We start from the raw sequence: 136,326 nt of genomic DNA on the forward strand, positions 1-136,326 counted from the left end.
TCTGTAACCTGGCTGCTTGGGAAATGTTTGTGTAAATGCCACAGACACGCTCAGGAAGAGGCTGAGATCCAGGGCTCACAGGATTATATCCCACCAGGTATTGCAAGGAGCCACATGGGAGAGGCTTTGTCTTTGGGGATCCACAGCCTGGAATGGCTGGGGTGGGGAGGGAGAGTTTGCAGGGGGCAGGCACCTTGAGGAGCTCAGCTGAGGCACATGGGCAGGAGCCAGAGCTGGAAAGGAAGCTTTAAGAACATGAACTGGAACATGTGTCAGGGTAAATTGGTGTAGATGGTTTTATGCCTTTAAGATCTCTTCCCCAGCTCCAGCATGGCCCCTAGATGATGAGGAAGGTGCTGGAAGCAAATATGAAGATGAAAAATGGAGTATTCTTTTTCTCTCTCTGTCCCTTGCTCACTGATCTCTGGAGGACAGCCAGGCAGGGCTGGGAGTGGGCACAGAGGTGACAGGGGATAGATAAAGATGTCCTCAGCAGTGCCTGAGATGTCTGTGTGGTATACAGGAGGAAGGAATGTGTAGGGCTGATGCTCCTGCTCCTTCCTCTTCTCCCATCAGATGAGGGGCGCAGGCACCCTATGAGTGATTAAAGCAGGCCCTGTCTGGGGCAGAGCCAGTCACAGACCCAGCTGATGATCTTCCTGCTTCTCTAGCATTCCTGCTGGAAACAGGCCAGAATGTTCTTCCATCAGAAGAGAGAAGCTCCATTCCATGGAGACAGAGTGAGCAGGGACAGGATGGCCAGGGTTGTGTCTGAAAGCTGTGTCTGAAGAATAACAGGGAGCTACAAAGGTGCCTGTGTGGGGGAAAGAGGATCCCTCCCCTTTTTTGCTGGTGTGGGTTGACTCTTCTGCAGGATCATCTCCTTTGTCACCATGTGGCCCATTCCCTGTGCCTCTGCTGAGGGGCACTCAGTCTCTGCTCACTGTGGAGCTGCTACATGAGGCTCTTCCCACCAGTGTAGTCATGGTATGGGCTTGTCCGGGCCTTGGGGCGAGGGATGGAGAAATCACTCTGGGGTTCAATGGCCTGAAAAGGAAGCACAGAAGTCTTTACCTTTCAAAACTGGACAGAAGCAATAAAACAAGGCTTATTAAAAAAAACAAAGGAAGGAAGGGAAAAACAGAGCTGAAGGTTTCCTGAGAATGTGACCAATAAGGCTGTGGAAGAGGATCCTGGCAGAACAAATTAGTGATGGAGACAGGTCATCAGAGGACATGTGGGAACATGATGTGAGCTCCTAGACCTGGCTAGGCTGTGGTCTGAAGGAGGACTGCTGCATGGATGGGTGGACACACAGACTGCCTGCTCTGCATCTGCACTGCAACTTGCACTGTCTGCTGGTGGGAATACATTCAGGGCATGGGCTGAGGAACTAAGCACACTCTCCTAGGAAAGGGCACAGTCTACTGTAGGAACTGTGCTTGAAGAGAGGACTTCTTATGTAGTACCAAATCCCAAAGTACTGAAAATCATAACCTCTTTACATTGGGCCCCTCTTGCCTTCCCATGTCCCTGGACATGTCGTAGTTCTTTCTTTCTGTCCAGCCACAGGCACCTCCATGAACATGGCACAGAATTGGCTCCATGCAAAGCACAGGCCTGCCTTCACAGAGCCTGTTCTAGGCCCATCTGTCTTTGCCCCTTCTCCTTCCCTTCCTTCCAGCACCTAAAGAGTAGCCTGTAGCCTGCCTGTGGGGAAAGGGGTGACAGTGGCATGAACTTACCTTCATCTGAAAGTGAGAAGCGTATGGGGAGTAGTTGATGTTTCCTGTGTCACAAGACAAAGGCAGGGGAGAGTTAGTGCATTAGCATTACACAGGAGCTCAGAAATACCACATCAAGGGACATTCAGAGGATCTGTGGCTACATGAGCAGCTGCTTTTAGACTGGTCTAACTGTGCAGTGTGCAGGTAGGAATGGGCTAAAATCCCTAGGTGGAGGACATGAAATATTTCCTTCTGAAAGCAGGAATGAATGATATTGCAAATAACAGGACACAGGTGGCCTTGGAGTTTAGACACCTCCTGTTGCCTCACAATTACCGTCACCACCACCAGCCAAATCCCTCCCACTTGCATGCACAAGACCCCCTTCAGGGTATTCCCTGAGAGAGCAGAGCCTTTCTTGACTATTCTCTCACAAACCTGGGGGTCTGACTCCAGGTGGAGGAACCGTGATACCAGGAGCAAATCCACACCCAGAGGAATCACATCTACTACCCACAGGTTTGGGAAACCTCAATTGATAGAAACATTTTGCTTTGCCCAAGTAGGCAAAAGATTCATACAGAAAAGAAAGACCTCCTTGCCTCCTTTTTGGATGACAGATTCATTCTTACATGGATGCAGGAACCTGATCAGAACTGGAATAAATAACCTCCAAGGTATAACCTAGATAGGCCTGAAGAGCTGATACACACTAAGGGACAAAAAAACCCTCCTGATTTTTAACATGGTCTTCCCAGACACAGCAGGGTCATAAAGAGTTATATTTCAGCCCTGACATGCAGCCGGTCTCCTACTCAGTCACTGCTCCTACACATTGCTTCGCATTGGTCCTCACTCATTTCCCTCATGTTTGGAGATTAATTTGCATGGACATTTCCAAAGTTTCATCATCTGAAACTTTCTCCTAGCCTCTCATTAAGAATATCATATCATCTTCAAATCTTTTCTTGTAGGTCTCCCACCTCTCTTAGGTCATGAGTGGTGCTTGTGTGCTTAGGGCTGGGGGGGCAGTGGAGGCATCCACTTCACCATACCTTGCACAATTTCATCTTGGGTGTAGGCACGGTTGTCCACTCCAGTTGTCTGCTTTATGAACTTGGGTTGGCAGAAGTCATTTTCTGGAGGGTAGTCCTCTAGTTTCAGAGGAGCAGTGAGGAAACAAATTTCGGGGACAATATACATTATCAGGAAAATCCAGCCATTGGACACCAGAGCAATGGCCACAACAGGATCATCCCACATGTATTTTTCTAAAACCGTATTGCCTTTTATGAGCATAGTGATCCATACCACCCAAATGGCAATGGAGAACAGGACAGTGACAAAGATGTGTGCCCCATGCCTCTTCCAGCTTTTATATGGCCCACAGAATGTGAACATGGAAACCAAGAAGGTCAGAGCCATCAGGAAGAGCACGTAGATCAGAAGCATGACAAAGTCCTTGTTAGTATTCTCCCGATCCATTTTCAGGAAGTCTTCTCTCTGGTTTACAAACCTGGTGACCAAGTACTCGATGCTGATCACAACTTGTACCAGGGCAAAGGAAACAAGGAAGAGCAGCAGCACCCGCCAGGAGAAGGGCTTTCTTCCCCTCACTAGTTTGTTGAGGTTGCAGGCATGGGTGAGGAGGCACGAGAAGCAGAGGGCAAAGATGACCCCAAACAGGAAGAAGCGAGTGGGACGAGTCCTGTCATTGAGTTTAATGATGAAGGCAAAAGTGAGGCCAAAAACGCCGAGTGTGCCTAAAAGGAAGAAAAAATAGACGGAGATCATGTGCCGCTTGCTGTTGTCTTGCACTTTGCAGATGAGGAAGAAGAGTGAGCAGATGAGAAAGATGGTGATGAGGATGCCTGCTGCAGCCAGCGACTCCAGGACAATCCCCCAGGCCTTCTCTGTGTCACAGAGCAGGTGGTAGTCGGCACCGATGTTGCCGCAGCCCGGCGGAGGCGATGTTGTCATCTTCCTGCCTTCTTGAACAACCTCTCCAAAGCTGTAGAAAAAGAGAAAGCACAGGCTGTCAAGTCAACCATCTGGGAACTGTCAGTGGTGGGGAAGGAGAGGCAGGACAGACCTCCATCCCCCTGGGCAAGGACACCACAGTGCTAAGGACATGGGGCAATGGCAGCAGAGTCACCTCAAAGTTTGGCACTGGCTCTCCATCAAGGCAAACCAAGCCCCTCAGGAGGAGGCAATTCACCTTGCATGGCCTCTGCACTGTGCCTGATATTGTGCAACGTTTTAGGAGTGCGAGGAGTGGGGAGAAGGTGAGGTACTGGAGAGGGCACTTGCTTGGTGCCCTGCAGTGCAGAGACTGAGCTGCTTTGTCATTTCTGTGATACAAGAGTAGCTGCAGTCATAACGCAATTTACACTCTTCTGACAAGTTCAAACAACATCAGTACCTTGTACCAGGGAGATTCAGACATGAACAATGCAGAACAGGAAACTCATTGTTCTCTTTTACATTCATTTTCCCCCTTTTACATTCTCTGAGGCACTTTTGGCTTTGGTTTACCATTATGAATGAAGGGGGAACTTTAACACCTTTTGCCTTGCAGATAACTAATCCGGATGCCTTCAGCACAGCCCTTCTCACTCCAAATTCAACAGCAAATACAGGCCACCAACCACCAGCCCTGAACTCGTATCTCTCCTTCCTCACAGCAGTGCAGCAATAAGGAGTGTCTCAAAGACACTCTCCTCCCCAGGACACTGCCTTGCACTGAGGAGAGGCCTGACCTGTCACAGCCAGTGCTGCTCATGGTGTGAGAAGTTACCAAGTCACTGCATGAGGAGTCCACAAGCCAACGATGCTGAGGTCCCTAACACACTCCTGCTGTCCCATCTTAAGGACTTAAATGCTGCCTGAGCAAGCCTGTCTCCCAGGGGACAGGAGAGCTTAAGTGGCCTGTTTAGGGGAATTAAGTCCCCTACTTTCTTGGGAGCTTGAAGCATATGCAGAAACCACACGGGGGGCCTCTGGCACATCACAGCACCGAGGGAGTTTAGACCCCAGTGGCCAGGTACTGATTTCTAAATACTAAATTCCTCACTTAGGCCTGAATCTCTAAAATCCGTCAAAAGAGGAGTTTAGATACAATATCACAATGAAACTTGAGCAACCAGTCCTTAATGGTGACCCACACTGGAAAAGCAGGGGTATCTAATAGAGAGAAAAAAAACCAACCTCACAAAATGTAGACTTTAGTGCTTACTGTGCCATTTGCCTTAACTTTCCTGCTCCAGAACAACATACTGCACTCATGAAGTTGGTTCTCAAACCCTTCCAGCAGATTTCAGTGAGTGCAGATTGTGTTTTTAATAAATGGTTAGTTGATCTAACCAAGGGATGAACAAAGGGTGAAAATACCACTGACTCACTCCCAGCCCCACATATGCTTCAATGGACCTGCTTCTAACTGAATTGGAGAAATATTTTTCCAGCTTCTAACCTCACTGCATAAAAGATGCGCAGCTCTTCAAAAAGCTGGCTACAATAAAATGCAAATTATTCAAATATGCAGGAACTTTGGACTCCCATGGAGAACATGGAATAAGTGGATAACACATGAAGGAATTTTCACAATCAAAGTACACAAAATTTTGATCTCTTGCACACATAGCTGGGTTATCTGGACAATTGTGAGTAAAAAATGTCTGAAAATCTAGAGAGAAAATTCTAAAATTTTACCACAGACATTTACTGTTGATTAGATTAGGTTATCTGCTCACAACTGTGGCAGATACAGACCGGTGCTGGCTGTTGAGGCACGTGGAGAGCCCAGAGAACCAGCGTGAGTGACCTGATGACAGCACGGAGCACACCCATAGCTTTGGGTCCTGCAGTGCTGACTGCTAGCAGCGCTTGCCACAGCCAGAGGAACAAATGGGATGGAAATAACCTTCCTGACTTGGAGAACTGGGCCACTTGCAACCATTTGTACTGCCTTCTCATTTTTGCCAGCGTAGATGTCCTGCAAGGCGTGATGAGGCATGAAGAGCCTCTAACCCATCTCCTGGGTGATGTTGCTCCCCAGAAGCTAAATCTGCTCATCCAGCAGTGTTTAGGAATGCCAAGGGGCTCTGCAGTCCGTGCAAAGACACCTGTGCTGTGGTAGCTTATACAGCACACCCCAAATCACAGCTCTCACTTGAGAAAGCAGGAGTTTTCTCCCTCCAACTTGACCCTCCTTTCTCATTGGTACTTGTACATAAAATACACCCATTTACCCACAAATTTCCAGTCATGTCCCGGGAGCTCTGCCCAGCCGGGAGGCACTCTGAGGTCCCGCACACACATGCCCCGCACAGCCATCCCAACCCAGCTGCGGAATGCAGGCCCAACCTGGATCCTGTAACACACTGCCTGAATTACCTGTCTGGGTCCTGCCTGGAGAAAGCAGCGGGGAGGCTCCGTCCAGGAGAGGCACTTTCCCTGGGCACCAGGAGCCGGGCACCTCCGCTCCGCAGTCCGGGCCGAGCAGCAGCTCCGCGCCCGCCGCTGCGGGAGCTTTAACAGCTGGAGGGCCGGGGAGGTGGGGCCGAGCACGCCTATTCCAGTTCCACCGCCTCGCCTCTCCGCTCCCACAGGACACGGCGGGGAAAATTCGGTGCCAGGAAATGAAGTAAGGCCTCCTGACGTCAGCGGGGCACTCACCCCTGGCCGGGTGGGGATGGAGCGCCGGGACAGCGCGGAGTGCTGCTCGGCCAGGGCCCTGATAAGGTGCTCCCCTGTCTGGCTCCTGGCACCCGTGGGTGGGGACCGCCACTAGGAATAGCAGTGCGTCCCCTCCCTGCTCCCAGCCTTTTGTGTCTTTGCCTGCTTTCCCGACCGATAAACTGCTTGCAAAGCAGGTTGTGAGGAGGCTTGGTGTGTGAGCAGTGCCCAGAGCCGGGTGGCAAGCCTGGATCGGAGATGGTTTGTTACTCCGGGCCCTTCTCAACAGGTGCTGCAATGCGTGTGGGGACACGTCTGCTCTGCTTGTCCCTTCCACCCGTGCCAGAGGGAGCCGCCGGCTCCTTCCCTGGAAGGGGCAGCTTGGCTTTCCTTGGCTCCTTCCCTGGAAGGGGCAGCTTGGCTTTGCTCCGCTCCTTCCCTGCAAGGGGCAGCTTGGCTTTCCTCATGTCTCACTCAGACCAGCCTTGCTCTCTGAAGGTTCGGTTCAGCTTGCCAGCACTGAGTCACTTTGTCCAAATTGCTGGCCCAGGCAATGACAAATTCCCCCTTGCTCTACATTTTATGCCTCTGGCCTGACACACCTATCGGCACAACCCCCTCTAAATCCTCGAGTATATCCAATGTGTTGGTGACTTCATTTGTTATTTAAATGTTACTCACTGGGAGTATTTCATTATCCTGATTAAGGAATTGACATCAAGGCCTATTCACATGAAGCACTCAGTCCCTACACACGGCCCCAAACATAAAAATCGCCCTCACCTTGCGAAATTTGTGCTCCTTCCCAAAACAAGGGGTGGAGGTAGAGCAGCTGCACATGCCTGTGCTGAGGTCTAAATTCCCACAGGTGTCTCATCTGCTTGCTAATTTTGTTTGTTTTAGGGCTTCTGGCTTATTTCTGGGTGCTGATCCTTTTTGAATCTCACATGTGGAGACTGCCAAAAAACTCATACGAGAGAGTCCTCTCTTCCACACCCCACAGAAGTGCATGAGGACCTGCAGGGATGAGTGGCTCATCCAGTGAAAGGCAACACAGCACAGTCACTATGGGGTGGGCTATGCTGAACCCTAAGACAGTTCTTCATGTCCTTCCAATTTTTATTTCAGTGCAAAATCCCAAGGCTTCTTAGGAAAGGACATACCAGGTTTCTCTCCATGAAATTAATCTAAACTTTAAAGCAGGTCCTGGGCTTAGTGAGCCAGCCAAGACGGAGGCAGTTATGAAAAATAAGAAGAGAAAATAAATAGAGATGGAGAGGAGCTTAGCAGCATCCCAGTGGGACCCAACGTGTCTTAGGAAAGCCTCCCAAGAAGCTTTCAAAGGTCACTGGTCACTGCCAGCCTATTTGCATCTTGTCAGAGCACATTATGGACTGCCAGCTACTTCCCTACATTTGCACAGACACAAAAATTCTCATGGAATAGACCATGTCAAATTATATCAGGGGGAAAAAAGGAGAAAAGATAAAAGTAACACAGACATTTTTCAGAATGCCTGAGAAATCCATGAGAGTCAGTCATCAAGCATAACCTGTACTTTCAGAAGGCTAACGGGGCTACATTTAAAAACAATCTCAAGGGATTTAGGAGCCTGAGGGCTGCTGACTCACTGCAGTGTGACACATGGTGTCCTTGGCTCTCATGCCATGCCAAGGAGGGTGGAGAGGCACCACTGGTCTGCAGGTGTGAGTACAAATGGCACAGTGATCACACCAGAAAGGTGAGATGGCTGTCACCTCGCTTTAGGGACAGGATGTAACCTGCAGATAGAGGCACCTAAATTTAGATGTCTGATGGTTGTTACCTAAATGTGAACTGAGTGTCTCAGCTCCCAAACAGCCATAAAGTCAGGAGGACTGTCCCAGCTGATTGGATGCAGGTGCCTATTTCTGTGTACACTGAAGTGCTCCCAGGTGTGGTTGCCTGGATTGCCTGGGGCCTCACTTTAGTTGCTTGCACACCAGCAAAGCATCGTTTGAGATGCCCAGTGTCACCCGCTCAGCTTCCAGTGACCACCGCTGGAGCACGTGGATTTCCCATACCTCCTCTATCAGATCTGGCAGCCCTGTGCAGCTGTTCTGGATACCCTTAGGCATCTCAAATCACCTTTGTAAGAGCAAATGGACTAAGTGCTCAATCTCCCTGGCTATTTCAGAGTTGAGATGGCCAGCTGATATGAGGGTACCTAGCCCACTGTAAGGACTTAATTCTGGTACACCGGTAGAGATAAGTAGTTAACTGAAGGTGCTGTAGCTCTGTTACCTGTTACTCAGTGAACACCATAGGTGTGGCATATAAGATACAAGAGCTGTTGGAATCAATCCTTCTAGAGCATTAGTTCACTCTAATAACACAGAAGATCCCAAATGACCCTAGGCAGCAGCACATGGACAATCAAATCGACTCCTAGGTGTCTACAGAGCAGACTTCTTCATTGGAGGCAGTCATGTGGATTCCCACTATATTTGGTGGAGAGAAAGGGGCACTTCCAGGATAGTTGCAGTTGATCTGCTTCAAAACAAACCAAATCACTCCTGAGGACTACCCATTTCTTTCCAATAGATATGGAGACAAGAGAATGATACACTTGACAGCTGAATTGCATAGCAAATCTCCAAAATAATTTAAACACAACCCAGTAGCAAAATGCTGGTAATGTTGGAAGTTCCTTCAGGTGGGAGGCTGTTGGTAGGAAAACTGCTCGCTCTGGCCATATTGCGGCCCTGGACAAGCAGGGTGGCTGCTGGTAGTGAGAAGGACAGGTGACAAGGAGAGTCAGGGACAGCAGCAGGGTCTGACCCCTCTGGGCAACAGGCACCCACAACTCCCAGCTCTCAGGCAGCAGGATGACAGCTGGGCTCTCCCTCTGAGTCAGCTCTGCTCCCTGCCCCTTCTTGCTGCTGGCATTGCTTGGCTCTGCTCCCTCTGTGGGGTGGGAGTGCCCAGTGCTGCCCAGTGCTGCCCAGTGCTGCCCAGTGTTGCCCAGTGCCAGCCCTCCTCCCCTGGCTTCAGTGTCACAGCAAAAGGCAGAGCCCTGCAGCCCCCTCAGCTCAGCCAGGCGTGGGGAAGGAAGCGTGTCTGGAGGTGCAGGGACTGAGATAACGTCTTTTATTAGGACAAGTAATAAGGCAAGCAGATGCCTGGGGAGAGATGGTGCATGGCGCTCTGGAATGTGTCTAAATAACATGTTTATGTTTCACCAGTGATACTGGCTGCACTGTGAATAGGTTTGTGCCATTCCTTCTGCTTAGCTACCTGTGCACAACAGATAGCTTAATAACAGAAGAACAGCCTTGCTCCCTGAAAAACATCCCCCTGCCAGTACTTATCACAGTCATCCTGAGCTAACATTACAGCCAGCTCCATCCGTTTCCTTCATCTTTAAATCAGTTCAGGTACAAACATTATGACACCCTTGGAAGGAGCCTGGCACAGGGATGAAGAGTCTTCAGCCAGACAGCTCAGGGCACCACTGCCTTAGGCAGGAGAGAAGACAAGAGATGTGTCATTTCTGGAAAGGGACATGTGGGATCTTTGCAGAATACTGGACTTTCTCCTGGGTGTCCTGTCCTTGAATCTCTCATGTCCTGGCTTTGAAAGCATGTATCCAAGGATTACCAAAAACTCTAAGACTCTAAGATTTGAATAGTTTTCCTTTGGAAGTGAAGAGTGTTGCACCAAAAAGTAAATATTTTCTAAAGTAATTGCAGAAGAAACACATTCTGGTGTCCTTCAGAGCCTTTAATTGTCTTTGCAGCTATTAGTTCTTCCCAACTGCATGCTGTGCTCCCTATCATTTTCAGTCTCAGGAAAAATATTAACATTTCTGGTATGTAACAATGCTTTGCTTTCTGTGCTGATTGCTGCCTCCTCTCAAAGAGGTTCTCTTCTTTAAATGGGCAGATTTTGGCCAGCTTCTTTCTCTTCCTGGCTCCCAAATACCCTAATTCCTGGTACAGGACTTTAATTTACTGGGAAAGGGATAGATTTGGTCAAGAAAAGGACAAGGAGACTTATTAAAATATTGAAATCAATGTTAGTGACTATATCCTATAAACAGAAACTTTCAAACCTGTGAATGAACTGTTACAGCATTGCTAATTGGTGAGCAGACCTTGCTCACAGAAATGGACTGCCTGGTTCTTCACTAGGAACATGATGCTCTCGCAGTGCTGCAGACAGGATCACTTCTGCACACAATGCCGGGTGTGAACAGCCTGATGCCTGGAAACCCAGGGGCAGGGGTAGCTCCTGGAGTACCTGCTGAACCTGGGCTGAGCTCATGCCTTGGGCATGCTCCTGTCCCACGGGGACAGGTATCACAGCCTTTCATACTCCACAAGTGTGGAAGCTGGAGCAAAAATGGGCAGAAATAAGTGGAGAACAGCTGAAACTCTGACTGTGATCACTTTGGCCAGGAAGAAGCTTATCATATAACAAAACCAGTGCTTTTTAAGTCCATGAACAAGTTAAAAAAATTTAATTAGATTTATCACCTCCTGTAGGACTTTCACCAGTATGCTGATAAATATTTCACTCATGACAATTGAGCCATTCCTCTAGATTGTAGTTTCCTGGAGGTTTCCTGTGCCCACCCACATACCAGTTCAGCAAAGAATGCTCCAGCCCTACTCTATGACATTAACCTCATCTGTTTTTATGCTGATGCATTCCCAAAGCAGCAAGTTGCCCTGGTATGTACGACTGGGTGTTGTATATAAAGAGACATTTTAGGAAAATATCTCTCAGTAAACAAGGGTTCTGAAAACATATCCCTAGAAAGGAAGACAGGCCAGGGAAGATCCAGGAGGACCTGCATTTGCTCTGTCCCAGAAAGACTGACTCCAAGGCAGGGTAATGATTTAGGAGAGAGGGGATGTCTGGCTGCATCTTCAGCTAGTGGGACGTGATGGAGAGACTCTCAGCAAAGCACCCCAGGAGGTGCCAGCCTCTGCTGTCCTTGTGTCCCAGTCCTGGTTTTGGTACCCTTGTCTGGCCACTAATGATGTTCCTTTTGGCATTCCTTGCCCACTGTGTCTGGAGCAGTTTCCCTTTTTCCCTCCTTGTCCTCTCTACATTGTGCAATGTGGGGTTGCAAAGACTGGCTGAAATTCCTGCTGGGAGAGGATTAGGCTCCCTCTTTCATGGGTGGCTGTTGGCAATAGATATTCTGAGATAGCCATCCTGCCCTGCAATCTGATTTCTCCAGCCAGCAGTGTCTTGGTTAAGAGGTTCTGCAGGAGACTGCTTCCATGCAAGGAGCATTCCTGGGAATCAGGCTGCACACAAAAAACAACCCTGCTCAATGATACGGAAAATTCTTCTTTACTGCTGCTGGACCAAACACCACCACTATAGCACAAAGAAAAGCTGAGATCCAACATAAATCACTCCTCCCTTTTAGACTTCATCAGAAAAGAAAAAACAAAAACACTGATATGTTTTGGATTATTTTTTATCAACAAGCTTCTTCATGCAAGTACAGATCTGTGTCCCCATGCAGCCAGCATAAAAGCTGGCATAAACTCAGTATTGTCTCTCCTGGATAAATTATCAAAAATTCAGTTGTGTTTGCATGTTTAATCAAAGACATCTGGTTGGACTTGATGATCTTGAAGATTTTTTTCAACTTTATTGACTCTATAAAATGATATATTAGTCTATGAAATGGCTACATACAAGTCTGCTACTGACTGCAGAACCACGGCCTGGGAAGAAGCCAGCAGTTTTAGTCTGTGTGCAGACTAACCTTTAATCAATGCTATGATTTTTCTTGACAGAAATGAGCATCAGGGGAGAAAAATATAAAGAACAATTGTAAGATAAGGTCAAGTAATTGAATTCACAGCCTATTGATCCCAAATAGTTTCTTACAGTTTAGAGCAGGTCCCCAGGGCAGGCAGTTCTTGTTCTCTGAGTGTCACAAATTCCCGTGTCACCTCCTGGAGCTGGAGAGTTGCTGAGGAGCCATGCAGAGAACCACAGTGGGAATCTCAGTCAGGCTCCAGGAAAATGAAAGCGAAGAACACGATAACACACAGTGCTCTGGTGCCAGCCCTACTGAAGGATGTCTTGCTGCAGTCCTGGGAGAAGAGTTCTCTTCTGTGCAGTTTCTTCTGGGGTGCTGGGGGCTTGGCAGCAAAGCTCAGGCAGATGGAGCTGGGGACTGCCCCTGCCTGCTCTGCTCTGTTCCACAGAGACAGCCATCTCCCAGGGGCCATGGGCACTACAATCTGTGGGTGCTTGTGATTTGAGGGGAGATGGTTTGTGTTCCTGTGAGTTAGAGCTGGAGACTGTTAGAAGAGCCAGGCCAGTGCTTACCTGGCAGAAATGCCAGTGAGTAATAGTTACCAGATTATATATACATGACTTATAAAGCCAACGCCTCGCTTCTGCTTGATGGTTCACTCAAGATAAAGTTTGTTGCTTGGCCCTGATTATAGATGATCATAAAACTTGTTAGATATCTTGAAGGGCTGCTCAAGGACTCAGATATCAGCATCCATCAGGGGTGTACTAGCTTGGTCCATGCTCAAATCCTTCCCCAGCTCAGTCTGCATGTGCCAAAAAGACCGCTGTAGCCTTGCAAATGCTCAGAGATGAGACAGGAGAAAAGCAGGATGTGTGCTTTATCAGGCTAGGGCTAGGGCCATGTTTTCAGCATGCACAAAATGCATTTTCACTCAAATCCTGAGGATTCTTCTCCCTGTGGCAATCCAGAAGCCTGGGGAAACACTTGGTTCCTGGCACAGGTAGATGATATGTCCTGGAAGCCTGGACATCTCCTGCACAGATGGCAGTGGGTCCCACCACTGCTGGGGGAGCCCAGAAGATTGCTTAGGACACTCATCCTGGGTGGAGGATGGAGCTGGCTGGGCAACAGAGCTCAGTATCCTCCATTTAAAAGGCCAGCATATTGCTGGGCACCCTCTTCTCACTTGGCACAAGATTATGCATGCAGGTCTCCTTCCACTGCTTCCTCCATCATGGTGTGCATTGCGGTCAGTGGATTGCTCTTCCAGCTTCCAGGACAACACAGGCAGTATCCCTGGATACTGCCTCACTGGAGGCCCAGGACTGCATTTCAGTTCTTTACTCCTCCCACCAAAACCCCTTTCTTAAATGATTCTCTTAATGCAGCATTTGCCAGAAGTGACCAGTAGTTGCATCAGTACTAAGGTCTCTCTAGTTTCTTTCCAGCCTGCTTGCTAACCACAACTGCTGCTTTCTGAAATCTCCAATCCCAAGTATCACCAGAGACACTGAGCTCCCAAAGGGACATACCAACCACATGGGTGTGTTTCAGGGGCCTGCTAGCATTCCTGCTGCCTTCTGTAAAATTAGGCCCCTTTCTGCAGTTTCTACCTAATTTTGGCAGGCACACACCCACACAAAGACACACATACCTGTGTGCAGGCACACACACCCTGCTGTCAGCCACACCCAGCCTCACACTGCTGGCCACGCTCTCCCTCTGTGGCTGCAGTGTCTACTACAACTAGATAAAAATGCAGATCCTGCAAGGTGGCAGGGTGCTGTTGGTGGAAATGGTAGCTTGGGGAGGGAAGAACAAGAGAAGGCAGGAGTGGAAGTGGCAGTCAGGTCAGTTGAGAAAGAGAACGGGCAATTGCAAGCCAGAAGCATCACTGAACATGGTTTTCCAGAGAAAATTCACATATCTACCTATTGTTCCTCTGCAACCGGTCTCCTTTGCTTTGGGATGTAGATCCAAAAGATGTGCACTCTTTAAATGCTATCTAGTAGCTCCACTTTTTAAAGATGGAGCACTTAAGGCCATAGATTTGAATCCTAGCCGGAGAGATTAAGTACTTGAGAACTGAAGCGGAGGCCTAATGTAATCCATTTAATTATTCTCCCTCTAAATCTTTCACGATGAAGAGTGGAAATCTCAAAGGGAAAGTTAACTGAAAAAATGCAGTCTGTGCATAAAATTCCTCCTATTATTAAGTTTTCTGATTCATGCAAAGGAATAAGAATGCCTCAAATATATAGTCTTAAACATTCACACATAGACAGATACTCCTCCTCACTCATTTGACCAAAAGTCCATTATTCCATTGAAAGTTCAGGTGGAAAATTCCACTGATAATTCAGTCCAGCTGTCAGAACTCAAAAGTGTCTCTTGATTTGCTGCTGGGATAGTTTCCTTGTCTCACCTCACAGCTTCATTTAACTCCTCTCCTGATTTCAGATAAGCCTGTGGAAATATTTGCTATCTCACATTTGCTATGGTCATTGAAGATATTGTAAACCTGACATGTTTAAAATGACAAGCAGCAATATTGGATTAGAAAAGAGCATTAAACTGTTAAATGTGAACTTCCAGACAGGATGTTGTGCCCAGGGCTAGGAGGAGGCGAAGTCTGAACTAGAGAAAAAATACAACTGATTGCCATGTCCCTGGCATTGATTATTTTTCTTCCAAACTTCTTGACAACCCAGGAACTTCCCAAAGCTAAGGGGGAAGAACATCAATGTGCAGTCATTATTAACAGCCAAATGGAGAGGACTTGGCTGAAATAGAGGAGGTTTACAAAGCTCCTGGCTTGCAGTATGAAGAGAAAGAGGTTCTGTGCAACCATTTGGACCAGTAATTCCAACCTAAGGAGCCCCTTTCTGGCTGTGCTATGCTTCTTTCCTGGGCCACTTAGCTGGCTGCTGGGTGTGATGGACAAGCCTCTCATGGGAGCCCCTGGACTCTCCAGACCCAGCAGCCCTGGCTATTTTGCTTGGCAAACAAAAGCGACGCTGTAAGTGACAGCCATACCCCGGGGAAGGGTTGAGTGCAGGTTTAAATGCCAATTAACCTCTTCAGAAATGCAAACACAGCTTCAGCTAATGGTATGAGCAATCCAGAAGAGCATCAGAGATGAGGGATGCCTCTTGGTGTGTGCATGATAAGCCAAGGAGAAGCTTTGCCTCTCTGCAGCAGGTTCTTCTCCTCTTCCAAAGGTTTTGCATTGCCCAATAATCCCTTCCTTGCTCATTATGAACAAGCTGCTATAACTGACACTTGTTTGCAGTCATGAAACACCAACTGGATCACAAGCAGCTCCCTTTGAAAGGCTATATATTGCTTTTTCCAGGAATCCCTGGCTGCAGATGGCACCTCACCCAGGATAAGACCCATCAGCTTTTGGGTACCAGGTAGCGCTGCTGCATTTCAACAAGCAAGCATTATTCCCTCTCTGGGACCCCTGGGTCACACAGAAAATTCAGTGCCTTCGTGCTTACATTTTAAAAAGCACAAAGAATCACTACAAATTTTAGCACAGAGTTTCTGCTTGGTACACAACACATCCCATTATGTGGCATGAACTAATTTGAAAAAAAAGGCCTGTGCTGTATGTGAATGAAGGGATCCCACCCACATGTGTTATGGATTTGAGCAATATAATTGCTCCAAGGGCTTTATCAAATTACAGAGCTGTGATACACATGGGATTCAAGTTATCATGAGATTTTACAGTACATGGGGTTAGCTTTCCCTCAGTCAGAACTGAACACACACAGTAGATCTGAAGCTGTGTTGAACTAGAACTGAACCAAACCAACTTCAGTTCTTACTGAACAACCCAAATAAGAATTAAATCCAGCCTCTAATGATTCACCTGTCTGATCAGCAGTGTGCTGTCCCTAGAGGTAAAGGCAAAGAAAAGTAGCAATCCACATGCATGATTCTTCCAAACAAAGCACACATTCTGGATGTATTACATGACAATCTGGTTTCTTTAGCAAATGCAGCATCTGTTAACAGCCCTGTTCCAATTTTTAAAAAAGTGTGCTATTGCATAACAGTTTGTAATCCCCAGTCTCCGGAGTGGTTAATCTAGATGTGTGCATGGTTAAAACCTCTGCTGGCCAATTGAAATCTGACTTTCTTAACTACTCATTTATAATCATTGAGCTGAACAATGACACTGTTGAAACTATTACTGGTTAGGATATATCCTAACCTTGCAGGACAACACAAAATTTTGATTATTTTGCCCTAAATTTGACCATCCTTCTCATAACTTATCAAAAAGAGTTGTCTACTACAAGTAATGAGTTAAAACAAGTTGTTGGATATAAATAATCCATCTTTTCCTAACAAGCAGAGTTAAATAATTAACAAGATTATCATTAACAAGAGACTTGCCCAGAGAGCCCAACAGGGTCAGTTACTTTCTATCATACACTTACTTGTTTGGTATCTTCCAGAGCGCCTGGAAACAGATTCCAGCCCACCCCTTAACAGCTGAGGTGGGATATGCCTGCAGGTGTGCAGTGGAGTAACCTCTACCTGCACAGGGGTTGTAGTAGCTTCCTCTGGTAAGAGGCTTCAAGGCACGCAAGTGCTTCCTAAACTACCATGAAGATGGGGAGAGCCACGTGGGAACTGCTGAGGCAGCTCACATCTTCCCTAAACGCTGGAAAACAAAAGCAGAACAGAACTGGATGCAAACAGCTTGGGCAGACACCTGTTAGACAGACAGGAGAAGAGCCTGTAGGACCACATTGCAATGCAGTATGAGCAGCAAAGCACAGAACCAGCCCTGAAGAGAGGGCCTGGCTGCAGCTTATTTGGGGGGGCAAAGTAAGCAGGAGAGAGTGCAGAACGTGCTTAGAAAAGGGGATGCATACATGAGACTTTCATGGTGAAGGAAGGGATTCAAACATATAGGAGAGGCTAAAGGTGGTGTGAGAAGATTGGAGGTCCCAAAAAACCACCAAATAATGGAAGCTTACTAATGCAACACATTTTGGGACATGTTGAGCAAGAGGAGATCTTGCCTGGGAAGGATTTCAGCAGAACTCAGCAGGTCTGTGCCAGCTGAAGAAACAAAGCACATCATTGTCAGTTAATTATGTGAAGGGAACCCTTGGCCAATGCTTCCAAAGAAACAAGTCAGTCCATGTGGAAAAGCCTGAAGGCAGGGAGGGTAGTGCACTCGTGGGCAGAGAGGCTTCCCTATCCCAGCCTGTAGAGGGAGATTCCCTGTCCCTCAGTCACAGGAGAGGTGGTTCCCCAACTTCATGCACCTGCACTGTCCCAAGACACCAGTCACTGAATGCTTCCACAGCTTAGTGCAATCCCTTGGTAAGCCTTATCTGATCAAATGAAGGGACTGGGTAATGATGCAATCTGGCAAGGACAATTCAGGAGAGCAGAAAGATGCCAAGCGTGCCTCTGGGATTCTGCAGAGCAGGCAGGCTCACCTGCCCTGGTGTAGCAGCACCTGGTAGGGTAGGTCAGGCAGTTCTGGTTTCTGCTGCGAGGCTCAGCCCATTGCCCACAGCAGTCACGGAGAAAAGCCTTCCAGCCAAAGCACAACCCAGGGCAGCACAGAAGCTCACAAGCTGCTTCCCTCTATACAGAATTCATTTTAAGGCTCACAGCTTCTGGTTTTAAGGCTCATGGGCTCTACTCTGGCAATGCGAGCAGAAATTTCCTCATTTGTCCTGTCATCATGAAGGCAGAGGAAATGAGTATCCAGATCACAGAAGTCGCTTCAAAGCAAGGTCACCCAACCATGGCTGGCTTCAGTTCTCTATTTGTCAAAAGTCTTTTCCCACCAAGAGAGATAACAGCTTCATGCAAACTCACTATCCTGCTGGAAAAGAGGGCCTCTCCAACCATCAGTCCTCCTCTTTATCCCTGTATTTTCACAAGTCAATAACTTACAGCACTGTCTTTTCCACAGACTTTGGCATATTTCTGGACATTAACCCACAAGCCATTTGAGGCACAAAAGCATCCCCACCTGCCCATTTTCTGTCCTGTTCCTATAAATTGGTAATACACAGCCCTGTAGATCTCAGGTGACCAGAGAAACAAAGGGCTAACAAAGCTGGACACTTCCAGCTGAGACTGCCCCTGGCCCAAGTAGTGGAAGCTAAAGAACAGGACAAAGGAGGAGAGCTCTCAAAGGTTTTAATCTGTTTATTCTGACTGGCAGAGGATAGCCAGTTCAGGGGCTCCACCTTCCTTTTCAAGAAAGAACAGAGTAATTAGCTTTCCACAGGGCTGCTTGTGTTAAAAGGAAAAAAGAAAAAAAGGAAGTCTTATTGGCTGTATGTGTAAGATAGAGAGATAAAGACAATCACCAAAGATTTAATTGCTACCATGCCCTCCAGCGAGCTCCCTTGCCATTGCACAACAGGAAGCTAACAGGGCCCTTGCACTAATCAAGTCTTCCCCTACATTTGCTGCTTCTACTAAATCTGAGAGAGCCACAATTTTCTGCTATAGGATTTTCAGAGGACACAGCAGTCACATATTCACAAAGAGTCCATGCAAGTACAAGAGCAAGACTAGTGACAGTGATTCCCCTTCATCAGCTTAATGCAACCCCTATGGAGAGGGAATTTCCACACTAATGATAAACTGTTCATCAGACAGACCAGGTGGCAGCATTTGAAAGAGGAGGGAAGAGCCTGAGAATGCAAAGAAGAGATCTTCAAAAAGTCATCCTCTGAACTAGACAGAAGCAGTACAATTGGAGTATAGAAGTCATATCTGGGTGGCAGCTTTGGAAGAACCAAAGGGTCACAAAACACTAGCAGGATTTTTTGCAAGGAAGAGCTCTCTAACAAACTCACCCAAGATGAGAATGCCTGGCTACACCCCAGCCAGATAACCTCACACCTGCCTGTGCTTATGGCTAAGTTCCATCTTAGAGAGAACACAGTAAAGAAAATCTGTTCTGACATTTCTTCCACAGATCATTTATAATCATTCCTCACTACGTTATCCATTTTGGAGAGAACGGCCTTTTTTATTTTTAAAAGTTTGCATTTTTATCTAAATTCTTTTTGAAATTGGGAAGGCAACTCCAAGATTCCTAGATAATATTGAACAAATTCTCACCAATGGGTGGAGGAAGACTTGACTAAGATACATATACATGCCTTGAGCGTATTCAGTGGAAAATAGCTCAAAGCTCTCAGGATCTCCAAGAAGCATCTTGAAACCTGCAACTACAGGCATGGAAAGCTCCTTTGGAGTCAGGAGGCTGTTAGGCTGTCTGGTTCATGTTGTTGATTTTGCTTGGAGAAGACTAATCCTTAATGACCAAAGACAGCCTCTGGCAGGCACTAGGGTAAAGGCTTAAAAAGCCTGTGAGCATGCACATGAGCAGCAGTAATAGGAAATCACCCACTTGTGGCAAATCTATCATTCTGAATACATATTGAAGGATAAGAAGTATTACTTCCCTGCTGATGATACACCAAGCACAGAAGCTGTCAAGGATGGATCAGGCTGGGTATTTCTTGTTATAAATTCCCTTAACTGAGCTACAGCTAAGACAGAAAACCAAGTATATGCAATTACATGCATGACTCTGGGTACCTTAATTTCTGTTGCTTTAAATAAAACTGAATGATTCTCCACTTTCTCTCCCAGGTTTGCTCCATGGATCCTTACATTGCTGCTGCAGGAAAGGAGGTACTTTTGTGACTCCAACTCTTATTGTGCAAAAGACATCTCCTACATCAAAGCCAAAAAAGTTCATGCTTTAGCCTTATTTATGGGATGGAGCAAATGTTGAAAAGCACACAAAGGAGTCTTTTTTTTTTCTGGAAGCCTGCATAACCAAGGCAGTTCACCCTTATCAAGCAGTCCTCCATCTTTATCACACAGATAACCTGCAGAGCAAGTTTTGCTATTTGCTTTCCTTTACACAGAGGCATGTTTGTGAGTGAAAAATTTGAGCAGGATTAATGGGGCATGGTGGGGGGGGGGGGACTTAAGTCCAAATGGGAATAAATGCCAAAAAACCTACCTTCCTTGAAAAATATCAAAAAGGGAGGAGGAGGAAGTGATAGACAGAAGCAAAGGTGTCTGTGAGATGCAAGAAAAAACTTTTCCCACTTTTTGTATAGGAAGCCCGCATTACATTTCCCTTTCCTCAGGAGCATTTGCAAACACCAAGCCCAAAGGAAGGCAGAAGCCTCTTACAAGAGGCTTCCTAGAGACTTTTCCTAGAGAGAGGCAACAGACCAGCATGTACATTTCTGCAGTGATGAGCATCCTCCTGAAGAGCAGGCAAAGGTAGAGTTCTCTTCCCTTTGGCCATGCTAAATTACCCTGTGTTAACCTCTAGGAAACACAGCTTCAGGCTTGTAGGTGCTTCCCTGAAAAAGTCTTGAACAAGCTCCAAAAGCATCCACCCTTCCCTGAGGACCTACAATATCAACATCTAAAAACTGTGCCACTGTCTTCTATTGCACAACCAGGCACGACCTTGGCACAGTCCAACACATCCTACCAGGAGGCATGGCATGACAGATACTCGATTACCCTGCCCAGGAAGGCAAACACTGGTGCCCCAGGGGGCCTTTGGAAGCAGAGAGAAAGTGTTATTGTCATCACTCTAAGTTTCTGTATTTGAAAGGTCCTCAGGAAGATACACAGCACTGCAGGCATGGCTGTATTCATCCTTGGGCCAGAGATCAAGTAACCATTTCCATTTCTCAGGTGCCAGAGGAACAAAACTTCCTTAGTTCTCCCTTTTAAATGTTGTTATTCAAAAGAAGCCTTCCTAGTCAGACCATGAGAAAAAGCCATCTGAAAACTAAGAAAGTACCTTTCACACCTTTTTTTTTTAAAGTTCAGGAGTTAACTCCAAATCTTGGGATTCTGTCAGAAACTCACATTCTGATTCTCTGTGTTTACAATCGTTGGGGGTCCCTCTCCCTGCCCCCCCCCCCCGTCCCCCCCAAAAAATCTACTAAGTACATAAGGACAAGGAGTAAGAATTCACAATGACAGTTACATCTGGCACCAAAGCTGGATTTTTACACTCTTTACTCTGCAACATTTACAATAATTAATTGCTCACTTGAATGTTTACAGAAGCTCCTTACATGTCATTGCGTGCAAACCACAACTTCACATTTATACATCACCAGAGTGGTTGGTACATGCCTGTGTCTTTCACAGGTCACACAAAGAATTCCATTCTTTCTTAGGTATGTTCAAGAGCTTTTAAGTATCCTTGTTATTTTCCTTCTTCTGTGCTTGGTTGAACTGTGAATTTTTACTAACTTCAGTCCTGATTTGTAAAGTAAGGCCTTCCAGATTGCCAATTACATCTGAGAATTCCTCCTAAACTGAGACTCTTCTCAGCACAATTCACTGGTGTTGCTACAAAGTCATGGCATTCAGCTCTCCCTCTTTAGTTACCTCTACCTTTCTGGGGGCAGGGGGACAGGTGGGCTGTCAGGTCCTTGAATGAGTTCATGTGTGCCTCATTACTTTTAGAAGATTAGGCTCAGGCTGCTGCCACAGAAATTGGATTGCCCACTTTGGTTGCCAGCTGTGCTTTCTGCCCTTGCTTTCCCTTGCAGCCCCTGGGCAGGAGGTGCATGGCACTGGGGAACTGACATAGCCAAATCCTTTTCAGATGGGTCAGTTCGATGCAGCTCCTGTACTGGATCCCTGGGTGGTTGCAGGGACTGCTACTATTTTGCAGCTATTGTCACTTATCTTGAAGTTAGTTATCTGTGCTGATAGCCATGTTTAATTTTACTTCTCCCCTCAGAAGGGTTGACCCACTTCTGTTAGCTCTAGAACATTGAAATGAAAGACACTCTATCCCTATTTGTTATTGCCCCAAGTATTCACCTACACAGTATTAAAAATCAAAACCATAAAACATAATTTGATGTATGTATTACAAATATATAAATAATCACCTTCTCATTATGGACTTTGGAAGTGCAGAACTGTTTCAAACTGCAAACATCCCCACTGAACATTTTTTGAGAACACAGCTTTCATTGAAACTTCACCTGAGTTTCAACCATAAAAATATGACAAATTGTGTTAGCCCAGTCCTACCTTACGTCATGCTGAGGTTAATCCTCCACTCAGCTCCCTGCTGTGTGAAACTCCAGAGGGTGCAGGGGTGTGCTCCAGAACTGCCCCTCAAAAGCCCTCCTGAATGAACAAACACTGGCAGCAGTTGTTGTATGAAAGTATGCAGCCAAGCACATACCAGTGCTGGTCTTTTCTGAACATTTATTCAGAGAGAGACAGGTCTCACTTCATTCTTTTCCCCTCATGTTTCATTAGATCAGAGATTTTGTTTTAAGCTGGCTGTAAATTCTGTTTTGCCCAAATACATCTCCAGACACTCCCTATTCCACTTCAGTTATAAAAACACCCTCTAACCCAGCCCCTCTGGAGTAGCCACAATAAAGAAACATTTCCTGTCCCTCCAACCTGTTGAGATATTTTTAGCTGAAACTGAATGCACATACCTGTGGCAGGTGAGGCATCAGTAAGAATGTGGGTGTGGTGAGACCTTTGCTTTTCTAATGTCAAGTGCTTCTACAGTTTGTCATTCCAAATCAAGGGAGGTGGTCAGCTGTCTAGTCACTCCTCTCAATGAGGCTCTGTACTCTTTCACAAGGAGCAGCTCCATTTCTCCCCACCAATATTCCTGCTACTGCAAAAGAGGGATAACCTTTGACTCCACCAAGGGACAAGACATCCCCTCTGCTGCTGCAGGCTTCCAAATAGGAAGAACATAGGGAGATGCTACAGACTCCATCAACCTGAAAGGAATTCTGAAAGGAATGACTCTGCCCTACCTCCTCCAGCTGTCAGAGTGCCCTGCCCTACCTCTTCCAGCAGTCAAAGTGTCCTTCACATCACTTTACAAGATAGTTTCACACTGACTGCATCTCATCCATTACATAGCTGGCAATAACACTCCAGAGGTTTTCCAGAGATCCAGGACCCTCAGAGAGATTTAAGCTTCCTTTGCTGATACTGGAACCAACCCTATCCTGCCTGTAAAGAATAAGAAATTTTGTTCAAGCACCCAGCAGGACAGCTGGGAGTGTTCCCTTGCTCCACAGGGAACAAGCACTTGCATCTCCACCCATATTATCACTCATTTTGTTCTCTCTCTCTGGTGCATTCTAGGACTCTTATCTGTGTGGTTTGCTACCAAAGTGCCCTGTAAAATGTTCTGATTTATGTCCTTTCACCCCTGCCCCTCTGTGCTAGTGTTACAAGGCTTGCAAGGGTCTTCAGGGGTGAAAAGAGAGATGAGAATCTTGATCTCATGATCAGAAGGCTGATTTATTAAGTTATGATATATACTACATTAAGACTATACTAATAGGAATAGAGAGAGAAGTTCAGAAGCTGCTAAGCTAAGAATAGCATAGGACTAGAATCAACAAGAGAGCTCTCTCTGATTCTGTCCCAGAGAGAGCTCAGTCTCTGACTGGCCCTTAATTGTAAACATGGAACATGGACCAATCACAGGTGCACCTGTTATATTCCACAGCAGCAGACAACCATTGTTCACATTCTCTTTCTGGGGCCTCAGCTTCCCAGAAGAGGGAAAATCCTAAAGAAAGGATGTTTCACAAAAGATGTCTGTGACATTTCACCTTTCCAAATTCTATAAATTAACAAGAAAAATGCTGATGTGGAATGAACAGGAAATTTCTTCACCTGTAGAACACACAATTCTATCAAATCACTAAAACACTCTTACAATATAAGAAAATGCAAAAAACAATGCAAAGAAAATTCAAGTCCAAGCAGCTGAGTTTCAGGAATAGTCCATGGGCTGAAGATCTTCCTCCTGGACATATCTGAAAGTCCTTTTTGGTCCTGAATCAGGCTTGCTGCAGAAAAAGTCCAGCAATAGTTATCAAAAACCATTCAATTTTGAACAACTTCTGGAATGTCCTTTTCTGGCCCTTCAATTCTTCAGAGCTGCTGCCAGCTATTTCAATCTTCTTTATTTAATTTAAAAATTTGGGGTTTTTTTGTTTGTTTGTTTGTTTGTGATCGAAAAGAGCAGCAGCAGCAGCAGCAGAGCAGAGCCAGAGAAAGAAAAGGCCCTGGGGGGCCCTGGCCCATGAACGGACCAGGAACCCCAAAGCTGGCCCACAAAAGGCGGGCCAGGACCGGTAGGGGAAACCACAACCCCCACAGCAATCAGGAGGCCAGGCAGTGGCCCTGGCCCAGGGACTTCCTGAGCCCAACAGCCCAGGCCAAACCCACGAGGCAGGCTCTGCATTCCTACAGGCCTGCACCCGCTGCCAGTACAATGGCAGCACGGGTGGTGAGACGCTTCCTTTCCCCAAAACCACTGAGGCATGCCAGCAGCAGGGAAATAGAAGCAGCCCCAAAAATCCTCATCTCGGATCTAGGAATGTTTGTTCCCCACAGCAAGCAAGCCATGATCGCTTCCCGCTGTGCCCCCTGCCTCTGCAATGCAAATGCATCAGGTGTGTCTCCCATCTGCCTCATGGCACCACCCCCACTGGGCTGGAGACCAAAGGCAGAACTTTCGGCAGAACCCACCTGCCCCTCGCCACTAGGGCACAAGAGGGACGGCAGAGATGGCAGCCTCCATGGGGCAGCAACCGACCAAACACTCCCCAACCCGCCGAGAATGCTGATCTTGAACGCAGGCAGGCGGGCTGCCCCCAGGTGTCGGGCCGTGCCGGCTTCACGGAAGGAGCGACTGATGCCCTCTTCCCCTGTCCCAGCTGCCCCAGCAGGGGCAGCCCCAGGACAACCCGAAACACTCGGGCGGGAAATCACGCTGGGTGTAGGAACGGCCGTGGGCTGCTTCGAGGGTCCCGCAGGTTCAGCGCCGTTTTCAGCACCATCCTGAACAGGGACTGTCTCGGTTTGAGGCGGCGGGGATGCGCAGGCACACGCCACTGCTGTGTCCCTTGGCTCTGAAAGCGGCGGCAGGCACGGCACGGGGTCGGCGCCGTCTTCTGCCGCTGACTCTGGGGTCCGCTGCGGAGGCGCAGTCGCAGTCTCTGTCGGAGTGCGCACGGGCAACAGTGGAGCCAACACAGGCAGCGCCGGAGCCGGGAGAAGCGGCGGCGGAGCATCGCTGTTGCTTAGCAACATTGGCGCAGGCGGGGAAGCCGGCGGATGCGGGATTGCCCGGGGAGGCGGTGCCGAGTCGCTGTTGTCGCCAAGGGTGTCTCCTAGCAACACAGGCGCAGGCGCAGGAAGCGCTGTTTCTGATCTCTCAGGCGCAGCCTCAGGGACCAGTGCCACCCCGTCTCTGAGCGGGGCGGGGTCCAAGAGGCCAGCTGGGGCGGGGCTGCCCACTCCCATCCCCCCGGAGAGAGAGAAGGGGGGGAGAAGGACAGCTCCATCTGAGCATGCGCCGGAGACAGAGTAAAAAAACTACTTCAGCTTGCGGTGGAGTTTCACCCCCCCCACCCCCCCGCCGGAAGCAGGGGGGCTGGGAAGCAGCAACTCAACCCCTTCCAAAGGGTCTTCTCCCGCTGAATTTGGCGGAAAAGGAGCCTGTCCCTTGCAGTCAGCAATCCAGGGAAAAACATCTGCTCTCTGTTTCAAAATAGAAAAGAGTACACAGAAAGAGATTGGGTAGACAGGAGGGAATCTCACACCACAGTCCCAAACGAATTGGAAAATGGATTCCATGCACTCCCATATGAAAACATCCAGGGCATATAGCACATCAGTAAAAAACCCAAAAAGCTTTGCCCATCGAAAAAACTCATAGAGATCTGTTTCTGACAGGGAAAGTCCATCCTCTTCACCCCATTTTTGCCAGAGGGCAGTAAGTTCCTCCTCTGAAGGAGAAAATTGAACCTCATCCTCTAAAGGGGGCGTTCCCCATATGAACAGCCACAAACTAGGCAGGGCTGCATCATCAGGAAGGGAAAAGCCAACAGTACCTTTTGAAAGAGCCCAGCATGCTCTGGCCAGCTCCACGGTTCCGCTGCTCCTTCCGAACATCTTCCCAGAGGTTTTTCAGGTTCCCTTTGTGGTCAGCCTTGGCTGTGAACTGTCCAAATCAGGATCTTCAGTTCTTCAGCTCCTGCTAAAATCCACTTCTGTGGTCACTTGTAAAGCAACCATAACTGCTGCCTTCGGGGTTTACCCAGTGCAGCTCTTGCTCCTCTGGGGTCTTATCAAATTAATTTTTGTCCTTACGAGGGGTCACCAGTTGTTACAAGGCTTGCAAGGGTCTTCATGGGTGGAGAGAGAGACGAGAATCTTGATCTCATGATCAGAAGGCTGATTTATTAAGTTATGATATATACTACATTAAGACTATACTAATAGGAATAGAGAGAGAAGTTCAGAAGCTGCTAAGCTAAGAACAGCCTAGGAATAGAATCAACAAGGGAACTCTCTCTGATTCTGTCCCAGAGAGAGCTCAGTCTCTGACTGGCCCTTAATTGTAAACATGGAACATGGACCAATCACAGGTACACCTGTTGCATTCCACAGCAGCAGACAACCATTGTTCACATTCTCTTTCTGGGGCCTCAGCTTCCCAGAAGAGGGAAAATCCTAAAAAAAAGATTTTTCACAAAAGATGTCTGTGACATGCTAGGACCCAGGGAAGATAAACACTCATTCTCCTTTACAGAAAAGGCTCTTAGCAGTGAACACACCCAAGATTTGTACACTTACAATCTGCCACTTACTCAAGACCATTTTAGAGCTACCAGACTTGAAGATGTTTGGGACATTTAAGTAAACTGCAACATCATAAATAAAGAGTGAGAACGCTGTCACTGTTTTTATTCCAAAGAGTATCTCAGTCCCTCATGAAAAACCTAGGTTTTCTGGCATTTCTTTGCAGAACGTGCTGCCCCTAACAAAAGTGTAAAAGCATTCTGACCAGCATACATGTAGATACTAGATTTATGCCAACAGTGTGAAATAACCACTGTGCTCATCTTGACTACTGCAATAGTTTCTACTTTCCATTTAGATCCAAAAAGGACTATTTTGAACGTTGTTTTTCATATAGCACAAAATCCAGTTTATGAATACTGGAATTATGTTTTCAGTAAATTTACATACGCAGGAGCTCCTCACTCTGCCTACCAACAGGAACATCCTGTATGAAAATTTTTATTGTCAATGAGAACTAGCAGTAACCTTCTGGTTTTATATCAAGTACACTTATCTCATTCTTGCAAAAGTCTTCTTGTCTGGCATGGAACTCTGCCTAAGAGTAACAAAATTCCCTGCCCAGGGAAACAAAGAGCTTTCCAGGATACCTGTTATTCTGCACCTCCCAGCTTTGTGTTGCTTTCCCACGTAAATACCTCCCTCTTGTGTTCACTTGTAAGTACTACGAGAATCGGCCACAAAAACCCCACCCAAAACCCAGACCTATCCTTGATGGTGTCAATCATTAGCAGGTATTGGATGGAATTCCAGGCAGTGAATGTTTCATCCTGCTGAAGCTTGTTCTCTCTGTGCTGGACTGCTCCTCAGCTGACAAATCTAAGGTATTGATGTCACATCTGAATTGCCAGGATTGACCCAAGAAGAAAACCTTCTGGCAGAGCTGATACACAAAGTGAATAGAACAGGTCAGTGACAAGACAAGGAAAACCAGGTAGTTTTAAAATTAGGCAAAATACATTTTGAGTTCTCAATCCGTTCTCCAAAGCAAGAGCATCACAGCTATGCTGTGAAAACTCAGTCACTTCTTTTTAACTTTTTCCTCCTTCTTCTGACAGATCTGACTCCAGATGCACTCACAGAGATTGGATAGTGGGACAGGCTGCAGCAGTGCAAAAGGTGCACTCACACTGCACTTCAGAGTGAATGAGCAGGGACTGCCAAATTTCATATGTAGTTCTGAAAAAAAATCCACTGGAGATGGCTTGTTGACTGTTTTTGATAGCTCAGATAGCCATAAAGGGAAAAATAAAAGTTTGATCAAATACCAAACTAGGCTTTCCTTTTCTTCTTTTTCCCTCCTGCCACCTTATTCCTGACACCAATAGCCTCTTCTGTGTCATCATCATCGTTCCGAGATCGCTTCTTCTCTCCCTGCTCCCGCAGCTCCTGCAATGCAATCGACACATTGACCCAGAGTTTGGTCTGAAGAAATTCAGAATACAACAGAGGGGACAGGGTCAAAAAGCCAGCACCCACCATTCGAGCAAACCTCTGGGCCTCAGCCACACGCTCTGTCAGCATCATAACTTCTTCCTCTTGCATGGGGAATGCTGGCAGCTTCTTGCCAATCAGGTGTTCAATGCGCTGGAACAGCTCTACATCATACCTGAGGGAAGACAGGGCACCAGTCTGAATCAGCCCTACTGAGAGGGCTTCAGCTGTCACCACTCACAGCCTTCAGCCCTTGTCTCCAGCCCACAGATACTGTTAGTTTGTGCTGATGGTCTCACAAGCAGCTCAGCTGCACCCAAATGATGCCTTCTGGCATGGCTTCTCTGATTTATCCAGCTCATCTCATCTTTGTTCAGAAGTATTTGGTAAAGATTTTCTTTTTAGACAAATAGTTCAGTGTTTGTAAAACACCCTCAAAGTTACTTAACCTACATTATATATTTAAAAAATATATATATTGTATAGTCCAGTTATAAACTGTTCTGATCAATGAATGCCTGCTTCCAGAATTTTTCTACTTTCCTCCCTCCCCACCCTAGGCTTTGAATTCTCTCCCCTTTAAATAAAACCAATTGGCACTTCAAAATGAAAAGTAGTATTGTATTCTCACTCAGGATAAGGTCAGATATTTTCTGCTCTGAAACACAGCTGGAAAGAATAAGCCTGTTAAATTTTATCACTTACTGTGTGACAAAGGTGATAGATTTGCCAGATCTCCCAGCTCGAGCTGTTCTCCCAACACGGTGAATGTAATCCTGGAAAGAATTTTCTTGATAAGCAATAATGTATGTTCACCAAACACAGAACAGATCTTATGGCAGATCAGACTATATATTTTCTCTTTAGGAAAGAACAAGAGAATGTCAAGAACACACTGCTAGCATTAACTGCTCAGGAGGGTGTGCAGCATCAGATTTTGAGAAGAGGCCTAAGTGGAGGCACAAATTCAGTTTTAACACTTGAATTCTTCTCTTTTTAAATGAGAAGACCAAATCCAATTATTCCAGACTGCAGGATAAAAAGTTGCAAAAAGTTGCAAGTTGTCTTGTTTTGCCAAGACTTCACTCTCACTTCCTTGGAAAGCTAATATTCACAGTGAACCCATGCCTGCATTTTCAGTCTTGGAATCTAGTGCTCTCCATAGTGCATCTTCCAGGGAAACCCTCTGACAAGTAGACTTGAACTTGGTAAGCATGGTGAAAGAGAGGATGATTGAGAATAATTTAGAAGAGTCTATTGAGCATCTTTGGTCAATATGGTTCAAGGCTGTTTTCCAGGTTTTATACTACATTATGGAAATTAAAATACTCCCTTCTCCATAGAGGATTTGCAGAGAGAGGACTGTAAGAAAGGATTTGTTCTATGAGTTAGATGAGAGAGAAGAGCACAAAGACCATAATAACACCATTCAAGCTGCCACCCCCACAGTTTTTTTCTTACTTTTGTGCTTTTACAAAAGGAGTGTCTTCAAAAGACCTACTATGCTTTCTTCTGTTTGCAAGGCACAGTATCTTTAATCATTGTAAGTGCAGGTTAATGGTATGTTTTCTGGAACTAAGCTGGGAAACAGTCACATCCCTGAGATAACCCCATACTTTCCATACAGAGAGCTTACTTTCTTTTCCTTTTGCTGTACTTTAGCAATATGAAGGTGAGACATATTAAGGACACCTTTCTTAACCAATCATCATCAGAGAACTTTTTTTTTTTTTTTTTTTTTTTTAAACACAGTTTAAAATATGAAGGCAGACCTCGATCACAGACACAGAGATGACTACATGAAACTAGTAATATGTTAAAATTGTTTTCAAAGCCCTTGAATGTAAAAAGGCAAAACATACAGTCTGGGCAGAAATGCAAAGGCACAGAGCATTCCTTACTTCCCCTCTTCACTTACAGGATCACCTCTACAACCCAGGCCATGAGACCATGCAAACAGAGATACCAACTCAATAGCAGAGGCTGAACTATGTTTCAATGTACAGAATCATGAATTAGGCTTCCAGCCAGCAGAAGAGAGAAAAGACGTCTCTGTTCCTTTGTCCACCTTCTTTTTCTATCTGCTCCCAGTGACCAGAAGCTCTCAGCTGGCACACAAACAGGCTTACCTTAGAGTGTGTAGGAATATCAAAGTTTATCACCACATCCACATGTGGGATGTCCAGACCTCTGCTTGCAACATCAGTAGCCAGGAGAACAGAACGTGCCTTTGCCTTGAACTTGTTCAGAGAGCCCAAACGTTTATTCTGGAAAAAGGAAAAAAAGAGAATGAGAGAATAACACTCATTCTAGTTTCTAGTTAACGTGCTCTTGATAAGATACTGGCAGAAAAGAACTGGCGAGGAAACTACTCAAAAATTTCACTTCCCTACTTTCTTAAATACCACAGAACCAGTGTCAGCATTCACATTAGTTAAATTTCTATAGATTTCTATAAATTTCTAGTCCAGTCCTCTAGCTGTGAAATACTCCTCCTGCAAGGCAGGTATGACTCAGTATGGTGCAGCCATTTCCCAAGCCCCAGGCCCTCTGCCCACTCTGTTGTGAGGGTTCGTGCCCATACCTGACTCATCTGCCCGTGGAGGGGAATGGCAGTGAAGCCCAGGTTGCGGAGCAGCAGAGCAGTCCTCTGAGTATTGTTACATGTACTGCAGAAGATCATGAAAGAGTTACCAGCCAGTTCATTCAATATATAAACCAGGTAGCTGTCCTGTAAAGAAACCAAGGGAGAATTCAAAAAACCCCAGAGATAATCACATGTGCAACATTAAGTCTAGGACTCAGAAAATGAAAATATATTGGACAGTTGTGGGAGCAAGAAAAGACAGTAAGAGAGAAGAAACAGAAGTGCCATTACCTTGAATTTGGAGGGGATGAAAATATAGTATTGCTGTAGTTTTTCAACTGTCTGATACTTGGAAGAAACAGCACATTTAACAGGATTCTTCAGAGCAGCACGCTGGAGTTTTTGAACCTGGTAAGATAATGAAATTTAGTTGGACAGAGATCTTGTCAGAAAATTGTATTAATACAGGCTAGTCAAAAGGACAGCCTGATGGAAAGAGAACTAAAACAGATTAGTGTGCTCCCACCTTCTTGGTCATGGTGGCAGAAAATAGGAATGTCTTCCTATCTCGGGGAATCACTTTTAATATCTTATCCACCTGTAAAAAAATAAGGAAATGGAAATACTAGACACTACAAGCAAGCAAGACACAAACCTTCCACAAATATAAAGATCATCCACATGAAGACTAATGCATATGCAAACATACAGTAGGAACAATTTTTTTTTTCTTCTAGAGGGAAGGTGTAGGCTGTTATCTTGTTGACAGAAAGTGTGAACTCCAAAAGTCCAACAACAGTGCAAATATCAGGCAATGTTTCTGCAGGAATGTGTCTGTGATGGTTTTCTACCCTAACTACATTCTATGTCAGGCACTCCAGAGACACTAGCAGATTTTAGAGTGCCTCCTACTGTTTGGGCAGTGCTCTGCAGAACTCTGCTATGTTCTAATCCCACCACAGATTTGTGTGTAATTATTAGATTTTAGTTACAATTCACTACTAATTTCTACAGGACAGCTCAGTGTTTTCCATGTATGATGCAATTTCAAAGGGACCCATCCAACGTTCCAAACTCATCTTTCAGCACATCCCCACCTCGGTCTCGAAATCCATGTTAAGGATCCGGTCAGCCTCATCCATCACCAGGAACTTCAGAGCTCGTAAATTGAAGCCCTTTGTGTTCTCCAGATGATCAACCAGACGGCCAGGGGTTGCTGCCAACAGCACAACAAGAGCAAATTCAGAATGAAAGCAGAGGAAAAGATCCAAACAGGCAAGACAGCTGTCCATTACAGAAATGGGACTCTTTGCCCAGGAAAAGTAAAGATTGCTTTGTGGGAATAACTCTTTCATAGGGTATCTTCAGAGAGTGTTTTGAAATAAGACTAATGGAGTCAGACTCTCTGAAGAATGTCCTAAAAAGAAGTGACACAAAAAAACCCCAGTAGACAAGCTTTAGTGCAAAAGATGACAGCAGCATTTCAAATACTTCAGGAGAATGAAAAAACAAGCCAAAAGCACTCCAGGTCTAGCAGGAATGGTTTGGAACGAGCTTGTAGCAACAAAGTTACTGGTGGATACTTTAGAAACATTAACAAGTCAGTACTCAGAGCTGGGACAAAACACAAATGAAGGATGTACTCTCCTTCCTTCGGTTAGCTGCAGTTTGATAATAATCACACTCCACATCCCCAGCACATCAACTTACCAATTATAACATGTGGTTTCTTGGCTAAGGCCAGAGACTGAGACATCGTGTCAATTCCACCCACAATAACCGCTGCAGGACAAAGAGAGGGGAGTGAATCCCTCAGTGTAGCACCAGCCCTCCCCTGGCACTGCAGTGTTCACTCTGACTGCCCACCACCCACAGCAATTCTGCACAAATGAAAAGTTACTTCTTTTTATGAGAATTTATTTTATTTTAGCATATCTAACCTTCCTAGGTTTCTTAAGCCATTCAATTAATGCCTTACTGGCCACAAGTATTTTATTTTCACAGCTGCAGAGCTACAGGCAGAATCTATTCCTTTCAGTTCAACACAACTGCAAAAATCTAGAAATTCTAAAAATATCCACAAAGCTTTTTTTGAAAGATTATCTAAAGAATCAATACAGACAGTCTGAAAAGCAGATTAAACTACATTACACCATAGGAGGGAGCTCTATGCAATTTCACTGGACACACACCAACTCTTGAGAACACTCTCCTCTATTTCCACCTTTAACTATTTAGACACAGGATGCAGGAGAGCTGTAGATCACTCCATGAGGAAAGACCACACAGTCTTTTCTTCTCAAAGCTGATACCAGATCTCTGTCTTCCAGCAGCATAAGCTTTTCTTACATTTTCTTCAACCCCTCATACAAATCCTCTATTTTTATCTTTGCAATCTCAAGCTGACAAACTGGCCTTCAGAAAAACTGGTGCAATACCATAAAAGCCACTTACTGCTTTGAACACCAATGGAGGACCCCAGAGCTTCAAACTGCTCTGAGATTTGAAAGGCCAGCTCCCTCGTTGGTGTGAGCACAAGAGCAAATAATCGCTGAGGTGTTTCCAGCAGGGCTTGGAGAATTGGCAAAGCAAAGGCTCCTGTTTTCCCAGAGCCAGTTTCTGCCAATCCAATGACATCCCTGCCTGCAAGAAGGAGCAAGGGGGGAAAAAACTGTTATACATCCACAACAGAGAAAGAAGACTTTAAAGTACTGTGCTATAAAACACAAGAACTCCCTAAGGACAGAAATAAAGGCAGACACACAGAAGGCAAAAGGAAAAAAAAACCATGAAGGGCCAAACCAAAGAATCTCAGAATCTCTCTGAAGCATTTTTAGGCTCTGATTTATCTGTACAATGATTACAGTCTCAATAGTCAATTTTCTAGTTAAATCTGTTAATATAAAGAGTTTCATACAAACCTCAGGTTCAAAATAAGATGTAATTTATAGTGTCTCAAATCTGACACCAGTTTACAGTTTAATGACTCCACCTCACTATTCTAGTCCAAATGGTGTCTGTTTAGTGGCTTACAAGGAAACAGACTGTGGTGTTTGAGACTTCAGTCACACAAACTACAGGACAACAGCACTACCAGGCTCACATTTCATAAGGCACAATTGTGCCATTGATTAACAGGGTAATCTAAACCATTTCCTTCAGTAGGAAGGGTAGGACAGAAAGTCTTACCCCAAAACAATGCAGGCAACAGGGTGGAATTCATCAACAGAATCCATTATGACCTCCTAAACTCATGCAGCTGAGAGGAACATGCTGTCAACACACCTTACACTGGAAACAATTTCTCAGTCTTTCCTTTGTGTTTGTGTTTTTTTTTTTTTTCCCAAGACAATTTTATATGTGTAAAAGAGTCTGACAAAAGTTAAATACTAGGACAGAGAAGACACTGGAAGTTTGTTCCCATTCTGTCACTATGTTATTCCTTTCCTCCTTGAGAGCATTTTGGGGGGTTTTGTCAAAAAAAAAAAATCTAGAGGCAGAAATTTCTGCTGAATTCAGTATTCTTTTTTTTGTAATTCCAGAATGCTTACAGGAAGTCACTGGTTATTACTCACTTCAGAAATCTAATTTCAAAGAGTTGCAAATGACACATATTAAGGAATCGGTCAAGGCATCTTCACTTTCAGTCACACACACACACACTCTGTAGGTCTCTACCAGAAGCAGCACAGTCCAAAACTGATTGGAAGCTTCCTGTGTATCCCTGAGTATTTCAGGACCAAAATGATCAATGTGGACTAGCAGTTCAAATGATTAGTAAGATTTCTATTTAACATGGATTGTCAGAACTACACAACAGGAGTGAACACTCAAGGAACAATGTTTGTACTCATTTGTAAGTCTGTGGCTGCAGGCAGGGTCATAGGATAAACTAGTATTCCAAGCTCCACCTGGGAAGGACACATAATGAATATGAAAACTGCTTTTAGACACAGATCCTCAGCAATGAAGAAGTTGGGACACACTCATCCCTGATCCTTCTCACTCAGCAAAATTCATTCACACAGAGTTCCTGGAGCAGTCCCCAGCTCAGGACCAAAGAAATACACTGCTCACCTTGGAGAGCCACTGGAATAGCCTCAATTTGGATCTTCGTTGGCACCTTCCATCCCAACTGGTCACAAGCTTCACACAGGACATCTGTCACTCCCTGAACATTAGTGACAAGAGAAAAGGGGAACAAACATCACCAAAAAGACCGAGATTAAATCACTGACTTAAATTAAATACATGCTGCAACAGACAACTCGTTTCTAGCGGAGACAAACCCCACCAGGCCCCCAGTGCAACTCTCTGAAAGGGCAGGCTGCTCACAGTGATGCCCACTTCCATCAGTAATTTCATCGGATTTGTTCCAAATCTGTTAGAGATGACTGGCACAGGAAGAATACGGTCGGTTTTACCCTAGTTTACACAATGAACTTCCCTCCTCACATACACACCTATCTCTTCACCATGACCACAGAAAATAAAAAAAAAACATATCAAGTTAAGACAACTCGAAGATAGCGGCGATGGGAGCAGCAGTGCCAGCCCAGCGGGGCACGGCCGAGTGCCCGCAGCTCACGGGGCCCGGCCCCGCTGCCCGCCACACGTGTCTGCGCCGCGGGCGGGCCCGCAGCTCCCCGGCCTCCTCCGCGGGGCAACGGGACGCTGCTCCCCGGGACAGCGCAGCGAGCACCGGCGGCAGGAGCGGCTCCGGCTCAGTCTCACCAAGTCCTTGAAGCTGCGTGGCTCCTCCGCCGCCGGCCCCGGCTCCTGCTCCGGCTCCGCCGCGGAGCCTTCCTCCTCTACTGCCGCCATCTTGGCCCGTCCCCTCCGGACGCAGCGCAGAGCACTCTGGGAGCTGCACTCCGCCCCAGGGCACGCCGGGATGTGTAGTTCCGCAGGAAGAGCCGAGCCGAGCGGGAGGGCTCTCCCTCAGCTCCGAGCGGTGCCCGGGGAAGGGGAGCTGCGGATCTCCAGCCGCCTCTCCCGGGACAGCGACACCCTCAAGGGGATGGGGAAAAGCCTGCCTGCCTGCCCGCCTGGCGTATATCGCAATACTCATCCTAATCATCTCCACCCCCATCCTATTTTCACTTCTGTCTAACAACCTCAACAACACCCCCAACACAATCACAAACACAGTCAAAGCCTCCTTCTTAATCAGCTTAATCCCCATAACAATCTACATCTACTCCAGGACAGAAAGCCTCACCTCCTTCTGAGAATGAAAATTCATTATAAACTTCAAAATCTCCGTCAGCCTAAAAATAGACTTCTACTCCCTTACCTTCCTCCCTATTGCACTGTTCGTATCATGATCTATCCTACAATTTGCAACATGATATATAGCTTCAGACCCCTATATCACAAAATTTTTCCCCTACCTACTATTCTTCCTAATCACAATACTCATCCTAATCATCGCAAACAACAGATTTGTCCTATTCATTGGCTGAGAAGGAGTTGGAATCATGTCCTTCCTACTAATAAGCTGATGACATGGACGAGCAGAAGCCAACACCGCTGCCCTTTACAACCAAATCGGAGACATCGAACTTATCCTCTGCATAGCATGACTGGCTTCTGCCATAAACACCTAAGAAATCCAACAACTTCCCACCCCATCCCAAACTCCCACACTGCCCCGAATGTAGCCTCAGGCCTGTGCTCAGTACAGCACGGCTTAGGCAGTGGTGGATGCTGTTTCCAGCTCTTGCCTTCTACAGCAGGCAAAATGAGCTGGCCAGGACAAAAAGGCAAGAATTTGTATAAACTTGCATCCATGATGCATCTAGAGAATGTGAAAAATGCGTATTTTATGATTGGCTTTTCGCAAATATGAAAATGAATATTATATGTGTTATGTTAGAAAGTAATGCTATGTTAATTTTCTTAAGTAGTGTGTTAAATATAGTTTTAGGTTATAACATAATGTTAAGATAGAAACTATGCTATGTAAGACACTTTTTTTAAGAGAGGACTCACACCAAGATAGCAGCCGCAGGACACTTTAATCTTTCAGAGAAAAAGAATTTATTGCTCTCTTATCGAGTTCTTCCCGCCTTGCTCAGCCCTGAAGATGCCGTCAGGATTAAGAGGAAAAAGCTGACACTGACCAGACAGAATCCTTTGTTTGAATGGAATTTATGCATCATGTATGATGTGTATGAATATGCAACGGGCTATTGCTTTTAAGGGTTAATCCTCTGTTAACGTGGGTCCTTTTTCGGGCTTATTTTGCCCAGCAAGTGGCACCTGGACTGTCTGTAACTCTTTGTTTTTATTGTCTCATATTGTCCTAATCCCAATTGTTCAATTTTTTATTAATTTAATTATATTACTATTTTTATAACCATTTTATTACTATTAATTTTTTTAAATTTTAAAAACAAGTGATTGGCATTTTTCACAGAGAACAAATGAAGTGCTTCGGATGTGTTGGTATGAAACACTTTGAAGCACTAGTGATGGGAAGAGAGAAAAGAGCTGTCATTGTCCCACATTGTTTTCTGCTTATGATAATTGCTAGTGTGAATTTTTGAAGTATGAATTATGAATTTTTTTCCCTCTGTCTCTGGGAAGTCTGTTTGGGCGTGCTCCCAGTGGAAATGCTGATACACTCCAGCATCTGTCCCTGGATTCCAAGCATGGCATTTCCTCTGTACCCAGAACAATGAGGAAAGTGAGAGGAAATACGAACGAACTCTCTGCGTGACAGGGAAAGAAGAGGAAACCTGAAACAATTCATGGGCAGGAGTCAAAATGAAACTGCTGCATCCCACTGTGCTCAAGAGCAGTGATAAATTAAAAAAAAAAAAAAAAAAAAAGCAACAAACCAAACCCACCCTGTGTAGATGCTCCTTGTTACCATATGTTTCAAAAATTACAGCAGCCTGACCATCAGCTTGCTGCTTATTGTTGGTGCTAAAGGTTAAGCCTGGCCAGCACGTAGACATGAACCCCTGTGAGGGTCACTGGGATGCCTCAGGAAATGGAGTCAGGGATGTGACAGGAAGTCATTGCTTGTGATTCTTTACTGAACTCCTTGCCCACATAATATGGTGCTGTTTTAGTGGGGAGCAGGGTGGAGCAATTCTATTCTGGTGAAATTCCAGTCTGTGTAATTCCCTATTGTCAACAGATGTATTTGAATGAAGGTTTTCTCCTGTCCTAAATTGCTGTTGGGAGCATTCATGCATGATAAAATAAATATACAGCTTCTAAGTAGTAATTCCTTTTTTGTGCTTTTCAGCACAAGACATTGCAGATTATACTGGATTTAGAAATTGTCACTCCAGGGCTTTTAAACAAATGTGCTCCTAGCTCTACTGCATGTTACAGTCCTTAGCAGGGGCAGGGTGAGAGCATCCCCAGCAGATGGATTTTAGTGCAGATATAATGTCAGCTATTTCAGAAGGGGTGCATAATGAGATGAGAGGGACAATGTGTACAAGCATATCACCTCCAGGAGTGCAGAGAGACACTGACACAAAAGTGCTTCATGTTCATTTATTCGAATCAGCAGTCTACTTGTTCATTTCTGGCAAACAGGCATGGGTATCAAAAGCATCTGAGTCCCACTCTGGGGAACCAGAGCTTTTATTCTTCCTACAACATATTAAAACAAATGTTGATATCATGAAAAGAGACAAGAAGGACAGCGATTTAAGCTTTGTGACCCGGAGTGCTGCCCTCCCTAAGGACTTGGTCAGTGTTACAGAATTACAGAGTAGGTTTTTCTAATCATTAGGATTTGTGTCTGCTCAGGGAAGTTTCCCTTGCTCACTGGGCATGCTTGTGGAGGGAGTTACCTCTGCATTGACTCTTTGAGTCGCCTCAAGCTAGTTTCAGGGTCTCTTCCTTGTACCTCTTTCAGGTACTGACATGATCCCCATCATCACCATACTTGGGCACTTCTCAGAGGTGTGATCCCAGACACATCCTGGTGAGGTAGGGAAGTGCTACTATCCCTGTTTTGAACAGGGAACTGAGGTACTGATGGCTCAAAATCACAAAGGGCATATTTAGCAGAACAGTCACTTGAAATAGGGTCCCAGCCCTTGCTCCTGCTTTGCAGGGGCTCTGCCACTGAATCATCCTACTCCTCTCTACCCCTCCTGTATATTAGTACCTGCATGTATTTCACTGATATGAAGCCTTCTGTGGGAAGCATTGCTAGGAGCACGTGTAGCTCTCCATGAGTGCTGCCTCCCCCCTCCAGATGATCCACTGTGGTCTCACAGGCTGCTTGACTGCATGGAGAGTGGCACTTCCACCTCTCGGGTGTGCTCCCATCACGTAGCACCAACCTACTGGTTTTGTTCTACCCTGTCTTACTACCCTTCCCTTCCTGCTGCAGGAGATATAACTGTGTCCTTCCACCAATGCCCTGAGGAAGACTCTGGTCCCAGGGCCATTCTTCTCTCTATTTTGGCTCCTGAAATCTATTGTCACTGTTTGAACTGTGTTTCACCTATTTTATTACTATCAGCATTCAAGTCATGCTTTCTGTTTCCTTCAGGGACTTGCCCTCCCTCACAGCAAAATAACAGGTAACTTGCTCTCACATGCTACAGACTTGCTTTTACTCTAAAAAACAACAGCTTTCCTTTGGAACAGAGGCCTCCTTAAAAAAAAAAAATTATATATATATATATATATATATATATATATATACACACACTCTTAAATACAATATCATAAGCTTAAAATCACTCTATGCAAATAAATAGGATACAAACATCACAGTTCTCAGTCTGGAGAGGTTTCTCCAAAACAGATAAATTCTGGCCCTGCTATTTCATCCATACAGTCTGTCATATCTGGAGCTGCTTCTTTCTACAGCCTTTCCAGATGTACCTTGGTAATGGGATTGTACTCTACTGGAAATTGCAGCTGCTGGCTTTTTTAGGGTACTCCAGCCCTTGTACCACACACAGATTTATAAGTTGTTTACAAACCAGGTTCAGTCAGCATCAGGTATTTAATCTGCCTCCTGACCTAATTCTTTTTGCTGCCTTGGGGAAGCAGAGCAGTGGAGATGGCTGGGGAAAAAGGGGTCTGCAGAACGTCCACCTCACAGCACCAGCACTTTGAACTGTAAAACAACAGGTAGCAGTGATAATGGTCACAGTAAATAATGCAATGTCTCCAAACCCAGTTTTTATATGGGCCAAACACTGTTTCAGCTGCAGGGTCTCGGGATCTTGGCAGTGGTTTTAGCACCCAAGCTGAGTCTCCTCGTGCGTGGGGAAAGCTCTGTTCTGGACTCCAGAAGATCACAGACTTCATCCATTGCCCTGGTGCAGGTCTCGAGGTTGTCAGCCAGCTTCTGGATTTTGGCCTTGAGCACAGCCTGGCTTACTTTGGTGGCCTCCTTTGTGCATTCTGGCACGAGGAAGCTGTGGGAGCCGCAGAGGACCATGAAGCAGACGGAGTTGTAGAGCGAGATGGACGCCCTCTTCTCCGACTGCCGCAGAGCCGGGTCACCCGGGCCCTGCCCCCGGCGAAGGAACTCCAGGCAGCCCAGTATTTCCCTCATCTGTTTCCGACAAGTCACCGCAATTTCCTGCACCTTCCTCACCTCCCGGGAATTGCAGAGCACCAAGGAGAGGTCGGAAGTGATGCTGACGGCGCCACCGACCGTGGCCAGGCCCAGGCCCACAGCCGAGGCCAGCAGAGAGGCTCCGAGCGTGGCGGGGCTCAGGGACAGCCCCAGGATGGCCGTGAGCGCCCCGGTGGCCGTCAGGGCGCTCCCGCTGACGTTGGCGATCAGGGAGCTGCGGCGGAGCTGGCTGAGTTTCCGAGCTGCCCGGTGGAGGTGCGCGATTTGGCCGCGCAGCCTCTGCCGCTGCTCCAGCAGGGCCGCGTGGAAGTGCTGCGTGGGGTCTGCTGTGGGCACGAAGGCAGCACCGTCCCTCTCCATGGCTTCTGTCCAGAGAAAGAAAAGTCTGGGGTGGGATCTATGTCAAAAAAACCCAGTGAGACATGCTCATCCTGGATCACCATTTCAGGGATGGCATCCAGCCAAATTTTTGTTGCTTCAGCCCAGCTACAAGAAAGGTTTTCCACCTGCAATCACGTACACACATACCCATATGAATGTGTACATTCAATTACGTTTTCCATTGTAACTTTCAGACAGCAAAACTTTAAAATGTTTTTCTTAATCCCTGCAAAGACTGAAGTATCCTAAGGACTGGGGTCAGAGGTGCTGTTACCATGATCAAAAGACACAAAAGGTCTTTTGGAACCTGGGGACAGAAATTCCCCTGAGGTTAGGTGACTCAGTGCCCAGAGCAGTAATGCTGCCAGAATGAATCTGTTGCCCCCCTGATGGGATTCAGAGGATCTGCAGTATAGAAGGACATCTTTGACAAGAAAGGTCAGACTGCAAGGAGGTGAAAGCTATCTCAGGTTTTTGTATAGGGATGATTTCCTATTAAAGGAGGACAGAGAGAAGGTGCTGAATGGGATCTATGTCTGGATTTTGCATATAGGAGGTGAGGAGTTTATTAATGCCTTGGATGGGTGAACACCCTTCCTTTCTTTAAGCTTCAGCAACTCGAGGCCCCCTGCAGCATGTTTTTTTTTTCCTATAGTAACCTGGTGCCAGTGTATGAACAAAGATGGGAACTATTGTTCTGTGGTCATAAATACCCAGTTACAGTGGCAGGGAGGCCTCTGAACCTTGATAGTAAGAGTCATGAAGAGCACATCAGAAAAGGAGGCCCAGTTTTAGTGTGCACTCCCTGGCAGTTGGGGAAACAAGGGAAATACAGAGGGCTGTGAATAGAAAAGGCTTGAAAACTGCTGCGTCTGGAAAACCTCCCCTGGCAAGATAGCAGGAGAGGCTTCATTTCTAGGAGATGAATCTACAGTGTTTCTGTACTAGACAGTCTCTGTTTGCTGTCTCTGTTCATTGCCACAAGTGCAGAAAGAAATGTTCCAATAAATATTTTCAGGTTGCTCTAGGGATGCCAAATGCTCTACAAAGGAAGCCAGCAACTTCAATCCTGCTCACAGGGAACCTGAGGCAACAGAGCCAACAGGAATGGTGATGTAGCTGATTGTCTGGTAGAAGCAGAGTTTCTGTGCTTCACCGCACTGCACTGTGCACTCGGCTGTGCTGCCTCTGCACCTAGCAAGGTGCAGAGCTGAGGAGCTTTTTGGAGCCCATAATGCCCTCACAGCCAAAAGGAGTCTCTGCAGCAGAAAGACCCTGTCACTAACCCAACTGAGCAAAACTATTCATTGCTGCAGGCACTTTTCACTTCAAAATCTTCTGTACTGTGGGAACTGAAGGTGCCTGGTCCCTCATAAAGTCACACTATGTAGCTAGGATCCTTGGGGCTTCATTCTGCAGAATCCTCATGTTTCAGAAGGAGAGAACTTTGTACCATAGTCTTTCATATGGAAGAGTATTCATAAGTAATTCTCACTGCAATCTTTCCCCCTTCTGCTAGCTTGTCCTAATTCATCTCACACAGATTTTTAAGACACCCCCTCACGCCCTTCAGGAAATGCCCCCAGTCTCTCTTGGTGTCAATGAGTCATTTGAATCACTTAGTACATTTTGCTTCTCTCAACTGGAGGCTGTGTCTATTATTTTTACACTTTAATTAGAAATAAAGCTGGAAACACAAGGACTAACAGTAATCTAAATAGATACCAGCATTGAAATGAACAATGAGCACATCACCAATAACTTAACAACGGATCAATATGATGATCATTATATATGTCAATTCCTGTAGCCTCTCAACAATTTGTTCTGAAGATTTAGTTGCTGAAAACTGTCTCAGGTAATAACAGCTACTATCACACTGAATTATTAGAACAATCATTCCAAATATATATATATATATATATATTATTAGAACAATCTTATATATATATATATATATATTATATATATTATTAAACAATCATTCCAAATATAGCATAGGCCATGTAGTAGGCAAATCTTTTGACAGTGATTAATGCCAGCAGAAAGGAAAAAAAAGTCCTGCTCTTAGAGAAAAATCTCCCCAGCACTAAAGGTATACATTAGTCCAAAGCCTGCAAACACTTTCCTAATAGAGTACTCAAAGACACTAAAAAAATTACTGGTTCAAACTTACCTTCAGTTTCCAGCCACCCTCCCAGAAGACAAATTTTGATCTGTTTCTGGAGGAGACCAATTTATAGCTCCTGTGGACCAATTGCTGGGATGGGAATGCTTTGCCTCATACTGGGAGTTTGCCATTTCCTGCTCTCCCTTGTGCAGAAGGATGTGACACACTGCAAAGTGACCTGTGGGACAGTGAGCACACACCATGCTCAGGAAACGATCCCTGCGAATGAACATTGTGTGTTCACTTTTCCTGAAGTGTAGGGTGGAAAAAAAGTTTAAAAATCGCAGCCTATTCCTGGCTGTGAGCTAGTGCAGACATTCTCTGCAGGGAACAGTTGCCTTTCCTTTCCCTGAAATAGCAACTGACTTTACTCTGTGCTGGAGCTGCCAATTGTTTGATGACTGAAGTTTCCCCCACTACACATCTAGAGCCAGGGGAGCTATCAGCCAGCCAACTGCTCCATTCAAGGCCAGTGTACTTTTAAAAATCCCAGCTCTTTGGGAAAATCCATAAAAGGGAAGCAGTCCTACAGCGAGATCATTGCTCTGAATTCCCATCCCTTCTCCTTCCCAGTACATAAAAACATGCTGCAAAAGGAGTGATCACCCTGCGTTTTTACTCTGTTTCTTAGCCATAGGCACCACAATGGTTGAGAAACAGCCCTCCTGTTTTCCTGAAGGGCCTGCCCAGCAATCAATAATCAGAAGGAAAGGATCATTTGCCTCCCTTGTTCTGCTGCCTGCTGTTGCCTGGCAGTTGTGCCAGACAGATGTGGCCAGAGGGAAAAAGTGATGAAGATGCTGGGGAGGAACAGCCTAAGTGCCACTCCTGTTGCTGCCTTCCATGCTGAAACAAGGCCAGTTTTAATCAAAGATTGTTTTGATGGGGAACTGTTTTGATGGCACTCGGTGGTATGTGTGCCATGTGTCTTTATTGACACAGGGCCCCTGGTCCTGGGGACAATTCTATTGAGCAGCTGTGCTTGAAGATGGGGCATCTGCTTTCTTGTTGGGTGGATTCTTGCTCTTTAGGACTATTTGTTGACAGGAATGCTCTGATTTTGCCCCTGACCTATTTAATTTGAAAGCTATTTACCTGTAACTGAATGGTGAGGCTTTCCTGTTGAATTTGTGGGCTGTGTAGCCACACAATCACTGGAGCTGACCTTTAAAAGGGCTGAGACTGTAAAGCAGCAGGCAGGGAGAGGAGAAGGCTAGGATTATTCATTTCAACAGCAACTTAGTTTTCAATTATGTTAAAATAGGTGTGAAATAGTATATCAAATGTTTTTTCAGGGGTGGAGCTACAGGAGATGAAACGTGAATGAAAAAATAAATATCATGGAAAAGTTATTTCAACCTGTCACAGACATGAAAAGAGAAAACATCATTTTAAAGATGCCTGAATGTGCAGTTCTGGTCTGTTACAATTTGTACATACTGCACGTTAACAGGAAGGTGAGCTTTGACACTGAAGGAAACTGTGCTTCAGCCCTTCCCTTTGTTTTAGCAAGCGTGTGCTTGAATTGGAGCCCATCTGCCTTGGCAAGGGCTTGCAGTTGATGGAGAGTTCTTTTCTCACATTCCCAAATAGAATAGGGCACTTTTTTTTCATGTGACTGCATCTGTGTTAGAACTTGTGTCTGCAGATATGTCCTTGTTGGGAGAGTGAGTTTTGGTAAAAGTGAAATAACAAAGAAAAGGAAAAAAAGGGGTCCAGAATGAGCCTAAGGTGATGACATGGTTTTGGATGATCCCCTTCCTTTCCCAGTTTTCTTCCTTCAATATACTCAGCTGAAATATACTTCAATATACTCATTGTCAGAAATTCCTGCAATGCTCACTCTGTGGGCAAGGACCTGATTGATGAAGGTGCAGAAGAAACAACTCATTTTTCTTAGACTATTCCCTCCCAGACATTCATGTCCCCTGAAAGATCTGCACTTCACCAAGATCAGATATTGGTCTTGGCCAAGGATGGTTTCTCACAGGAATCATCCCTGGGCTCCTCCACTTTCAAAGAGAGTGTTTCCCCATAATCCACCCCTATAATAAGGTGCATACCAAGAAAGGATGGATTTCACATGAGGAGCTACAGATGTCAATATGATTTTAGAGAAGAGACATATATTATAAAAAGAAACATTATTTCCTAGGAAGGGGCTGTACCACAGCATTTTACTATTTGCTATCTGCTGACACTCACAAACATTCCTCTGGTGAGACTGCTGGTTTTCTCTCCCACTGATAATTAGAAAGACCAGCTCCAGCAAAGGTGAGCAGGTGGGAATGAGAGCTGGATGGGAGAAAAGTGTCTTCTCTCAGCACCTGCCAAGGACTGAAAGGCTTCTAGTGCCATTAGTGCACTTGCCCAGATGGAAGTACATCTGCTGGTCACTAGGTAGGTTCCAGGAGCCTGCATGGAGTGAACCTTAGCTTATCAGGGATCTCCAGATGTGTGGAGGAGGTCAGACCTTCACTGGGTGGCTCTGCAAGCTGGGGAGGCCTGGCCACGCTGCCTGCTGTGCCCTGCTGCCTCTCTGCTGGTGACCTTGGGCTTGATGGTGGAAGGGGCACAGCAGGTGTTTCACAATGACCCTGGCCAAAAATGGTACCTCTGCTCCACCCTTTCCCATCCAGCCACATCCTCTTGAAAAGCCTGAGGGCACTCTCTGGGAGCAGGTGACCAGAAAAGGGAAGGAAGGATGTTTTATTGCCTCAGCTCTCTTCCTTTCAGGGGATTTTGGCAGAAAGGACTATTTTTTTTCTCCTAGTCTCTCCAGCAGATGGGATATACGACAGAAGTGTCTGATCTGAAGCTGTTTGCAGCTACTGTGATGTAACATTTGAACACAAATGTGTAAAATTTGAAGCTGGAGTTTCAAATAAACACTTCCTTTACTAACATTGTTTTGATGAAATAACTGAGGAAACTTGAGTAAATTTACACTTATATACCGTCTTTCTAACAGATTTCTGCCATGCTTGGTACTTTCAACCTTAACTACTGGACCCTGGAGCTACAAGCTGTCTTTTTTTCTTTTATTTTCTTTTTCAATTGAATCAAAGACAAATCTTAACTTTTTGCAGCAAGATATTAATTCAGAATCAGCAGAAACTAGAATAGGCCAAAACTAAAACAAAAAAAGCAAATTGGAACAAAAAGACTGTGTCAGCTTTTAGTAACTTGCCCAGCAGATCCAAATTAATTTTTTGAAAGCATTCCAGAATGTGACAGGCTGCTCTGGGCTCTGGTCACCGGTGTATGTGGGTTTGAAGAAAGCTGCCAAGAGCAGAGCAGAGTGGAGGGAACAGGAAAGCCTGTGGGATGAGAACACCTCTTGTTGGTTCCATTTAAGCAGAAAATTAGCCAAGCACACTGCCTGTGCCTGCTTTGTGAGCAAGCATTCATGGAACAAAAACTCTATCCTAAATTGCCTTGTCAAAACACTGTCAGCAGCATTTGCAGAGACTGAGTATTTATTTGGACGTAGAGAATGAATTCCTGCAATGCATTTAAAGAGAGCAGCTTATTTGCCACTTGCCAGCTTTAGTTCCATGTTCAGTGCAGGCTGTGTGGCACAAGGCTCTGGTGCACAGAGGAGCAGCTCCCCATGGTGCCTGTGAGCCTGGCACTGGCTGTGGCTCAGCTGGCACAGGAATTCAGCACAGCCACCCGCGGGCTCTGCTGGCACTAGTGCTGCAGAAATAAGGGGACATGCATCTCCAGGGCAAGTGTGGCTACCATCCCTCCAGGACTACAGAAAACAGAGAATTGTTAACATATTTCCAGAGCTGCAAAGAAACCTGTTATGTTGGTAAAAGGTAGAAACTAGGTAACCTGGTTTCTCGCGTCTCTTTTCAAATGGACTTCTTGATAGCTGAGTTCACAAGGCAGCATTTCTCTTGAAAGAAGGGAGTCTGGATTCTTCTCACCTACAAAATCTACTTATTTTTGTAAAACTTTCAAGAAGTCAGTGTCTTTGAAATCTTGGCTGCTTTGTCAAATTCTGGCTGGGAGTGCCTAGGAGCCTCAAAAGCTGCTGTGTTACATTGACTAACCCTCCCTTCTGGCACAACAGAAACAGGACAGAGACACAGAGGCCTAAAGAAGTCCAGGAAAAGTTAAAAGCTGTTACCTAGAGCTTCAGCTAGAGATGCATGTCACCTCATTTCAGCCCTCTTTAGAGGTTCACACGCAGTTTATTCACACTCTGAAGCTCCCTCTAGAGATAGGAGAAGGAAGAATCATCCCCAAAAGTTCCTCCAGTCCATCTCTTCCAGGCACCTGCTCTATAATACGTGACAAATTAGAGACAGCAATTCTTTATCCCTTTCCTGCCTCATTCGATGTCCCACAGGTTGGCTAGGTTTATGTTCCAGTTTCAAATATGCTGTCCCACAGACACTGCTCTGGGCCAGAGATGCTGTTGTGGAAGAAAGACAGTGTGTGGCAGTGGTGCATCTCTGCCTGTCCCCCTCATGGATTTTTCAGGTACATTTTGACCCTGCTGACACCAGCAAGAATTGGGAACACTTCTGAACGACAGAACACTTGCACAAGAGGGATGGGTCTCTCTAGATCCAAAGCGAAATGAGCATCTGGCTATGAGCATGCAGTGTGGCCTTCTGTACTCCCAAATATGTCATACAGGTACCACTTCTTGCATCCATACTTAACTCAGTATTCATCAGGGGATATATGGCTGTTGGGATGGCCTTTATGTCCATCATGAATCAGGTCTCTGTATTTGACAAACCTGCTTTGAAAAGTGTTTGTGGACTCTGCCTTTAAGGACAAATTGCATTCTTGATACCAAAATCAGATTTTGACTGATATCTCTTGTAAGGCTCCCCTCTAGGCTGGGTATTATTTTATATTTGCAGCACATCAGACATCTAGGGATTATTTTCAGAGCAGATGAGCACATTTTGTAGTGAGCTGGTATAGCTCTAGAAAAAAAATGTTTTCACACTTGAAGCAGCTCTGTGGACTTGGAGACCCGGAACTGGGCAGAAAGGGTGAATATGTTCTCTTCTCTTCCTGTCAGCCTTTCCTTGAACCTGGTTCAGTCAGGGAGCTGTATGGGATCTCAAAAAGCAAAAATGTTGCTGTACTTTGGGCCTCTTTACAGTGATGTCTGAAGATGAGTATCATCTTCCTTTAGCTTCAGCACACAGCAATCATTGCGCCTGGGACCCTTCCTTCTTCTGTAGGCAGGTCTTCCCACAGGCAGTGGTCATGAGGGAGCCTAGGAAACAGCAGCCTCCTTCCCTAAAATCTGCTTCTCGGGAGGAATCTTCTCCTCCATAGCACGGTGGATTGCAAGCAGGCACTGATAATCAGGCCGCCTACTTCTCAGCACTTTTTATATTTGGGGAAGCATATAGTGGCTGACGCATTTCCTGATGTAAACTCAAAAATCACATCAGTGTGGATGCTCTGATTATCAACATGGAGCTACAAACAATTCATTTCCTTGCTGTTCTGCAGCATTTTCAATGAACTTTGGAGGTTCCTGTTCTCCCCTGATATGTAGGGAAACAGAGGCAGGGAGGAAGCCAATGGTTTGCTCATTGCCTCCAGGGCAGAACAAGTGGTGAATGGAGGTGGCCTTAGTTTCAGATGAATGTTTGCTCCCTGAAGCTACCCTCTGACCTGGCACAGCTTTTATAATACTGATCAGGTCATGATTGTAAATTCCCTTGTTCTGGGCCTTTGATGGTTGAGACTTTCCCATGTTTAAGGATATATCATATCCATTCTTCTCTTTATATTTCTTGGAAAAGAAAAGGTTTCTGTAAGACAACAAGAATATTTCCCTTGTAAGGATGCTGGAAGAAAATGTCTTTTTTTTTAGATTATTAATATGGAAGTGATTGGACAGCTGTCATAGGAGTCTTTGTTTGAATAGATGTCAGCAAGAAGGAAAGAATATTGCTTCATGCTGGTAATTTAAAAAAAAAGTCTTAGAATCTGTTCATCAGTTCATCAAAACTGCCAGAAGAGTTAGTGGAAAAGGAACAAGAGACACAAGGATGTATTCAGGATCCCACAACTAAGCACTTTACATAACAGACCTTACATATGCTGAAAAATAAGGTGGTAAAGCAGCCCACCAGGAGCATTCCTCCTCCTCTAGCTCTTCTCTAAATTTGCCTGCTTGCCCAAATTAATGCATTTCTCCTGTCTTTACAGGTGCAGTGATATCAGCAGCTATTTTTGCTCTTGTCTCAGGGCAGCATTTCAGCTGCTGGACATCTGTGCCAAACTGCTCCTTTCCTTTGCTGGCTCTGCATCCCAGTGTCCTCTAGAAAAGTGCTGGGAACATCATCTTCGATCCTCCAGCAACACAGGGGCAGGAGAGGGACAACCTCTTCTCCCTTTAGGGTTCCCATCCACCTCTTCTGAGCCATTATGAGCTTGTTTTTGAGAGGTGGTAGCTCATCTTCCTGGCTTCTCTGCAGAAAGTGGAGGAGTTGCAGGTGATTGTTCTCTGCCTGACCAGGGTGGGCACCAAAGGGGAGCCAGTGAACACCAAGAGCTGCAGTCAGCCAGCAGTTTAAGACCAGCTGCCTCAGAGGAATTAAAAGTGCCTAAGGGATGTGAATGTCATGGTTCAGAGTGGGATGGGAAAAGATGTGAGTCCCCACCAGGAATTGGTAGGGAGATGTGTGCACTGCCACCCAAACCAAAACTGTGGGTCAGGATTTTCTCCAGACAGCAGCTGAAAGGTGGAACAAACTGCTCTTCCTGCTGTCCCCTTTGGGTTTTGTGACTGCTGCATGGGATGGAAATGCTATTATTTTAGAAGGACGTTTTGGAAACTGAAGCTGGCTGCTCTTGAGATGTTTCCTTGTGAGGGTGCTGAAATGAAGGTGCAAGGGTATTTCAGATGCAACTGATTGCTCTGGGCCCTACAAAAGGTGAGCCAAGCCATTCCCATATTTTTATGTGTTTGATGGCAGAAGAGTTGGGAATTACCAAAGTGAGGTTCAGGAACTGTTGTTCCTGGCCATCCTAAACCTAAACTTGGTGAGTACTTCCAGTGTCAATAAGTGCAAGTGGCAGTAGAGTTTTGTTATAACTGAAATCTGCTTCTGTCTCCACTAGGACTGAAATCAAGCATCTGCATGCAACTTGGCCAAAAGTGTTCCCTGTTGTCTGGATCTAGACAGCTGCTGAACCAGTAGCTCTGAGAGCCTTTTACAGTCCCTGCTTGCCCAAGGAGGGCACTGTCAGGGCACCACCAGCCCTGCCATCCCTGCCCAGCATTTCCTGGGGCTCCCCCAACCCTGTTCTGGTCCCAGGAGGCCATTCCAGCCCCCCTGGAGCCATCAGCCCCTGTCCCAACAACACAGAAATAGGGCCAGGCTCAAGCTCCCCACAGCCCTGCCTGGCCCTGGTCCTACTGCCCCGGGGAGCATCCAATGCCCGGAGCTGTGGCTGAGCCCAGAGCCCCTCTCCAGGCCTCATCCTGATCCCACCTGCACTTGAATTCTTGGCCTTGCCCGTGTGTGTGTGTATGGCAGGTAGCTCAGGTTTGTGGCAAATTAAAAGTTAAAATAAGCAGAAAAATTCACTACATTTTGAACAGGTTTTGGTTGTTTTTTTTTGTTTTTTTTTAATTCTTTTTTTTTTTTTCTTTATGAAATTAGATGAATCATCTCTGAACCTTTTTTCTGCTGACAGGAAATGTTGAGAATTAATACCGATAGCTGGGCCTCAGCAGGAGAAGGGCAGAAAACGTGAATCAGAATAAAATGGGAGGATCCAATCAGCTGTATTTTTGAGAATTGTGAATGACTCTCAGTTCTCCTATCTCTGAAACAGAGATGGGCTTCACATGTTTGGGAAAGCCAGGGCAATGTGAAATGCAGTGGAGTTAGGTGTTCATGTGGAAAAGTCATAAGGGAGGGGAGGAATAGGAGAAAGAGTTGAAGAATTGAAGAATTATCCTCAGTATGAGTACACTGGGCCTTTGTAAGGTCCTTTTCCTAGGGCTTTTAATGACATCTACAGTGGCCGCTTGGCTTTGTGTCCTAGAGCCAAATATCACAAAAGGGACATGCAATGATTGAAAAGAACATGCAATAAGTGGAAAGCTACCCCGATTTTGCAATTTTTTTAGTTGGCTAGCAGGCACTAAGTTTGGTTTGGATTACTATATATTTTTACAAGTTAATAGGCATTTGTTACTGGTTACAATAATCTATACATTCCATGCTGTCTGGGAAGGGGTCTAAGGGGCTTTCAGATCTGATCTCTTGCAGTCCAAGCTGGCTCACATTGATAGCACCTGCAAAAAATAAATAGTTCTGTAGGATTTTCTGGCAGATTCTTGCTGCTCTAGCAGAGATCTCTGTCCATACTGACGGTGCATGCAGAGACCAGACAGCCTGGAATGCCACTGAGACCCTGCTGTTCCTGATTTCACCTCTTCTAGGGTGAGGTAGCAAGGCTGGCTGTAGTTGTGATGGTAAATGCACGAGAGGGAGGGAGATTCTCTCCCAGTAAGGATCCTTCCTAGCTGTTCTTTTTCATGTCTGCATTGCAGGGCAATATGTGCTGCTACACCTATCTTAATTAAGTTTGACCATGACTGGAGCAATGATCTCTGGCACACAACTTCACGTTTTTGTGCTGCTAATCACACAAGAAACAGCAGGTTTTGGGGGAGGAGGGTGACCCACAGTATTTGTGTATTTACTACTCTATGAGGTCATGCTGTATTCCTATCTCCTTGTAGGGCTTGATTATTCTCTTATACTTCTGCATCCTTCCCCTAATAAAAATGACTTGACTGCTTGTATATAAAATGGTCATGAGATTATATAATCTTTGTACAAATAAGGAAAGAGAATATTGGAATAAAAACAGAAGAAGAAAATCAAGTAAGTAGGAGACCCTAAAATAATTACAAAATTTAGCCTCAAGTTGCTCTATTTAACATTTGATAGAGAATGGTGGAGACGAAAGTGGAGTGAGATGAGGACTACCACAATGCTGGCAGTGTTGCAGTGGCACATACTGAGAAGCTTTTCCTCTGGAGATGGTTGGTGTTGTGGTTGGCACCGCTATACAGGATTTAGGCATACAGCTGTGTGCCAGCTGTGTGTGTGAAGGAAAACAGTCTTGGGAATATTACATTACAGGCTGGAGGGAAGTGTGCTGTTGTGATGCATTATTGCTCTTGTAAAATAAGATTTGCAGAGAATGGGGGAGGTAGAAAGGCTTCTGTCCCAACACAGGTATTGGCATTGGTGATTGCGGAGTTGGTGAGTACAAAAACCTGCTCAGACACTGTACCACATTTAGTTTTTAAGGGACATCAAGGATTCTACCAGACCTAGATGGGACAGAGCAGACACACATTCATCCACCTGATTGCAGGAAACTTTAGGGGACATCAACAATTTCACTATTCAATTATTTATGCCCCCTACTACTGCATGGAGTAAATGTCATACAGTCAAGTTCTCTTGGCTTTATAAAATTTCCAGTGAACCTTACTCTATAAACCATCCCACTTCCAACATGGTTTGAAAGCCCAGAGCCAGATTTGCTGAATTTGTCATCTTATTGCACTCTCTGCCTCATCATAACATCATAATTCCTCACCTAGGGGACCTCGATGGCAAGGAAGAGTTAGAAAGAAAACATAAATGCAAGAAAAATGTGTTTATTTTCCTAAAGTCCTTTTCACCATAATTATGCAAGAAATTGTCAAAGTGCCTGTATGAGGTTTTTTTTAATCAGATTTTGTAAATTAATTGAAGATGAAGAGTCTTCCAAAATCTTCAAGATGTTCATTTTACTGTTCTTTAGTGGAATGAAATAGAGGAGTGAGATGGTATTTTTCCACTCAGAGTTTTCATTTTGCTGAAAAAGGGAAGTTGACCATAACTGCTCAGCATCATATCTAAACCATTCAAGTGCATTTTGGTTTACGTGAGGTATAAATAAATGCAGCAATCTGGCCCTGCTAAACTATTGATGGCCACTAAATTTCAGGTAAATGAATTAGGAACTCCTGACAGAGACACAAAACTATACCCAAAGTTGTAGCTGGTAAGAATGTATGCATGCTAATGGGGGAGTCACCACAACCTGCATGAAGAGCTTTGCTTCACTTTGTGCTGCAGCCAAAGCTTTTATGTACAGAAACTGCTGTGGCATGATCTGTAGCATAGAAAAAAGGCAGTGAGTAAAAACTGTTTGTTCTTTCTAGCTTCAGATCAAAATATGAATAGAATGGTGCTCTGACATCTCTTGCGGACTCAAGATCTGTCCATTTCTTTTTCCATGTAAATGAATCACATGCATGAATTTTACAGATTTAGCACTGTGTGCTCCATTTAGAGTGTGATCTGTTTCTGTGCACCAGAGACTTACATGAAGCTCTGTGATCCAAAGCAAACTTTTTAATCTTTGGTGTTGAGCCCCCAAATTATTCCACTGATATTTCAGAGCCTTTTGCTACGTTAACAGGAAAGTGTTTCAAAGAGGGGGATAAAGTATGTGCTGTCTCATACTTCATGCATAGAAGAGTGGAACGTCTGGAAACTTTGGGAGTAAAGGAAAAATATTATACCTGAGTGTTTCACAGTAGCCAGAAATTTAAACCCCAGTAGGAGAAGCAGCAGCACAGTTTTGTGCTACCTCACTCTCTTTGAAACCCTTTTGTTTTAAAGAATGAGACTCTAACTGTTTGCTTTCTTATCTAAGGTAAAAAGGACGCTCTGCAGATTAATACTGAGATTTTTCCCTCATGTTAAATTAAAGAAGAATGTCTAATTTACAAAGAAAAACAAAAGTTTCGCGCTCTCGAGATCCGTTTGCTGGATTCGGGATTTCTTGTCCCCATGTTGCTCAAGTCCAACTCTTTTCGCGACAAGACATCAACAGGCGAAAAACAGCCTCTCCCATAGTTTCACAGATGTAGAAAAAGGACGATTTCGTGACAGATGAAATAGAAAAAGCCATTCTATTTCCCCCGAGGAAGCGCTAGGCGGAGCGCGGAGCACCGGGCGGGGCGGGGCCAACCAGCGCCGGCCGCGCTGCAATAACCGGGGGGGCGCGGGGCCGGCCCTGCCCGGTGCTCCCGGTTACACCGCGATGGCCGAGACCGCCCCGGGACCGCCGCCAAGAAGCCGAAGAAGGCGGCGAGCGGCTCCAAGGCCCGCAAGCCCGCGGGGCCCAGCGTCACCGAGCTGATCACCAAGGCCGTGTCCGCCTCCAAGGAGCGCAAGGGGCTCTCGCTCGCCGCGCTCAAGAAGGCGCTGGCCGCCGGCGGCTACGATGTGGAGAAGAACAACAGCCGCATCAAGCTGGGGCTCAAGAGCCTCGTCAGCAAGGGCACCCTGGTGCAGACCAAGGGCACCGGCGCCTCCGGCTCCTTCCGCCTCAGCAAGAAACCCGGGGAAGTGAAGGAGAAAGCCCCCAAGAAGAGAGCAGCTGCGGCCAAGCCCAAGAAGCCGGGGGCCAAGAAGCCCGCCAGCGCCGCCAAGAAGGCGGTGACAGCAAAGAACGGCCCCAAGAAAGTTAAGCCTGCAGCCATGAAAGCAGCGAAGAGCCCCAAGAAGGAGACAAAGGCTGCCAAGCCCAAAAAAGCGGCGGCAGCAGCCAAGAGCCCGGCTAAGGCGAAAGCGGTGAAGCCCAAAGCAGCCAAGGCAAAAAAGCAGCACACAAGAAGAATTAAGCCCCACGTGGAAATATGCGTGCTTAGCATTTAAACACAACGGCTCCTCTAAGAGCCACCAACAATTGGGCTGGAATGCCGTGGCTGCCGCCGTTTTGGGGAGGGGTGTGGAGGAACAGCAGTCTGCGGGTGAATGTGCTGTTTGACTCCGAAACAGCTCGAGGGGCACTTGAATTGGTAGGGGGAGGGTATTAGCGCCTTGGTAGCTTTCAAAATGCCCATAAGGCGCAGGGATTGGTTGCAGAAGGGCTGGGCTGCTTCCTGGAACTGGTGTCAGCCCCGCCCCAGAGCGGGGCCGGTGCCGTGGCGCGGAGCCGCGTCCGGCTGTCACAGTTGAAACGTCAGAGATAACTGGATAATGCCCGCGGTTATTCAAAACTTCCCGCGGGCTTTCGCTCCGCAATGAAATTCAAGCTCTTCCTCTGAATTTGTGGGTGGCTCTTAAAAGAGCCTTTGGGTTTCTCTTGGTTTAAGTTCGCAGCTTTACTGCTCACTTGGCTTTCGCCTTGTGGCTGTCGGTCTTCTTGGGCAGCAGCACGGCCTGGATGTTGGGCAGCACGCCGCCCTGCGCGATCGTCACCTTGCCCAGCAGCTTGTTGAGCTCCTCGTCGTTGCGGATGGCGAGCTGCAGGTGGCGGGGGATGATGCGCGTCTTCTTGTTGTCGCGGGCCGCGTTGCCCGCCAGCTCCAGGATCTCGGCCGTCAGGTACTCCAGCACGGCCGCCAGGTACACCGGCGCGCCCGCGCCCACGCGCTCCGCGTAGTTGCCCTTGCGCAGCAGCCGGTGCACGCGGCCCACGGGGAACTGCAGCCCGGCCCGCGACGAGCGCGACTTGGCCTTGGCCCGCGCCTTGCCGCCCTGCTTCCCGCGACCCGACATCACTACAACTGAGCAAAAGAAGTCAGTAACTCACTGCAAAATTTACAAGTTCCGAGCTCGGCCTTATATACCTCTTTTGTGGACTTCGCGACTTCCGATTGGCTAAAACAGTGATGTGCCTAAATCAGCCAATAGGAACGCGGATCCAGATTTGACCAATGGCGACGAAGGGCGGAGCTACTATCACGAAAAACTTGCCTCAGCCAATAACAGCTTAGTGTACGGGAATCCCTAATTTGCATAATCGCTCTATAAAAGCGGTGCGCTCAGAGACGCGCGGTGTTCTCACTCCGAGAAATCGTCGGTGCCGCTGTGCCGAGAGGATTCGCTGCCATGCCCGAGCCGGCCAAGTCCGCCCCCGCGCCCAAGAAGGGCTCCAAGAAAGCCGTCACCAAGACACAGAAAAAAGGTGACAAGAAACGGCGCAAGAGCCGCAAGGAGAGCTACTCCATCTACGTGTACAAGGTGCTGAAGCAGGTGCACCCCGACACGGGCATCTCGTCCAAGGCCATGGGCATCATGAACTCCTTCGTCAACGACATCTTCGAGCGCATCGCGGGCGAGGCCTCGCGCCTGGCGCACTACAACAAGCGCTCCACCATCACCTCGCGGGAGATCCAGACGGCCGTGCGCCTGCTGCTGCCCGGCGAGCTGGCCAAGCACGCCGTGTCCGAGGGCACCAAGGCCGTCACCAAGTACACCAGCTCCAAGTAAATGCTTGGCTAAAATCTGCTTAACCCAAAGGCTCTTTTAAGAGCCACCTACCTTCTCAGTAAAGGAGCTGATCCTGTGGCGAGTTCCTACCCGCCCCGTTTTGGTTTTCTTTTTTTCTGGTGGCGGGCTGAGGGGAATGTGCATTTACGGTATTCAAGTATCTTAAAAAGAAGGCAGCATTTACAGTGTTTGAGGTAAACTTAGGCTATGTCCTACATCTGTTTCAACGGCTCAGGGAACTTCATAATTTTTAAAAGCCTTAGGAGTCCGTTTTGGTTTATGTACACTGTAGGGCAGACAGGTTAGAAAATTGAATACATGCTGTCGGTGGTCTGTCAAGTAAAACAGCCGAAGCATGTTCCTGACGGCTAGTACATGGTAATTTCTCGGCTGACCTACGTTAACGTAACATGGTGTGAACCGGGAGCACTGACAGCAGACGTGCTTTCAGACCACCCGGTGCTCTTGTGCCTTGTTCTTTTCATTCAGAAAATGGACTCTGAGGTGGATGCCCCCTCCCCTGCCCCGCAATGTGCATTATTCCAGGGGACCGGGGGAAGGAAAGTCGAACGCGTTTTCGCCCCGACCTGGGCAGTCCCCGCGCACGTATTCCCGAGCACAGGGTCCCCAGCGTGGCGCTTTCCCGGCTTTCGTTTGCCCCTCTCTGTCCCCGCCGTGTCCCCGCGCCCCGCACTCTCCGCCGCCGAGCGCGGACGGGGCTGCGGCGCGCGGGCAGAGCCGGGGTCGCGCCGCTGCCGCGCTCGGGCCGACCTGAGTGAGGACTGCGCGGAGCCTCCCCGCGGGCGGGCCCGGCCGCCTCTCGCCCCTCCCGCCCGCCGCTGATTGGTGCCGCTCGTAGCTCGAGCGCGGCCCGAGCGCGCGCTGCCCCGGGGCGCGCTCCCCGCACGGGACGCGGCGCTTCCAGCGGGCCGGGGCAGCGGCCGGGCCGGGAGAGCTCGGCGGGACCGAGCAAGGCGGCTGCCGCCTGCGCCTTCTGCCTTGCTGCCGCGAACCGAAGGGCGCTACTGGGCGGGAAGAAACCGCGAGCCCGCGGGGAAGGAGGCGGCTGCCGGCGGCAGCTTTAGCCAGCGGTCCTGAGACTCTGAACGTACGCGATCGGAGCGGTTTTGTTAAAAACAGGGCGAGCCCGAGGCTCGGGCGGCGAGCCCGCCCAGCCCCTCTCTCCGGCGGCGCCGCCAGAGCCCCAGCTGCGCTCCGCCAGCCGCTGCTGGAAGGGGGCGGGGGCGGGGCGGGGCCAGGGCGCGTTTCCCGCCCCGGGGGCGGGGCCTTCTCCCGGGCTCGCCACAAGCGCCCAATGGCTGCCGGCCGCTGCCGCGCGAGCGGCCAATGGGCGCGGGCAGCGGGGCTATAAATGGCGGCAGCTGTGAGCCGGGGCGCAACCAGTTTCGTGAGCAGAGAGGCGCGGGTGCGGGGCTCGCAGCGATGGCGCGCACGAAGCAGACGGCGCGGAAGTCGACGGGCGGCAAGGCGCCCCGCAAGCAGCTGGCCACCAAGGCTGCCCGCAAGAGCGCGCCGGCCACGGGCGGCGTCAAGAAGCCGCACCGCTACCGGCCCGGCACGGTGGCGCTGCGCGAGATCCGGCGCTACCAGAAGTCCACGGAGCTGCTGATCCGCAAGCTGCCCTTCCAGCGCCTGGTGCGCGAGATCGCGCAGGACTTCAAGACCGACCTGCGCTTCCAGAGCTCGGCCGTCATGGCGCTGCAGGAGGCCAGCGAGGCCTACCTGGTGGGGCTCTTCGAGGACACCAACCTGTGCGCCATCCACGCCAAGCGCGTCACCATCATGCCCAAGGACATCCAGCTGGCCCGCCGCATCCGCGGAGAGCGCGCCTGAGCTCCCTGCCGTAACCCTCGTAGACCCAAAGGCTCTTTTAAGAGCCACCACATGAACAATTAAAAGAGCTGTTGCACTGGTTTAAGCATCGTTTCAGGGGTGTGGGGCACAAGAAATTATGGTGTTCTATGTGTGATGTGGGCGACTGAGCTCTATTAAGAGTTGCTACGACATTTTATACTTATGTCATCGGTATAACACTTGCAGTGGGTGAGAGTCAGGAAGCATTTGCATTTATTAGGTCCCCTTTAGCATCAGTTACATGGATGTAAACTCCTTTTTTAGCATTAATGTACAAAGGGAAATTGGCCAAATTAATTGACTAATTTTTCTATTGTGAAACATTAACTTCAGTGAGGTACACACCCCGTATAACTATACCTCAGCAGTCTTCCTCATTCAATTTAATAAAGCGTTCACGTTCTGCAATAGTGCTACAGCTCTTTTAATTGTTCATGTGGTGGCTCTTAAAAGAGCCTTTGGGTCTACGAGGGTTACGGCAGGGAGCTCAGGCGCGCTCTCCGCGGATGCGGCGGGCCAGCTGGATGTCCTTGGGCATGATGGTGACGCGCTTGGCGTGGATGGCGCACAGGTTGGTGTCCTCGAAGAGCCCCACCAGGTAGGCCTCGCTGGCCTCCTGCAGCGCCATGACGGCCGAGCTCTGGAAGCGCAGGTCGGTCTTGAAGTCCTGCGCGATCTCGCGCACCAGGCGCTGGAAGGGCAGCTTGCGGATCAGCAGCTCCGTGGACTTCTGGTAGCGCCGGATCTCGCGCAGCGCCACCGTGCCGGGCCGGTAGCGGTGCGGCTTCTTGACGCCGCCCGTGGCCGGCGCGCTCTTGCGGGCAGCCTTGGTGGCCAGCTGCTTGCGGGGCGCCTTGCCGCCCGTCGACTTCCGCGCCGTCTGCTTCGTGCGCGCCATCGCTGCGAGCCCCGCACCCGCGCCTCTCTGCTCACGAAACTGGTTGCGCCCCGGCTCACAGCTGCCGCCATTTATAGCCCCGCTGCCCGCGCCCATTGGCCGCTCGCGCGGCAGCGGCCGGCAGCCATTGGGCGCTTGTGGCGAGCCCGGGAGAAGGCCCCGCCCCCGGGGCGGGAAACGCGCCCTGGCCCCGCCCCGCCCCCGCCCCCTTCCAGCAGCGGCTGGCGGAGCGCAGCTGGGGCTCTGGCGGCGCCGCCGGAGAGAGGGGCTGGGCGGGCTCGCCGCCCGAGCCTCGGGCTCGCCCTGTTTTTAACAAAACCGCTCCGATCGCGTACGTTCAGAGTCTCAGGACCGCTGGCTAAAGCTGCCGCCGGCAGCCGCCTCCTTCCCCGCGGGCTCGCGGTTTCTTCCCGCCCAGTAGCGCCCTTCGGTTCGCGGCAGCAAGGCAGAAGGCGCAGGCGGCAGCCGCCTTGCTCGGTCCCGCCGAGCTCTCCCGGCCCGGCCGCTGCCCCGGCCCGCTGGAAGCGCCGCGTCCCGTGCGGGGAGCGCGCCCCGGGGCAGCGCGCGCTCGGGCCGCGCTCGAGCTACGAGCGGCACCAATCAGCGGCGGGCGGGAGGGGCGAGAGGCGGCCGGGCCCGCCCGCGGGGAGGCTCCGCGCAGTCCTCACTCAGGTCGGCCCGAGCGCGGCAGCGGCGCGACCCCGGCTCTGCCCGCGCGCCGCAGCCCCGTCCGCGCTCGGCGGCGGAGAGTGCGGGGCGCGGGGACACGGCGGGGACAGAGAGGGGCAAACGAAAGCCGGGAAAGCGCCACGCTGGGGACCCTGTGCTCGAGGCTACTGCCTGTGCCGGACTGTGCAGTTCGGCGACGAGAACGCTTAGTGATGGGAGGGAAGGAGGGAGGGCATTCATCTCGGAGCCTTTTGCTCAAAAACAAACGAACTGAAAAACAAGGGCACAGGATCGTCTGCAACAGCCTGTGCTTTAAATGCTCCTCATTCACACCGTCATCCATTCGCGTAGCTCAAGATGGAAGCACCTCGTACCAGCAGTCAGGAACAGATCTGTTTAGGCAGTTTTGGGGCGGCCGACTGCACTCGTTTGTCTAATTCGCCACCCCCAAACCGTACATGTACCAAAAGCGGGCTCCCAGGGTTTTTCAAGCGAATTATGAACGTTCCCTTGTCCGTTGAAGCGGATGTAGAGCGCATCATTTTACCACAAACAATGCACGTCCCACTTTCCTTACAATTTACAATGCTTTCACAACATTACCTCAGTTTTGCCGAAAAAAAAACCCGAACAGGACAGCAAAGTACAGATTACCATAGCATCAGCTCTCTTATAGAAAAGGTGATTCAAGAGGTCTGGCACTTGGATCTGTTGCATTTGGTGAGAGCCTCGGTGTTCTCGCAGGGTGATGCTGTTCCCCCTGCCGGCTGGATGCTCCCTTCGGGTGCGGGGCGGTTTCCGAGACGGGGTTGCCGATCACTGTGACTTCTCGTGGGCTGTACAGAGATGCCATCGTCGCTGCCCCAGATCCATGTACGTGGGTGTTCCTGTTTTCCTGGCCACCAAAATGCCGCGTTATTCGCGCGGCACAGCGGGGCGGGGACACCGCGGCCGCAGTGAGGCGATGTGCGCGCCCTCCGCGGGCGCCGAGGAACGCGGGGGTGCCGGGGAAGAGCAATGCGGAGTGTTCGCCCTTTGGAGAGCACAGCGATCGCTGTGCCACCGGTAGAGGCGACATCCGTGCCCGCCGGGCGCTGACTGAGGTGTGTGCCGGGTGGCGCGGAGCAATGGCTCTATAGGGAACCAGCAAGAGTGCCTTGTCCGCCCGTCGGGGATCAGAATGATTCCTCCGTCAGAGAGGACCGAAAGGATGCGCTAGCAGGCGCTGAACAATATTTGACAACTGCTGCAGAATGATCTGTGTGTTCGCTGGGCTCAGGCGGTGCCTCGTAGGGAGCAGGGCGATGTGTGTGTCGGGGTGCGGAGGGTTCTGAGTGTCTGGATGTAAGGCTAACGGAGGGTTCTGAGTGTCTGGATGTAAGGCTAACGGAGGGTTCTGAGTGTCTGGATGTAAGGCTAACGGAGGGTTCTGAGTGTCTGGATGTAAGGCTAACGTGGAATGAGGGCGCGGAGAGATGTGGTTTCGGCAGAGGGTGGGAGTGTGCGGGAAGGGCGGCGCAGGGCGTCTCAGAGACACGGGACTGCCGCGCACTGCGTGCATCGCCGGGCGCAGTGAGCTGTGTGTAAAATATCTCAGAGCGATGTGCTTTCCTTCGGAACGAGGCGATATGTGTGTAAATCGGCGGCCAGCGGCGTGTGTTTGCGGGAGGAGCGGGACGATGCCTGTGTCGTAGGGAGGAGAGCGGGGCGTGTTGCGGGAGGAGCAGAGCGATGGCAGCGCCGTACCGGGACGAACAATGTGTGCGCCCCCGGCGGGGAGCGTAAATCTAATTTGTGTGTGTCCGGGGGTGCACGGTGATGCTGGCGCCGGGGAGCGTAAATCTAATTTGTTTTTCGGGGTGCGCTGTCTTTTTCGGGATCATAGAGCTAGACACACACTGTGTGTATCTTTGCACATGGATTGATGGCAAATTTATTATGGAACGTTTAGAAAGTGAAGGATATGTGTAAGCTGAACAAAGCAGAGTACTGAAACACAGCAAAGGGCTGTGGAGAGAAGAGGTCATAACTTACCAGTTTAACTCTATGTTTCTTCAGTCGAACTTGCACAAGCTGCGACAGCGCAGTGAGAGTTGAAAACCTTCCGCTTTCCCGTGTTCGCGTTTGCCGAGCACGGCGCTGCCCTCCTGCCCGAAGCTCGCTCTGCGGTGGGACCTCCCCGGCTCAGCCAGGGTAGAGGAGCTGCTCACGGAGGTGCCCACCGCCATCCGGAGCTCTTTGACAGCGCTGTGCCCAAAGCCGCGGCTCGTTCCGCTCCGCCCCGGCCCTCCCCGGGCTTCTCTCCGCGCCCGGCTTTGCCACGGACGTGTAAATTACACACACGTCCCCTTGACGGATTTGTATCTGCCTCATGTGGCTATTGCTTTCTAGAAACATTGGTTTTAATTATTTTCTGTTTCTTGAATCTCTGCAGGCAGCCCTTGAACTGGCACACTTATTGACCCCAAATTAACACTCCAAGGTCTTCCGAGGTCTGTGCCGGAGCAGAGGAGTTGCACACCGTCCCACAGCTGTGCTCGCATCCCGGAGCAGCTCCTTTCCCCAGCCGCTGCACCCTGGGCAGCCCGTCCTGTCCGGGCGGGAGCGCCGCGGGGCTGACAGCAAACCTGAGCTTGCTTTTCCTCTTGGTACGAACTCTCTGTGTCATCTGGATGTTGAGTGGAAAGTGATTGTACGTGGAACTTTTCTAAGTGTGGGAAATGCTGAAATAGATGCCGTGTATGGAAGTATTGGACTCCCCCTCAGATCCTCCCCGTCTCTCCATTATCGCTGCCGAAATCTGTGGAGTACAATACATACGGGAAATAGCCAAATACAGAAATCGTTGAGGGGAACGTGCCGCGGTCAGGCTCAGGGCCGAGTCACGGCAGGACCCCGACAGTCAATCCGTTCGCTCACCACCTGCCCTCACGGCGTGCATCTCCCTCCCCACGCTGCTCCGGCACACTCCATCTCCTCTCCGCGGCTCCGGGCCCCGAGCACACGCACGGCCCCGGGAGGGAGGGAAGGGACAGCGCAGAGTTGTTGTGTCCCTCCTCGAGGCACGGAGGATCTGCGCAGGCACCCAGGCGCTGTTCCCTCAGCATTCCAAAGCCTCCTGCCAGCCCTCTCAAGGGGCAGAGTGCCCCCGAGGAACTCATTCCATGCCACCCCTTCTGTCAGTGCCGCACCTGGGCACAGACTGGGCTGTGCAGCCGCACTTCGCTTCGTCAACACAGCAGTTATCGCTATTTGATCTTCTGTGTTATCCCTTAGTTTCCCAAGAACGGCTTCATACAGTTTCTTAAGGTGAATATATCTTGGCATGGGCTGGGGAGGAAATTCTTCTTCTCAGTGATGGTATGAAGTGCTTTCTCTTCTCAAAACTATGGCAACCATCACCGACATAAACAAATATTTTACCAAACAGGTTTACACTTTGCTTGCAGATGATCTAAAAAAGTCTCATGGTTCCAGGATTTTTGTTTTTGTTTTTGTGAGATGAAGAGAATCTAAATTCTTGATGGATTTTTGCAAATGGGTCATCTCTCTGCCACTGATTGCCTGTTACAATCTTCTCCCTATTAGGCACTGATGGATATGATATTTTGCATGGAGAATAAAGCTATGTGCCATTGAAAAAGATAGTGAGTAACAGCTGGGATCACCACCAGAAGGCACAGCTAAAAACAAAAGTAAAAAACCAAAAAACATTAGCAACAAAAAACCCCTCAACATACAAATACCCACAAACAACAAAAAAACCCGAAAAACAAACAACCCCCCCAAAAACCCCAAGAAACAAAAAATTCCCCCCAAAAAACCCCAGAAACAAACAAAACCTCACCACCACAACAATAAAAAAATCACACCCTAAAAACCCATTCAAAATTGACCCAATCAGTTTTTCTTTGGGAGTTGCTTATCAAACTGTGTCTGTAATGAACAAAACCATATGAGCCCCCACAGTTAGTCTGATGTCTTTCTAGAAAAATTTCTGTGAAGAGCTGTGAATGAGTAAGCTGAACTCATTGCTCAGGGTTGATGTACCCACATGATATCAAGGAAATAGGAAACAAAGAGAAACATTTGCACATTTCAGACAGGAATTTTAAAACATTTGCACATTTCAGACAGGGATTTTAACAACCTTTTATTCTCTTAAAATACTTTATTTCCCGTAGGAGCAGCCCACAGAGATATTTGACCAGTCTGTTCCTCTCCCAACCTTTCCTGTGCTTTCAGATTTATGGAACTACTGATTCCCTGAAGACAGAATGACATTTGGAAGGAAAGTTGGTCCCCATTGCCAGTTCCACACGATGGAAAATCTGAACCTGGGCCAGATGTGCAGGGCAAAATTGCTTTATTCATGACAGTAACAGTGTGCAGGCAGTTTCCATTGCAGTTCTGCTTGTACTTCTGCCTCCAAGAGGACTCTGTTCCCACAAGGAAAACATACTTCTTGTTGGTTGGACGTTCTTTCTCCCTTTTCCTTTGCCAGACTTGAAGGTAATTTGTTTTTCAAGTTTTTTCAAACTTGAAACTCTGCACCACACCTGCTGGTTTCAACCCCTTGACCTCGGGGCTGCATTCAGTCTCAGGTTTTACCTTCCACGTTGTGCCTGTGGCTCTCTGACTCCCCTGGCTCCAGCTCACACCAACCCACCCCAGCAGACTTGCTCAGCGACCCCCGATGGTGTGGCTGTGCCAGGTCACTGTCACAGTCCCTGCCCCACTCACCATGTGCATTAAAAATAAAAAAGAATCATAGCAATTCAACAGATTGATTGATTGGTCTGAACTGATTCCTGAAATTTTTCTTTAACTGAGCTCAGAAGTTATCAAAAGCTTTGTGGTGTGGAATGATCAAGGAACTATTTTCCTCTTGCTTTGAAAAAAAAAAAAAATTAAACTTGAAAAAATCTGAGTATTTTTTGTAAGAAGGCAATTAAAAAAAAAAATAAACCTAAATTTCCTGCCTAATGTCTTCCATGGATTTTTTTTTTTTTAATTTTAAGAGATTGGTGTTCTATCTGGCCTTTAAATCTCCACGAATACAAAAAACTTTTGTCATGGGCAGGAGTCCTTTGCTGTAATCTGAACAGTATGTAATGATAAGTTCTTCCCTATTGAGACATGAAGTTTTCTTACTCATGTAACAATGTATTATGGTTTAGAATATCATGATAAATCAGTTTTTAAATAAAAAACCATCATGCATGGACAAAAGGTGTCTTTCAAATCACACAAAATCTACAATTACATCAAGGTCAGGTTTGAGTTGCCATGAGTAACTCTGTGATTTTAGTTATGGGGGGTATTCTTGTACCAGAAGCACCCAAAAATCAGAATGAATTTATCTGCACAACTTGTGTGAAGTAGCGCAAGCATCAGGAAGGGTTTGAGAAAACACAGAAGTTACTGTGCAGACTTAGGCAGCTCAGGTGAAAAACAAAGGTAATGTTGGGCTTTGCAGCCACAGGCTTTGTGCATGACCTGGTCACCCTGTTTGGGGTAAGCACAGACAGGCTGCACTCCTGCCTCCAGCTGCACCTGAGGGATGGATGTCCCCACGTTTCCTCCTGAGCAAACACTGACAGTCAGTCACAGCCACAGTTCACTCAGGGAGATCAATTGAAGGGCTGAAATGGATGGCTGAAAACTGTTCAGAAGGGTCAGGAAAGAAGGGTGGGGGCAGGTTGTCTTCTATGTGAAAACAAAAAAGTGGACTGATTGCAAAGGACTTTGTTAGAAAAACAGGACAAACACCTGAGAGCTTCTGGGTACAAAACTAGAGGCCAAGGCAAAAAAAGGAAACCTCACTGTCAGTATTTACCACCCAAACAAAGGAAGGAGGATGCTGATGAAGCTTCTTTCTCCAACTGCAGGTGCCATCATATCCACAGGCTGCTGCTGGGGCACATCAGCCAACCTGACATCTGCTGGAAACGTGGCACAGAAAGCCTGGATAACTATCCAGGAGACTCCTAGAGCATTTTGAAGATAAATTTTTATCAGGTGAAAGAAAGTCCAACCAGAGGAGAAGCATTACTCAACCTACTCTTGCCAACAAACATTAACTAATTGAAGAGGTCAGGAATAGCTGCAACCTGGGCTGCTGCCTGAGCCCAGACTTGTCACAGATTTGAGGGATATGAGTCAGGCAAAGCACAGAGACAAGATATTTATTTTAGCAAACATCAGTTGCTTAAGAAAATGGGATATGTAAACCCATTGAAAACTGCCCTCAGGGATCAAGGAGAAGGTTAATCAAGCCTGAAAGTTATTTAAGGACATTTGTCCCATGGAGCAAGTGCACTTGATTCCCACATGTAAGAAAGCAGGCTAGGAAGGTAAAAGACCAATATGGCTGAGTAAAGACTTTCTGGTCAAAGTGAAGTGCAAGAATAAATGCACAGACAGTGGGAGCGGGGACATACCCTGGGAAGGATATAGAGTGCTGACCAGATGTGTAGGGATGGAATCAGAAAAGCTAAAGTACGTCTGTAACTAAATGTGGCAAGGGACATGAAGAATAATGAGGGCTTCTGTAGGTACACTGGCCAGAAAAGGAGGACTAAATAAAATGGGCCTCCCAATAAAAAGGAAAGGAGATTTAGTGACTGCGGGCGTAGAGAATACTGAGGCATCCCACAAATTTTTTGCCTCAGTTTTCACTGGCAGTGTCTCTTTCCCATCTCCTTATTCTGTCAATATCAAGACATAGAGCAGGGGAACAAAGTCTCTCCTCTGATGAAAGAAAATATCAGGTTCAAGACAGTCTGAGGAATGTGAATAAGCAGAAATCCATGGTCTCTAAGGGGATTCATCCCAGGCTCTTCAGGGAATTAGGAGATATAGTTGCAATTCAGATGCTGTGTAATACTTTCACCAATAACAGAGTGGGATGGGGTGCACCTCAGCCAGTTCATGGGTGCCACCAGGCTCAGTGGGGCCACTGATACACTGGAGGGAAGGGACACTCTGCACAGGGACCTTGGCAGGCTCAAGGAGTGACCCACGTGAATCTCATGGAGCTCAACAATGTCAAATGCACGGCCCTGCACCCAGGCCAGGGCCATTCCAAACACCAGGACAGACTGCAGGGTGAACTGATCGCAAGCACCCTGCACAGAAAGACTCAGAGATGAGGGTGGATGGAAATTTGGACCTGAGGTGGCAATGTGCATTCGGTGCTCAGAAAGCCAGTGACACCCTGGGCTGCATAAAAAAGAAAGCACAGCTAGGAGGTCGAGGCAGGTGATTCTCTTCATTCACTCCACTCGAATGAGAGCTCACCTGGGGCTCTGCACCTACCTCCAGGGTCCCCAGAACAGGAAAGACTTGGAGGAGGTCCACAGGAGGGCCACGGTAATGATCAGGGAGCTAAAACCCCTCTCCCATGAAGAAAGGCTGGGAGAGCAGTGGTTGTTAGGCCCGGAGAAGACAAGGCTCTGGGCAGACCTTTATCAGGAAAACAGGGCAACCCTGACAATGAGGAGAAATGATGCATCTGACTCCATTGATATCAGAAGGCTAATTCATTTCTTTATTATACTATATTATTCTATATTATATTACACTATATTACACTTCATCTAAACTGAATCTGCACAAGCACCCAACTGCCCTCCACTGCCCAGAATCTCGTGACTGACTGCTGACCAACAGTCTGCACACGTGTTTGATCCTGACCAGCCAAGGAAACAAAACCCCATCACTTTGGGTAAACAATCTCCATATTTCATTCTACTGTGGCACAAACACAGGCGCAGCAAATGAGATAAGAATTGTTTCAATTATTCTTTTCTCTGCTTCTCTCAGGCTCAGAGAATGTGAATCCCACAGACCTCAGTGTGGCCTTTTGACATATGAAGAACATTTATAAGAAAGACAGAGAAAGACTTTTCACCAGGGCCTGTAGTGGCAGGGGAAGGGGCAAGGTTTTAAAAGTGAAAGGAGTTATACTTAAGTAGGTTCCAAGGATGAAATTTTTCATTATGAAGGTGGTGGGACAAGAGCAGTTGCTGATGCCTTCATTGGAAGATTTCCAAGCCACATAGGATAAGTCTTTGAGCAACCTGGTTTAGTGAGAGGTGTCCTTGCCCATGACAATGATGTTGGTCTAGAAAATCTTGGAAGGACCCTTCCAACACAAATCATGCTGTGATTCTGTAGTGCTCCAAATCACACGGGCTCATAGGAAGGACCTTCCTGAAAGCACTCATCCATACCAGAATAGGAGAAAAGGGAGTTCTTGAATTTCTGACTGAACTTTGGAAAAAAATCATGGAATCATAGCATTATAGAATAAGCTGAGTTGGATGGGGTCCATCAGCACCATAAAGCCCAACTGCTGGCCCTGCACAGGACACCCCAAGAGTCACACCATGTGCTGAGAGTGTTGTCCAAACACTTCCTGAGCTCTGTCAGGCTGGTGCTGTGGCCACTTCCCTGGGGAGCTGTTCCAGTGCCCAGACACCCTCTGGGTGAGAAACGTTTCCCTGACATCCAACCTCAACCTCCCCTGACTCAGCTCCCTGCCATTTCCTTGAGTCCTGTCACTGGTCACAGGAGTGAAGGAATCAGCACCTGCCTCTCCACTTCCCCTCATGTGGAAGCTGCAGACTGCAATGAGGTCTCCCCTCAGTCTCCCCCACAGGCTGAACAGGCCAAGTGACCTCAGCTGCTCCTCATACAGCTTCCCCTCCAGACCCTTCACCATCCCTGTGGCCCTTCTGCAGATGCTCTCTAATCACTTCATGTCTTTTTTTTTTGTAGTACCTAGACTGCACACAGCACTGGAGGTGAGTCTGCCCTAGTGCAGAGCAGAGGGGACAATCCCCTCCCTTGCCCAGATGGTGATGCTGTCCCTGATGCCCCCCAGGACAGAGTTGGCCCTCCTGGCTGCCAGGGCACTGCTGGCTCATGTTCAGCTTGCCACTGACCAGGACCCTCAGGTCCCCTTCCATGGCACTGCTTTCCAGTGCCTCATTCATTCCCCAGTCTGTACACACAACCAGGATTTCCCTGTCTCAGGTGCAGGTTCCAGCACCTGCCCTTGTAAACTTCATATTGTTCAGGATTGCCCTTCTCTAATTTGTGAAGGATTCTCTGCAGGGCCTCTCTGCACTGGAGGGAGTTGGCAGCTCCTCCCAGCTCAGTGTCATGGCAAACTTACCATTCCTTGAGCCCTAAGGGAGATGATGAACAGAACTGGGTGAGGAGGGAGCCCTGCAGAACCCCAGCAGTGACAGCCTGATGTTCCCCAGTCCCTGTGACCCTTTGTGCCTCAGATGTCAGAGCCAGCCTGGCCATACATCAGGCCCTGGCTCCCTGCAGAAGGGAGTGCCTGATTAAAATCACCTTTCCTTTCCTCAGAACAGAGACCTTGATGTGGGGCACAGATGGTGCTGTTTTGGGGGCCCTGTGCCCCAGAAGGGCTCACCTCATCGCCTGTCTGACCCTCTAGCTCCAGGGCCTCACACCTGCTGTAGAAGGTGCCAGTCTACTTGTTTTGTGTTCAGAAGGAGCAGGAAGGTTCCTCCTGCTCCATCACTTCCAAATATCTTTGTCCACTGTATTTAAAAAGTGTTCTGTAACCAGAGGATCAAGGAAATCCCTGCCTGTGCTCCTGATCTTCCAACCAACCAGCCCAGGGCCAACTGGCATTTAATAAATGGTCTGTGAGCTTGACAGTTCATTTTAAGGGGAAAATAGAAGACAGATGTAATTTTGTTTTTACTGAGTACATCATAATATTTGAAGCAATTATTTTTTAAAGTAAGTTCACCCATTAATTAAAGGAATTAAACAACTTGCTTCTCCTTCCCTCCTCCAACTGAAAACCTTTGCAAGATCTCTTTCCATTTCCTTCTTTGCTTAGCCTAAAACTGTCTATTATTGTGAAAAACAAAATTTTAAAAGTCCACAGAGGTGGTCAAAATTTTGGAGGGCCAGGAAAAGTAACTTTCAGGAAAGCACATAGAATGTTCTAGGAACGTGCTGCTACACCAGGTGCTGGGAAGTAGGATAGAGGCCTAACCTGAACTCAGGAAAATACATTTGCAAAGGTTAAAACAAGGTAAATGTAAAGGAGCTAGTCACTTGAGTTATTAGAATGAGTTAAAATACAGAATTTGAAGGAAAGTTGTATGCTACAGAATTATCACCCAGAAATTTCCCCCCCAGTGGTGCGGATCCTTCCCAAGAGATTAATTTCTGTGCCAATGTAGTTCATAAGCCAAAATTCACAGTGGGTTCAGCAGGTGAAACTACCATGAAATATACATCAGGATAAAACCAAATGCACATAATCTCGTTTTTATCCTCTCTCACATGATGTTTTTCTGCTGCCTCTCTGAAATGCCACCACATCTCCTGACAGTCCTCAAGTGCACCCCAGCCAAGGTAACCAAGCACCCCTGACACGTTCATAAAACTGACCCCACCATCATCAGAACTTTAGAAGACATTCTATGATATTTTATTATAAAAAGATAAAGTGAAAGAAGACAAATAATGGCATTTACAATCATTTGAATCAATCACCTGGGTTTCCAATGTTCCCACAGTGCACCACAAATGTTCAAACATGATTATCCAGCTGCTATCCAACTCATCTCAAGAAAAATCGTTTTTATATATATTCAATTTATCCCATATCACAGTAGTCATATATTGGAAAAGGCCACACCATTGCTTCTCTCAGCAGTTGTCAGGAAGAAATTGTTTGCCTAATCACTTGAATTACATAATTTTGTTACAGAAATGCCTGCAGCTTTACGTCTGATTTTTCATAACGAAGACATGTATGTTGTATTTTAATTTTATTTTGTTTTTCTTTTTGTAAAATTGGTGATTGTGGCTTACAAAATTCCTGAATTATAATGTAAAAGTAAGCAGAAAAATAAACACCACCTGAAAATAAGAACATACAAATGAATGGGTTTATCTACTGTGCATCATAAACATGAGCGTTTTGGATAAAAACGGGAATACAGTTCATTAAAATAATAATGCAAAAGAGCAGAAAACCCAGGGGACAGAGAAGCTACTATATGTATGTATAAGTATTCTGGGATTTTAAAGATAGATTATTATTTAAGAGAGCTGCTTTTCAAGTAAACGCTTCTGGTGAAAATTGTCTTTCTTTACTTTTTAACAAGTCCTACTAGAGCTAAATAGGGCACTGTGTCCAAAGGTTTCATTATTTTGAAGACATGCAGTCGTGTTATGGAAAACAACTCGTAACTCAGACACAGAGCTGAGTGACCACCTTGTGTTACTTGCATAGATTCAAAGCTAATTTACGCTAAAATAAGGTCTCGAGATTACACCATTTTTGCAGGACCTCGATGAAAAACCCTCTCAGAAACAAGTATCCGATGTCACTGAGGCAGCGGTGCCAGAAGAAAAGTTTTAATTCAAAAGGAGAAATAAAAATCTTACGCTCCAGCTCTGAGTGCAATCCCCAAACTCGGGGATTACTGAGCTGCCTAAAACTCACCTCAAGTCCCCCCTGAAAGAAAGGTCGCAAGACAAAAATGCTCCCGCTTCTCAGCAAGAACGCCAAGAAAGGGGGTGCCGCGCTCCGGTTTTTTTTTAGGAAAAAGCAATTTTTTGGGAGGCGAGAAACACAGCGCGGGCGGCGGGAGCGCCTGGGGGCGGGGCGCCGGCGGGGCCGGCGCGGGAGTCCACCAATCAGCGCCCGCCGCGCCGCTATAAAAGGAGGCGCCGCCGGAGCCGCCGCGTTCGCAGCGCCGCCATGGCCGAGAGCGCCCCAGCCCCCGCCGCAGAGAGCGCGCCCGCCGCGCCGGCCAAGGCCCCCGCCGCCAAGGCCGCCGCCAAGAAGCCGAAGAAGGCGGCGAGCGGCTCCAAGGCCCGCAAGCCCGCGGGGCCCAGCGTCACCGAGCTGATCACCAAGGCCGTGTCCGCCTCCAAGGAGCGCAAGGGGCTCTCGCTCGCCGCGCTCAAGAAGGCGCTGGCCGCCGGCGGCTACGATGTGGAGAAGAACAACAGCCGCATCAAGCTGGGGCTCAAGAGCCTCGTCAGCAAGGGCACCCTGGTGCAGACCAAGGGCACCGGCGCCTCCGGCTCCTTCCGCCTCAGCAAGAAGCCGGGTGAAGTGAAGGAAAAAGCTCCGAAAAAGAAAGCTTCGGCAGCTAAGTCTAAGAAGCCGGGGGCCAAGAAGCCCGCCAGCGCCGCTAAGAAGCCCAAGAAAGTGGTGACAGCAAAGAGCCCCAAGAAAGCCAAGAAGCCGGCAGCAAAAAAAGCAGTGAAGAGCCCCAAGAAGGCGACAAAGGCTGCCAAGCCCAAAAAAGCGGCGGCGGCAGCCAAGAGCCCGGCGAAGGCAAAGGCGGTAAAGCCCAAAGCAGCCAAGCCAAAAGCTGCAAAGGCAAAAGTGGCCAAGGCAAAGAAGGCAGCGCCGAAGAAGAAGTAAGCCCTTCAGTGGAGAAGTCTTGCTCCACATTTAAACCCAACGGCTCTTTTAAGAGCCACCCACATTTTCTTAAAAAGAGCTGAAATTATAAAATTTGGTTCGCAGTTGATTAACTTGGCAGCTTCAGAGAAAAAGCCCTTACAATAGTTAGGGAAATTCAATATTTTTTGAGGACCAAAATCGGCTGAAACAGTTCGTTTAATTTTCTTTAATATTGTGATAGTAGAGTGGGATTTTGCTGGCATTTAGAGAGCAATTTCATTGCCAAGTGGGGGTAGAGTTTGTGTTTGAACCTATATACAAGAGGGATGATCAATGAAGGGGCACTAATAAAATCAGTTACACTTGGTCAGTTTTTCAATGCTTAATAGCAATTTAGCCCTTTTACGAAAAAGTTGGTGGCTCTTAAAAGAGCCTTTGGGTTTCTCTTCGTTAAACTTGGCAGGCTTTGATCAGTGCTCACTTGGCTTTCACCTTGTGGCTGTCGGTCTTCTTGGGCAGCAGCACGGCCTGGATGTTGGGCAGCACGCCGCCCTGCGCGATCGTCACCTTGCCCAGCAGCTTGTTGAGCTCCTCGTCGTTGCGGATGGCGAGCTGCAGGTGGCGGGGGATGATGCGCGTCTTCTTGTTGTCGCGGGCCGCGTTGCCCGCCAGCTCCAGGATCTCGGCCGTCAGGTACTCCAGCACGGCCGCCAGGTACACCGGCGCGCCCGCGCCCACGCGCTCCGCGTAGTTGCCCTTGCGCAGCAGCCGGTGCACGCGGCCCACGGGGAACTGCAGCCCGGCCCGCGACGAGCGCGACTTGGCCTTGGCCCGCGCCTTGCCGCCCTGCTTCCCGCGACCCGACATCTTCCCTGCAGCGATTCCGCGGCGACGACAGCGACAACAACCAAGAGAGTCGGAGGAGCTCCGAGCCCGCCTTACCGCCTGCCTTATATACAATCCGGGCGGATCGGCAGCGCCTCCTACGATTGGCTGCGAGAGAGAAGTTGGTGCCGCAGCCAATGGAAAAGCGAATCCAAATGTGGCCAATGGCGGATCCCGGCGCCGAGCTCGGAACTGACAGACAGCCAATGGCGAGGCGGCGGTGTCGGCGGAGCTGCTATAAAGGCGGCTGCCGAGGCAGTGCCGTTGCTGCTGAGCGCTGTCCTTGTGTGAGTTGGTGTTGTGAGGAGCTGCGGCTGCTGCTGCCGCCGAAATGCCCGAGCCGGCCAAGTCCGCCCCCGCGCCCAAGAAGGGCTCCAAGAAGGCGGTGACCAAGACGCAGAAGAAGGGCGACAAGAAGCGCAAGAAGAGCCGCAAGGAGAGCTACTCCATCTACGTGTACAAGGTGCTGAAGCAGGTGCACCCCGACACGGGCATCTCGTCCAAGGCCATGGGCATCATGAACTCCTTCGTCAACGACATCTTCGAGCGCATCGCGGGCGAGGCCTCGCGCCTGGCGCACTACAACAAGCGCTCCACCATCACCTCGCGGGAGATCCAGACGGCCGTGCGCCTGCTGCTGCCCGGCGAGCTGGCCAAGCACGCCGTGTCCGAGGGCACCAAGGCCGTCACCAAGTACACCAGCTCCAAGTAAATGCTTGGCTAAAATCTGCTTAACCCAAAGGCTCTTTTAAGAGCCACCCACATTCTCAGTAAAAGAGCTGAACCACTGAGTAAGGAACACTTTATTTTCTCTTAGTGTGGAATCTTAGTGTTAAGGGTTGTTTTGGGGGTTTTTTTGATTTTTTTTTTTTTTTTTTGGGGTTGTTTTTGGGGGTTTTTTTAGGTTATTGTGTTTGTCATTTAAAGTTTGTTTTGGTAAGTTACTTCTCTATGATTTACTGTTATTTTCCCACAGTTACAATATGTCTGTAAAGGCGATTTAAAATCGCTGGTGGTTTTTTTTTTTTTTTTTTTTTTTCTCTTTTTTTTTTTTGTTGGTTTTTTGTGTTTTCTTTTAGGGTTTTTGTTTTGGGTTTTATGGGGTTTATTTTTTTGGTGGTGTTAATTACTTATGGTTTTCACAAGTTTCAATATAACCTTACTGTTGCAAGTTTCCATGTTATGTCTGTTGTTAATTGAAGGATAGGGAACTTACTGTCTTTTTCTAGCCGGGAGGGAATGGAAATTATCCATGGATACTCATCCATGCACAGCCTTGCTGTTGTCGGATCGGCCACACGATGGTGCTCAGCCTCTGCCGTTGTTGGGGGGTGCGGTTATTTTTGTCACAGAAGCGAGAGATGAGTAGAGCGCGCTGTACTAGAAAGGAATTTAGGCGGCGGTAAGCTCTTGCAAATAGCCCGATATTGATCAATATAAATCAGAAGCACTTTCTAAACGCCTTTATCTTCACCATTTGTCCTTATCTTTCTCTTCACGTCTCTTTTTTTTTTGTTTTTTATAGTAACTTGCTCAGCTTCTCCCCCGACTGCTTTGGGTTCTCCTTTCAAGGAAGAAAACACGGGAAGATTGTTTTGGTTTTTTGAACTTATCTGTCCTTTTCTGCATTAATCTGTCACTAATTGTTATAAAAGTACGAAATACTGAGAAACTCGACACTGGGCCGACTTTGTCGGCTCCCAGGTCTCATCACGCAGCCGCTAATGAGGCTCAAAGCGCAGGCGTTCTCAGCCCTCCCTCTCATCCCTGGGTAATTACATGCCACCGTGGATGCAGATCAAAGCCATTATCACTTCCTAACTGGATCTCAATAATCCTGAATCCCAAGTATATATTGTGAACTTCTCAACATAATTCATACAGGGACCACAGAATGACAAAAGTGACCTTTCTAGTACTGACTTGCCTATTCTTTAGGACAGGTAATGAGACAGACACCACGTCTCTAATAAATCTGTCTCCTATTACTTAGAAATGTTAGTTTCAGTTTGAAGGCTTAGGGGGACTTCTCAGACTGGATTTCAGATATCCAGTGGGAAGAGGCGTTCCCCAAACTCTTCTTTATCAGCTTGAAATGGGGTTTTGCAATCTCTCCAAGGGCTTTAGTGCAAGCTCTGAAGCACAGGTTGCTTATTCTGAGTGCCTGTGTATGTCTAATACCTGAAAAGATTAATAAACCATTGTATATTCCACTCTAGGCTTTTCCAAGCTTTCCTGGGTCACCAGAAAAGCACAAAGAAGTGCTCCTGTTGTCGCAGTTGGAGATGGCCACCAGAAGGGTTTGTCAGTGGCCATTCTGTAGATAATCAGCCTTGTGACAGCCCCAGTTCAGAGCAGAGCTGCCCTGGCACAGCCCTGCTGCCCCGTTGAAGGCAGGAGTTCAGGGATGCCTTTGGCTGCCCAGCTCTGAGTGTTTGTTTTCCTTTTCCTGTGTTTGTGTGCTCCACGTTGCACACTGCACTGGGAGCCAGCACAGAAATTCTGAGGATTTTTTCATAGATTGTTTCAGTGTGTGAAATTGTTTCTAGGCCTAGGAAACTCTTCACTAAACAGAGAACAAAATGTTCCTGATTGCTTCTTTGAATTTCAGTAAGAATGGCAAGGCAATATTGGGGGCTATGATGTGATCAAAGTAATTGTCATCAGGTCTGATTGTAGCATAACTCTAATGATTTTAACAGTGCTGAGAGCAAAGTCCCTGAGCTGACAAAGAGCTACTACCATAGAAATTTTTTTAACTTGATCTTTTCACCAAAGGTAAAGGTAGTAGGATTTAAACTCAGCAAAATAAACAAGTCTTAAGAATTTCATGCCACAAGAGGATGAACCGTCAAAACGACTAATGCAAATCGTGTGCGTATAAAATCACATGACAGCTTATTCCTCCATAATTCCCATTCTTTATTGTCCTTTCCCATTTCCTTCAGAGCAGTTCCCTTTGTACCCCAAGGACCCGACCCCAGTGGGATCCCCCAGCAGAGCGAGAGGCTCTGCCCAAATGCAGCACCCTGCTGGAGCTGGGGCTGCTGCCACCAAACCATGGGGGAACAAAGCAGAAACCCCTCCAACAATTCTCCTGCCCCGGGCTCCTTCTGCGGATGAGTTTCCAGCTCAGTGAGTGAGAAGTTCCTTTGTGCAGTGTGCAGAGCAGACAGAGCTGGGTGTCCCCACACAGGAGCCCCCTGCAGCAGATTGCAGCCCAGGTTGTGTCTGTGCCACCATCCCATCCCCAAATACAATAATCCAGCTCTTGGTGCTGGGCCCTGCATGTCTCATTGATTGTTTTGGTCACTGGGCTGAACTCCTTCTGAAGTTCTCTCATTCCTGGGATCGGTTCCTTGCTCCATCTTCATTCTGCTCCTGGCTTGCCAGTTTCAGCTTGCTCAGTGTTTGTGACACCATTTTTATAAAAAGTTTACACTCATCACCTCGTGTGCTCCAACTTGCTCATCTTCCTGTGCAAAGCAAAGGCATCAATCCCAACAATTCTCAATATTGAGAAGTGTTTGAATGTGCAATCTATAAACAGGCCCTTCACGTTGTCTTTTAATCTACCCTGCATGTTTACATTCAAAATACCTCCTGATTCACAGCATCTGAAATATGGGGAATGTTTACTCTTTGTAACACAAACATTTTTGTCAAACTATGTTTTTATACCAGCAATTTTTAATATCTCAGATGATCAAAGATACATTACAGCTTAGTAAGTAACCTGCAAAAAAAGAACACTGAAGAACAATACAACCAGTTACAAAAAAATTCCTCTATTTTTATTTTTATTAGAGTAATAAAATTATTTCACTCCTGGAAGACCATGTATCTTCTCCGATTACCATTCCTTCAGAAAAATTTCTATTTATTAATGATCATATTTAAAAAAGAAAACACCCTTTCTTTTAATTTCTGCAAAAGTGAAATACACCAACTGGGCAAACAAATATCTGTATTCTCTAGTGAACTGACTGAACAGTGAATCAGAAATGAGAAATAGATGCCATACACCTGGACCAAAACCTGAACAAGTCACAGACTGTCTGTAGAAATTTTTTGCTACTTGCTGAGGTTTTGGGGGTGGGGGGTTGGCGGGTTATGGTGAAGTGAGGTTTTTTTTTGTTTGTTTGGGTTTTTAAATATTTGTTTCATTTCAATTAATGAAATAAACCAATATCTGCTCTCAAACCTGAATTTCTTTTTTTTTCTTTAATGGCCACAGAATGTAATTACCTGACACCCAAGACAATTCCTTGCAATGTTACTTTCCCAGAGGCTTTTATTTCCATTCTAAATAGAAAATATTACATTTTAAAATAATTACAGTTGTGGGAGAAAGAATTCACTGCAGGTAGGGAAAAATATTTGGTGTTACACACACCTTGATGTAATGTTTACAGTGATGAAAACTGGTTGAGATTAGATGGTAAATGAAAAAAAAAATTGAGACTTCAGGTTGCAAATACCCGGTCTAAGGGTTGTGCCGTTCAGAGAGCAGCACAGCCAAGACAAGACACAAATCTCACAGGAGGAGAGGCTGAAAGTGGGTGGGAATGCAGCTGGGAACTTCTCCCTTGCCAGCCCCCAGCCCTGTGAGGGAGGAGGGAGCACTCAGTGAGCGGAGGCAGCTCCTTCCCCTGGGCTGGGCTCACAGAACCAGGGGCTGTGTAGGTGGAAAGGCTGGCGTTGGTTAGATTTCTTTCATGCTTACAAGGAACCTAATTATTTGACTGCAGACCTATCAAAATGCCTCTGTCAAAAGCATTCCTTGTCAGAAATGATAGAAGGTATTAATCTAAAAAGTTCATCCTTTCATTTTTTTCCAGTGAAAAATCTCAGGAAGCAATTATGATCATAATTCATTTTAAAACTAGAGAACAAGTAGATCGAAGAGTTACCGAAAGAATGGGAATTTTAATTCCATATAAAATCCACAACCTTTTTGTACTTGCACTCCTCTTATATTGCATGTAGATGTTTTTACTTGCACAGGTTGTAGGAAAATGAAAGAAATAATTCCTGAAATAAGAAGAGAGCACAGTGTTACATCTGAAATCTGAACTTGTAATAGATGAAAGGATATTGACTTCCTTTTGTGCAGTATCAGAGCTGTGAAGAAATGCACACATCTCTGGTGTGCATCCTCTTTTCATTTAGCAGCAAATAGCAGCCCCCTCAACAATAAACAATCTGAGCACTCCACATGATCAGGTTTTGGGGTTTTTTCCCCTTGTGCTCTTGGGACACTGCCAGGTTTGTGAGTTCAGTAATTCCACTCAGAAAAGAAGACACAAATCGCCCTAGGAATGGCACAGGCCCAATCTTTCACCGTACCAAACCACCTTTCCCCAGAGCTGCCTCCCCCGTGCTCCGAGCATCCGCAGCTGCGCTGACGGCGCCGCAGGCACTCCTGCGAGCCTGGGCTCAGCTCAGCTGCCCTGGAAGCCAAATTTACCCGAGTCTGTTCTGCTCTCTGCATGGGGGGGCTTTGAAATCGCTGCTCGCAGCCCCGTGGGAGAAGGGAAATGGTCACATTCCACAGGCAGCTGGAGCTCCTGCAGCTTCAGCCTGAACTGGCACTTACAGGTCGTGCAGAACCTCACAGGATGTGCAGCACAGGTGTTGTACTTCAGAGTTACCACTGCAGCTCACATTTCTCAGCAGGGAATGGCATGGTATTGAGAGGAATAGCAGATTTTTCTTTCCAAACGAGCTGTGGGTCTGCTGGTAGGTAAAACCAGCACTGGGATATAAAAGAAACCATGGGAAGGATTCCACTGATTGATGGATAGAAAAAGATATTTGCTTTTACAAAAAAACTTTAGGTTTACTTTTAAATAAAATAAGTCTATTTTGTTTGTAAATAATAATAAAATAAATGAAATAAGACACTGAGAGATGAAAGAAACAATGAGGAAGAAAAGCCTAAATTTCCATAAGAATTTAAAATTAAAAGGGACGTTTATACATTAGAGGGAAATTTTTGGTATCAGGTGTATCTCAACTCTGCACCTCTCAAGCACCTCAACCAAGGGGGAAGAGAGAAGGGAAATGCAGCTGGGAAATTAGGATAAAAAGCAGGCTGCATCCTCCAAAAATTTGCGAGGTCCCAGGGAAATGTCCCAAGGCCTCTCCCTTTATCTGAATAAAGACAGAAACGACTCCCCTGTCTCCTTTTCGGACATAAGGGTCTGGTGTTTGTGGATTAATTTTCCTAACAGCACAGGAAAAAACAGGAAAGTGCCAAAAAGCTGGGATTAAATGACAGCATTTATCTGAAATAATGTCTTCTATCATTCATCACCCTACAGGTTTGTTTCTCGACAATGGTGAGGTGAAAAATTACTTTAACTGGTGGCTGGGGTGAACCTGAAGAGGAAATTCCTTGTTTCTGGATGTAAAACTCCAGGGCCCTGCTCTGCCCTTCCAGGAGATATCCCAGCCCTTCCTTTGCCCTCTCCCTTCTGTTCCCAGGGCCTCTTGCACACGACGTGTTGGTGGCAGCCACAGAGCAGCACGAGCTGACGAGCCCCTAATCCCAAAGCTCCCCATTCCCACTGTGAGGTGCTGCCCCATCCTGTGTCACCCCGCATTTCCCCACTCCCAGGGGCGGATTAGTCCTTAAATCAGCGTGCCTGCCCCAGTGCAGGGAGCAGGAAAACGCCTGCTTGTCACGGCCTGACCAGCAAACCCAAAGGGTTTTGTTGTGGCTGCCGAAATGAGGGTTCCTGCCGGGAACCGTCCCCTCTGTCACTCCCTCCCGCCGTACTTGTGCAGGAACGGGATGGCGCAGCTCCAGCCCAGCTCTCCTCCTTAACGCCCCCAAATCCAGCTCCTGGGATTAAACCACAAAGGCACAACAAAGCAGGAACCGAACCAAGCCCGAATTCGAACACGACTCCGTGTTTCGTGGCGCGGGCAGGCGGTCACTGCGGGAGCCGCAGCGAGCGCCCCGTTCCCAGCCCGCACGGAATCTTCCCTCGGGCACGGCCGGGGATGCTCAGGGCCGGGATGCGGCACCGGCGGGGCTGGGGCTGCCCTGCCCGAGCACCTGTCCCGGCAGAGCTGGAAATGCTCCCATCGACACCTTCCGGCCCGTTCTGCTGCTCCCAAACAAGCTGTGCTCAAAGTCCGTCTGCGCCCATCCAAGGGGGCTGCCGGTGCTCACTGCTGGGAAATACATTGATTTTCAAAGCGCTTCTGCTCGCTTATCCCGCGTTTGGCAAACCACATCTAGGAAGCATTTTCACAAGAGTGTCTGGCTGTACAATATACATTCGAGGTCCTGCAACCCGTCATAATTTAGACCTCCTGTAGCCTTATATTTAACTTATGCCTTTATTCCCCATGCATGTAACTCGAAACTACAACTACAAAATTACCGAGCACGTTCTTTAGCAGAAAAAAATGAGAGGAATTACTAAAATAATAGTTATTAATTGTATACCTTCTTGACCACTACCACTGTCCCCTAATAGCAGAGCATTCTTTTAAAAGGGAAAGAAACCCATAAAATTGTTCTGTGGAAACTTCTACCATCTACAAACTAGAATTTTATTCCAGTGTTCACACAACATCGAGATGATGCACGCACGGTTTTTCTGAGCAGTCTTTCCCGTTGCTCACTGCAATTCAACATGCAGGGCTGTCCCATTATGTGGAACAAAGTGGCACAGAGGGGAGTGGGGAATTCCTTCCCCTGCGGGAGGGTGAATTCATCACCGACTCACCTTGAGGAAAGCGAAATTCAGCGAGCACACACACACACACACACACGCACACACCAGGTCACGGGTGCCAAGCCGCATCTCTTTTCCCGTACCGGGGACAGCGACGGCAAAGTCGTGCCCCCGTTCCGAGCCGCTGCCGTCGCTGCGGTGCCGCAGCTGCAGCACAGACGGAGGCGCCGGGGCCGAGCGGCCGCTGCTGCTGCAGCCCAGAGCCGGCGCGGGAGGCACGGGGAGCACGAGCCGGGAGCAGCCGCGCCAAAGGCAGGAGGAGATCGGAACCCAGCAGCGATTTGACTTTAAAGCAACACCGTGACCTGCCGTAAGAGCAGCAGCTTTTCCAAGAACGACTCGCTTTCTCCCAAAACCGAGCACCGGCTCCCAACTCCACATAGCACAGGGAGAAGAGGGCGTGGATCCAGCGATCAGCGCCAGAAAAACGAAATTAAAGCGATCGCGCTCTTTCCAGTGTAACGCCGCGATCACTAAATCACATCAGAGCTCCTTGGGAGCAGCGGCAACTCCTCCCTGCCTGAAACCTTTCCCCGGTGTTCCACAATTCTGCCCAGGAAAGCCGCTGGGACTCACACAGGAGTGATAAAAGGCAGCAAAGGTGGATCAGTCAGGGGCCCGAGGCTGGGAACACCCGCCCTGTTGAGAAAGCATTTGTTCAAGTCACTGCCAGGACTGCCTAACACTATTCTGGGCTTTTTTTCTTTTTTTTCTCCTGCCCGATTTGCTTTCCTTTCTGCTCTCCTTTCTCTGAAACACGAAGGTGCAACAGAGATCAGCTCCTTTTAGCGCTCGCAAAGGAAACAATCCAGACTGCTAAGACTTTATTGATGTCTCCTAACACGTACCTAACAAAGCACAACAAACTCGAAGCGGGCTGGCCAGAGCACGGGATATTTCCGCCACTAAAAAACCCACACTTCCCACTGTTAAAACGGAAAAAGTCGATTGATTTATGTATTAAGAAATTCTAAAGAGGCATAAACGACGGAAATTCACCTCGGTGATAAAAACATGGGTTCTTTGAGAAAAACAAACCGCCTTTAAGACAATCTCTTAAAAGAAACAGAAACGAAGGAAAGTAGAATTAGAGACTTGAAGAAAAGACAATTTACGTATTCCGGTCTTCTCCGACTAAAAAACCAAAATGCAGTGACTCAGCACTTTAAAAGGAATGTGGGCGGCTCTGAAAAGAGCCTTTGTTTGGTGATGAGCCTCACTGAGCATTTACTTGGTTTTCACCTTGTGGCTGTCGGTCTTCTTGGGCAGCAGCACGGCCTGGATGTTGGGCAGCACGCCGCCCTGCGCGATCGTCACCTTGCCCAGCAGCTTGTTGAGCTCCTCGTCGTTGCGGATGGCGAGCTGCAGGTGGCGGGGGATGATGCGCGTCTTCTTGTTGTCGCGGGCCGCGTTGCCCGCCAGCTCCAGGATCTCGGCCGTCAGGTACTCCAGCACGGCCGCCAGGTACACCGGCGCGCCCGCGCCCACGCGCTCCGCGTAGTTGCCCTTGCGCAGCAGCCGGTGCACGCGGCCCACGGGGAACTGCAGCCCGGCCCGCGACGAGCGCGACTTGGCCTTGGCCCGCGCCTTGCCGCCCTGCTTCCCGCGACCCGACATCTTCCCTGCAGCGATTCCGCGGCGACGACAGCGACAACAACCAAGAGAGTCGGAGGAGCTCCGAGCCCGCCTTACCGCCTGCCTTATATACAATCCGGGCGGATCGGCAGCGCCTCCTACGATTGGCTGCGAGAGAGAAGTTGGTGCCGCAGCCAATGGAAAAGCGAATCCAAATGTGGCCAATGGCGGATCCCGGCGCCGAGCTCGGAACTGACAGACAGCCAATGGCGAGGCGGCGGTGTCGGCGGAGCTGCTATAAAGGCGGCTGCCGAGGCAGTGCCGTTGCTGCTGAGCGCTGTCCTTGTGTGAGTTGGTGTTGTGAGGAGCTGCGGCTGCTGCTGCCGCCGAAATGCCCGAGCCGGCCAAGTCCGCCCCCGCGCCCAAGAAGGGCTCCAAGAAGGCGGTGACCAAGACGCAGAAGAAGGGCGACAAGAAGCGCAAGAAGAGCCGCAAGGAGAGCTACTCCATCTACGTGTACAAGGTGCTGAAGCAGGTGCACCCCGACACGGGCATCTCGTCCAAGGCCATGGGCATCATGAACTCCTTCGTCAACGACATCTTCGAGCGCATCGCGGGCGAGGCCTCGCGCCTGGCGCACTACAACAAGCGCTCCACCATCACCTCGCGGGAGATCCAGACGGCCGTGCGCCTGCTGCTGCCCGGCGAGCTGGCCAAGCACGCCGTGTCCGAGGGCACCAAGGCCGTCACCAAGTACACCAGCTCCAAGTAAATGCTTGGCTAAAATCTGCTTAACCCAAAGGCTCTTTTAAGAGCCACCCATTTTTTTCAACAAAAGAGCTTTGATTTCTTTACCTGTACCTTTTTTTATAGACTTTTCTCTAAATTTCTTAGTAATTAACATTTAACCCCGAATATCGTCAACTTTATAATCCAGTAATACAAGCAAGTTTTATTTTGACTCTTATTTGTGTTTCTTTAGGCTTGCATCTTATTCCTACTGGCCCCAGCTATGTACTGAAAAGCCTTCATTTTACCTGTTATGCACTAATTTCTTCATTTTCCTTGTGGTTTAAAGGGAGCTTCCCTGTTCCAGCGCATTACCTGTGTGCTTTTGCAGGAGTTCCTCTGAGGAGTGCGAATGGTAAACGTTAAAAAGTTCCCTCCCCCCCCCGAGTTTCAGCCATGGTCTCTCTCCTCTCATATCCATACCACAAAGAAGTGCCATATACTTCATAGGTGTCTTCAAGAATTTATTAATTTATAGGGAAATAATTTATTTTTAGCTCTACACTTCATTAGTCTTCCCGATCTGAATTATAAAATTTGTATTAACATATGCCATAAATATTAAGCACTTACTTAATAATTAGATTTATTATTCTAAAATTCCACAAAGTAGCTTCTTAACGGCTTCAGAAGTAAATAGAACTCATTTAAAGTGTTTTGTTAGTCCCTGCTGCCCCCTTACGGGTGTTTCTGAATTTTTTTTCATTTTTTTCTTTTACGGCTTCTGTTTAAGACCTCAATCTCAGATATGTAGGAAAAACTGCAAATACACATGAAAAACTGGTCCCGACGTACGATATTCAAGAGGGACTTGAAAGATGTAGAACTTTAAGAAACAGATCGTACTGGATGGAAAAGTTAAATAATGGGTACAAAATGAAGGAGAGAAAATTCTTCAAATGAAATAATTGGCAACTCTTTAAAGCCTCAGTCTCTGGCCGACAGAGAAGAGAGGCAGCCGCCATAGATCCAAAGACTCTTAGTTTAAGAGTCACCACATGGATAATAAAAGGGCTGCAGCACTGCTTGGAAACGAGCCGTTTCTTAATTTTTATTTTTAATTTTAAGGTTAGATTTTTGTAATCCCGACTTCTTTTATGCTTTTCTGAGTCTCATTTTCTGAACTCCTGCATATTACATTTTTTTTTATACAATCCCATACGGCTCTCGAGTTCATTTACAACTCGTTCCCGAGTCTTTACAGAGTAACTCGTGTTTTACAAACCGCATGCAAGGAAGAGTATGTGAAAACACGTCAGTTTAAGGGGGGTAAGCAGAGCCTTAAGTAGAACGGAGTTTACACCCCTGCGAGTGTGCCTGAGGACATAAGTTTAAGGGAGGAGGGGCGATTAAATAAACGACTGTGACTGCAGTTATCCCCTGCTAAAGACAATGCTATTAAAAATCCTGGCTCTAGAATAGATTAAAATTTCTCGGACTCAGTGAAAATTTTACTACTGGACCCTAATAAAACATTAAGCGAACATTAACAGCCGGGTCTACAGATCATGGAGCAGCTGTTTTAAAAGCCCAGGGCGCTTGGTGTAGTGATCCCCTGAACCATGAAGGTTCCCTCCTCCAACTACTAAAACCATGTTAAAGATAGTGCAACAGCTCTTTTAATTGTTCATGTGGTGGCTCTTAAAAGAGCCTTTGGGTCTGCGAGGGTTACGGCAGGGAGCTCAGGCGCGCTCTCCGCGGATGCGGCGGGCCAGCTGGATGTCCTTGGGCATGATGGTGACGCGCTTGGCGTGGATGGCGCACAGGTTGGTGTCCTCGAAGAGCCCCACCAGGTAGGCCTCGCTGGCCTCCTGCAGCGCCATGACGGCCGAGCTCTGGAAGCGCAGGTCGGTCTTGAAGTCCTGCGCGATCTCGCGCACCAGGCGCTGGAAGGGCAGCTTGCGGATCAGCAGCTCCGTGGACTTCTGGTAGCGCCGGATCTCGCGCAGCGCCACCGTGCCGGGCCGGTAGCGGTGCGGCTTCTTGACGCCGCCCGTGGCCGGCGCGCTCTTGCGGGCAGCCTTGGTGGCCAGCTGCTTGCGGGGCGCCTTGCCGCCCGTCGACTTCCGCGCCGTCTGCTTCGTGCGCGCCATCGCTGCGAGCCCCGCACCCGCGCCTCTCTGCTCACGAAACTGGTTGCGCCCCGGCTCACAGCTGCCGCCATTTATAGCCCCGCTGCCCGCGCCCATTGGCCGCTCGCGCGGCAGCGGCCGGCAGCCATTGGGCGCTTGTGGCGAGCCCGGGAAAGGCCCCGCCCCCGGGGCGGGAAACGCGCCCCGGCCCCGCCTCGCCCCCGCCCCCTTCCAGCAGCGGCTGGCGGAGCGCAGCGTGGGCGGCGGCAGCGGCACCGCCGGAGAACGGGGCAGGGCGAGCCCGAGGCTCGCCCTCCTTTGTCTAAATCCGCTCCACTAGCGTTCATTCCGGGACTCCTGGCTGAAGCTGCCGCCGGCAGCCGCCTCCATTTTCCGAGCGCTCTCGATTTCTCCCCGCTCAGTAGCGACCTTCGGTTCGCAGCCGCGGCAGCAAGGCAGAAGGCGCAGGCTGCAGCCGCCTTGCCCAGACCCGCCGAGCTCTCCCGGCCCGGCTGCTGCCCCGGCCCGCTGGAAGCGCCGCGTCCCGTGCGGGGAGCGCGCCCCGGGGCAGCGCGCGCTCGGGCCGCGAGCCGCGAGCGGCACCAATCAGCGGCGGGCGGGAGGGGCCAGAGGCGGTCGGACCCGGCCGCAGGAAGGCTCCGCGCAGTCCTCACTCAGGTCGGCCCGAGCGCGGCAGCGGCGCGACCCCGGCTCTGCCCGCGCGCTGCAGCCCCGTCCGCGCTCGGCGGCGGAGAGTGCGGGGCGCGGGGACACGGCGGGGACAGAGAGGGGAAAATGAAACCGGGGAAAAACAACTCTGGGGAGCCTGTGCTAGGTGGTAGTGCCCAGGCAGGACTGTGCAGTTTGGGATTGATAAGGCAGAACATCGTCTCAGTTTTCTTCCCCCGGTCATTCGCGAAAATACCTTTTCGGGGGAGTGAAGAAGAGAGGGTATCCATCCCGTATCCATTTGCTCAGAAACAACTAGAAACCAAGAGCACAGGGCCGTTAGGAAGCGCCTGTGCTTTTAATGCGTCCGATTTAGGCAGTTAAAAGAACAGGCGTCATTTCCCCCCCCACACACCCCTGAGCATGCCTTAACGGATTAATGATATTTTTGGGCCGTTTTGAGACCGTGAAAGTTAATTTTTTAGGCGCCACCATCGAACCAAGTAAGTGCGAGAAGCAAGCTCCTGATAGAAGCAGGATATAGTCTCAGGAAATTAGTGTAAAACCTGCTATACATAAAAATTACGACACTTTTACACATTAAATGCATATTTCCCTCTACAATAGGCAAAACTAAAGGGGCAGGAACTCACGAAAAGAACAGCTCTTTTACTGAGAATGTGGGTGGCTCTTAAAAGAGCCTTTGGGTTAAGCAGATTTTAGCCAAGCATTTACTTGGAGCTGGTGTACTTGGTGACGGCCTTGGTGCCCTCGGACACGGCGTGCTTGGCCAGCTCGCCGGGCAGCAGCAGGCGCACGGCCGTCTGGATCTCCCGCGAGGTGATGGTGGAGCGCTTGTTGTAGTGCGCCAGGCGCGAGGCCTCGCCCGCGATGCGCTCGAAGATGTCGTTGACGAAGGAGTTCATGATGCCCATGGCCTTGGACGAGATGCCCGTGTCGGGGTGCACCTGCTTCAGCACCTTGTACACGTAGATGGAGTAGCTCTCCTTGCGGCTCTTCTTGCGCTTCTTGTCGCCCTTCTTCTGCGTCTTGGTCACCGCCTTCTTGGAGCCCTTCTTGGGCGCGGGGGCGGACTTGGCCGGCTCGGGCATTTCGGCGGCAGCAGCAGCCGCAGCTCCTCACAACACCAACTCACACAAGGACAGCGCTCAGCAGCAACGGCACTGCCTCGGCAGCCGCCTTTATAGCAGCTCCGCCGACACCGCCGCCTCGCCATTGGCTGTCTGTCAGTTCCGAGCTCGGCGCCGGGATCCGCCATTGGCCACATTTGGATTCGCTTTTCCATTGGCTGCGGCACCAACTTCTCTCTCGCAGCCAATCGTAGGAGGCGCTGCCGATCCGCCCGGATTGTATATAAGGCAGGCGGTAAGGCGGGCTCGGAGCTCCTCCGACTCTCTTGGTTGTTGTCGCTGTCGTCGCCGCGGAATCGCTGCAGGGAAGATGTCGGGTCGCGGGAAGCAGGGCGGCAAGGCGCGGGCCAAGGCCAAGTCGCGCTCGTCGCGGGCCGGGCTGCAGTTCCCCGTGGGCCGCGTGCACCGGCTGCTGCGCAAGGGCAACTACGCGGAGCGCGTGGGCGCGGGCGCGCCGGTGTACCTGGCGGCCGTGCTGGAGTACCTGACGGCCGAGATCCTGGAGCTGGCGGGCAACGCGGCCCGCGACAACAAGAAGACGCGCATCATCCCCCGCCACCTGCAGCTCGCCATCCGCAACGACGAGGAGCTCAACAAGCTGCTGGGCAAGGTGACGATCGCGCAGGGCGGCGTGCTGCCCAACATCCAGGCCGTGCTGCTGCCCAAGAAGACCGACAGCCACAAGGTGAAAACCAAGTAAATGCTCAGTGAGGCTCATCACCAAACAAAGGCTCTTTTCAGAGCCGCCCACATTCCTCTTAAAGTGCTGAGTCACTGCATTTTGGTTTTTTAGTCGGAGAAGACCGGAATACGTAAATTGTCTTTTCTTCAAGTCTCTAATTCTACTTTCCTTCGTTTCTGTTTCTTTTAAGAGATTGTCTTAAAGGCGGTTTGTTTTTCTCAAAGAACCCATGTTTTTATCACCGAGGTGAATTTCCGTCGTTTATGCCTCTTTAGAATTTCTTAATACATAAATCAATCGACTTTTTCCGTTTTAACAGTGGGAAGTGTGGGTTTTTTAGTGGCGGAAATATCCCGTGCTCTGGCCAGCCCGCTTCGAGTTTGTTGTGCTTTGTTAGGTACGTGTTAGGAGACATCAATAAAGTCTTAGCAGTCTGGATTGTTTCCTTTGCGAGCGCTAAAAGGAGCTGATCTCTGTTGCACCTTCGTGTTTCAGAGAAAGGAGAGCAGAAAGGAAAGCAAATCGGGCAGGAGAAAAAAAAGAAAAAAAGCCCAGAATAGTGTTAGGCAGTCCTGGCAGTGACTTGAACAAATGCTTTCTCAACAGGGCGGGTGTTCCCAGCCTCGGGCCCCTGACTGATCCACCTTTGCTGCCTTTTATCACTCCTGTGTGAGTCCCAGCGGCTTTCCTGGGCAGAATTGTGGAACACCGGGGAAAGGTTTCAGGCAGGGAGGAGTTGCCGCTGCTCCCAAGGAGCTCTGATGTGATTTAGTGATCGCGGCGTTACACTGGAAAGAGCGCGATCGCTTTAATTTCGTTTTTCTGGCGCTGATCGCTGGATCCACGCCCTCTTCTCCCTGTGCTATGTGGAGTTGGGAGCCGGTGCTCGGTTTTGGGAGAAAGCGAGTCGTTCTTGGAAAAGCTGCTGCTCTTACGGCAGGTCACGGTGTTGCTTTAAAGTCAAATCGCTGCTGGGTTCCGATCTCCTCCTGCCTTTGGCGCGGCTGCTCCCGGCTCGTGCTCCCCGTGCCTCCCGCGCCGGCTCTGGGCTGCAGCAGCAGCGGCCGCTCGGCCCCGGCGCCTCCGTCTGTGCTGCAGCTGCGGCACCGCAGCGACGGCAGCGGCTCGGAACGGGGGCACGACTTTGCCGTCGCTGTCCCCGGTACGGGAAAAGAGATGCGGCTTGGCACCCGTGACCTGGTGTGTGCGTGTGTGTGTGTGTGTGTGTGCTCGCTGAATTTCGCTTTCCTCAAGGTGAGTCGGTGATGAATTCACCCTCCCGCAGGGGAAGGAATTCCCCACTCCCCTCTGTGCCACTTTGTTCCACATAATGGGACAGCCCTGCATGTTGAATTGCAGTGAGCAACGGGAAAGACTGCTCAGAAAAACCGTGCGTGCATCATCTCGATGTTGTGTGAACACTGGAATAAAATTCTAGTTTGTAGATGGTAGAAGTTTCCACAGAACAATTTTATGGGTTTCTTTCCCTTTTAAAAGAATGCTCTGCTATTAGGGGACAGTGGTAGTGGTCAAGAAGGTATACAATTAATAACTATTATTTTAGTAATTCCTCTCATTTTTTTCTGCTAAAGAACGTGCTCGGTAATTTTGTAGTTGTAGTTTCGAGTTACATGCATGGGGAATAAAGGCATAAGTTAAATATAAGGCTACAGGAGGTCTAAATTATGACGGGTTGCAGGACCTCGAATGTATATTGTACAGCCAGACACTCTTGTGAAAATGCTTCCTAGATGTGGTTTGCCAAACGCGGGATAAGCGAGCAGAAGCGCTTTGAAAATCAATGTATTTCCCAGCAGTGAGCACCGGCAGCCCCCTTGGATGGGCGCAGACGGACTTTGAGCACAGCTTGTTTGGGAGCAGCAGAACGGGCCGGAAGGTGTCGATGGGAGCATTTCCAGCTCTGCCGGGACAGGTGCTCGGGCAGGGCAGCCCCAGCCCCGCCGGTGCCGCATCCCGGCCCTGAGCATCCCCGGCCGTGCCCGAGGGAAGATTCCGTGCGGGCTGGGAACGGGGCGCTCGCTGCGGCTCCCGCAGTGACCGCCTGCCCGCGCCACGAAACACGGAGTCGTGTTCGAATTCGGGCTTGGTTCGGTTCCTGCTTTGTTGTGCCTTTGTGGTTTAATCCCAGGAGCTGGATTTGGGGGCGTTAAGGAGGAGAGCTGGGCTGGAGCTGCGCCATCCCGTTCCTGCACAAGTACGGCGGGAGGGAGTGACAGAGGGGACGGTTCCCGGCAGGAACCCTCATTTCGGCAGCCACAACAAAACCCTTTGGGTTTGCTGGTCAGGCCGTGACAAGCAGGCGTTTTCCTGCTCCCTGCACTGGGGCAGGCACGCTGATTTAAGGACTAATCCGCCCCTGGGAGTGGGGAAATGCGGGGTGACACAGGATGGGGCAGCACCTCACAGTGGGAATGGGGAGCTTTGGGATTAGGGGCTCGTCAGCTCGTGCTGCTCTGTGGCTGCCACCAACACGTCGTGTGCAAGAGGCCCTGGGAACAGAAGGGAGAGGGCAAAGGAAGGGCTGGGATATCTCCTGGAAGGGCAGAGCAGGGCCCTGGAGTTTTACATCCAGAAACAAGGAATTTCCTCTTCAGGTTCACCCCAGCCACCAGTTAAAGTAATTTTTCACCTCACCATTGTCGAGAAACAAACCTGTAGGGTGATGAATGATAGAAGACATTATTTCAGATAAATGCTGTCATTTAATCCCAGCTTTTTGGCACTTTCCTGTTTTTTCCTGTGCTGTTAGGAAAATTAATCCACAAACACCAGACCCTTATGTCCGAAAAGGAGACAGGGGAGTCGTTTCTGTCTTTATTCAGATAAAGGGAGAGGCCTTGGGACATTTCCCTGGGACCTCGCAAATTTTTGGAGGATGCAGCCTGCTTTTTATCCTAATTTCCCAGCTGCATTTCCCTTCTCTCTTCCCCCTTGGTTGAGGTGCTTGAGAGGTGCAGAGTTGAGATACACCTGATACCAAAAATTTCCCTCTAATGTATAAACGTCCCTTTTAATTTTAAATTCTTATGGAAATTTAGGCTTTTCTTCCTCATTGTTTCTTTCATCTCTCAGTGTCTTATTTCATTTATTTTATTATTATTTACAAACAAAATAGACTTATTTTATTTAAAAGTAAACCTAAAGTTTTTTTGTAAAAGCAAATATCTTTTTCTATCCATCAATCAGTGGAATCCTTCCCATGGTTTCTTTTATATCCCAGTGCTGGTTTTACCTACCAGCAGACCCACAGCTCGTTTGGAAAGAAAAATCTGCTATTCCTCTCAATACCATGCCATTCCCTGCTGAGAAATGTGAGCTGCAGTGGTAACTCTGAAGTACAACACCTGTGCTGCACATCCTGTGAGGTTCTGCACGACCTGTAAGTGCCAGTTCAGGCTGAAGCTGCAGGAGCTCCAGCTGCCTGTGGAATGTGACCATTTCCCTTCTCCCACGGGGCTGCGAGCAGCGATTTCAAAGCCCCCCCATGCAGAGAGCAGAACAGACTCGGGTAAATTTGGCTTCCAGGGCAGCTGAGCTGAGCCCAGGCTCGCAGGAGTGCCTGCGGCGCCGTCAGCGCAGCTGCGGATGCTCGGAGCACGGGGGAGGCAGCTCTGGGGAAAGGTGGTTTGGTACGGTGAAAGATTGGGCCTGTGCCATTCCTAGGGCGATTTGTGTCTTCTTTTCTGAGTGGAATTACTGAACTCACAAACCTGGCAGTGTCCCAAGAGCACAAGGGGAAAAAACCCCAAAACCTGATCATGTGGAGTGCTCAGATTGTTTATTGTTGAGGGGGCTGCTATTTGCTGCTAAATGAAAAGAGGATGCACACCAGAGATGTGTGCATTTCTTCACAGCTCTGATACTGCACAAAAGGAAGTCAATATCCTTTCATCTATTACAAGTTCAGATTTCAGATGTAACACTGTGCTCTCTTCTTATTTCAGGAATTATTTCTTTCATTTTCCTACAACCTGTGCAAGTAAAAACATCTACATGCAATATAAGAGGAGTGCAAGTACAAAAAGGTTGTGGATTTTATATGGAATTAAAATTCCCATTCTTTCGGTAACTCTTCGATCTACTTGTTCTCTAGTTTTAAAATGAATTATGATCATAATTGCTTCCTGAGATTTTTCACTGGAAAAAAATGAAAGGATGAACTTTTTAGATTAATACCTTCTATCATTTCTGACAAGGAATGCTTTTGACAGAGGCATTTTGATAGGTCTGCAGTCAAATAATTAGGTTCCTTGTAAGCATGAAAGAAATCTAACCAACGCCAGCCTTTCCACCTACACAGCCCCTGGTTCTGTGAGCCCAGCCCAGGGGAAGGAGCTGCCTCCGCTCACTGAGTGCTCCCTCCTCCCTCACAGGGCTGGGGGCTGGCAAGGGAGAAGTTCCCAGCTGCATTCCCACCCACTTTCAGCCTCTCCTCCTGTGAGATTTGTGTCTTGTCTTGGCTGTGCTGCTCTCTGAACGGCACAACCCTTAGACCGGGTATTTGCAACCTGAAGTCTCAATTTTTTTTTTCATTTACCATCTAATCTCAACCAGTTTTCATCACTGTAAACATTACATCAAGGTGTGTGTAACACCAAATATTTTTCCCTACCTGCAGTGAATTCTTTCTCCCACAACTGTAATTATTTTAAAATGTAATATTTTCTATTTAGAATGGAAATAAAAGCCTCTGGGAAAGTAACATTGCAAGGAATTGTCTTGGGTGTCAGGTAATTACATTCTGTGGCCATTAAAGAAAAAAAAAGAAATTCAGGTTTGAGAGCAGATATTGGTTTATTTCATTAATTGAAATGAAACAAATATTTAAAAACCCAAACAAACAAAAAAAAACCTCACTTCACCATAACCCGCCAACCCCCCACCCCCAAAACCTCAGCAAGTAGCAAAAAATTTCTACAGACAGTCTGTGACTTGTTCAGGTTTTGGTCCAGGTGTATGGCATCTATTTCTCATTTCTGATTCACTGTTCAGTCAGTTCACTAGAGAATACAGATATTTGTTTGCCCAGTTGGTGTATTTCACTTTTGCAGAAATTAAAAGAAAGGGTGTTTTCTTTTTTAAATATGATCATTAATAAATAGAAATTTTTCTGAAGGAATGGTAATCGGAGAAGATACATGGTCTTCCAGGAGTGAAATAATTTTATTACTCTAATAAAAATAAAAATAGAGGAATTTTTTTGTAACTGGTTGTATTGTTCTTCAGTGTTCTTTTTTTGCAGGTTACTTACTAAGCTGTAATGTATCTTTGATCATCTGAGATATTAAAAATTGCTGGTATAAAAACATAGTTTGACAAAAATGTTTGTGTTACAAAGAGTAAACATTCCCCATATTTCAGATGCTGTGAATCAGGAGGTATTTTGAATGTAAACATGCAGGGTAGATTAAAAGACAACGTGAAGGGCCTGTTTATAGATTGCACATTCAAACACTTCTCAATATTGAGAATTGTTGGGATTGATGCCTTTGCTTTGCACAGGAAGATGAGCAAGTTGGAGCACACGAGGTGATGAGTGTAAACTTTTTATAAAAATGGTGTCACAAACACTGAGCAAGCTGAAACTGGCAAGCCAGGAGCAGAATGAAGATGGAGCAAGGAACCGATCCCAGGAATGAGAGAACTTCAGAAGGAGTTCAGCCCAGTGACCAAAACAATCAATGAGACATGCAGGGCCCAGCACCAAGAGCTGGATTATTGTATTTGGGGATGGGATGGTGGCACAGACACAATCTGGGCTGCAATCTGCTGCAGGGGGCTCCTGTGTGGGGACACCCAGCTCTGTCTGCTCTGCACACTGCACACTGCACAAAGGAACTTCTCACTCACTGAGCTGGAAACTCATCCGCAGAAGGAGCCCGGGGCAGGAGAATTGTTGGAGGGGTTTCTGCTTTGTTCCCCCATGGTTTGGTGGCAGCAGCCCCAGCTCCAGCAGGGTGCTGCATTTGGGCAGAGCCTCTCGCTCTGCTGGGGGATCCCACTGGGGTCGGGTCCTTGGGGTACAAAGGGAACTGCTCTGAAGGAAATGGGAAAGGACAATAAAGAATGGGAATTATGGAGGAATAAGCTGTCATGTGATTTTATACGCACACGATTTGCATTAGTCGTTTTGACGGTTCATCCTCTTGTGGCATGAAATTCTTAAGACTTGTTTATTTTGCTGAGTTTAAATCCTACTACCTTTACCTTTGGTGAAAAGATCAAGTTAAAAAAAAATTTCTATGGTAGTAGCTCTTTGTCAGCTCAGGGACTTTGCTCTCAGCACTGTTAAAATCATTAGAGTTATGCTACAATCAGACCTGATGACAATTGCTTTGATCACATCATAGCCCCCAATATTGCCTTGCCATTTCTACTGGAATTGAAAGAAGCAATCAGGAACATTTTGTTCTCTGTTTAGTGAAGAGTTTCCTAGGCCTAGAAACAATTTCACACACTGAAACAATCTATGAAAAAATCCTCAGAATTTCTGTGTTGGCTCCCAGTGCAGTGTGCAACGTGGAGCACACAAACACAGGAAAAGGAAAACAAACACTCAGAGCTGGGCAGCCAAAGGCATCCCTGAACTCCTGCCTTCAACGGGGCAGCAGGGCTGTGCCAGGGCAGCTCTGCTCTGAACTGGGGCTGTCACAAGGCTGATTATCTACAGAATGGCCACTGACAAACCCTTCTGGTGGCCATCTCCAACTGCGACAACAGGAGCACTTCTTTGTGCTTTTCTGGTGACCCAGGAAAGCTTGGAAAAGCCTAGAGTGGAATATACAATGGTTTATTAATCTTTTCAGGTATTAGACATACACAGGCACTCAGAATAAGCAACCTGTGCTTCAGAGCTTGCACTAAAGCCCTTGGAGAGATTGCAAAACCCCATTTCAAGCTGATAAAGAAGAGTTTGGGGAACGCCTCTTCCCACTGGATATCTGAAATCCAGTCTGAGAAGTCCCCCTAAGCCTTCAAACTGAAACTAACATTTCTAAGTAATAGGAGACAGATTTATTAGAGACGTGGTGTCTGTCTCATTACCTGTCCTAAAGAATAGGCAAGTCAGTACTAGAAAGGTCACTTTTGTCATTCTGTGGTCCCTGTATGAATTATGTTGAGAAGTTCACAATATATACTTGGGATTCAGGATTATTGAGATCCAGTTAGGAAGTGATAATGGCTTTGATCTGCATCCACGGTGGCATGTAATTACCCAGGGATGAGAGGGAGGGCTGAGAACGCCTGCGCTTTGAGCCTCATTAGCGGCTGCGTGATGAGACCTGGGAGCCGACAAAGTCGGCCCAGTGTCGAGTTTCTCAGTATTTCGTACTTTTATAACAATTAGTGACAGATTAATGCAGAAAAGGACAGATAAGTTCAAAAAACCAAAACAATCTTCCCGTGTTTTCTTCCTTGAAAGGAGAACCCAAAGCAGTCGGGGGAGAAGCTGAGCAAGTTACTATAAAAAACAAAAAAAAAAGAGACGTGAAGAGAAAGATAAGGACAAATGGTGAAGATAAAGGCGTTTAGAAAGTGCTTCTGATTTATATTGATCAATATCGGGCTATTTGCAAGAGCTTACCGCCGCCTAAATTCCTTTCTAGTACAGCGCGCTCTACTCATCTCTCGCTTCTGTGACAAAAATAACCGCACCCCCCAACAACGGCAGAGGCTGAGCACCATCGTGTGGCCGATCCGACAACAGCAAGGCTGTGCATGGATGAGTATCCATGGATAATTTCCATTCCCTCCCGGCTAGAAAAAGACAGTAAGTTCCCTATCCTTCAATTAACAACAGACATAACATGGAAACTTGTAATAATAAGGTTATATTGAAACTTGTGAAAACCATAAGTTAATGAAAACATCACCTAAAAATAACCCCATAAAACCCAAAGGAAAAACCTCAAAACCCGCACCCCCCCCCCCCCCCAAAAAAAAAAAAAGGTAAAAAAAAAGCCCGACCAGAGATTTCAAATCGCCTTTACAGACATATTGTAGCTATGGGAAAATAACTATACGCAAGACAAGTATCTTATGAAAGCAACCCCTAAGTAGTATGTCAAACCCAATAACCTTAACAAAAAAAAAAAAACAAAAAAAAAAAAACCAAAAAAAAACCAAACACCGAATCACTTAGCCTCCACAATATGAGAAAATAAAGTGTTCCTTACTCAGTGGTTCAGCTCTTTTACTGAGAATGTGGGTGGCTCTTAAAAGAGCCTTTGGGTTAAGCAGATTTTAGCCAAGCATTTACTTGGAGCTGGTGTACTTGGTGACGGCCTTGGTGCCCTCGGACACGGCGTGCTTGGCCAGCTCGCCGGGCAGCAGCAGGCGCACGGCCGTCTGGATCTCCCGCGAGGTGATGGTGGAGCGCTTGTTGTAGTGCGCCAGGCGCGAGGCCTCGCCCGCGATGCGCTCGAAGATGTCGTTGACGAAGGAGTTCATGATGCCCATGGCCTTGGACGAGATGCCCGTGTCGGGGTGCACCTGCTTCAGCACCTTGTACACGTAGATGGAGTAGCTCTCCTTGCGGCTCTTCTTGCGCTTCTTGTCGCCCTTCTTCTGCGTCTTGGTCACCGCCTTCTTGGAGCCCTTCTTGGGCGCGGGGGCGGACTTGGCCGGCTCGGGCATTTCGGCGACAGCGGCGTCTCTTCGTGCACCAACGGAACGGAAGCGGACCCAACTCCGGAGCGAAGTAAGGAGAACGGCTGCTTGCCATGAATTTATAGCGCGTCTATGCAAATGAAGGGCTCCTGCACTGCAGATCCTCATTGGTCAGACTACGAAATTATGTCAGCACTCTCCCGTATTCGCGTCTGATTGGTCGGAATTGGATCCTCCTTCTCATTGGCCGCCTGTACAAGACCTACTTTTTAGCCTATCAGCGCAGGGACGAGCCAGTAAAGCGAGCGCGGAGCGGGGCAGTGCCGAGTGCTTCTGTTCCTGTGTCGGGGGAGCGAGCGAGCGAGGAGCGCGGCAAGATGTCGGGTCGCGGGAAGCAGGGCGGCAAGGCGCGGGCCAAGGCCAAGTCGCGCTCGTCGCGGGCCGGGCTGCAGTTCCCCGTGGGCCGCGTGCACCGGCTGCTGCGCAAGGGCAACTACGCGGAGCGCGTGGGCGCGGGCGCGCCGGTGTACCTGGCGGCCGTGCTGGAGTACCTGACGGCCGAGATCCTGGAGCTGGCGGGCAACGCGGCCCGCGACAACAAGAAGACGCGCATCATCCCCCGCCACCTGCAGCTCGCCATCCGCAACGACGAGGAGCTCAACAAGCTGCTGGGCAAGGTGACGATCGCGCAGGGCGGCGTGCTGCCCAACATCCAGGCCGTGCTGCTGCCCAAGAAGACCGACAGCCACAAGGCGAAAGCCAAGTAAATCTTATCTGACTGACAACCCAAAGGCTCTTTTCAGAGCCACCCACAAGAGCCTAAGAGAGCTGAGTTATCGCAACAACGAGTGTCGTTTTGCATTGACTACTCAATTCTTATTTCAACTTATTTTTTATTTTTGGTTGGATAAAGTAGCAACGTTTTCCATGTTTACGATAACAAAACAAAGTCTTGCCCAAACGTCCCCCTCTCCGTGCATGTTCTTCCTGGTAAGGGCTATTTTCCGTTTATTTCTTACGTCTGAGAACATACGGACACTATTCGTTGAGAGTCCCCGTCCCACCTCCCTTTTCCGCCTCTTAAAGTGGCTGATGCAGTTCCAGAGATAGGATGCGTAATCGTCTTCGGGGAAGGGAGGGGGAAGGGCAGCGGGCCGGGATTTCCGCTGGCCAATCCTTGGGCAGGGCGGGCTTTTTCAATACTTAAAGCTTTCTTTCTCATCAGGAACAAAAGGATTGGGAGAGATCAGGGCTATTTTGGTGTCCGTAAAGAAACCCTCCCCTCCTCCCCCCAGACAAAGGCATTTACGGAGATACTTAAAAACAAATAATTCAATAGATTACACATGGCTCAGTAGTAGCGTGCCTGGCAATTGCATTAGTTTGTTACAAAATATATCTTTAAAAAAACGTACATCCGACTTTTTATCAAATCATTATAAAACATTGCTTCTTGGTAGTCAAAGTAATCACTTAGAGAAGAAACAAAAGTCTACACTTCCCTAAAGTCGCCGCGCTCTACCCCGTTCTCAACTATTTCTTTCGGTAATCCCTGGGAAACAAAAAACACAGGACACAATTGACCTCTTGACGACTTACGAATTGCTGGACCCCTGCTGCAGGTTACGGACGACCTCGGTGCATCAGCTCCTTTAGGGAAAATGTGGGTGGCTCTTAAAAGAGCCGTTGGATAACAAAATAAGAAGAACAAAACTCTCCTGGTACAATTTACTTCTTTTTGGGCGCCGCCTTCTTCGCCTTGGCCGCTTTGGGTTTGGCTGCCTTGGGCTTGGCCGCTTTGGGCTTCACGGCCTTTGCCTTGGCCGGGCTCTTGGCCGCCTTCTTGGGGCGCCCGGCCTTGGCGGCTTTCTTGGGGCTCTTGGCCGCTTTCTTGGCCGCTGCAGCCGCCGGCTTCTTCGCCTTCTTGGGGCTCTTCTTCACCGCCGCCGCTTTCTTGGGCTTCTTGGCGGCGCTGGCGGGCTTCTTGGCCGCCGGCTTCTTGGGCTTGGCCGCAGCTGCTCTCTTCTTCGGAGCTTTCTCCTTCATTTCCCCGGGTTTCTTGTTGAGGCGGAAGGAGCCGGAGGCGCCGGTGCCCTTGGTCTGCACCAGGGTGCCCTTGCTGACGAGGCTCTTGAGCCCCAGCTTGATGCGGCTGTTGTTCTTCTCCACATCGTAGCCGCCGGCGGCCAGCGCCTTCTTGAGCGCGGCGAGCGAGAGCCCCTTGCGCTCCTTGGAGGCGGACACGGCCTTGGTGATCAGCTCGGTGACGCTGGGCCCCGCGGGCTTGCGGGCCTTGGAGCCGCTCGCCGCCTTCTTCGGCTTCTTGGCGGCGGCCTTGGCGGCGGGCGCGGGCGCATCGGGGGCGGCGCTGGGAGCGGTCTCGGCCATGGCGGCGCTGCCTCGGCGGAGCGGGCGAACACAATTGGGCTGGCCCGGGTCAGATGCTCGCGTTTTTAGAGCGGAGCCGCGCCGTGATTGGTGCGCTGTAGAGCCCGCCCCGCCGCACGGCCGGGGAGCCCTTCGGTGTGCTCGATTTGTGTTTCTTTGGACTAACAAAAGTGTGTTTTCCTCGGAATTTCTGCCACCAAATCGGCCGGTTTCCCCGGTGAGGGGGGAGAAGAGCAGGTACTTGCGTTCGGGAGAGTTTCCTGCGGCAAACTCGCGATTTGAGTTAAAGGAGAGGCGATAAATCCCGTGTGCTGCTGCCGGAGAGACCTCTGAAGGGAGAAACTTTTGTTTTTCCTTGCAAATTAAAAATTTCCTTTTGATATAAATGTTACGGCAACGACTCAGTCTTATTCTTTAGAGGGTTTTCTTGGGCTCAAAGTTGAAAGCTTACGATTTGAAGCCATTTTGACAGTTTAAATTGATTTTGAACAGGAGGAAGTAACACAAACTCCTTTTTCAGCTCTGAATATGGATTAAGAACCGGTTCCTTTGACCATGTGTTTTACCTACTAAAACGCTAAAGTCTAGTGAAATAGTGTCTCGTACAGCCACCTATTCCACTTTTTATAGAAACATAGGTAATTTCTTGTTATCTGGAGACTGATGAACAGAGAGTTGGTTTATTTTGTCTTACTGGGATTTCAGTACAAGGGAGACAATGTTACTCTGCTGCCCTACGTGGGGTGTTTTCTTTTTGTTTGTTTTCCATACGAATTTTTCTACCAAATATTAAGTAAATCAATCTATTTGCCTGTCGTGTTCCATATTATTTTGAAGTATATAGTAATTTAAAACCTTTTGTTACAAAACTGCAGCTTTGTAAAAGAAAGCAATGTCCTGCACTTCTGTTGTTTATGGAAATTATCTTTGTCTCTGGTAATTTAAGACTTGCAAGGAGTATCATTGCAGTTTAGTAAGCATGATCTTCATTCCCAAAGAATATTATCTTGTTTTATATTTTCTCTAAAAGTAGTAGAATTGTAAACCCTATTGCTGTTTGGATTTTGAATGTGTCTCACAGAATATGGCTACACAAAGGTTTAGCTAAAGCCTCTGAATGCTGAATCCCCTTCTCACTCTAAATAAAGCCCACCTAATTATATACTTGTGCATTTTACAGCGATCACTGAAATAAGGAAATACTTTTATGACAGAAACTAGAGCAATTTGTGATAACCTGAGTTTTAACAAGGGGAGAGGTAGGCCATAGGTCATTCCTGAAGAACTAGGAAGGAGTCAACCCACACTGGTATCTGGTGGAAGATGGTGTAATATGCTGAGCAGAACAGAGCTCTGGCTTAATATTTCATTAATCTGTAACTGACTGTGAAAAAAGTGTATTATCCATTGTCTCTTGTAGTTGTTTAAGAATCACAGAGAGTGCACTGCAGCCAGGCCTTTGGTATTACCTGATATAACATAGAATGTGAATACAGAATTTAAGTACATATTAGCAACCAGAAATTTAGAGTGTATGAGTAGATAGTTTTAGGAAAATGTAATTTTCTTTCTGTGTCATGGTTTTGTTTACAATGGCTGTTTTATAAATACTAAAATGTGTATAAGATGAGAGATTTAGCTTGCTGTAAAATAGTGTTTTAGGGAATATGAAATTATTAATAAATGCAACGAAGGGCAAAATTGTGACCTCCACCCCATAATGATAAAATACCATAAAAAAGATTGCAGTAAAAATGCACCTGAGCTCTGTAATGCTTTAAGGGGAAATTAACTGAGAGGAGACCTAATAAAATTGTGATTTTCAAGGTCTTGTTTGGCAATACTATGTAACACGAAGTAAGGCTACAGAGATTAAATGGAGCGGATGCGAGTATTGCAGAGTTACCTTCAGAAATTGCAAATGAAGGGAAAATGTTTTGAAGCCTTTATCCTGTATATGTAAAGCTATGAATTAACCTTTCCATTGATTTGGCTGCATAATGTAATAAGGTAGCAATTGCTGGGAAGATCTGAAATTTAGCAGTTGCCTAGAGACTTCATTGCTTATAGGAAGAGGAGCAGCATAGGCCATGAGTGACATGTCAGCAAAATGAAGAATTCCTTTTTGCATATTCTTGGTGCTTTGAACACACTTGTTTCAGTAATCTTCACTGAAGGAAATGTAAATATTCCAGCTCTCGTTTGTGTCTTGACAGAGTCTTCATTCACATTTGTTGGTGGCAAAATTGAGGTGCCTAAAATGGTCACTATTCCAGTTTTCTGCCTGGCTTTTCTCCCAGCAGTTGCTACCCTTTTCTCATTTCCAAAGAAGTCTGCTAAGTATATACATGTCAGCTTCTGGCCTTCAGCTACTTTTTAGTAATTTAAACTGAAGTAACTTCAAAAATTTCAAAAAAAAAAAAAAAAAAAAAAAAAAGAGAGAAGCTATTTTTTAAATGGTTTTGAAGCAAATAGATAAACCTACTTTACTGATGCAGAAATGCTGCTTGGAGCTCATATTCTTCTTTATGTGAAAGAAATACATACAGGAACAATATTTTGGAAAGTTAAGGTGTATTTGGCAATTTTAGAAAGAGCTGCTCTGCAGTCAGAACAGATAGTTAAAAAAGAATACACAGATGTATTCAGGAAAAGAAAAAATGTGGTGAAAAATAACCTAAAAGGCAGTAGTGGTAGTTTTATCTCTAGCTGAGCAAATGAAGGAGGGAAATAATCCTGTTTTAGATATAGAATGTTGTGGGAAGATATAATTAAGAAGACATTACATAGATTGTTACATGCAGTTTGGTTTTCCCAGTGAGACTGGAGTGAGGTAGAATTCATCATTCAATAAGAGAAGGAAAGTAATTTCAGGATCTCCAGAGATACTTCTGGAGAAGACACCACTGTAAGGTCTATTTCATATGAATTATTTCAATCCTTCTCACCTTATGGGCACCCCAGCAGGCCACACTGCATCACAAACCTGCAGCCTGAGCCCTCTCTGCAAATTGTTTCCCTTCAGACACCCAAATCTGTTCCAACTTTTGCAGTTATCATTAGGACCCCTTGGCATGAGCAAGGAGACACAGGAAGCAGAGCCAAGGGCTGGCAGCACACCTGAGAGCTATCAAACGTTCCCATCTGCAGTTTAGGACCTGCCAGTACTTGTTCCTACGAAAATAAGCTGTGGGTTATATTTAGGCATGTCTGCATTAAGGAGAGGTAGCACAGGAGTTGTTCCCAAGCAGTTCTGTTGGGAGGCATTAGCATGAGAGCCAGGCACACAAACGTGGCTGCTGCAGCTGGGGGCTCTGCTCAGCATTCCCAGCAGCTGAAGGAAGGGAAGCACAGCTGCTCTGGCACTCTGAGCCCCTCTCCTCACTCCAGATGGCAATTTCCAGAGATTTGGGCGAGGGCCTTTACATGATGTGTTGTATTCCCACACACATGTTCCACAGGAAAGAGCTGTAAATGCTGCCTGCAACCACGATTAAACTCCCATTACAGAGTTACACCCATGCCTTACCTGCCCTCAGTGACATCATCTTTCATCTGAGTTTCACATGTAATAACACTTGTGTGATCCAACCAGCCAGCACAGTTTAGCAACTTTTAACACTTAGCTAAGGAATTTTAAAGCAAGACCTACCAAACTACAAACTTGTTGCAGCTCAGCAGAACAAGTCTCTGCCTACATAACAGTAATGTGTCTGCTGCTGCTGCTATTAAGGCTCCTAAAGTGCACTGAGGTCACATAAGGCCTTTTACACTCAGGGTATAGTGAGCACCTGTGGGGAGCAGAGCAAATAGGGTAGGGCAGGGGATGACTGTCCCCACAGACTCATCTTCCTGGAATGCTGTACACTCCTGCCTGTACCCTTGGTTAAGGGTTGGGGCACCTGTGGTGTTCTCCCTTCTTCACTGCATGACATGTAATTTGGCAAGTTAAAATCTATAGTCTGAAACCTGGATTTGTCCATAGTTAGGAGGCACTGGAAAGGAAATCCTTCCTGGGAAAGCAAAAAAAAAAAAAGTCAGCAAAAAAAAATACAGGGGGCCAAAGCCTTTCTGAGAACAGATAATGATGAAGAAAATGGACTTTGTTCTTTACTCTCTGTTTATTAGTTTAAGGCATATTTACTTTTTTTCCACACACAATGAAAAGGTCCACAGTCACATATTAAATAATGGAATTATTTCTATCTCTGAGTAATTTGGTCTTCTAAAACTAATCCAAGCCACTTGAAAAATTGTGTTTTGGATCACCCTGGCATGGTTTGAATATCATCATCAATGGGAGATTGAGGACACCTCAGGCCCTTAGACAAGCTGTTCCTGAGAGGTGAACAGCATTAACAGCAGCTGCATCAGCTATGGCTCCCCAAGGAAATCGTCTCATCCTGCATGGAGAGTGCCTCACTTTATCTGGATTTAGTTGTGAAGTCCCCCAGGGACGGGTGACACCATGCTGTCCTTCCACAGCAGCCTCTCCACAGCACGGAATCCTGGCTGCTCAGACTGGTCAGCAGCTCACACACAGGGATGCTGGGCTGCACACTCTTCCTCCCTGCAGAACTTCTGTGGATTTTCTGCCCTCCACACTTTCCTGCTTGTGTGACGATGCTGTCTGTGACTTCTGGTACACGAGAGGGAGCAATGTGGTGAATCTAAATGTCACTTCCCACTCCAGCCAGAAATGTGTTTGGAACCTATGGCGGGACAAAGTGTCCTTGGACACATCATGCATGCACAGCTGGTCTGCAATCTGCCACCTTCGTGGCTGCTGGCACCCCAGACACTGATGTGACACGCTTCCAGGTAAATTTGGATTGCAGGCAGCTCATTTTTGCCTCACAGGCACTGAGAGTGGCACCCAGGCACAGTGTAGGCTGAGCCAGAGCCCTGTGTCACTCACCATGCAAAGGTGCTCTCCTTAAGTGGTGTTGCCTTCCTGTTGCTCTCCAGAGGTGTGAAGGTGAAGCAGGTACTGGCTCTAGACAAGGCTGTTTGTGCCATCTCTCTGGAGCAGGAGTATTGCAAGTTAGCATTAGGGAGCTCTCTGTTCTTTCGGCTGTTTTCCCACAGAAGGGAACAAAAAGGTTTTGCAGGGCTGTTCACTGTGTGAGTGTTGTGCTGTAGTTCACGTTTTTGCAGCCCGTGGTCTGGTGCCAGAGCAGCGCTATCTCAGGTCAGTACGCTGTGCAGATTGCCAGGGGCACTGGAAGGGCTGGCTGGGGCCTGAATTTCCCCCTGATATATCAGTGAGGTCAGCAATTGTCGCCTCTGCTGTCATACAGGTAGGAAGTCAGGAATCTGGCTTCAGAGGCTCATGAGACTATGTATGTATGGGTTGGGCACATTCAGGATGAATATATTTCATCTGTTTTGCCTGCAAATTGCCTTAGTCCCAGAAAAGACTGGCTTCCATAATGACTGTATTAAAACTAATTCTTGTTCTTTCTGGCAGTTAGGTTTTTTTGGGTTTTTTTTGTGGTTTTTTTGTTTGTTTGTTTTTGTTTTGTTTTGTTTTGTTTTGTTTTGTTTTGTTTTGTTTTAATTGGGAACTGAAAATGCCATCAAGATTTTGTTGACTTGGTTTTGAAATAGGGAATAGAGTAACAACTTTAACTTTTGTGTTCTGTTTGAGGTTACTAGTTTGTGACATCTGACATTGAATTGTGTGGTTAGCAAGGCTTGCACAGAAGGGCAGCACTGAGCAGCCAGGAGCAGGGAGCAGCAGCCATGCAGCTCTGTGGAGGTGGTGAGTGAAGAGAAACCTGCTGGGGCTTGGGTTTGCTCAGACTGCAAGGAGACATGTGCAAGGAAACTTAACAGCTGAAATTACTCAAAGCTGTTGAGGAAGGGGCCTGGTATCAGTAAGGTGAACTTCTGAGTAATTCCAATGTTAATCGCCAAATCTAAGGCATGGTTTTTTATTAAAAAATTCACTAGGGAAAAAAAAAAAAAGAAAGAAAATAAATAGAACCAAAACCAAAATCGAGGAAAAATTGCAATCTGTTCTGGTTTTATCAATTCTTTAGGCCTTGATATGCTTGAGTGCATAGAAGGGTTTTCAATGATTATCACTGTCAGCCACACCAGGGGATGAAGACAGGAATTTTGTTTGCATTTGACACTAATGAAAGTAAAGGTGGGTTCTTAATCTTCAAGTCCGTTTGTGTTTAGATTTTTATTATTTTCATTTTACCATGTGTGCTTATTGTCCCTACATGGTGAATAGTCTTAGCTTGAGTTTGTGGCTTTGTTTGGGTCTTTTGGGTTGGGTTTCTTTTCCCCTTTGGGTAGCAGGATCTGGTTATGGTCCCTTCAAACTTGAGGGACACACAAGCTCTGTTAGGATAGTATTACAAAAGCTGTAAGTCTGGGAGAGGTCAGAAGAATACACAGTGCAGTAGTAGAACTTGTTTCTTAAGTTAGTAATATCAGCAGGGATCCAAGAGTGGGGAGAAATTAATGGGTACTCTGAGCAGGACAGCCTTGAGATTCTGCTCTTTTTGAATTGCATGCTGGAGACATAATTATAATGCTTGAAGAAATGAGTAATTAACAGGAAACTTCTTTCTGGACCAATATCCCAACTGTGACAGAGGCTAGGAGCAATAGCTGATAATCTCATCAAAGTGGTCCTTTAGATTTTAGTGCTTTATAGGCTGGAGACTCATTGAGTCAGAGGGGATGTCTTAGGACAGAGGTGAATTAGTATAGCACTTGCTTCCTCTAGACAAAGCATTTTTCATGTTTTGGGATTTGCTTTAGGATTGCAAATCAAAAGGTTGAGGAAGAGGTGAGTGGGAGTGGTTGATGGACAGATGAGTGATGGGCATGTATATTACATGGACTGCATCCCTGTCATTGTGGAGAATTCCATTAACACGTGGTTAGCTGTCCTCAGTGTCTGCCTGTGTTATCAAAGGCTGCTGGAAAACATGCATGAAATGAACAAAATGCCCACCAGCAAAGAGAGTGAACTGAATACCCTTCCCTGTAGCTCCAAATATGAAGATAACACATGTGAAACCGGGAGAATGGCAAGTCATATAAAAGAAGAGATTAAAAGGAATCAAAGGTCTTCAGGGCCAGGCTGAGACATTCCTATATAAAATAACTGAGCTGAAAGATGCTGTGAAAGAATTAATTCTGCATTGTATTTTTAGGCCCCATAATTTTTTACCCTGCTGGATTCACTGTGATTAAGGCAGGAAAAAAAGCCAGAGTCAATGAGAAAAAGGGGTGCCAGATTTCAGAGATCTTTCCAAACCCTTCATTTTCAAGGACTTTCCTCTGTCTCTGTGTGAGTAATAATGTGTGTATTTGGCCATGATGAGCTCAGGCAAATTCTCCATATTGGAATTATGTTAATTGCATAGAGCCGGTGGGTCCTGAACTGCAAATGGAGGACTGCAGGCATAGCCAACAGAAATGAGGCATGGATTGAAAACTCATAATGACAGATATTCAGAGTCATGCAGTTATACCAAAAAAACAAAGAGAAATGTCATAATTTCCAACATTCCCTTCTGAAAGGAAAACATATTACATGAAGGAATGGTCACCCACGCAGAATTGTGCCAGGCCTTTGAAAACATGGGGATACACAGGAACACGGCTGGCGTAGCCATTTTTGTTGTGCATTTGACATATGTTAATAATTTGAATCCAGTTAATTACCTAATGGACATATATTACATTTTGTATATCACCAGTATGATTGGAATGTAATGTGAAGAAATCAATAAAGAGAGAAAATAAAGGGTGAATGGGAAGGAAACACGGGAAACACGAGGATAGAAAATAAAGGATGTTCACTTCATTGCTGAAAAGTCCTGTGCAGATTCACCAATGATACAATACTGTGAGGGTCAGACATAGGCAGCTTTGAGAAAAACAAACATTTACTTCTGGTCTAACGTGAAAACTTAGGCATGATTCCCCTCATTCTTCATGGTTTAGAGGACAAATAAAGTCAGCTCCTGAAACTGACCGAAGAGTCCTTACGTTTGTCACTGTATCGAATGCCTGAATGGAACCTCAGCAGTCAGAAGAGTAGGTTACAGCAGGGCCATAAGAACCGTGTGCGGCGGCCGAAAGACCGCCACGTCCCTGCGCCGGGGAAAAAACCGGGGTTCTGCGTTGCCGCCACGCCTGCAGGAGGGAGAGCCGGGAAAAGCGGCCCGGGGGAACCGAGGGGCTGCGGGGCTGCCAGCGAGACGGGCCAGGGGGGCGGGGCGGGAGGCGGGGAAAGCAGCCGGGCCCGGGGCGGAGCCGAAGGGGCGGAGCCTCAGCCCAGGCCCGCCCGCCGGGCCCGCCCCTGCTCCCAACCAGGTCGGACCGAACCCCATAAAGCCGCGGCGCGGGCGGCGCTGCACCACACCGGCCGTGTCGGTACCGGCAGCGGCGAGCGTGTGACCATGTCTGGCCGGGGCAAGGGCGGCAAGGGGCTCGGCAAGGGCGGCGCCAAGCGCCACCGCAAGGTGCTGCGCGACAACATCCAGGGCATCACCAAGCCGGCCATCCGCCGCCTGGCTCGGCGCGGCGGCGTCAAGCGCATCTCGGGGCTCATCTACGAGGAGACGCGCGGCGTGCTCAAGGTCTTCCTGGAGAACGTCATCCGCGACGCCGTCACCTACACGGAGCACGCCAAGAGGAAGACGGTCACGGCCATGGACGTGGTCTACGCCCTCAAGCGCCAGGGTCGCACTCTCTACGGCTTCGGCGGCTAAAACGTGAACGTCCTGCCGGACCACCGCCACAAAAACCCCAAAGGCTCTTTTAAGAGCCACCCACCTATTCCTTAAAAAGAGCTATATCGCTATGTTTTATTTATTACTTTATTTGTCTCTGTGTTATTGCCGTTGACAAAGCATCTGCTTTTCCTCCCATTTCTCTTCCGCTTCGAATAAGTCGCCCGGGCTGCTGCTTCTCAGCGGCCCTTTGAGGAGGAATAAAACCACAAAACCGCAAGAGGACAAAAGAATTTACTACCCTTCCCTAGAAAAATTTGAGCAAACCGCTCTAAGCCTAAGTTCTGCACAACAAGGCGCCGCAGCATTCTTTTCCTTATTCCCCCTCGCCCGTAACCCAAAGGCAGCAGGAGAACCAGCTACGGTAGGGAGCCTCTGGAGGAGCCTCTTCCCGCTGCCGCCCGCGGGAGCCCCAGACCGTGGCCAGGGCGGCTTTGGCGCCCGCGCCCTTTCCAAAAGCGCGCGCGGGACGCGATTGGCTCCGGCACATCCCGCGCTCCCTCCTCCCCCATCGGCCCGGGACAGCGGCTCCCTGCGCGCCGAAAACTGAGCGATCCCACCCATCCCGTACCAACAATGAACACGCAGCCCGCCAGAACCGGCCCGGGCCAAATACAGGGAACACACAACATACCACACACACACACACACACACAGACAAATAGCCGCCCTTCCCTTCCCTTTGCCGAGCCACCGAGGCCGCGGCATTTCAAGCTCTTTCTCGAGACTGTGGGTGGCTCTGAAAAGAGCCTTTGGGGTTCGCTTCTGGGCTCCGCACGCTTCCGCCGACCGCTTTACTTGCTCTTGGCTTTGTGACTCTCCGTCTTCTTGGGCAGCAGCACGGCCTGGATGTTGGGCAGCACGCCGCCCTGCGCGATCGTCACCTTGCCCAGCAGCTTGTTGAGCTCCTCGTCGTTGCGGATGGCGAGCTGCAGGTGGCGGGGGATGATGCGCGTCTTCTTGTTGTCGCGGGCCGCGTTGCCCGCCAGCTCCAGGATCTCGGCCGTCAGGTACTCCAGCACGGCCGCCAGGTACACCGGCGCGCCCGCGCCCACGCGCTCCGCGTAGTTGCCCTTGCGCAGCAGCCGGTGCACGCGGCCCACGGGGAACTGCAGCCCGGCCCGCGACGAGCGCGACTTGGCCTTGGCCCGCGCCTTGCCGCCCTGCTTCCCACGACCCGACATCTTGCCGCGCTCCTCGCTCGCTCCGCACACAAAGTACCGCCGACACCGACACGCAGCGACACCGACACCGCCGCCCTCAGCCCTCCGCCTTTATATCCCCTCCCTGCGCGCCACCGCCGCCTCCTGATAGGCCGAGCCCTCCTCTCGGGCCACGCGCTGCCCAATGGCGCAGCGAATCTCACGCTGACCAATCGCGACGGCCGCAGCGCCCAGAAGCTCCGCCTGTTCCCTCCTACCCGCCAATGACGAGCCGCGGAGGGCGGGCCTCGGCTCGCGGCCGCTCCCGCCCGGACCGGCGGGGCCGCGCTGGCTGCCCCGTCCCGCTCCGGGATCGCTCTCTGCCCTGGCTGCGGTTCTTCTAAAGACCCCGGGCTGCACTGTGCGGATTGGAGGTGCCGGGGCGAGGACTGAAAGAGTAAAAGAAAGACAGTGGGGTGGTGGCCGTGAGGGGGAAAAGGGGGACGCAGGCGACTTGCACGCACTGACAAGGGAGCAATGCCCTCCTACATATTTAGCGGGATCTCATTTAAACAGGGGCTCTAAAGTTAAAATGAATGTAAAGTTTCCTTTACAAGCCCTGATTCCTAGCCATGCCTTCTTGTTTCATAACTGCTTGTTAGAGTTTACATATTAGTGTATTACCAGTAAAAACTGAAAGCTCTGACTGTTTTTCATTCTTGGGCTGAAAGTCTTGCTTCAATATCGTTTTCAATTTTGATTTTCAAGTAGACGTTTTCATCTACTAATTTCACTCACTTTATTTTGCATAATCCTGTGACAGTTTAATGTATGTAAATAAAACTACAAATAATTTCAGGGGAATTTTTGTCCTTATCAGCTCTGCAAAAATATATCCACGAAAATAAAAGGGAAACTTTCACACTTAAAGGATGATAAATGAAGTAGTAAGCAAGGTGCAATTATAAAATCGTGTAATGTAAAAAGAAAAAAAACTTTAGGCTTGCGTGGTTTAATATTCAAGTTAAATTTTGTCAGTTAACAACAACACTAAATCTTAGAAATTTCGCGAATGGAAATAGTACACATTATAGCAATTTACATGAACACTGAGTATTCAGTACGAATAGAGCCTGTAAAGAGTAGGCGGTATCGGCTAAGGGCGGGAATTTTAAAATTTGAATTATCCAATCAAATGCAGCGTTCTCTCGTCTGCCTATCAGAGAAGGCGCCAGGGCTATAAATACTCCCCGGACACAGGCAGCCGCTCATTGCTGCTGTACGTTGGAGCTTGATTGCTTGCAGGGGCAGCGATGGCGCGCACGAAGCAGACGGCGCGGAAGTCGACGGGCGGCAAGGCGCCCCGCAAGCAGCTGGCCACCAAGGCTGCACGCAAGAGCGCGCCGGCCACGGGCGGCGTCAAGAAGCCGCACCGCTACCGGCCCGGCACGGTGGCGCTGCGCGAGATCCGGCGCTACCAGAAGTCCACGGAGCTGCTGATCCGCAAGCTGCCCTTCCAGCGCCTGGTGCGCGAGATCGCGCAGGACTTCAAGACCGACCTGCGCTTCCAGAGCTCGGCCGTCATGGCGCTGCAGGAGGCCAGCGAGGCCTACCTGGTGGGGCTCTTCGAGGACACCAACCTGTGCGCCATCCACGCCAAGCGCGTCACCATCATGCCCAAGGACATCCAGCTGGCCCGCCGCATCCGCGGAGAGCGCGCGTAAGCCTTGTGAGATGTTTACTATCTGCTTTTAAAGTATCTAAACACAAAGGCTCTTTTAAGAGCCACCACAAAAACAATAAAAGGAGCTGTTACACCAAAGTTTGTATTACGCTCATATGGACACAACTATAGCCACTGAATACAATGATGTATACAGATTATGGCGTGAACAGAGGTAGTGTTACGTTGCACTTTATATATTTAAAATTTGGGATACAGACGAGAGGGTTATTATCAGCTGCGGGAAGTGTATGAGGTTTTATAAGCTCGAAAGAAGGATCGAAACGGTATTAAAATAGTCTGAAACCGCGGGGAAAAAACCCATCGTGGAACAAAAGGAAATTCACTGCCTTCAGAGCGTACCTGGCCCCTGCGTCCCCCTTTTCCCCCTCACGGCCACCACCCCACTGTCTTTCTTTTACTCTTTCAGTCCTCGCCCGGCACCTCCAATCCGCACAGTGCAGCCCGGGGTCTTTAGAAGAACCGCAGCCAGGGCAGAGAGCGATCCCGGAGCGGGACGGGGCAGCCAGCGCGGCCCCGCCGGTCCGGGCGGGAGCGGCCGCGAGCCGAGGCCCGCCCTCCGCGGCTCGTCATTGGCGGGTAGGAGGGAACAGGCGGAGCTTCTGGGCGCTGCGGCCGTCGCGATTGGTCAGCGTGAGATTCGCTGCGCCATTGGGCAGCGCGTGGCCCGAGAGGAGGGCTCGGCCTATCAGGAGGCGGCGGTGGCGCGCAGGGAGGGGATATAAAGGCGGAGGGCTGAGGGCGGCGGTGTCGGTGTCGCTGCGTGTCGGTGTCGGCGGTACTTTGTGTGCGGAGCGAGCGAGGAGCGCGGCAAGATGTCGGGTCGTGGGAAGCAGGGCGGCAAGGCGCGGGCCAAGGCCAAGTCGCGCTCGTCGCGGGCCGGGCTGCAGTTCCCCGTGGGCCGCGTGCACCGGCTGCTGCGCAAGGGCAACTACGCGGAGCGCGTGGGCGCGGGCGCGCCGGTGTACCTGGCGGCCGTGCTGGAGTACCTGACGGCCGAGATCCTGGAGCTGGCGGGCAACGCGGCCCGCGACAACAAGAAGACGCGCATCATCCCCCGCCACCTGCAGCTCGCCATCCGCAACGACGAGGAGCTCAACAAGCTGCTGGGCAAGGTGACGATCGCGCAGGGCGGCGTGCTGCCCAACATCCAGGCCGTGCTGCTGCCCAAGAAGACGGAGAGTCACAAAGCCAAGAGCAAGTAAAGCGGTCGGCGGAAGCGTGCGGAGCCCAGAAGCGAACCCCAAAGGCTCTTTTCAGAGCCACCCACAGTCTCGAGAAAGAGCTTGAAATGCCGCGGCCTCGGTGGCTCGGCAAAGGGAAGGGAAGGGCGGCTATTTGTCTGTGTGTGTGTGTGTGTGGTATGTTGTGTGTTCCCTGTATTTGGCCCGGGCCGGTTCTGGCGGGCTGCGTGTTCATTGTTGGTACGGGATGGGTGGGATCGCTCAGTTTTCGGCGCGCAGGGAGCCGCTGTCCCGGGCCGATGGGGGAGGAGGGAGCGCGGGATGTGCCGGAGCCAATCGCGTCCCGCGCGCGCTTTTGGAAAGGGCGCGGGCGCCAAAGCCGCCCTGGCCACGGTCTGGGGCTCCCGCGGGCGGCAGCGGGAAGAGGCTCCTCCAGAGGCTCCCTACCGTAGCTGGTTCTCCTGCTGCCTTTGGGTTACGGGCGAGGGGGAATAAGGAAAAGAATGCTGCGGCGCCTTGTTGTGCAGAACTTAGGCTTAGAGCGGTTTGCTCAAATTTTTCTAGGGAAGGGTAGTAAATTCTTTTGTCCTCTTGCGGTTTTGTGGTTTTATTCCTCCTCAAAGGGCCGCTGAGAAGCAGCAGCCCGGGCGACTTATTCGAAGCGGAAGAGAAATGGGAGGAAAAGCAGATGCTTTGTCAACGGCAATAACACAGAGACAAATAAAGTAATAAATAAAACATAGCGATATAGCTCTTTTTAAGGAATAGGTGGGTGGCTCTTAAAAGAGCCTTTGGGGTTTTTGTGGCGGTGGTCCGGCAGGACGTTCACGTTTTAGCCGCCGAAGCCGTAGAGAGTGCGACCCTGGCGCTTGAGGGCGTAGACCACGTCCATGGCCGTGACCGTCTTCCTCTTGGCGTGCTCCGTGTAGGTGACGGCGTCGCGGATGACGTTCTCCAGGAAGACCTTGAGCACGCCGCGCGTCTCCTCGTAGATGAGCCCCGAGATGCGCTTGACGCCGCCGCGCCGAGCCAGGCGGCGGATGGCCGGCTTGGTGATGCCCTGGATGTTGTCGCGCAGCACCTTGCGGTGGCGCTTGGCGCCGCCCTTGCCGAGCCCCTTGCCGCCCTTGCCCCGGCCAGACATGGTCACACGCTCGCCGCTGCCGGTACCGACACGGCCGGTGTGGTGCAGCGCCGCCCGCGCCGCGGCTTTATGGGGTTCGGTCCGACCTGGTTGGGAGCAGGGGCGGGCCCGGCGGGCGGGCCTGGGCTGAGGCTCCGCCCCTTCGGCTCCGCCCCGGGCCCGGCTGCTTTCCCCGCCTCCCGCCCCGCCCCCCTGGCCCGTCTCGCTGGCAGCCCCGCAGCCCCTCGGTTCCCCCGGGCCGCTTTTCCCGGCCTCGTCCCCTCCGGGCAGCGGCGGTCCCGGAGCTGTCTCTGTGTTTGCCGCAGGTCTCCGCGGTGCTGTCGCTCCGGGCTCGCCCTTTCCCGGCTCAGGTTCCCGGGATGGCTGCAGTCCCTGCGCTCCGGCGCCGCGGCTCCGCCGGCCCGGCCGCCTCCGCGATCCCTCAGCGTGTGCGGGCACTGCTCTCTCCCGGTGCCGGGCTCCCGAAAAACGAAAAGCGTTGGGAGCCTTTTCCCCGAACTTGGCTCTCTTCTCTCCTGCTTCACAGCATGTAATTTCTTTCTAATTTTTTCGTATCACTTTTTTTACCCGATGACATAACAGAAACATATTTTTTTCTTCCTATTGTTGTTGCTCTTTCAGATTTACAACACATATTTTCTACCTTATTGTGTTGTTTTACCTTCAGCCAACATATTTTTTTTTTACCTGTCAAATTTTAGTATAAATAACCTACCTTTTTGGCCTACTAATTTTTTCCAAGCATGCGTTCAGAACTTATAATTTAATTTTCTTTTATTTCCTTTAGTGAGTAGCACTAAATCCTCTTATTCTCTTGTTGTTCTTATGCTATGTACTGTATACTAGGAACTTATGTGACAGTACTTTATAAAGCAACTTAACCAAGTGCAGCTTATAGTGAAAATAACATCCAGAAAATTGTATGTCCACTTCATTAGTCTTTCTCCTCTTTTAGAGATGTGTTCTGGGCCTACATGTACTATGGAACCCTTTTAAGCACCACTTCATGTGAATATATATATATATAAATACTAGAAAATAATGAATAGCTTAATAATGTATTAAAGCACTGGCTAACCACGGCAAGTATTGTGTTAATTAATCATAAAAATTCTGAAAGCATTTCCAACAGTTTTTCTTAATTTATTTCTCCCATTTAAGTTTTCCTAGATGGGTTTTTTGGGGGGAATTGTTATGTTTTTTGAGGGATGTGGTGGTGTTTGGTTTTCTGCTTGATTTCTTTTTGGCTTCGTTTGTTTTTTTCTTTCACAAAATCAGCAGAGAACTATTATTTTATGTGGAAGATATTTTGATTTGTATGTTACAAACACACGTTGTTGACTTCTTTATATTTCACTAGTGAGGACCAGCACTGAATGTGAGCATGTCAGCTATGAACTGAATCTCAAAATGACTTCCAGCCACAGGAAGCAGCCGAAATTGCTGTGAAATGGCTGCCCTGAGCCTCAGATGCCTCCAGATGTTTACAGATATGCAGAGCCTTGGAAACCAAGGTTTCTCAATCACTGTATTTTTATTTAGCACTTTTTTGAATAATATTTATACTCACTTATGAGCCATCTGGTTATACTCCCTTCTTTTATCTACTACAATGCATGCTGAAGGATCAACTTGATAATCTCCTTTTATATGCAGGAGTCAAAACCTTCACAAAACTGCAAACAGCAGGGACACACTTCTCCTTGAATTTTGGTTGTTTACTTGAAATTCCAAGGGCCAAAGACTACACTGAAGTTCTCTTGGAAGCCTTGCTCCATTCATCTGCAATTTACACCATTAGGTTAAGAATAAATCTCCCTCTTTTATAAATACTCAGTAAAGAGATTTTAATGCAGCAGTATCAAGATAAAAGAAACATCAATAAAGAAGGAGGAATTAAGTATCTTTTTTTTAGAAGAAACAATTTATACTATAAGTTAGTTTAATAGAAACAAAGGTAAAAATATGTTTTAATGTTACAATAAAAGATGTACTTTGTTAAAACTACAACATTGATTTTATAAGTTTTGAAGAAGGCAGGCAGACATTCCATTCAATGCAGAAAGACCTGGAGCGGTCTAAAGTAACGCCAGGAGTCCGGTCTGCTACACAGTAACAGGAATTCAGTTACCTGGTATCAATGGACCTGGGGAACTGCATGAACTGATTTTGCCCTATGGGGGAAAAGAAAAAAAATCCACACAGTTTAGAAATTTTGCAATCATCCTTGACTTCACTCACTACACTGTCTAAAACCTTTATCTGCTTGTGCCACACCTGGAGTTTCCAAAGGGCAATTCCTGATCACTGGTTGTAGACAAGAAGGCCTCACTCGCCTCCTGCCACTACAGTTCTGGAAAACTCCAACATCCTTCCCAGAAAACCACTGTAGGTCACAGCATTCCTCACTCAACTTTGGGAATCTGACCTGAAAGTGGCTCTTTTCATTCCATGCTTATTACCAGATCTGTACTGTTGGCTAAACATAAAATATCCCTTCTCACAATCCACTTTTTTTCCAGCTCCAGCAGCAGATTTAGGTCTTATGCTGTGTCAGAAACTCCTTGTGTTCCACGTAAGAAGGAAAAAAAATTACATTCCATTTATGTTTCTGCATGCTGAGCAAGAGGATTTCTGTCCTCTCAATGGTATTAGTGGACAAAGATTGAAAGACAGCGATACAGTTTCCATCTGTGTTTGAATAGTGTGAATTTTCATTTCTGTGATTTAAGAATTGTTTCATTTCCTGCAAATGAGGCATGTTCAATTGCATAAGGGGAAAAAAAGAAAGTTTATATGTCTTTTAAATGTGGAATACAGACTTTGTTAACATTCTGAAGTGCATATCTCACCTCAGGCCTTGGCCTATACCTAAAAATTATTAGATATATAAAATAAGATTACTGTACAACCAAGCCAGGAACCTCACCATTGTGGAAGCCACAACACTTGGTGAGGAATTTGGGTGCTGTTCATTGAGGAAAGGAGTCATGAAAATACTAAATCTACTTTTGTTATAGGACATTTTCACTTTACTAGTCATTCAGAAAAATAAATGTCAGTGGGCACAGAGGAAAATAATGGTAACCTTTCACTTATTTAAGCAGGAGTAGCAAGGATTCATTGTTTATTTTACATTAGAACACCCATGCTAGCCATCAGCTTTAAATTTAGCATTAAAGCACAGAAAAACAATAATTTTTTACTACTTACCCTATTTGTCTTTGGAACAGGGGCAGGGGTAGATGTCCAATTTTTGTAAGCAATATGCATAAAGAGTAATTAATTTACAGCATGTGTAGGATTTTGTTGCAGAACATGAATCCACTTGGCAATGGTTCTTTTTTTTTTCCTTTTCCCCTCTATTAACCTTCTAAAAAAATTCTGAGCAGAATCTCTGTACAGACCTGTGCTAATTTATAAACATGTTTATTCCCTGGAAAGAAAGCAACAATATTTTACTAAAATATTTTGATGTTTCTATTGATATTTGCAGATTTTAAAAATATGGGGATGGTGAATGGAGTGATGATACCCAAACACAACTTCAATGTGAGGAAATGATGGAGCATCAAAGCCTTGGGAAGCCTCCCTGGTTTACACATGAATTTACACATACAAATTCACCAACTTGCTGTGTTGAGCACATGTTCCCTTTTTTGGGTTTTTCTATAGGGGCTGAAAAAATAAATTTTAGTCTACAGTGGCTGAGAAATTAAAACCCACTTACTGGATAACAATAGAAATACTTGGATGATTTTAAGGTATTATGCTTGAATATCCAAAAGCAAAACACAGCTGAAGAAAAAAAGGCAGGCAAGTGATCTCTGGCTTGCACTAACACTCAGGTCTGCCCTTCCTGCCTCATGCTCACCTTTGTTTTGGTCTGCACTGAGTAGGAGTCTGCAATGGTTCATTTCCCACGAGCATCCACTCTGTCATTTCTTGGTCTCTCACGGTGGATAGGGGTTATCTCCAAGGCTCCGTGATATCTCACATGAAGGAAAGATGAGCTTGAGAGAGTAGAATCACAGCTTGAAACACTTTCCAGTTTCTAAGTAAATCAATACACAATCATGACAATGAAAATAATGAAAAATACTAATTGTTCTGTTTATATTTCCAGGAATTTCAGAATTCCTTTCTGCCACAATGAAGTAGGAAGAAATAAAAGGATTACCGAGTCTTTCAGGGGTTGATCAAGATTACAACAGTTCCTGTACAAACCCAGAAAGTGGACAGAAACTGCCAATAAATGTGACTATCTTGACATGAATAACCATTTTTATACAAATATCAAGGGACTAAAGAACTCCAGATCTTAGCACTAGTGCCTCTGGGAGGTTTTGAACCGTTCTTGGCTATTGGGTTACTATTACTAGTTTATAAAAAAAATATTTTCAGCATTCTGGTAGCCTTCAGTAGTGTCACAGAAGGCCTTAATCCTCCCCCACTATAGGAAATGGTATCAGATTAAGTGGGCATTAAATTTATTTTCCCATTTCTGTGATTAATCAAGAAAGAATGCAACATTCTGCAAGGTCACACCGGGGTTTTGTTATGCTTGTTATAACCATCCAACACGTGCATTTACCTTTGTTTTATAGGTTTACTAAGGGACACCTCAGTAAACTGTATTTTTTCAACATTTACCTTCAAGCAGGGAAAAAAGGGTATTTCAAATTACTAGAAGAAATCCGGTGTTTCCTCTGATTGTCTCAGTTTAGATTTTTCAATTAAACATGTGTAATAAGAAAAGAACGTGATGTTTCTCAAATTACTGAGGTCGCTGTGTTTCTTTATTTTCACACTCTCAAACAGCGGGGACTCCAGGTTTTGCCGACATTTCATTCATCCTTTCGCACCTCCTTTCAGCACCGAATTTAGCTGCTCGCAGGGTTTTAGGAGCTGCTGATAGCCCCGGATATGGAGGGTACAGAAGACAATACTGCTGCCGGCAGAGTGTTAACTGGTCGGTGTTTGAAAGAAAGAGACATTGCACTGAAAACTACAGGAAAAAAATAAATGAGAATCCATCCATTGTTTGTAATAGGGAGCTGCCACTTCCCAGGGCAGGAATCCTCTTGCTGAGGTGTGGGTTCCTTTCTTCTGAAAGTTAAGAAGTGGTGAATCACCAGATGGTGTTATCAAAGATACAAGCTTACACAATCAACATTCTTTCATCAAAACCGAGAAACCACTTTTGCTTTAAGTCTCCTCGCTACGCAACATACCCTCAAAAGATGAGTTTTCAGGTTTAACTCCCCGTACAATTCAGAATTCAGTATACTCCAGATTCTGTTTCTCAATCAATTTTAATTAATTTTGAGGCATAGAAGAATAATTACTCTTGCAATATACTCTTATTACTCTGTCTGTATTAACACTAAAATTACAGATAAACTGTAATTGCAGTTATCCCGATTTCTGAATTTAATAAAGGAAAGGTGCTTCTTTAAGGTTTTATGGAAAATGCAGCGACAAGGAGCATCAGCGTACAGAGGGTGCACGCAATCGGTGCTTTGTTCCACTGAAATGCCCAAGCACAAGGAAAGGAACATGGACTTTCCCACACGCTGCTAAAGCACGAACATCTCCCAAAAGGCACCGGCTGAGAGGCCGCGATCTCAGAAGAGACCGAGCGCGGTGTTTTCGGGGGGAAGCGGCTCAGCCGCGGAGCCGGCTCTGCATCAGCGCCTGGGACCGTGGGGCAAACTGTGTTACTTCCTCGGATTAAATGTCCATTTTCTCCGACACCAACCGCTTAAACCACTCTGGTTTTTCTCTACTCTGTAGAGAACCTTCTAAAGAACAGGATTTTGTGCCTTTTGTGCCCATTTAGCTCACGGTAAATTTTTAATTTAAAATATAAACCGAAGGTTTCTCTCTGCCGAGGTCTCTGCAGCCGCCCGCCGCCGAGTTTCAGCGGTCGCGTTTCCCTCATTTCTGCTCCTTCTGGGGGGAAACTCCACAAGCCTGTAGGACAGACTCCCCCCTTCCCTCCCGGCAGGAAACGGGGCGCACGGGCGGCAGATTTCGCGAAGAAAAACTCATTTTTGGGCCGTGAAGAAACACAGCGGGCGCGGCGGCGGGCGGCGGGGCGCGGGCCCGCGCACCAATCAGCGCGCGCGGCGCTGCTATAAAAGGGGCGGCGGCGGCGGCGCCTCCATTGTTCGCCCGGATCGCCCCGAGCCGACATGGCCGAGACCGCTCCCCTCGCCGCGCCCGACGTCGCCGCCGCCGCCCCGGCCCCGGCCAAAGCCCCCGCCGCCAAGAAGCCGAAGAAGGCGGCGAGCGGCTCCAAGGCCCGCAAGCCCGCGGGGCCCAGCGTCACCGAGCTGATCACCAAGGCCGTGTCCGCCTCCAAGGAGCGCAAGGGGCTCTCGCTCGCCGCGCTCAAGAAGGCGCTGGCCGCCGGCGGCTACGATGTGGAGAAAAGTAACAGCCGCATTAAACTAGGCATCAAGAGCCTCGTCAGCAAGGGTGTCCTGGTGCAGACCAAGGGCACCGGCGCCTCCGGCTCCTTCCGCCTCAGCAAGAAACCCGGAGAAGGCAAGGAGAAAGCCCCGAAGAAAAAAACTGCCGCAGCCAAGCCCAAGAAGCCGGCGGCCAAAAAGCCTGCCAGCGCCGCTAAGAAGCCCAAGAAGCCGGTAACAGCGAAGAAGAGCCCCAAGAAAGCCAAGAAGCCGGCGGCTGCAGCGGCCAAGAAAGCGGCCAAGAGTCCCAAGAAGGCGACAAAGGCTGCCAAGCCCAAAAAAGCGGCGGCAGCAGCCAAGAGCCCGGCTAAGGCGAAAGCGGTGAAGCCCAAAGCAGCCAAGCCCAAGGCGGCCAAGCCGAAAGCAGCCAAGGCGAAGAAGGCGGCACCTAAGAAAAAATAAATGGTGCTGAAAAACCCCGTCTGCCTTGCAGATAAACCCAACGGCTCTTTTAAGAGCCACCCAAGTTTTCACAAAAGGAGCTGGAACTCTTAAATAATTTTTTTTTAAAGTCTATCTTCGTGTTATCCGTGCGCAATTAAAAACTTTTTTGTTGTTGTTTTCCCCGTTGCTGTCGCTTTTAGGTGTACCCTGTAACTTCCTTGCGCTCTCGTTTTTTGCCGGTGCGCAGCGGCACCGCAGCGGAGCTCACCGCGGCACGGCTCATTTAAACAAATTATCCTAGAGCGAACAGCTCCCCGTTCGGTGCAGGAATCGGGGCTAACCGGAGCTCTTCGGGGTAGCGAGAGCACCGCTCGGTGTGCTCCGGGGAAGGGGAGTGGGGATGGGGATCGGGATGAGGATGGGGATGCTGCGGCTCCCCGAGTTCATTCCCATCAGGCAGAGCCGCGCAGGGAAGCGCCGCTCGCACCGCCCCCGAGCCGGGCACTTTTCGAAAAGCCCGCGCTCCGCAAGCATTGGCCCTCGCTCTCGGGCCTTTCTAGCGCCCGGCAATTCTCAGGTTAAAAAGGCGCTCCACCTTTCTACCCACACTCACTCGGCGGGAGAGGCTCCTGAATTCCCTGCTAGGTTTGTACCGCCTCTCCCGCCTCCCTCATCCCCTCGGCCTTTTCATTCCCGTCCAGTTCCCTGCCTGCTTTAGGAGCCGTAGGGCCTCGGGGATCGGGGACTTCGAGGTTCCGAGCTGCCTCGGTGCAGTTCTCCGCTCCGACGCACAAAATCCGCTCATTGGAGCTGCCGCGCTCACTTCTTTCCCGGGTGTTCATTTTTGCACAAATCGGACCATACAAACTAGATATTTTCTGCACACATAGCAGCCTGTAGCTGGGGTCACTGGCGATTCTCCCGTCTCCGTTTAAAGGATGCAGTGCGCGCTTCCTTTCACTGCGACTGCTCTGTGAGGAAGCGGCTTACAGGGAGGATGAGGTGATCAGAGCCTGCGGGTGGGGATTTACCTTGTTAATGAGCACAAAGATCGAGCAAAGCTGATCCTTCACTTGGGAGATGACTCAAATATTGTGGGAAATTGCTCCACACAACAAGAAGGGGTGTATGTGTGCAGGAACACTGAGTGCACTGTACATATGAGCTCCAGAGGTTATACTGTCAATTACAGGAGCAAAATTACCATCAAACCAAAAATTCCTGTTAAACTGGTGAAGCTGAGTTGGGCAGCACAGCACAGCAAAGGTACCTACTGGGAAAAGGGAGTGCAGTGGCAAAGAGCAAGAGTGGCCTGGGAAAACTCATCCTGCAGGGATAAGAGCAATGTCATGTTTATACCAGTTGCACCATTGGCATATCAGTCAGTAACCCAAATCAATAATTTCTCATCCACCTTTCCCCTCGGCTTGGCCACTACAGGCCCTGCAGATGCCATCTGAGCTCGGCTGGGGGAGAGCTGTGCACTGCTCCAGACTGATTCTCCCTCAGAAACAATTTATGTTAAATTACCAAGTCACTAACACGGTGTCTGATCACTGTCTCTCCCTCGGGACCCCACACCACCCTCAGCAGGTTCCTCTAGCTAATAAGAATAAGATTCCTATTCCTAAACAGATTCCTATTCTGGACATAAGAAAAGCTGATATCCTAAGAAAAACTCAGGGCTTACTCTTTTGCTGTCATGGCTCAAATTTCTTGCTAACCTACTGGACTGAGGTTCAGTTGTGTGATTCGTGATTGCAGTGAAGAGGGGGAACACATCTCACTCTTCTGACATATTTTTTTGACATACGGTCATTAATTTTTTTCATTAAACATGTTAAGATTACTTTATGATACTGAAGTAAGAGAGAAAATAGATGAGCTCTGCTCAGTGTTTTCTAAGGTGTGCTACATGCTGGTGTCTTGTGTCTGGACATAACTTCAACAAAAAGCAAAAGGATATACTTTATGATTAAATATTAAACTGCCCCAAAATTAGAATAAAGGTAAAAAAAAAAAAAAAATAAAGCCAATAACCAAGGGTCCAGTATTGCAATTTATTACAAGGAAGACCTTGTTTGATTTGTTTTCTTGTGGCAGTACCGGCTGTTGGTTTCTCTGGGTCTGCATTGAAGGCACTTGAGACAGTAGTTCATGTTTGGACTCAAGTGTTTATTATTTCTTATCAGTAAAACAGGTTCACCACTTTTCACCTCTGTTTGCTGAAAAGCTGAGTTCAGCTTAGAAGGTACAAAATGGCTAACAATCTCTTGTTACAAGGCCTTTTAAGACTAAACTATCCAATTAAGAACTGACACCTAGATTATTTTCCCTTTTCACCCAATAACTGATCCCAAAGAGCTGCAATGGGGACTTTTCTGCCCAATCACAAAATGCCACCCAAACCCAGGAAGAAGAAGGAAGAAGAAGCATGAAGGAGAATCCCGAGATGACACCCTGTGCCTTCCATCTTGCTTCTATCCACAACACACTAAAAATCCCAAAACCTAAATTTCCCACCAGTGATACCCCTACACTACTCTCTATAATCTATTTCACACTTTTGTGGATTCTAGTCTGTCTTCAAGTCTGGGAAACTTTCTCCATGAATGAGGGTCAAAGTCAGTGCTCCCCTGGGGGTCAGGGCACCCCAGAGCAGACAGAGAAATATTCCCAGTGCCCTGGGTTCCCACATTTTCTCTTCCATATGGTCAGCTGTTTATTTCACATATGTACTTAATAAATGTAATATCAAAAATCTGTGGTGTTCCAATAGTGCCAAATGAACCACTGAGTTGGATAAAGCCTACATATAACAAAACAGACATAGGATCCTGCCAAGGATTCTGTTTAAATTACCCCCCTCCCCAAGAATAACAAATAATTTTCTACTGATGATCACTTTTTTATGATGGGGCTACACAGTTTTTCATGAGCATTAATCACCACAAAGCCAAATGGCCTGTCAGATTACCACAAAACCAGGGAATTTTCAAACATGTGTTTCTCTATGTGTTCATTCTCTCTTAGTGGGTTATGTTATTCCTGTACTTCTTGTGTATATCTATATATTTAATGGCAGCTGTTGTCAGGTTTATTCTGCCTGGCCTCATCATGTCTTTCAAAAACAATAAACAAATCTCCCTTAAGGGCTTTATTCTTAATAACATCAAAAGTGCAGTTTTATTGCTAGTGAAACTGTTCTACTAATTTATTAAGATATCTTCTACGTTTGGTAGAGAAAATTAGAAGCTAGAGTTCCATAAAAAGCAAACTGTGTCAGTTCAGGCACAAAGTTGTTTAAAGTTTATGCCGGGAACAGTGTTGATAAGGCAGGGATGTTTCAGTTATCGCTGAGCAGTGCTTACAGAGATCCAAGGCCTTTCCTGCTTCTCACCTCACCCATGAGGAGCCTGGGGGTGCACAGGGAGGTGGGGGGGACACAGCCAGGACAGCTGATCCCAGCTCACCACAGGGATGCTCCAAATCATACAGGTTCATGCACTGCAGGTAAAATTGTGGGGAGAGAGTGAGGGAGCACCGGCACAGTGCTGAGCTGCTGGCTGGGGTTAAACCATGACAGCTGAGTAAAGAAGGGAAAAAGTCCTTCCTATTAACCTGGGCTAATCAAGCTGTAAAATGTAAGTTATGTACATTTCAAGACTAAGTTTACAGGGTCTCAAAAGGAAGGAGCTGTTTTCAGTTGTGAAACACCTACAATGTCTGGGCAGGAAGCTGGGGACAGCCAGATGAGGACTCTGGAAGAGGGCAACATAAATAGCATTATACCAGACCTGGTCTCTGCTGCTTGCTTGTCAGTACAGACCTGAACCAGCTTGAATTTGGGCACAGAAACACTTTTCAACTTAGACACCTTTGACAGTAAGATTACACAACAGAGTTTTCCTTCCCAAGTTTATTTTTTACCATCTAGATCACAATGCACCCAGTGCTCTGCTGGACACAGGGTTATAAAATACTTTTTTCTGTGGGAATTTGAGATCTCTCCTCTACATAACATGTTGTCAAAGCACAATGAAGGCATCAATGTGACTCCTCCTGGGATCCCCATGCACTCTCGATAGTGAATTTTGGACAATTATTTCTAGATTTGGAGTTATGTTGCATTCTGACTTTGATTTTGCACACAGTGTTTTGTCAATCTCTTTGCACTTCCATTCCCACATGAGTTTTGTTCATCAGTCCTGCATGAACTGCTGAGACATCATGAAAAACTTCAGTGACTGCAGGACTCTTTTTTTCAATGATTTCAGGGTTGGGCTTCCAGCAGCTATGAAAGAATTAAAATGAAAAAAAAAAAAATAGAATTATGGTTTACATCAAACATTGAAATTTCATCTAGTAAAAGAAGTCCTTGCCTACAGCACAGAGATGTGGGATGACAACCAAGGCCAAGGCAAGGGCTGAAGCTCACTGCCCATGCCTGCACTGCACCTCCTGTTGTCTCTGCACATCGGGAGATGTGTTCTTGATGCCAAGGGAGAATGATTGGGCTGGAGGTGAAGATAGGATGGTCACACTTCAGCTCTGAGGAACAGCAAAAATGGAGGAAAGTCATGATCTGAATATTTAAGGGCACATGACCAAAAAAGTAACTTTTGCCTAAAGTCACTTATATGTTAAATTGCAAGCTACTGCATATGCTAATAACTTTTACAAGGTATGTGCTACCACACGTGTGACTGTAGCACTCAGCTCTCCACCTAGATCATGCCACACATAAGAGGGAGAGTGGGATAAGATTATGTTTTATATAAGGGGGGTAGAAATGTAACCTGTTTGGGGGGAAGACAAAAAGACCTTGGAGCCAGGACACAGGCTACTCTCCTCTCTCTACTCCCAGCTGGGCAGGCCTTCTTGGTAAGCTTCATCACATAATAATAGAAATAACAGCAATAATAATAATAATAATAATAATAATAATAATAATAATAATAATAATAATAATAATAACAATAATAATAATAATAGTAATAATGTTGTCTGGGTTAACACAACATTATTGTTCTTGTTGAAGCTCTATCATAGTGAATTTAACCCTGGCAATTCTGAGTTTGTAGTTCTGTTTCTTCAGGAAACAAATCTGCTCTCCAGTCTGTGATTACAGCAGTTCTTATTGAATGCAACCACATCTATAGAGCTGAATTGTGAAACTGCACTATTTGTGAATCTGTGCTCATGCTTCTTATTTTACACTACCAGGCTTACAGGGCTGAATTTTCAAGAATCAGAAATTAAGGCCAGCTGCACCCAGCCCCTCTGATGTGTGAGAACCAGCTGGAATGCAAGAGTGTTCATTTTCTGCCAAGTTTCTGTACTCTTAATGCCACACAGAGGTCAGTTTTATGATCTTTGAATGTCTCTTCCATAGGAAATGATTCAATGGATCCTAAGTTACTGTTCAATTTTATCAAAGGTACCTCACAGAACAGATGATATCTGATATATAATTTAGAATCAGCTGTGAGTGAAGAAGAGCTGGAATTTAGCATGAAACTTGCTCCCTTTTATTAGTTGTGAATTTCTGTCAACAGTTAAAACACTAATGCTATGAAAAAGCATGTATCTATTACTTTTTTTTAAAGTCCTTTTCCAAGTGGTTTCTGACCCTTTGCAAAGCAAACAGACAGAAAGAGACAGAGGAAAATGTTATAGGTAGTCACAGATCCTTGGGCAGAAGCAGCTCATTATGGAGCAGGATTTACATTATGAGGCTTTAATCTCATTTTATCCCACTGGGGAAAAAAAGAAAAAAGAAAAAGAAACAGAAAGAAAAGCTCAGCTTTACAGAACTGGACAACTTATCACAAGATGCTTAGGTATGTGATTTTCCCAGGATTTTGTGATAGCCTCATGGCAGGCATCTGCAAGTGGAAACAGTTCCTAGTGAGGAGCTGTGATGGAATCAGAGTCCCTGAAGTCTGCTTGAATGGCCTGAAGGTCTGGATTTTCAGAGCAGAGTGGTTCAGGGAGTTCTGCAGCAGGTAGCGCTAAACTGCCCTGTTGGTGACACCCTGGGGACTCAGAGACTGAAAAACCTTCTGCAAGCACAACACCAAGTGCATCCTTACCTGTGCAGTACACACTTACCTTACTCCCAAAATCTCCTGGAAGTGACAGCAGAGCTGACTGCAGAGTGCCCAGTTTCTCCTGACAGCCTGATCTCCCTCAGCAGTCCAGGCAAGGTCCCTGAAAGTTCCTCCCTGAAGGGAACAAACTAACCTTGGGAAAGGCACCACCGTGACCTGAGCTGCGGCATTCCCTCCCCCTGCATTCCAGAAGGATCTCCACAGCCCAGGTGAGAATACTGTCAAGTTCCTTGTGGAACAGAGCCTTTGTCAGAGGTTTGAAATTTCAGGATGTCTCTTTCAGAGTTTTGATATTTGCCTTGCCCCATTTGGGTTTCCCTTAGGCCTGTGCTGGAAAGATGGTGCATGAACATATGACAGGTCCCATTATTTTAATTTCTCAGAGCAGGAGGGGCCACTGAACAGTGATTTCTCTGCTAACGGGTGCAACTTCTCTGCCTGTGGTCTGTGGGAAGATGGATTGATGATTGTTCAATCATTGGATCCTCATGAAAGCACACATTACATAAAGCTGCCCAGACAGTCAGAAAAAAAAACACTATCAAGCAATCAAAAAACATCAATGAGAGGGCAGCAAACACCCAACGCAGGAAACTTCTTTTATCCTTCCAGAAAATTTTCAGGTCGAAAATTATTTACTGAATAACTTTTGCTAAATACAGCTTGATTTCAACAGCAAAATCTCAGAACATTTTCCTCCACTAAAGAGACCAAACCCAGAATAAATAAATACCCGAAAAATGCAAAAACAACCTTCTTTTCAATATTTGATTTTCAATTGCTCTAAAAATAGACATGCTCCTGTTTATGACACTACCACACTGGAAAATACTGTAAAAATATTTGTCAAAAAAATATACTTTTACTTTAAAATATTAAACTGAAACCTGTAAAATCTCGGTTAGCATACCTGGCCTGGTAAATTCACCTTGAGATAACATTCAGAGATGGTGGGAAATGAAGATGTGAGAAAAAAAATGAGGATGGGTAGAATTTCTCAGGAACATGATTGGACAGAATTTGCTGCAAGATTATCCATTGATAAAAAAGTGAAGTAACTGTATAAACAGAGCAGCCGCTCAGGAGAATCCATACAAGCAGGTGAAACCGAAATACGTAAGATATGACTCTTTGAAAATAACAAATTGGAGCATAATTAAAGTGAATCGATAAGTGGGGTAACTTTCTATGAATGAGCTTTTTTCCCTAAGATATCACGAAATATCAAAGCTTTAAAAAATACATGAAACATCATAAAAAACCAGACATGCCGTCCTTGCTACCTGAAACATAAGAAACGCACCGAAAAGCGACAGAAACACCGAACCCATTGTGCCTGGGGGAAGGGAAATTCACACAAATCCCGAAATTTTCCGCTCGCGGGCCGCGCCGCAGAGAAAGCGGGGAGGTGGCGGGAGCCAGACGCAAGCCCCGCCCCCTCCATTTGCAGTCCTCAACCAGGTCGGACCGAGCCCTATAAAGGCCGCGGCGCGGGCGGTGTTCCCGCACACCGATAGCATCGGCAGCAGCAGCGCGCTTCTCAACATGTCTGGCCGGGGCAAGGGCGGCAAGGGGCTCGGCAAGGGCGGCGCCAAGCGCCACCGCAAGGTGCTGCGCGACAACATCCAGGGCATCACCAAGCCGGCCATCCGCCGCCTGGCTCGGCGCGGCGGCGTCAAGCGCATCTCGGGGCTCATCTACGAGGAGACGCGCGGCGTGCTCAAGGTCTTCCTGGAGAACGTCATCCGCGACGCCGTCACCTACACGGAGCACGCCAAGAGGAAGACGGTCACGGCCATGGACGTGGTCTACGCCCTCAAGCGCCAGGGTCGCACTCTCTACGGCTTCGGCGGCTAAAACGTGAACGTCCTGCCGGACCACCGCCACAAAAACCCCAAAGGCTCTTTTAAGAGCCACCCACCTATTCCTTGAAAAGAGCTGTGTTACAGTGTTGCAAGAACTAAAGAAAACTATACTATTTTTAAGTCTTTCTAAAGCTGTTAGCGCAATGCTACTAATGTTTATGGGGGCTCTGCAGTGTGTCTGTTTGCTGTTAACAGGGAGTTGAATGAGGCGGTTCTTTTGAGTTCCAAATTCTCTTGTAAAAATCGCTTCAAATACTCTTTAATTTGAATGTATTTTTGCAATGTCCATTGATTTAAACAATTATGTGAAGTCCTTCCATGTCTTAATTTTTTAAAATTTTGTATTAGACTAAGAATTAATTTGAAATAATGTTTCAACTACGGAAGAATCGGAAAGTTGCCCTGGAGTGAATGTTTTCTTTCTGATATTTCTATTTCCCTCCCTCCCCCCACCCCCTTCGTTTCCTTGTCTATGACACATTTACTTTTAAAATAAACGAGTAAATTTAATACTGTTTCCTAGTGATTATTTGGGGCGTGATTGGGAGGAGAGACGGAAGGGATGGGTTAACTTTATATGAAACCTTTGAAAATTATTCGGCACCTGCAATCAATGATATAAATATGGATTTGTGGTCTAGTCTGGTTTTCTCACAGCCTCATGATTAGCGGAAAATTAGGTGGGAGACTAATACCATCTTCTCTTTCAATTACTTTCAGAAAAAAAAAGTCAATGGCCTAAGTATTATCATCATCACTGTGTTGTCTGATCATATGTAAAGCTTTTCCTTCAGAACTTCCTAGTGAAATTAAAACATGAAAAACGTGAAAATAGTAGCTTAAAAATCACCTCCATCATTGCAGATTGTTACATGTCATAGCTACAAACGTGTGCTACGGATTTTTTTGAGTGCCACTGTTTCCAGGTACCAGCTTATCTGTGCTTTGTGTCTTAGGGAATAACGTGCCTATTCACGTAAGGAGCTCTGTACCACACTGAAAGAACATTTTCCTTCTCTTGTAATCAGCCCGTCATTAAAAATAGCAAACCAAAACAAAGACACAAAGAAAGAAAATATAAAGTGCAAGTAACGTGCAGAATTTTGGCCTCTCCGCTGTTTCCCATCTGTCAGGGGGATCGGCAGAGATGCAGAGCGGGAGAAGCAGCAGGGATACAAGCACAGCGTCCGACATTCACGGCCCGCCCCGAGCGATTTGCAGAGGGAGCGGGGCCGGGAAGCTCCGGCCGAGCTTCAGCACCGGGCTGGGATCGCACGTCAGCCAATGGGAGAGGCGCCTCTTGCGACCAATCACAGACGGGGCCAGGGCTATAAAAGCGGCCGCAGCAGTACCCTGCGCTCATTTCGTTTGTTCCGTTCGGCTCCGGCAGCTCTCATCGTGTCCCGGCAGCGATGGCGCGCACGAAGCAGACGGCGCGGAAGTCGACGGGCGGCAAGGCGCCCCGCAAGCAGCTGGCCACCAAGGCTGCCCGCAAGAGCGCGCCGGCCACGGGCGGCGTCAAGAAGCCGCACCGCTACCGGCCCGGCACGGTGGCGCTGCGCGAGATCCGGCGCTACCAGAAGTCCACGGAGCTGCTGATCCGCAAGCTGCCCTTCCAGCGCCTGGTGCGCGAGATCGCGCAGGACTTCAAGACCGACCTGCGCTTCCAGAGCTCGGCCGTCATGGCGCTGCAGGAGGCCAGCGAGGCCTACCTGGTGGGGCTCTTCGAGGACACCAACCTGTGCGCCATCCACGCCAAGCGCGTCACCATCATGCCCAAGGACATCCAGCTGGCCCGCCGCATCCGCGGAGAGCGCGCCTAAGCTCCCTGCCCCGAGTGCCCTCGATGTCGTCCTGAATTATTCCTCTCACACCCTAAAGGCTCTTTTAAGAGCCACTACATTGCACAAGAGAGTTGAAACACTGCCTGCCTTATACTCAAAAAAAAAGCGATTTCGAAGTTCTCAAAAGTTATTGCAATTTCAATGTAAGTATGCCAGTAATTTTAAGTACTTGAGCTGCTTTCTTGTTTTAGGCAGCGTTGCATGCTGTTCTAGTGCGGTGCTCCCTAATGCCCATTCAACTGCACAGAATAAGTTAATTGCGCAAAGCAACTGACCCTTCAAATACATCGACTGGAAAATATACTAGGTCAGACAGCTGACACCTGTTTTTCCCTGCCCCTTTTCCCTCTCCTACTTCCAACTTGATACTTTCTGTAAAATACTCTATTTGGAATAGTTTAGATACTTTAAAGTACACTGAAAGGTATAACCTGAGTTAGCATTGCAAGAAAAATATTATCAAGTTTCAAACAGCTTTTGATTAAGTATTATGGTATTAAGTATATATATATAGTTTTACATAGTTTATATTTGAATATGTATAGTTTTATAAAGTTTATATATAGTTTTATTAAGTATTGTATACATATATGCTTCAACTGTGATGTACTCTTGAAATTTTAACTGGATATCTCAGTTCTATAATGCGACTAAAAGAGGAGTGCTAAGATTATAAACTCAATGATGGGATTAAAAATTGAGAAATTCAAAAATTTAGTCTAATATCTTTTTTTTCTTTTGTGGGGGACGGGGGGTGGGTGGGTTGGTTTATATGTGTTAAGTCTGAGGACAGGCTGGAGAAGATGCCAATGAGTACCTGGAAAGGCAAAGAGAATCTGGTGGTTTGCTGTTTCTGACAAGTCTCCTCTCCTCTTTTCCCAATTCATGGAGACCAGTGGCGCACAGAAAGTTTTGTGGCTTCTGCTTGGGGCCACATCAGCCGAGGAACAGAAAGCAGCTGCCAGGCTTGGCAGATTCAGCCAAGGGGAGGCCTGTGGGAAATAGGCTTGTGCAGTTCTGGGAGTTAAAGACAAGTGGTTTGTGTTTGAAGACAAGAAAACTGAGTCAGAAAAGGAACATGCGCCAAAGGCCAACACTTGGCAGAATTCAGTTGATTCAATAAAACTTTGTAGTCAGGAAATTACAGTTGGCCTTTAGTTCCATTTCTGGTTGTGCCAAGTCTTACAGACTGCAACTCTTTTAGTATCTTAGAGAGGTCAACTTTTTTACAAATTCACAAATAAAGCACTGAGATTTCTATTGATTTTGCTTCTTTGCTGTCACATCTTTTCCTCTGTCCTTGACAATGAGCTCAAGCCTGTCCAAAACCCCTCTGTAAATGTTACTAGCCAAATTGTTCTGAAATTAAAATTCAAGCATTTGAGTATGGCATGTGGGGAATCCTGTTAGAGGATTCCTGTGGTATTTTTCTGAGACAATACCCACGAGGTAACCAAGGTACATACAAGAAATACTCATAGCATAGTGATGTAGGTATGAAAATAAATATCAATGCATCTATGTAAATGTTATATACCTGTATGAACACCTTCTTATTTTCTTTTTCCATTCATAAATTTCAGATCCATCCATCTCTTTCTCACTCCCCTCTGCCTCAGCACCATCTCGCACTATGTTTTCCTGCAGTTCCAACGTTATATGGTGGATTAAATAATAGAAACTCTTTCACAGCTGGTACTAGATGATCACTAAGAGTCTCTTTTAGTTGAAATGGTTCTATTATCTTTTATTCTTTTTTTTGTGCATCACCACTTGCAGAGTGGGGTGAGAATTTACACATGGCAATGCTCCTGCTGAAAAAGCACAGAGGCTGTGCCTGAGTGTAATTTAAAAGGAACTCTATCGTTATAATATTAAAAGTAACAATATATCTGCCTACTCTCTAAGACTTCAGCAGCCTCTATCCCAATGCTACTTGTTGCTACACACTTGCAATTTATAACTGACTCAAAATTCATGACCTGGCCCAAATTAGAGGTTAGTAAAGAGTATAAGGACTAAAGCCTTAGAAGTGTTACAATTGTAAATAAAGAGGCAGGGGTCACTGCTGCCTGCTCATAGTGCGCACCCAGGCTCTACAAAGAGCCTTCCCTGATTCCAGTCTATGGAAACTGCTCCCAAAAGTGAATGAGAAAATTATTCATTATGACGGGGAAGTTGTTAATATCTTCTTATTGATCTCCAGTAAAATTTCTAAAAGGGACTGAGTAGGATCTTACAGCATTAAAATGGTGCTGCTTGTTAGAAATAATACAGAGTTTATATTTTTTTTCCCAGTTAGTGTTAATATGCTCTGTTACAACTGAAGCAGAAGGAAGAAAGAAAGGCTGAGGTTATCCTTTCGTTTATTCTTTTCTCTGACTTTAAAAGAACATGGAACTTTTATGGCCTACTGAAACTTTTCCTTCTCTCCCCAGGCTGTTAGTTAAAATTTTCTCTTGACATCATGCAGCTTAATCAAGATAGTGAGAAATCTTCATCATGCTTGACTACACAACTCTCCTTCAATTCCAACCTTATTCCAAAACCAGGCCATGACAATCAATAAATCAATTCAGGGGGCTTTATGTGTGCAGAAGAAAAAAGAAGGGAGAAAATTAAAAAAGGGATAAGAGGCAGAACCCCCCCCAACAAATTTTTATTCTATCTGACTGACAAACTCAGCAAGTCTTTCTGCTTTCTGTTCCCAAGCGCTGTCTGTGGCAGGTGGGATCTGTAGCTCAGCATCTCTGAGCAGCCACACAGGGCCCAGGAGCCTCTAAAGAGAGCAGGCGGCCACTCTGGCCCCTAACAGCAGCTTCAAGTTCTCCCCACTCCTCAGGGCTGTGGCATCCCAAGTGCCAGATGTGATTTTTTTGCAGATGGAGAGAAGAAAGGGAGATTATTCCAAAAATGACTGGAGAAATATCAGCTACTTATGAATCTGAGGTTTAATTTTTAACTCCTCCTTTTGATTCTCAGACTCTTCTTAGACTGACTTTGCCTCATAGTAAGAATTTGAACAGAGATGAGTCCTTCGAAGGCCGAAAACTGCAGGTGTACATATCTGTCCTTCCAGAAACTCGTGAAGAATGCTGAAGGACTGGCTGCAGAAATGTCAACTCAGCACACATCATGTATGGTGATCACTACTGGAGAAATGCAAGTTAAAAGACAAATATAGTAACTCTCATTAGGGCAAGAATATATAAATTTTCACTCCATGATTTTTATAAAACTTATTGAAAGAAACACCCTCCACAAAAAACAAAACAAAACAACCTAAAAAGCAAAACAAAACAAAAACCCAAACCAAAACAAAAGAAATCCCACAACTTTCCTCCCCTCCAGTTATGTATTATTATGGTAAAAAAATCTGGAAATATTTGGTAAGTTATTCCTGTCTACAGTACTATTCAATCTGTTACTTTTCTGTGATGCAAGAGGCCTCATGAATCCTGTGCATTCAGTGTGGCAGTCAATTTTTTTTAATACCAGGTAAAATGATAATTATCAAATCTGAGATAATCTAAAGTGACTTATTTTGATGGATATTCCTGTTCCCAGTATTAAGAACTGCTGGAGCAAAGGGACGGCTCCCTTAAGGCAATCTGTTAAGTTTGACAGCGATACAGCACAGTGACACAGGATGTTTCTGCCCTTGCCTTGAAACACCCAGCCAGGGTTTAGGGTGCAGATTTCCTTAGCACGGGTCGACTCCAGACACGGGAGTGTCCCTGTCTGGCCCCTCCACCCCCCTTTCTCTTTAAAGCTGTGTCACATCCCTCACTCACATGGATGTAAACCCCTCCATCCTGCCTCAGACTCGGTAATCACCCTTCTTTAACTGACATGTCTCACACTTCCCCTTACCAGTGTTCAAAACACTCGTTACTTTGTGGTTTTGCAAAGTATCCCAGGTGAATTTCAAGGGAAATCTTAAGCAGTGCTACAGCTCTTTTAATTGTGCAATGTAGTGGCTCTTAAAAGAGCCTTTGGGTCTGCGTGGGTTACGGCAGGGAGCTCAGGCGCGCTCTCCGCGGATGCGGCGGGCCAGCTGGATGTCCTTGGGCATGATGGTGACGCGCTTGGCGTGGATGGCGCACAGGTTGGTGTCCTCGAAGAGCCCCACCAGGTAGGCCTCGCTGGCCTCCTGCAGCGCCATGACGGCCGAGCTCTGGAAGCGCAGGTCGGTCTTGAAGTCCTGCGCGATCTCGCGCACCAGGCGCTGGAAGGGCAGCTTGCGGATCAGCAGCTCCGTGGACTTCTGGTAGCGCCGGATCTCGCGCAGCGCCACCGTGCCGGGCCGGTAGCGGTGCGGCTTCTTGACGCCGCCCGTGGCCGGCGCGCTCTTGCGGGCAGCCTTGGTGGCCAGCTGCTTGCGGGGCGCCTTGCCGCCCGTCGACTTCCGCGCCGTCTGCTTCGTGCGCGCCATCGCTGCCGGGACACGACGAGAGCTGCCGGAGCCGAACGGAACAAACGAAATGAGCGCAGGGTGCTGCTGCGGCCGCTTTTATAGCCCTGGCGCCTTCCCTGATTGGCTGCCAGGAATGCGCCTCTCCCATTGGGTGCTTTCAATTTCGAAAAGCCCGCCGCTAGCGGAGCGCGCGCGCGCCTTCACCAACGGCTGCCCGCGCTTACCTCCCCCCCCCCCCCCCCCCCCCACCCCCGCCCCCACCCGGGCCCGGCCCCGCCGCTCCTGTTCCGAGGGTGCGCGGTTCGTATCGCAGTTTGTACAGACCCCCTCAAACATAGCCCTGTACCGAGAAATGTTCAAACGGGAAAGGAGAAATCGCAAATGGTGCTGAGCTTAGTGCATAGAAAATTCAGGGGGCTTTTTTCTCTAATTGCCTTTTTTTTTTTTTCCTCAATAGTAATATTAACAGTATTTTTGGGGCTTGGATTTTCGTTACTATGCGGTGCGTGGAGTTGTGTATTGTGAGGGAGTGTTGGTGGGAGAGGCTGGGTTCCACTTCGTGTACCTTTCATCTGGCAGACTAGATGTTTCGGGGATCAAACTGAATTGCAAATGTAAGTTTTCTAATCCAAAGGAGAGTGGTTTCAAATGACCGGATCTTTCAGCATGTAAAGCACCCTTAGGTTGCTGCTGAAGCACAACGAGGTGTAAGGTGATTTTCCCGTTTCCTCACTGTATATATGTGCAGTATTTCCCTACTCGGGTGCGCTGTCGTTGGAGCCCGATCGCAGAAGGGCTTCCAGGTGAAAGGCAGGCACTGACACCACCTACGGACAGCACCTCTGGCACCTTGAATTAAAAGGAAGTGTATTCCTAACCTTAAACACAGCGAAAGCACAAAGAATGAATGGTGAATTTCCTACACACGACATTCAGAGAAAAAAGGGAACCTTTTTTGAACATTAAGAGGGGACTTAGGGAGGTGATGCCTCCAATGTCGCATTACAACCGACATTACCTTTATATAAATATAAATAAGTATCCACTTCTACTCTTTACACAATGAGGGGGGAAATCCTCTCAGAGATGCCCGCTTAGGTACCTTACAGCCCTCAGCACGAAACAGGGGGCTACGCGTGTAGGCTGCTTGGCCAATTTTTTAGCTTTCTTAGCCAGCCAGTACATTGCCCCATATACAGGACGTTTAGATAACTATATTGGCTTCCCGCTTATTAGCCAGTCTCTGGCCAAGAAATTAAAATAAATGCTACCTTACAATATAGCAACGAGTTACAAAGTAACGATTCAAGATCGGAAGAAATTAACACGCCACTTTTAAAGCAACACAGCTCTTTTTCTGGTAAGGTGTGCGGCTCTTAAAAGAGCCTTTGTAATTTTTTCAGGCGGTTGTAAGACAGGAATGTGAGGCTTTAGCCGCCGAAGCCGTAGAGGGTGCGACCCTGGCGCTTGAGGGCGTAGACCACGTCCATGGCCGTGACCGTCTTCCTCTTGGCGTGCTCCGTGTAGGTGACGGCGTCGCGGATGACGTTCTCCAGGAAGACCTTGAGCACGCCGCGCGTCTCCTCGTAGATGAGCCCCGAAATGCGCTTGACGCCGCCGCGCCGAGCCAGGCGGCGGATGGCCGGCTTGGTGATGCCCTGGATGTTGTCGCGCAGCACCTTGCGGTGGCGCTTGGCGCCGCCCTTGCCGAGCCCCTTGCCGCCCTTGCCCCGGCCAGACATGTTGAGAAGCGCGCTGCTGCTGCCGATGCTATCGGTGTGCGGGAACACCGCCCGCGCCGCGGCCTTTATAGGGCTCGGTCCGACCTGGTTGAGGACTGCAAAGGGAGGGGGCGGGGCTCCCGCCCATTTTCCCCATTGCGTCACCGATGCTGGAGTATCGCTCGCTGTTGCCCGTTTAGGACGCTGTAAAGTCCGGCAAGTAAAGCGAGGTATAATCCTCTTCCAGGAAAAAAATTGCATTGATGTGAGTGTTCATACAGTCGGAAAGCTTCCCCCCACCTAGATTTGTATAAACCATTTGCATATGCGCGCGTGTTATATTTTGTATCATTGGCAGGGGTTGGTGTGAATTACTTAAAATTCTCGTTATTTTCATTATGTCTTTTATTAATACTCTTGGTTAATTTGTATTCAAAGTGCTATAATCTTTGTTTCACGATTTTTAATGATTTCAGATCTCTTAACAGCTTTAAATAATTTTTCATGATAATAATAATTTTATTGGTTTATTTTAATATTCACCTCCCATTTCTTAAATATTCCAGTTTCACATCAGCAACCTTTGTCTGTAATCACATATTAACCAGAAGGTGGAATAGAATTTTTAAAATATTATTAAGGCTATATTAGCATGTGACTTCTGCTAGTTTTGCTCATTTTGAGCTACTGCAGTGGAGTAAATTTTTGGGCTTTAATTTTTTGCAAAATGACCTT

General features: G+C 47.7%; 26 protein-coding genes across 27 annotated transcripts in view; 11 read left to right on the forward strand and 15 right to left on the reverse strand.

The window, feature by feature from the left end:
- Positions 1-6,243, reverse strand: part of LOC131558035 (retinoic acid-induced protein 3-like) — a 6,754-nt gene extending 511 nt beyond the window's left edge. Inside the window, exons 1-4 of the mRNA XM_058805591.1 lie at positions 6,123-6,243; positions 2,783-3,738; positions 1,746-1,789; positions 1-1,047 (exon numbers count right to left, since the gene is read on the reverse strand). The exon at positions 1-1,047 is cut by the window's left edge and continues 511 nt beyond it. Of these exons, the coding sequence (XP_058661574.1) occupies positions 955-1,047; positions 1,746-1,789; positions 2,783-3,707 (1,062 nt within the window). The 5' untranslated portion in view covers positions 3,708-3,738; positions 6,123-6,243 and the 3' untranslated portion in view covers positions 1-954. The remainder of the gene's footprint in view (positions 1,048-1,745; positions 1,790-2,782; positions 3,739-6,122) is intronic.
- A 20,221-nt stretch (positions 6,244-26,464) lies between these two features.
- DDX47 (DEAD-box helicase 47) lies at positions 26,465-35,738 on the reverse strand. 2 transcript variants are annotated; one of them, XM_058805444.1, is made up of 13 exons: positions 35,642-35,738; positions 34,985-35,078; positions 33,362-33,550; positions 32,618-32,689; positions 32,005-32,123; positions 31,434-31,505; positions 31,199-31,315; positions 30,905-31,051; positions 30,450-30,587; positions 29,026-29,096; positions 28,366-28,495; positions 28,155-28,275; positions 26,465-27,769 (listed from the first exon to the last, which is right to left on the reverse strand). In XM_058805444.1, the coding sequence occupies exons 1-12, from the start codon at positions 35,729-35,731 to the stop codon at positions 28,159-28,161; spliced, it is 1,356 nt and encodes a 451-aa protein (XP_058661427.1). In that variant the 5' UTR covers positions 35,732-35,738; the 3' UTR covers positions 26,465-27,769; positions 28,155-28,158. The 2 variants fall into 2 exon arrangements, with proteins under 2 accessions (XP_058661427.1, XP_058661426.1); XM_058805443.1 differs by having other exon boundaries at positions 26,465-28,275.
- A 2,710-nt stretch (positions 35,739-38,448) lies between these two features.
- On the reverse strand, positions 38,449-43,058 carry APOLD1 (apolipoprotein L domain containing 1). Its single transcript, XM_058805697.1, has 2 exons — positions 43,039-43,058; positions 38,449-40,846 (listed from the first exon to the last, which is right to left on the reverse strand). The coding sequence occupies exon 2, from the start codon at positions 40,839-40,841 to the stop codon at positions 40,101-40,103; it is 741 nt and encodes a 246-aa protein (XP_058661680.1). The 5' UTR covers positions 40,842-40,846; positions 43,039-43,058; the 3' UTR covers positions 38,449-40,100.
- Positions 43,059-45,623: 2,565 nt separating this feature from the next.
- LOC131558289 (histone H1.10-like) lies at positions 45,624-54,767 on the forward strand. The gene is made up of 2 exons (XM_058805935.1): positions 45,624-45,642; positions 54,160-54,767. The coding sequence occupies exons 1-2, from the start codon at positions 45,624-45,626 to the stop codon at positions 54,765-54,767; spliced, it is 627 nt and encodes a 208-aa protein (XP_058661918.1).
- A 456-nt stretch (positions 54,768-55,223) lies between these two features.
- LOC131557412 (histone H2A-IV) lies at positions 55,224-55,613 on the reverse strand. Its single transcript, XM_058804593.1, has one exon. It carries the CDS (start codon positions 55,611-55,613, stop codon positions 55,224-55,226), a length of 390 nt encoding a protein of 129 aa, XP_058660576.1.
- A 330-nt stretch (positions 55,614-55,943) lies between these two features.
- Positions 55,944-56,346, forward strand: LOC131557711 (histone H2B 5). Its single transcript, XM_058805122.1, has one exon. It carries the CDS (start codon positions 55,947-55,949, stop codon positions 56,325-56,327), a length of 381 nt encoding a protein of 126 aa, XP_058661105.1. The 5' UTR covers positions 55,944-55,946; the 3' UTR covers positions 56,328-56,346.
- Positions 56,347-57,770: 1,424 nt separating this feature from the next.
- Positions 57,771-58,181, forward strand: LOC131557705 (histone H3). The gene has a single exon (XM_058805116.1). The coding sequence runs from the start codon at positions 57,771-57,773 to the stop codon at positions 58,179-58,181; it is 411 nt and encodes a 136-aa protein (XP_058661099.1).
- A 361-nt stretch (positions 58,182-58,542) lies between these two features.
- LOC131557703 (histone H3) lies at positions 58,543-59,100 on the reverse strand. The gene has a single exon (XM_058805113.1). The coding sequence runs from the start codon at positions 59,098-59,100 to the stop codon at positions 58,690-58,692; it is 411 nt and encodes a 136-aa protein (XP_058661096.1). The 3' UTR covers positions 58,543-58,689.
- A 12,439-nt stretch (positions 59,101-71,539) lies between these two features.
- Positions 71,540-72,214, forward strand: LOC131557702 (histone H1.11L-like). The gene has a single exon (XM_058805112.1). It carries the CDS (start codon positions 71,540-71,542, stop codon positions 72,212-72,214), a length of 675 nt encoding a protein of 224 aa, XP_058661095.1.
- Positions 72,215-72,442: 228 nt separating this feature from the next.
- Positions 72,443-73,063, reverse strand: LOC131557707 (histone H2A-IV-like). Its single transcript, XM_058805118.1, has one exon. The coding sequence runs from the start codon at positions 73,061-73,063 to the stop codon at positions 72,674-72,676; it is 390 nt and encodes a 129-aa protein (XP_058661101.1). The 3' UTR covers positions 72,443-72,673.
- A 349-nt stretch (positions 73,064-73,412) lies between these two features.
- On the forward strand, positions 73,413-73,817 carry LOC131557710 (histone H2B 1/2/3/4/6). Its single transcript, XM_058805121.1, has one exon. It carries the CDS (start codon positions 73,413-73,415, stop codon positions 73,791-73,793), a length of 381 nt encoding a protein of 126 aa, XP_058661104.1. The 3' UTR covers positions 73,794-73,817.
- Positions 73,818-81,668: 7,851 nt separating this feature from the next.
- LOC131557706 (histone H2A-like) lies at positions 81,669-82,452 on the reverse strand. The gene has a single exon (XM_058805117.1). It carries the CDS (start codon positions 82,450-82,452, stop codon positions 82,063-82,065), a length of 390 nt encoding a protein of 129 aa, XP_058661100.1. The 3' UTR covers positions 81,669-82,062.
- A 349-nt stretch (positions 82,453-82,801) lies between these two features.
- LOC131557708 (histone H2B 1/2/3/4/6) lies at positions 82,802-83,201 on the forward strand. Its single transcript, XM_058805119.1, has one exon. The coding sequence runs from the start codon at positions 82,802-82,804 to the stop codon at positions 83,180-83,182; it is 381 nt and encodes a 126-aa protein (XP_058661102.1). The 3' UTR covers positions 83,183-83,201.
- Positions 83,202-84,881: 1,680 nt separating this feature from the next.
- On the reverse strand, positions 84,882-85,292 carry LOC131557704 (histone H3). Its single transcript, XM_058805114.1, has one exon. The coding sequence runs from the start codon at positions 85,290-85,292 to the stop codon at positions 84,882-84,884; it is 411 nt and encodes a 136-aa protein (XP_058661097.1).
- A 1,338-nt stretch (positions 85,293-86,630) lies between these two features.
- Positions 86,631-87,052, reverse strand: LOC131557709 (histone H2B 1/2/3/4/6). Its single transcript, XM_058805120.1, has one exon. The coding sequence runs from the start codon at positions 87,050-87,052 to the stop codon at positions 86,672-86,674; it is 381 nt and encodes a 126-aa protein (XP_058661103.1). The 3' UTR covers positions 86,631-86,671.
- A 349-nt stretch (positions 87,053-87,401) lies between these two features.
- On the forward strand, positions 87,402-88,185 carry LOC131557539 (histone H2A-like). Its single transcript, XM_058804850.1, has one exon. It carries the CDS (start codon positions 87,402-87,404, stop codon positions 87,789-87,791), a length of 390 nt encoding a protein of 129 aa, XP_058660833.1. The 3' UTR covers positions 87,792-88,185.
- Positions 88,186-96,011: 7,826 nt separating this feature from the next.
- Positions 96,012-96,475, reverse strand: LOC131557977 (histone H2B 1/2/3/4/6). Its single transcript, XM_058805504.1, has one exon. The coding sequence runs from the start codon at positions 96,429-96,431 to the stop codon at positions 96,051-96,053; it is 381 nt and encodes a 126-aa protein (XP_058661487.1). The 5' UTR covers positions 96,432-96,475; the 3' UTR covers positions 96,012-96,050.
- Positions 96,476-96,781: 306 nt separating this feature from the next.
- LOC131557976 (histone H2A-IV) lies at positions 96,782-97,171 on the forward strand. The gene has a single exon (XM_058805503.1). The coding sequence runs from the start codon at positions 96,782-96,784 to the stop codon at positions 97,169-97,171; it is 390 nt and encodes a 129-aa protein (XP_058661486.1).
- Positions 96,962-98,808, reverse strand: LOC131557975 (histone H1.01). The gene has a single exon (XM_058805502.1). It carries the CDS (start codon positions 98,790-98,792, stop codon positions 98,133-98,135), a length of 660 nt encoding a protein of 219 aa, XP_058661485.1. The 5' UTR covers positions 98,793-98,808; the 3' UTR covers positions 96,962-98,132.
- An 8,380-nt stretch (positions 98,809-107,188) lies between these two features.
- LOC131558121 (histone H4) lies at positions 107,189-107,768 on the forward strand. The gene has a single exon (XM_058805731.1). The coding sequence runs from the start codon at positions 107,225-107,227 to the stop codon at positions 107,534-107,536; it is 312 nt and encodes a 103-aa protein (XP_058661714.1). The 5' UTR covers positions 107,189-107,224; the 3' UTR covers positions 107,537-107,768.
- Positions 107,256-108,779, reverse strand: LOC131558113 (histone H2A type 2-C). The gene has a single exon (XM_058805722.1). The coding sequence runs from the start codon at positions 108,739-108,741 to the stop codon at positions 108,352-108,354; it is 390 nt and encodes a 129-aa protein (XP_058661705.1). The 5' UTR covers positions 108,742-108,779; the 3' UTR covers positions 107,256-108,351.
- Positions 108,780-111,225: 2,446 nt separating this feature from the next.
- On the forward strand, positions 111,226-112,805 carry LOC131558112 (histone H2A type 2-C). Its single transcript, XM_058805721.1, has one exon. It carries the CDS (start codon positions 111,259-111,261, stop codon positions 111,646-111,648), a length of 390 nt encoding a protein of 129 aa, XP_058661704.1. The 5' UTR covers positions 111,226-111,258; the 3' UTR covers positions 111,649-112,805.
- LOC131558118 (histone H4) lies at positions 112,225-112,846 on the reverse strand. Its single transcript, XM_058805728.1, has one exon. The coding sequence runs from the start codon at positions 112,769-112,771 to the stop codon at positions 112,460-112,462; it is 312 nt and encodes a 103-aa protein (XP_058661711.1). The 5' UTR covers positions 112,772-112,846; the 3' UTR covers positions 112,225-112,459.
- A 6,122-nt stretch (positions 112,847-118,968) lies between these two features.
- Positions 118,969-119,703, forward strand: LOC131558105 (histone H1.03). The gene has a single exon (XM_058805712.1). The coding sequence runs from the start codon at positions 118,969-118,971 to the stop codon at positions 119,647-119,649; it is 681 nt and encodes a 226-aa protein (XP_058661695.1). The 3' UTR covers positions 119,650-119,703.
- A 13,774-nt stretch (positions 119,704-133,477) lies between these two features.
- Positions 133,478-133,894, reverse strand: LOC131558120 (histone H3). The gene has a single exon (XM_058805730.1). The coding sequence runs from the start codon at positions 133,886-133,888 to the stop codon at positions 133,478-133,480; it is 411 nt and encodes a 136-aa protein (XP_058661713.1). The 5' UTR covers positions 133,889-133,894.
- A 1,385-nt stretch (positions 133,895-135,279) lies between these two features.
- Positions 135,280-135,633, reverse strand: LOC131558119 (histone H4). The gene has a single exon (XM_058805729.1). The coding sequence runs from the start codon at positions 135,610-135,612 to the stop codon at positions 135,301-135,303; it is 312 nt and encodes a 103-aa protein (XP_058661712.1). The 5' UTR covers positions 135,613-135,633; the 3' UTR covers positions 135,280-135,300.
- Between the last annotated feature and the right edge of the window lie 693 nt (positions 135,634-136,326).

Source organism: Ammospiza caudacuta, chromosome 5, assembly GCF_027887145.1.
Source record: "Ammospiza caudacuta isolate bAmmCau1 chromosome 5, bAmmCau1.pri, whole genome shotgun sequence".
NCBI classification, from domain to species: Eukaryota; Metazoa; Chordata; class Aves; order Passeriformes; family Passerellidae; genus Ammospiza; species Ammospiza caudacuta.

Coding starts and splice junctions, on each gene's coding strand:
- LOC131557977 (XM_058805504.1), bottom strand. CDS start 96,431: ATGCCCGAGCCGGCCAAGTCCGCCCCCGCGCCCAAGAAGGGCTCCAAG.
- LOC131558112 (XM_058805721.1), top strand. CDS start 111,259: ATGTCGGGTCGTGGGAAGCAGGGCGGCAAGGCGCGGGCCAAGGCCAAG.
- LOC131557706 (XM_058805117.1), bottom strand. CDS start 82,452: ATGTCGGGTCGCGGGAAGCAGGGCGGCAAGGCGCGGGCCAAGGCCAAG.
- LOC131557708 (XM_058805119.1), top strand. CDS start 82,802: ATGCCCGAGCCGGCCAAGTCCGCCCCCGCGCCCAAGAAGGGCTCCAAG.
- LOC131558119 (XM_058805729.1), bottom strand. CDS start 135,612: ATGTCTGGCCGGGGCAAGGGCGGCAAGGGGCTCGGCAAGGGCGGCGCC.
- APOLD1 (XM_058805697.1), bottom strand. CDS start 40,841: ATGGAGAGGGACGGTGCTGCCTTCGTGCCCACAGCAGACCCCACGCAG.
- LOC131558121 (XM_058805731.1), top strand. CDS start 107,225: ATGTCTGGCCGGGGCAAGGGCGGCAAGGGGCTCGGCAAGGGCGGCGCC.
- LOC131557975 (XM_058805502.1), bottom strand. CDS start 98,792: ATGGCCGAGACCGCTCCCAGCGCCGCCCCCGATGCGCCCGCGCCCGCC.
- LOC131557702 (XM_058805112.1), top strand. CDS start 71,540: ATGGCCGAGAGCGCCCCAGCCCCCGCCGCAGAGAGCGCGCCCGCCGCG.
- LOC131557412 (XM_058804593.1), bottom strand. CDS start 55,613: ATGTCGGGTCGCGGGAAGCAGGGCGGCAAGGCGCGGGCCAAGGCCAAG.
- LOC131557704 (XM_058805114.1), bottom strand. CDS start 85,292: ATGGCGCGCACGAAGCAGACGGCGCGGAAGTCGACGGGCGGCAAGGCG.
- DDX47 (XM_058805444.1), bottom strand. CDS start 35,731: ATGGCGGCAGTAGAGGAGGAAGGCTCCGCGGCGGAGCCGGAGCAGGAG. Junction 32,124..32,617: donor GAAACCACATGTTATAATTG/GTAAGTTGATGT, acceptor TGCTGTTGGCAG/CAACCCCTGGCCGTCTGGTT. Junction 30,588..30,904: donor TCCACGGGCAGATGAGTCAG/GTATGGGCACGA, acceptor TCCTTTTTCCAG/AATAAACGTTTGGGCTCTCT.
- LOC131557705 (XM_058805116.1), top strand. CDS start 57,771: ATGGCGCGCACGAAGCAGACGGCGCGGAAGTCGACGGGCGGCAAGGCG.
- LOC131557976 (XM_058805503.1), top strand. CDS start 96,782: ATGTCGGGTCGCGGGAAGCAGGGCGGCAAGGCGCGGGCCAAGGCCAAG.
- LOC131557539 (XM_058804850.1), top strand. CDS start 87,402: ATGTCGGGTCGCGGGAAGCAGGGCGGCAAGGCGCGGGCCAAGGCCAAG.
- LOC131557711 (XM_058805122.1), top strand. CDS start 55,947: ATGCCCGAGCCGGCCAAGTCCGCCCCCGCGCCCAAGAAGGGCTCCAAG.
- LOC131558118 (XM_058805728.1), bottom strand. CDS start 112,771: ATGTCTGGCCGGGGCAAGGGCGGCAAGGGGCTCGGCAAGGGCGGCGCC.
- LOC131557709 (XM_058805120.1), bottom strand. CDS start 87,052: ATGCCCGAGCCGGCCAAGTCCGCCCCCGCGCCCAAGAAGGGCTCCAAG.
- LOC131557703 (XM_058805113.1), bottom strand. CDS start 59,100: ATGGCGCGCACGAAGCAGACGGCGCGGAAGTCGACGGGCGGCAAGGCG.
- LOC131557710 (XM_058805121.1), top strand. CDS start 73,413: ATGCCCGAGCCGGCCAAGTCCGCCCCCGCGCCCAAGAAGGGCTCCAAG.
- LOC131558113 (XM_058805722.1), bottom strand. CDS start 108,741: ATGTCGGGTCGTGGGAAGCAGGGCGGCAAGGCGCGGGCCAAGGCCAAG.
- LOC131558120 (XM_058805730.1), bottom strand. CDS start 133,888: ATGGCGCGCACGAAGCAGACGGCGCGGAAGTCGACGGGCGGCAAGGCG.
- LOC131557707 (XM_058805118.1), bottom strand. CDS start 73,063: ATGTCGGGTCGCGGGAAGCAGGGCGGCAAGGCGCGGGCCAAGGCCAAG.
- LOC131558105 (XM_058805712.1), top strand. CDS start 118,969: ATGGCCGAGACCGCTCCCCTCGCCGCGCCCGACGTCGCCGCCGCCGCC.